General features: G+C 46.6%; 1 protein-coding gene across 2 annotated transcripts; it reads left to right on the top strand.

The window, feature by feature from the left end:
- The first annotated feature begins 9,550 nt into the window (after positions 1 to 9,550).
- On the top strand, positions 9,551 to 99,706 carry ERN1 (endoplasmic reticulum to nucleus signaling 1). 2 transcript variants are annotated; one of them, XM_066386409.1, is made up of 22 exons: positions 9,551 to 9,772; positions 36,661 to 36,781; positions 55,579 to 55,612; positions 56,628 to 56,700; positions 61,154 to 61,226; positions 63,534 to 63,656; positions 67,188 to 67,289; positions 68,095 to 68,356; positions 69,530 to 69,608; positions 70,608 to 70,773; positions 76,781 to 76,899; positions 79,688 to 79,879; positions 81,307 to 81,574; positions 82,286 to 82,376; positions 82,670 to 82,859; positions 88,368 to 88,467; positions 88,709 to 88,908; positions 90,174 to 90,321; positions 91,922 to 92,049; positions 93,347 to 93,470; positions 93,896 to 93,963; positions 95,137 to 99,706. In XM_066386409.1, exons 1-22 carry the CDS (start codon positions 9,716 to 9,718, stop codon positions 95,371 to 95,373), a joined length of 2,955 nt encoding a protein of 984 aa, XP_066242506.1. In that variant the 5' UTR covers positions 9,551 to 9,715; the 3' UTR covers positions 95,374 to 99,706. The 2 variants fall into 2 exon arrangements, with proteins under 2 accessions (XP_066242506.1, XP_066242507.1); XM_066386410.1 differs by lacking the exon at positions 9,551 to 9,772 and having other exon boundaries at positions 36,660 to 36,781; positions 55,479 to 55,612.
- Positions 99,707 to 114,656: the final 14,950 nt, after the last annotated feature.

Raw genomic sequence — 114,656 nt, 5'->3', positions numbered from 1 at the left:
ATGCAAAAAAAAAAAAAATTCTGTACATAAATGTTTATAACAACATTATTCATAATTCAACCCCCTATCCCAAACTGGAACAACCTAAAAGCCCTTTACTGGGTAAATGATAAGCAATTTTGTTATATTTATGCAATTTTTTTTCTTTTTTTGAGAGACAGGAAGGGAGAGAGATGAGAATCATCAACTCGTAGTTGTGTCACCTTAGTTCATTGATTGCTTCTCATTTGTGCCTTGACTGAGGAGCTGCAATCAAGCCAGTGACCCCTTCCTCAAGTCAGCAACCTTGGTATCGTGTTGATGATCCCACACTCAAACTGTTGACCTTGGAGTTTTAAACCTGGGACCTCAGCATCCCAGGTCCATGTTCTATCCACTGTGCCACCCACTAGTCAGGCACGTTCAACAATTTAGTGCTACTTGGCAATAAAATAGAATGAACTATTGATACATGCAAACTTGGAAGAATCTCTGAGGCATTATGCTGAGTGAAAGGAGCTAGACTGAAAAGATAGAATGATTCCATTTATATGACATTCTAGAAAAGACAGAACTATAAGGATGGAGAACAAATAAAAGAGTTTTCAGGGGCCCTGCCTGGTTGGCTCAGCAGTAGAGCATCGGCCCAGCGTGTGGAAGTCCTTGGTTCAATTCCCCATCAGGGCACACAGCAGAAGCAACCATCTGCTTCTCCACCTCTCCCTCTTCTGTCCCCTCTCCCCTCTCCCCTCTTCCCTTTCCCCTCTCCCTTTTCCCCTCTCCCCTCTCCCCTCTCCCCTCTCCCCTCTCCCCTCTCCCCTCTCCCCTCTCCCCTCTCCCCTCTCCCCTCTCCCCTCTCCCCTCTCCCCTCTCCCCTCTCCCCTCTCCCCTCTTTCCTCTCCCTTCTCCCCTCTCCCCTTTCCCCTCTCCCCTCTCTCCTCTCTCCTCTCCCCTCTCTCTCTCTGCCTCCCACAGCCATGGCTCAAATGGTTTGAGCAGTTGGCCCTAGCCCTAGCCCTAGCGCTGAGGATCGCTCCAGGGCCTGCCTCAGGCTCAAAAAAAAAAAAAAAAAAAAAAAAGGCCTGCGGGGGACCCGGGTTTGATTCCCGGCCAGGGCACATAGGAGAGGCGCCCATTTGCTTCTCCACCCCCACCCCCTCCTTCCTCTCTGTCTCTCTCTTCCCCTCCCGCAGCGAGGCTCCATTGGAGCAGGGATGGCCTCAGCGCTGGGGATGGCTCCTTGGCCTCTGCCCCAGGCGCTGGAGTGGCTCTGGTCGAGGCCGGGCGACACCCCGGAGGGGCAGAGCATCGCCCCCTGTGGGCAGAGCATTGCCCCTGGTGGGCGTGCCGGGTGGATCCCGGTCGGGCGCATGCGGGAGTCTGTCTGACTGTCTCTCCCCATTTCCAGCTTCAGAAAATACAAAAAAAAAAAAAATATATATGGTTCGTTTGCCAAGCAATGAAGCACCACCCCATAGGGGGCTTGCTGGGTGGATCCAGGAGTCTGTCTCTGCCTCCCCTCCTCTCACTTAATAATAAAAAACCCCACAAAGTTTCCAGGGAGTGGTGGTGTGGGGGTATCTGGTATCTGACCACGAAGGGACAGCAGGAGGACATTCTGGAGGATGATAGAACTGTTCCTTATTTTGATTGTGATGGTGGTTCCCTGACTTTATGCATTTGTCAAAACTCTTAGAACTGTTCACCCAAAAGATTCAATTTTACTGTGTGAAATTTAAAAATAAAAAAGTTAAAATTAAATTATGCTTCAGTCATTTTCCTTGATTTTTTTCTATTTGCTTTGTATGTTTGGGGGCTACACTGTTTATCTCATGGTTTGTGGCTGATAATATCTCCATCGTGGATTACATATATTTATGTATAAAATAACACATTAAGCTATTACAGTTTTTGCTTTGAGTTCTAATTTATCTTAGCTTAGCATTGCTACTCATGTCTTTTTTTTTTTTTGGCCTGCATTTGATATAACTGCCCATCCCTTTATTTATTTATTTTTTTTACAGAGACAGAGAGAGAGTCAGAGAGAGGGATAGACAGGGACGGAGAGAAGAGAAGCATCAATCATTAGCTTTTCATTGCGCATTGCAACACCTTTTTTGTTCATTGATTGCTTTCTCATACGTGCCTTGACCGCAGGCCTTCAGCAGACCAAGTAACCCCTTGCTCGAGCCAGCGACCTTGGGCTCAAGCTGGCAACTTCAGGGTCTCAAACCTGGGTCTTCCACATCCCAGTCTGATGCTCTATCCACTGCGCCACCGCCCGGTCAGGCCATCCCTTTATTTTTAACCTTTCTGTATTATTTTGGTTAATATATCCTTTGGATTAGGCATATGATTGGATTATAGTGTTTAGCCCAATGTGATAATGTTTGCCTTTTAAAAATTCATTTAATTTTTTTATTATAAAATATCTCTGCATACAAGATTACATAGAAAGTATATGTGTGGTTTGGATACTCACCACTCAGTTTAAGAAAAATGCTATCATCAGTAACTTTGAAGCTAGCTTTTCGCCCTTTCCAATTATACCTCCCTCACCGAGAGAAAACTACTATCCTGAATCTCATGTTTGCCTTGTTTTGCTTTTCTTTTTAGTTTTTCTTCATACATTTGCATATTTAATTTTGCTTGATTTTGAGCTTCATAGAAATATACTGTATATATTCTTCTGTGACTTGTTCTTTTTACTGTTTAATATTGGTTACATGTTATTGCATGTAATGCAACCAGTAATTGTAGTAACGCAGCCAGGTCACTGCTATGTAGCATTTCAGTACACGATAATTCTGCATTTTACACATCTATTCACTTTATATTATATTTAAAATAGGTTCCAGTTTTCACTATTACAAGCTATTACAAAGCTGCTTCGAATATTCTTGTGTGTTCACAGCTCCCTTTGGGGTATTTAGATAGAAGCACAATTGCTGTGTGATAGCGTAGGCACATTGCCAACTTTCTAGATAATAGCAAATTAATTTCGAAAATAGATGCTCTAACTTGCACCTCCCACATTGGCCTATATATATACCCTTACCAGTTGTTGGTATAGTTTAAAATGGTATTATAATCATCCACAGTCGGGTGTAGTCATATATTTTGTTGGTTTGGTGCCCTTAGAAATGCGGAGCAAGTGTTTCAGTCAGGGTTTATTGATTGAAGTGATGTAAACCCAACTCAGACTGGCTGGGGTAAATAGGGGAAGGTTTGGTTAAACAGGAGGGGAGCTGGGCAGCCCCTTCTGAAGCAACTAGACTCGGAACTCAGGCTTCGTCCAGGGTTCCCTGACTGCATCCATGCTTCTATCATGCTTCTACCTTTCTTTTGAATTCTTTGCAGGAAGGGGTAGCTCTTGGGCCTCGCACCCCCTGGTTTTGCTACTGAAAAGGAAACTAATCTCTTCGTGGTTCTAGCTAGAGTCAGATTGGGTACAAGCCTACCCAGGAGTCAAGTAAAGATGGCCAGATGGGTAGCTATTTTTGTTATCTATTACTGTGTGACAAACCAGTTTGTAAGTCAGTGATGAAAACAGCAGCCATTTTATTGTCTCAGAATGAACTGTGAGTTAACTGGACTCGGCTGGGAGGTTCTATTGCTCCATGTGTCACCTGGGCTGGAACATTCATGATGGCTCCGCTAGATGTCTGGCATCTAGGAGCTCAGCTCGAGCTGCTGATGAGAGCCACTCCATTCTCCATGTGGCCTGTATGTGGGTGGCTTGGGCTTTACACAGGCAGCGCACTTGCACGAGGGAGCATCTGACGTCAGTATGCTAAGAGGAAGGAAGTGGAAGCTGCCAGGCCTCTTAAACCTGCACTGGGAGGTCCCCGAATATCACTTCTGGTCAAAACCAGTCACAGGCCCAATCCCGATTGAAAGGGAAAGGAGAGAAACTCTACTTTCTTTTTTTTCTTAACGTCTCCCTTATGATGGGTAGAGAGGCATGTGCAGAGAGGGAGAGAAAGTCTTGTTTGGGGTCATCAGTGGGTGGCTACCACAGTAGGGTAACATGTAATATGATTGGGCCAGCCTGGGTCGTAAGTAGGTGCCTACTAGGGAACAGACAATAGGTCTGTCCACACCACTTAGCATCTCTGAAGTACTTGCAGAGCTAGGCCCAGTTCCTGTTGACTCCCTTTATGGTCCCAACAGTGAGAACAACCCCTTGAACGTAGTAAACGTCTGACCAACTTGTTGAATTCCTTCTCCTCAGTCTTGTTTGTGTAAGTGCACCAGTCAATTGCTTGCCATTCGGCTTTGGCAAGTTCTCTTGTATCTATCCTGTCCTCTCCCTCCTTTAGTTCTGTATGAACAGTTTTCTAATTGTCTCTCAAACGCCTGTCTTTTCCCCTAAGTCTCCCCCTGAAACACAACTTCAATTCTGTCTCCCTCGGCTACCTACTAAAGCCCAGCCTGACCTGAGTGGCTCCACCTGACCCATCCTGCCTGCCTTCCCAGCTGCATAGCCCACGGCTTCTTCATGGAGAAGCCAAGCACATGCTCAGTGGTGAGTCATCCTGGGTTCTCACGAAGCCACACAGTGCTTTTCTTTCCCCAAGCCTCCGTTCAGGTCCTGCTCTCTCCCGAGGTTATCTTTTCCCCTGTCAGATCTGAGAAGGCCCAGCACAGACACCACTTCTTCCAAGAAGCCCTCTCTGGTCTATCCTTCCCACCCCCTTCCTTCCACTAGACTCATCTCTGTCTTGAACACCATAGTTCTATTGAGCTTATTCCTGCCTTCTCACACTTCACAGTCATCCTTGTATGATGGTTATTTCTGTGCCTGTCCTGTCACCTTTACTAACTTACAAACTCTTGTGATTTCCTTCATGGTACCAATCCTTTAGTGATATTTGCTAAAAGAATGAATGAATGAATAAGTGGTGATAATCCATGTAGAGGTCAAAGATGAAGTCATTTCTGAGATGTAGCTGATTAAATTATAACTAAAGCTCCTTTCTGCCTGACCTAGGGTGGCGCAGTAGATAAAGTGTCAACCTGGAACACTGAGGTCGCCAGTTCAAAACCCTGAGCTTGCCTGGTCAAGGCACATATGGGAGTTGATGCTTCCTGCTCCTCCTCTCTTTCTCTCTCCTCTCTAAAATGAATAAATTAAAAATAAAATAAAACTTTCTCCTCTAAAATTTGGTTATGTCTTTGAATGAGCTCTCCTTGGGGAAAAGGAGACAGAATGGGTAAGGTATGCATATTGAGCCTTGAGAAACAGCCTGGAAGGAGGGAAAAGAGCTGGAAAATGGTAATATTTAAGGTGGAAAAGTCCAAGAAACAGAAACTGTTCCCACATCTGAACTGAAGAGAGGCCTATAGAAAAAACAGATGAAGAGCATGGCCATTGGGATTTTACAAAAGGAAGAATGTCTAGGAGCTGCTTGAGAGATGTTTCCAGAAAGTTCTGTGGAAACAAGCCAGTGAGGGAAAGAGAAGGACTGGCAGTGAGGAAGTGGAGGCCCTCCGAGAGGTCACTGTCTCCACACTGGCTTTTGAAAATAATGTTCTGGTGACACTATGGACGCATGGTGCCACACAGACTTGGCACAAATGGGTATGAAACAGAACAGAGGCAAGTGGACAAATAATGAGTCAGGACTGCACTGAACTACCCACAGGGCAAGGACCCGGGAGAGCTCACTGCTCTCCCCCAGACGTCTACTGTGTCCTACGTTCTTTGGCACAACCCCAGGTAAGGTCAGGAGACTTAAATGTCATTTGAGGCAGTGTCCTTGGTTGTCATTCCAGGGACCTGCTAATCTGGCTACCACCTAACTACATTTATAGGTCGCATAATTTTACCTTGTGATGATGCTGTGGGAGGGGCAAGAATAATAACCAGCTAATGGTGGGACATGTTCCGGCATCTGAGGGGGCCCAGACCAGCTCTGAAGTCAGGTAGGTAGCTGGGTTCTAATCCAGCCTGTGCCTCTCCTGAGCTGTGTGTTACCCTCCCAGCTCTTAACCTTGTGTTAATTTCAGTAAAATATAACTTTGTTAAATTTCAATGTGGCATCTGGAAAAATGGGGCTAGTAGCACTCACCTCGTAGAGCTGCTGTGCTGAGAAGAAGAGAGTGAGCGATGATCCCATAAAGCGTGAATTTTTGCACATTTCCAAACAAGGGTGAACAGCCAATAAATATTAACTGTGATAATAAGAAACACTTTTGTAATACAAGAAAGTGTGTAGTAAGATAATTAAAAAAAGTTTTTTTTAAATGTGTAGTCGGTTAGATTATGTGGCAAAGAGAAATTCTTTGGAATGAATGTCACCATCTTTTCAGGTCCAATCACCCTAGAACAGGAAGAGGCAAAGTTCTATTCACCTAAGAACCAAACTGCTCATAGGGACAGTGGCTTTTCTTCAGTTTCTTATAAACATTAAGGCAGGAAGGCAGTAGAAAATGCTACCAGGCACTCTGGCTTCAGCATTTCGTTTCTTCCACAACTACCCCATATGTGTCGTAAGTTCAAGTCTGTTTAGCAGCTGCAGCAACGGCATCAGGATCACTAAAACTAAGTCACAGTCAACTTATTCTTTGAGACATTATGGGAACTTTCAACCATGACCTCCCTTTTTGGTTTATCAGATTTTTCTTTCAAAGGGAGCTGCCATCTCACTAAATAGCTATGTGCAAAACAACCTAATTATTTTAAAATGAAACTTTGAAGGGTTTTAAACAAATGAGGCATACACTCTTTGAAAGGCTAGATTATAATTTGTTCCACTAGAGGGCGGCATTTGCTAAAGTAAATAAAAGACTCCTGGCAGTAGGGATTAACACCTGACATGTTGAGTAAACTGAATCCCAGGATCTTGGGTGCCCTTAGTCACCTGTGAAAACTGGGAAACACAGTCTTTGGGCTCCATGCCGGGAGATTCTGAATCAGTAAGGGAACAAGGCACAAAAAGGTGTTGAAAATCTGTTTTTTAGAAGCTCTCCAAATTTGGGAACCACTGTTTCAGAGAGAAGTGAAAATAATTTCAACTGAATTTCTCCCACCACTCACCATCCAGATATACTATTCAAGTTCTGATATATATACAGAACTTACTTTTTTTTTTTAAGCAAGAAAGCGGGGGTGGGGGGAGAGACAGGAAGAGGGAGAAACGAGAAGCATTAATTCTTCGTTGCAGCACCTTAGTTGTTCATTGATTGCTTTCTCATATGTGCCTTGATGGGTGGGGGTGGGGGGGCTTCAGCTGAGCCAGTGACCCCTTGCTCAAGCCAGCAACCTTGGGCTCAAACCAGTGACCTTGGACTCAAACCAGTGACGTTGGGCTTCAAGCCAGCAACCTTTGGACTCAAGCCAGCAATTTTGAGGTTTCAACCTTGGGTCCTCAGTATCCCAGGCCGACGCTCTGTCCACTGCTCCACAGCCTGATCAGGCTTTACATTTTTACTTATATTTTTACCTTGGTGTAAAAAGAAGGTTTAAGACCATGACCTTTACCTTGCTTAGAGGTTGCTATTTAATGCAACTTCCAGAAAAGTCTTTTATATGGGCAGGTCTACTACTGTAAAGGTACTCTACAAGATATTTCCATTTCTGTTTGTATATAACAGTAATGCCAGTTTTTTGCTTTATCATAAGCAAAAATCGGTCCAAAGCAATGTCTGGCTGTGGAGCAAGATTATGGACAATGCTGCCATAAATAAAACCAAAGTTTATCAGTATGAGTTGCCAGTCGAGTGAACTGCATAAAACATGTCAACAGATTAAATGTAAGAACAAGAACAACCTAACATGCATAAGATATTCCGAGAACATACTGTATAACAGTGCAGTTAAGGCCCAAGGATTTGATCCAGCTGAATACTAGATAAATGGACCTACCTGACCCCGGGTCCTTGGAATGGATTTTTTTTTCCCCTTTATTGGTTCTTTAAAACTGACGAGTCAGATTAAGGTAAACATTCCACTTTATGTTTCAATGTTTCATCTGCTGGTGCTTACAAGGTCACAGTGACATTTTGAATTGTCAAAGGACTCCCAGAATTTCAACACAGAAAGTTCCCCTCCTAGATTTACTCTATTTTAGAAAAGGCGCCAGAGATATGAAACGGGCATTTTCCTGTCAAGCTTCTCTTCCAATTCAAGCATGTGGTCTTATATGCTCTTGGCAGCTGGCAAGCTGGACAGGTAATCATTAAAGGGCTCCTCCCTAGACACCTGGCTACACTGCTCAGGAGTGATGTAGTCTGTTTTCACTCATCTCTCCACCAGTTCCAAACCATTCTGTTTGCATTTAGACATGCATATAACATACAATACTTTTCTAAATGTGTCTACCAGTTTCACAGTTAACAAGATTCAAATTGCTCTTAAACTGGTCTGTTGGATTCTCCAGTATTGGTAGGGATTAATCCCTTGACTGTGATCCAGTGTAGGGGGTTGGGAACGGGGAACTCCGTTTATAGGATTTTGGCTTGCTACAAACGTTTCTGTTACAGTTGGATAGGATTGATCCACAGTGCACACAGACCAGATATGGGCTCAGTCCACCACTACCCCTTTGCTGTTTTCTCTAGCATTGCTTACTCCTTTTCCCAAAGCCTGAGCAAGTTGGGGAAAATTAGAGAAGTTGCTTTCCCCCTTTTCTTTTTCTCCTAGGATTACCAGTGTTGTGCTCCGAATCTTAGTATACTTATTACAAACAGTATGTCTTCTGTTCTCTCTTCCACCAAGTAGAGGGCAGCGTGGGAGCCAGTCACCAAACAGCTGCTGGGCTCTTTAATTAAGGTTAATAGCCCTCAAACAGACTTTGGGACCACAACACCCCCACTGCCTCCAATGTTTTGTGAGACATGTCATTCCCCAAGCATCAGGAGGTCCTATATACAAATGCCATTTAAATACCATGACCCCAGCAGTCAAAATGGTTTCCTTTTTTTGCTTATTATTTTTGACAAGTGCCTTGGCTATAGTTTATTACAAAAGCAACTGATGGCTGTTGGACATGATTTGAGGGGAATTCCTGAAGAGGGGGTGGGGGGGGAAGGGAAGAAAGGGGCCTTCAGACTCGCAGTGTCGCAGCTGGAGGACCCCAGGGCTGTGGACCCAGCGACTGCTGGGCTCAAGGCCGAAGCGCTGTGTTTGCTGGAATCCCCTGTCAGCTGCTGTCCTCGCTCCGGAGGTCGCTGACGATGCTACCACGGTGGGAAGACGAAGCAGAGGCGCTGGGCAGCCAGCACCTCCAACCTCCTGGCCTTGCCAACGATCAAGTCCGATGCAGTGCGTCTCGGAGGAGTTAGGGGGACGGGGCGCGCCCTTGTGCTGAGGGTGCCAGTCTTCTTCGCCGCATTCGGGTAAAGTCCTAGCCTCGATCGCTCGGCGCCTCTAGATGTCGGATGCCTAGGCCTGGACAAGACCAGTAGCAGCGGCCGCCAGACCTCCGCCAGCCAGAGGCCAGAGCCTCCTTCGGCCCCGCCAAGACCCCGCCCCTCCCCTCTCGCGCTAGCCCCGCCCCTGGCCCGCCCCCAGGACCGGCCCGCCCTTGGCCCCGCCCCGGCCGGAAGAAGCGCCGGCACCGGCGCTTAAAGGGTTGAGCATGGGGGTGCCGCCGGCGCCGAGTCAGCTCTGCGTTCGCTGAAGCCCGGCCACCGCTGCGCTGTCGTCGGTGCGCCCCCGCCCCATCCTCCCCCTCCCACGCCGCTTCCAGAGCCGGCTGGCGGGTCGCTGAGCCGGGACCGAGTCCTCACCATGCCGGCCAGGTTGCTGCTGTGTCTGCTGCTGGGGCTGCTGCTGCCCGGCCCTGGGGTGAGTGTCCAGGAGCCGTGGGGCGGAGGGACATCGCGGGGCCCACCGGGATCCGAGCCGGGCTCGCGGCGGCGGCAGCGCGAGGCCCCCGCGCTCGGGCAGAGGCTCCGGCCGGGCGTGGGAGGCGGTGCCCGGCAGGGAGCGAGCAGCCCCTGGCCGGCTGGAGTGGCGGCCGTGGCGGCCCGGCCGGGGCGCACGCTGTTCGTAGAGCCTGGCGGGTCAGTGCCGCTGTCACGGGCAGCGCCTTTCGCGGCCTCGTGCGCAACTTTGTGTCTCGGCGGCACCTCTGGGTCCCCCGCAGGCCACCTGCCGGACCCTCCGCACAGGGTGGCGCGGGCTCTGCCCAGCGGTGGCCGCGGAGGAAGGACGGAAAGGGCCCGGTGATCGAGGGGAAGGGAATGCCTTGCGTCTCTGACCCTGGTTGGAACTTTTAATATGCGGGAACTTTGGGGAACGAATGCCGTCGGGGGAGGGTCAGCATTTCTACCCAAGATGTTGAGTCTGCTTACCTGTTCGCAGGTTTCTTGGTAATTGCGAGGCGGGAGGATCTTTTTGTGCGACACGACTAAGTTAAGCAAGTTAAGCTGCGGGCATTGGACTCTTTTTAAAGACCCCGCATATGGGACAGCAGTGAAGCAGCTTCAAATAAAAGGCTCCTTACGTGAGAACACTGGGGGCTGTCCGAAACATCTTTTTTTTTTTTTTTTTGAGAAGCTCCTGGTTTACATTTATTTAACTAGTTAAGACCTTCACCCTGGCTGTGGTTATGGGCACCACAACTGGGAGGACATTTTGTGGACAGACTTGTTTGTTTTTTCCTTTTCTGGTTGTAAGAACCTGAACTAGCGAGTGGTTATTTTTTTTTAAAAAAAAACCCGTATTGTTCAGGATGTGGATATGGCACATTGCTGCGGGTTCTGTTTAATGACCTCCACTGTGTACTCTTTAATATGGATATCATGGACCAGGTGTTCTGGTGGAAAACTGACATGTGTGTACCTTGAGTGCCACAGCATGAACTCTTTGGAGATTATGCATTTTAGGTAAATAACATTCCATCCTCTTGGAGTAACAAGGATTTGGAAACAGCTGGAATAGTATATAAGGCTACTTTTTCACATTCGAGTTTTTTTAAAAGGAAAATTTGTATACACTTCACTATAGAACTTGTGTTAAGTTTTTTTCTCTAAGAAAAAAATCCACTTTCATAACTAGGGTCAGGTTTTCAACTTGAACACTACATCTTGGATTGGTTAACTGCGGCCTGGCATCTGTTCACACAAATAAAAGTATAAACAGAGTGACCATACCTACGCCATGGAAATTGATAATTTCAAATAATAAGGGCCAAGGTGTGTATGGTTTTCTTTGCCACATAGTTCCATGCAAAAATAACTATTTAGTTTTAGTTGGGAATGTAGTTTCAGTTCATGTAAATATTTGCAAATTGTATTTAGAAATCCAGACTTCTTGGTTCATGGTAAAATATTCCAGACCCTTATCAAAAGGTTATGTTTTAGGGTAACTATATACTTTTTAGGTAAAAGGCCAGAATTTCACTCCCAGAATTATCTATCAGTAAAATTCAATCCCCAAATGTAGTGAGAATTCTTACTTGAAAACTAAAAAAAACCCACTGCAAAGTGGTTAAACTAGGCAGCAGTGATGTTGCACTGGCTGTAAAATTAGACAAACCTGAGTTCTGACTGGTCACTTGCTATGTGTGCTCTCAAGCAAGTTATTTTACTTCCTAAAGACTGTTTGCTAATATGTGCAATGGGGACAGCTATTACACTAATACACCTAAAGACACCTTGGACATAATAGATGATAAATATAGTCACTTTACCCTCCCCCATCTACACAGGTGCTTTTTACTCTTAGTCATTTTTTTTTTATACTATATGTCTTCAAGGAACATTTTTTGATTTGGTTTCTTTTTGACACGATGAAATAACTAGAGCATTGGAAGCAATGTTGTGATTTCTCTTTCAGTGTGTGACTGATTGAGCCAGACATTGACTGTCATGGGCTGCAACTCTGGGCTACCAGATCGGGCTACCAGATCAAAATGCAATAACATCAATGTTATTAAGGATTTGAGGCTGTTACTCCAGAATGTGGGAGTTTTTCCCTCCTTCCTAGACCCGGATCTTGTACTTAATGTTGATTTGGTTAACGTCATTGCTGACACATCATCGCTGTCAGGTAGTCCTCATTTTACAGTGTTGATGTACCTTTTCTCTCAAGTACCAAAGAGCTCTGTAGCCTGTGCAGCAAAATACTTTTTTCAGTTATAATATATATAGTTATTTTATTCAGCCAGTGTTTTGGTTTTATTTACTTTTAGATTTTATTTATTGATTTTTATTTGGAGGGGAGAGGGAGAAGAAGCAGGAAGCATCAACTTGTAGGAGTTGCTTCCAGTATATGGGTTTTATTTTTAAATAAAAAAATTTTTTTTAAATGACAGTAGACATACACTATCAGTTTCAGGTGTACAACATAGTGATTCGAACTAGTGTCTTGGGCCTGACCAGTGTTGGCATGGTGGATAGAGCATTTACCTGGAACAGTGAGGTCCCTATTGAGCCCAAGGTCGCTGGCTTGAGCAAGGGGTCACTGGCTCAGCTGGAGTCCCGTGGTCAAGGCCAATATTAGAAAGCAATCAATGAACAGCTTAAAGTGACACAACTCTGAGTTGATGATTCTCATCTCTCCTCCATATCTCTCTCTCTCTCTAAAAAACAAAACAAAACAAGACAAAAAAAAACACAATGTTTTGGTTGTAGAGCAGAATAAAAACCATCAGTGAGAACTGAGGACCATGTATGTACAGAAATGCACTGAGAATATTATCTGAGACATGAGTCTTAACTCGAAATGTCCTTGCTTATAATGTATTCTGATAGTTACCACCTGCCTGGAGTAGGAGATAGCAAGTATTTATACTGAGGCCACGAGGAGAATGTTTTATTAAGCTCATGGTAACAAGGCTACTAATCATTAAATGAGACTGTAGGTGTGCATGTGTTTGTGTGTTATTTTATTAACTTGCCCGCACACTGGGCTTTTCTCAGTAGCATAGCTTCTCAGAGCATAGGAGAAAATGTGTATGTGAGAGAGGTCCTCTTGAGAGAGTTGAACAGTAGACCAGCTACTGTCCAGAACATAGAACCAGTGGGCTGCGTAAAGGTGTCCTGTCTGGACAGCATAGCACCACCTGCGTGGGTCTGGGTGATAGCGTTATTTTCCTGTCTCAGATTCTGAATCTAGTGTGCAGGTTGAAGAATCATTGAAAACTTCTTTGATTTGGGGATCCAAATTAATCTTTTGGTTCAATATTGTGTATGTTTTATAATGATTAGATGTTTTCCCTAAAGAGATGGTATAGGGGAGAAAAGCCTAAAATGTCATTTTAATGGCTTCTGTTTTTATTACGCACAAATGACTCGGGGACTGTAACCTAGCAATGTGATTAGAATATGATGCTGGCTTAGACAACCGGGACAGTGAATCACAGTCCATGAATAAGAAACATGCTGGCTGAATATATATCCGTGGGGTTGGCGAATATTTTTTTATCTTCATCTTTACTTATATCCCATGTTTGGTGCCCTGCTGCAGAGCAACACATTTTTAGATATAGTTAAATGAGATCAGATAAGTACTGGGAAAAGCAGAACTTAAAAAGTTTCTCATAAGCTCCTCTCTTGCATTCCTTTTTTAAAATTTAGGTTACATTTAGATAGTCTATGACTTGTGATTATCTTATGATTTTTGTTTATGTACAAACACCCAACAGATAGAACAGTGTAAAAATATGTCTGTATTTTTGTTCTTTTTTTTTTTTTACAGAATGTTCTGAGCACACCATAGCATTTGTCACTTTAGTGGCACTTCAGTAAACCATCATCCATGCCCAAAGCATTTGACCTTCTGTGCCCAGTCCTGGGTTGGGGATTGGGATCATCACTGACCAGGGTTGACATGGTAACAAGACTTACTTTGCTTAGTGATCACCCTGTTGAGGTCATCTGGATCGTTTGCACTTTCCCCATTATTATAAGGAAAGGTATATTTCCCTTTTTTTGAATCTTTTATGAGTTTAGTGCTTTCTGATTGATAACATGGGAAACTTTTTGTATGATACATAGGAAGATTTTTAAAAATCCCTCCAAATAGTCATATTCATTGTAGAGAAGTTAGAAAGCATAGATAAGTCTAAATTAAAAAACACAAAAACTTCCTATAATCCTGCTACCCAGCCACTACCTCTATTAACATTTTAGTAGTTTTATTGAGATATAATTCACCCATTTAAAGTGTACAGGTCAGAGAATTGTGCAGCCATCACCATAATCAATTTTATAATTCCATCATCCCCAGAGAAACTAGATACACATTAGCTGTTACTCCCCTTTTGTCACAAACCTGGCGCCGGCAACTACTAATCCACTTTGTCTATAGAGAGTTGCATATTCTGGACATTCTGTAAATGAAATCATACTGCATGTGGTCTTTTGTGACTGGCTTCTTTCACTTAGCATGTTTTCAAGGTTGCACCAGATTGTAGCATGTGTCAATGCTTTATTTTACTTTTTTTTTTTTTTTTTTTTTTTTAGACAGAGACAGAGAGTGAGTCAGAGAGAGGGATAGACAGGGACAGACAGACAAGAACGGAGAGAGATGAGAAGCATCAATCATTAGTTTTTCATTGTGCGTTGCAACACCTTAGTTGTTCATTGATTGCTTTCTCATATGTGCCTTGACTGCGGGCCTTCAGCAGACTGAATAACCCCTTGCTGGAGTCAGCGACCTTGGGTTCAAGCTGGTGGGCTTTTGCTCAAACCAGATGAGCCTGCGCTCAAGCTGGCGACCTCGGGGTCTCGAACCTAGGTCCTCTGCATCCCAGTCTGACGCTCTGTCCACTGTGCTACCGCCTGGTCAGGCTTATTTTACTTTTTTTTTTATTGCTGATGATATTTATATGGTCCCATCTCATTTTGTTTATCCATTCTCCAGTTGATGGAACATTTGGGTTGTTTCTTCCTTTTTGGTTATTATGAATAATGCTACTATGAAAATTTGTAAACAAATTTTTCAATAGCCATATGTTTTTATTTTTCTTGGGTACATACCTAGGAGTGAGATTTCTGGGCCACCTGGTAACTATATGTTTAACTTTTTGAGGAACTGCCTGTTTTCTAAAGGAGCTGCACTATTTTAATTCCCATCTGCAGTGAAGGAGGGTTCCAATGTCTCCACATCCTCACCAACACTTGCTATTATCTATTTTTCTGATTATAGTCATCTGAGTGGGTGTGAAGTGGTAAGTTATTATGGTTTTGATTTGCATTTCCCTAGTGGCTAATTTACTAACACCTTGATATGTATCCTCCTAGATGGTTTTTCTGTACACGTTTGCATAGATAGTATTTTTCTCTCCTAAACTGGAACATACCACACATCTTGCTTTCTATGTCAATAAATTTAACTCTGCAGCATTATTCTTACTGCTGTATAATACTTCTCTGAATGGATATACCACAATTTTGATCATTTAATCAGGTGGATATTGAGGCTGTTTTTAATTTTCATTACTATAAACAATGTGATAAACCTTCTTATTGCTAAACTCTTGAATGCATTTTAACTGCTTAATTAGTGCCTTAGAATAAATCCCTAGAACTAGAATTTACTGAAGAAATGTATGTAATCTTTTTTTTTTTTTTTTGTATTTTTCTGAAGTTAGAAGCGGGGAGGCAGTCAGACAGATTCCCACATGCGCCCAACGGGAATCCATCCAGCATGCCCACCAGGGGGCAATGCTCTGCCCATCTGGGGCATTGCACCGTTGCGGCCGGAGCCATTCTAATGTCTGAGGCAGAGGCCATGGAGCCATCCTCAGCGTCTGGGCCTACTTTGCTCCAGTGGAGCCTTGGCTGTGGGAGGGGAAGAGAGAGACAGAGAGGAAGGAGATGGGGAGGGGTGGAGAAGCAAGCAGATAGGTGCTTCTCCTGTGTGCCGTGACCTAGAATTGAACCCGGGACTTCCACACACCAGGGCAACACTCTACCACTGAGCCAACTGGCCAGGGCCATGTATGTAGTCTTTTACAGCCCCTGCCTTCAGCCGCCAAACAATATTGGATATTTCATTTATTTATTTATTTGTTTGTTTGTTTGTTTATTTATTTATTTTTTTCTTTCTGTATTTTTCTGAAGCTGGAAACGGGGAGAGACAGTCAGACAGACTCCTGCATGCGCCCAACCGGGATCCACCCGGCACGCCCACCAGGGGGCGACGCTCTGCCCACCAGGGGGCAATGCTCTACCCTTCCGGGGCGTCGCTCTGTTGCGACCAGAGCCACTCCAGCACCTGGGGCAGAGGCCAAGGAGCCATCCCCAGCGCCCGGGCCATCCTTGCTCCAGTGGAGCCTTGGCTGCGGGAGGGGAAGAGAGAGACAGAGAGGAAGGAGAGGGGGAGGGGTGGAGAAGCAGATGGGCGCTTCTCCTGTGTGCCCTGGCCGGGAATCGAACCCGGGACTTCTGCACGCCAGGCCGATGCTCTACCACTGAACCAACTGGCCAGGGCAATATTGGATATTTTAAAAAGCACAAAGCTTGCCTTAAATTTGGTTTATATTAGCCATTTTAAATCGAGGTGGGTTTTTTTTTAGCAGTATGGATTTTAAGTCAAGTGAAAATAAAATATTTAGATTTTGTTTTGCTTATATTTTGAAGATGTAAATAACCAAAGCATTCTGTTAATGACACCTTGTGTACCAAGAGCTATTGAGGAAATGTTTTACTCTGATTTGTTCAGTAACTTGTTTGCAGGGCCCCTGGGTCTGGGTTTCAGATCAGCTTTGTAGCAGATGTGGCTCCCATGAGCACCGTCAAATACCTCGTTTTTAAGGGTAGTCTGCTTCTTACAGACAAAAATCTTTCTATAGTTGGTTATGAGACCATTTGCAGTTTTGCTTCAAACTGTTGGTAAATCTAGAGTTGATGCCTTGGTTGTGCCTTTTGGAGGCTGCTGTTCTTAAAGCACACAGCTTGTCCATACAGCTGTTTTTTCTGGGAAGATTGAAGTGCCACCTGACAGTCACATAATGCCTTTGGTGTTTTTTTGTTTTGTTTTCTTTTTCCCACAAACATACCTAAACTTATTCATCCAAAGGAATGTTGTCTTTTAAAAGAATCACCCCTTCAGGGTCGATGTCATACAAGTTAGTCTTTTTTATTTTTTTAATGGTTTTACTTTTCAGTACTTTGTTTAATAATTTACTCAATTTAATAGTTCAAACTTTAAAATAAAAAAGGAAACCTAAAAAACAAGTATTTACTCTTAAGCTGGTTATCTTTACACAACTTAAAACATTTCCCAATTCCTTTCAGTCTGTGCTTTTGAATATAGCTTTTATGTGTTTCACACTGAAGTTTTGATGAAAATTGTTATTAGTCAGCTTGATTGCACAATTGACTGAGGACACTTGGATATCATTTTTGGTTGTTTTTAAAAACCAGCTAACGATTTTCTATCATACAGGGAATTCAAAGATATATTCTTTGAAGGGAATTTCCAGATAATTCCAGAAGTATTGTGAGCCACAGGAACATCAGCTTTGGAATTATGAATAAATGTATAAATGCCTCCCAAGGTAACTAAAATCAGAGTATATTGGACAGCTAGAAGGGATTTTACTGGTCTAATCCAATGAGTCTCAGTGTTTTCCCCACCCCACCCCACATCATGAACAATAATTACACGTGGGTCAATAACAGTGGGCACACATTAGAACCTTTGAGAATGGTGTTTTGGATATATACATCCCTCTCTCAGGCATCATTTCCCCCTCCTAAGTTGAAAGATCACTGCCCTGTTAGGTTCCCCAGAACTGACACGTGAGGAAGGTGAGGCCAGAGAGAGTCATGCGACCTTGGACCTGTCCAAGGTCATGCGTCACTGGCAGAACAGAGCCTTGAACCTAATCCTCTAGCTTCTCTTCAAATAACAGCCCATGCGGCGCTAAGTTCTGGTGTCTTTGTCAGAGCATCAGTCCAGCTACCCCAGCCATACCCTGAGGAAGTGACCCCGCTATGTTTCAGTGAGAGACAGGATCTAGAGAAGGACCAGGAAAGGAAGAAAGATTTGTAAGCTTTAGAAAAATGCTCAGATAATGCTCTTGTTTCTCCCAGAAGAGGCTAACTCTGTTGCAGTAGGAAAGATGGAGCTTTGAAGGCCCTGGCCAGTTGGCTCAGTGGTAGAACGCTGGTCTGGCGTGTGGAAGTCCCCGGTTCGATTCCCAGTCAGGGCATACAGGAAAAGCGCCCATCTGCTTCTCCACCCCTCCCCCTCTCACTTCTGTCTCTCTCTCTCTCTCTCTCTTCTCCCTTCAGCCATGGCTTATTGGCCCCGGGTGCTGAAGATGGCTCCATGACCTCCGCCTCAGGCACTAAAAAATGGCTCTGGCTGCAACAAAGCAAGGACCCCAGATGAGCAGAGCACCACCCCCTAGTGAACTTGCTGGGTGGATCCTGGCCAGGGTGCATGTGGAAGTCTGTCTCTGCCTCCCTTCCTCACTAAAAAAAAAAAAAAAAAAAAAGAGATAGAGCTTTGAGCTGGAAATACGACCTTCACCTGAGACTCTCCATCTAAACTGACTGTTCTGAACTCTGAGGCCAAACCCAGCTGTGATCACAGAATGGAGATGAAGAGACCCTTAAACCTAATTCACAGTTTAAGCTCATTTCTTTTCTTGAGGTCTAATAATATACAAGCAGGTGCATGTTGATCATAAGATCTTGCCCAGAAGTGTTTCTGAAATAGCAAAACTGAAAGTTCATGTCTTAGAAAACTTGAACCGTTACTCTTCCATATAGTGCAGTCACCTCCTCAAGGAATCCTGAGAAGACCGAACTCTAATGATCAGTCTGGGCCTGGGCTCTTTGCCTTTGCAGAGGCCCCCACCTCCCAAGCAATTCTGGCGCCAGGGAGTAGGTCTGTGATGATGGGAGAGGCAGTGACACAGTGGACCTTGGACCACAATGGAAGGACTCAGGTTAGCTTAGGTGGGCCTCAGGAGGGTGTAATGAGGGAGAAAAGAGGGTACCAGGAAGGTGCCCTGGGGCAAGGGGTGTCAACACTATTCTTGCTGGTTTGTCCTAGAAGGCAGGGACCCTGTCTTGCTTACTCTGCATCCTTTTGCATTTGACATGGTGAGTCAGTTACACTCACTATCGTGAGCACTCAGCAAATGACGGAATTTCACTTTTGAGTCTTGTTAAGACCAGTAAAACAAGGAGCTGTTCTATCATCTGTCAAGTGGGTTGTGGAATTTTTGGAGGGGAGGAAGATGTCTATATGATATATTTAACGGGATCTTATCAGTTTTGTTTCTTTCTATAGAATGAGACGGGCTTCTAGCATCTCGGCTTCAGTGTGTGATGCCCTCTCAGTGGGCTCCTCGTATCAGTAATGAGATTAATTTTAATTTTGCCAAGCCGCAGGAGATAAATGGTTTGTGATTATTCCAAGTCACTTTCATTTTTCACTCAGCATGATGTTTCACTATTAAAAAAGGGACCCTGATCCAAGGTTGTCCTCTTATGTATTAAACATGATTTCTGTCGTTAGTAGGCTAATTTAGAATTATAATTCAAAACTGCCCCTTTCTCCAGTGGATTATTTTCCCCCTCTCTATTTCTGATAAGGGAATAATTGTTTGTCTAGGCCACAGGAGCGTTTGTCATAGAAACCGAATTTTTCATACATTTTCTGAACAAACAGTGCTGTCAGACCCTCAGAACCTGGGTTGCCATTGATCTCCAGTTGGGTTAGAGGAGTTTGCTGCCCAAACTAAGTCAGATCTCTTTTAGCCCCTGACTCCTGAGGGCCTTCAAGAGCGAGACCGTACAGAGGCCACAGCTGTGGCTGGGGATGTGTGACTTGAGGCAGTGCTTCTCAGCACTGGCTGAGTCAGTCCCCTGGGAACTTTTTAAAAACCTTGTGCCAATGCCCCTCCCAGGTGAATGAAATCTTTAGGAATGGAGGCTGGCATCCTTTTTCCTTTTTTTTTTTTAATTATTTTTTAAGCCTCAAGTGACTAATATGCAGCCAGATTAAAGCTATTAAGTACTTCCTGTAATGTAACCCTGGATTGAACCACTGTGTCTACCTTTGCCCTGGACTAGACTGGAGACAGCTTTGGGCTCATTTTTTAGAGAATTGGGATCACTACATTCTGCTAGTTAGCAGCAGAAATAGAAAACTTAGCATTATATTTTTTCTAATATACTGTATTGCCCAACTCTTAAAGACCAAGTAATTCCAGACTGATGGATATTTTTTCTTTGAGTACTAACTATTCCAATTACTTTTTAAAAAAAATCAAGTGTGGCTCTGGCCGTTTGGCTTAGCGGTAGAGCATCGGCCTGGCGTGTGGAAGTCCTGGGTTCAATTCCCAGGCAGGGCACACAAAAGAAGTGACCATCTGCTTTCCACCCCTCCTGCTCCCCTTCTCTCTCTCTCTTTCTCTCTTTTCCTTTCCCACAGCCATGGCTAGAATGGTTCACCCCAGGTGCTGAGGATGGCTCCGTGGCCTCACCTCAGGTGCTAAAATAGCTCAGTTGCCAAGCAACAGAGCAATGCCCCAGACAGGCAGAGCATCACCTCATAGAGGGCTTGCCAGATGGATCCTGGTCGGGCACATGTCTCTCTACCTTCCCGCCTCTCTCCACTTTATAAAAAAAAGAAAGATCAAGTTAACTATCAACTGACCTTACATTCAGAGACCCTTAATTATTAAATTATACGATGTTTAGAATTACTTAGTGGCCTTACCTTACTTATTGTTGCCTTCTCTGTATAGTAAGAGGCCTAAGGAATCAAAACTGTCTGCTTTCCAGGTTTCTTTACAGTACCCTGGTGAGGGAAATTAATCTCTGAATTTCGAGGCAGCTTTCTGTAGCCAGAGTAAAGGAGTCAAGGGGTGTGGGTATGCAAGAAATTTGTAGAACAAGTAAGTTTGATAGTTAAGGTACAAGAATGAAGCATATAAACAAAAAGGAACTTTCTTATCAGGGTAAGAATGTGTGTGTTGGAAGCAAATTGTAGGAGGGGACAGTTTGGAAAAGTCACCTTCCCCTTTTCTGTGAGAACTAGCTATCTGGGCATCTATTCACCTCACAGTGCGAAGGGCCTTTACAGCAGGTGGCTGGTTGAAAGGACAGATGGTACAATACAGTGCAGACATGGCCAGTCCGTATCTCAGAGTAACCTCAGTTGTTACTCAAAGGATTCTCACAGCTGGGTTAGAAGAAGAGGGAATATTTGTGAGTGTCATGTTGACTGAACTGGATCCAGTCTAAAGCTCTGCTGGAACTGTGTTGAGAAATGTCAGTAGAATTGGAAGGTTACTGTTTGAAGCCTAGCAGAGCTGGGTAAACTCGGGGACCTGGGCTGTGTTTCCTCACTGAACTTGATGCTGCAAGGAAATCCCAAGTGGCAGCTCCAGGTCTGCTCTCCTCAAGTAGATAATAAGCATAGTTTGTCATTCTAGCCATTTCGAAATGTTGATTATAGGTACAGTCTTTTGTTTCCATGTGTGTTTTGACTCATATAATAAAAAATATAGTGGTGAAGGGTTTGATACTAGCTAGCTGGGAAATTTGGGCAAATGAGTTATTTCCCATTTTCTCATTGAAAAAACAAGGCCATAGAACTAGGAAATCTCTTATGTGGACCTGTTTCTAAATGTCTTCTCAAATTAGGAACACCATTTAGGTTAGGTGACTAGTTCCCCAGCTGCAAGCTTCAAAGTCACCTGGCAGTCAAAGGTGGGAGGGCTGCTTTGCTTTGAGCCTCCCACCTTCCTGGCTCCTGAGTGTAGTGGATTCTATCTGTCCATTCATTCATTCATTTGCCAGTTTTACTGAGTACATGTTCTATGCCAAGCACTATTTGGGGTGCCTAGGTCACATAAATGAACTAATCAGAGATTCCTGCCCTCACAGAACTTATGTCTGCTTGGCGGAGACACGCAGATGGTATGCTGAATGCACATAGAATGTGAGAAGATTATAACATTCTATGGGAAGAAAGTAAATTGGGCCTGTAGGTCCCAGCCGAAGCGTGGTGTCTTCCCTGACTGCTGCACTTTCCTAGACGAGAGTCTTCCTCCCACCCTCCGAGTGGCATTGCACCACAAGTTGGGGTTAATGTACAGATCTGTACTACAGTTTGCTTCTCATCTAATCTTGAAGACTGCTGTTGACAGCTCTTGTATGTTTGAAAATCCTGGGCAAATATGAGATACTGAGTGTGACTGTTGTCAATTTTTAATGACCATACAATAAGAAAAAGTTACAAATTTGTCAAGGAAACCACAGAAAACCCCAAGACTCAGGGGACAGAGCCAGGAATTCCTTGATTTCTGTGATGGCTCTGCTCCCAAATACACATATAGTTTATACAGCATGTCCTCATTTAACACTGTCACTAGATTCTGCGACTTTGAGTGGCACAGTATATATCATGAAACCAGTTTTGCCATAGGCAACTGAGTTAAATGAGTTAAGTGCCTGTGGCATCTCATCAGTCTTATCACAAATCAACATGCTGTGTGTGTGTGTGTGTGTTGTATACACACTCACATACACACATATATACATATATTTTACAAACAAACTGAAATAGTTTCTTCCATTGTGGAAGTATTTATAAGATTTCCAAATAAATTCAAATACTGCATGAAAGGTGTAAAGCTGGTTTCGGGGAATCTCTGACCTCTGAACAATCTAGTGGCCTTATCCTATAGTTCTGTCAGGGTTAATTTTCTACTTGCTGTGGTCTGATTTTGCAAAGAAGAAAACAGCTTCCTTTACATAGAGTTTAAGAACAAGGTTCATCTATAGTTTTGGTATTCAGCTAACTAGGAACCAAACCACAGTTGCTTTTAAAAGCAACCCTAGATCTTCTTGATCTGATGGTTCAGTACTTGGAAATCTCGGGGGCTTTTGATACCTGGGTAAAGTTCAATCACTTACCTCACTTGTGGTTTGGAGAAGAAGAGAGAGCTCCCTTTTGTTTTAGAAGGTGGTTGGTTTTCGAGCCTCTAGCATGTGTCCTTGGGAGTCACCTACCTCCTCACATAACATTGGTTGATTTCTGTGGTATTTCTTTTCCCCACCCTGAACCTTAAAGTGAATCAGATTATTACTAATTGCCAATGTTGCAATAATTTGAGATAAATGGAGACGCTGAGATGTTGAAAGACCAGGATTGAGGATGACTGTGTTCAAAGGCATCAGGACTTCTAAACTCTCGAATTCTCAGGTGGGTTTTGGCATGTTTTGATTTGTCAGGGCGAGAGGACTGGACAGTGAAGCCTCAGGAGAGGCGAGGGCCTGATAAGGCCTGGATCACCACACCTCTGAGCTGAAAGCCATTTCCAACCTACTGTTTTTACTTTATAGAATCAGATACTGATGCCCAGAGAAATGTAATGGCTGGCCAGAGCCTGAGCCACAACACATTCCTGTGCCTGGTCTCATCTTCTTTTAGCTTCATCACCCAAAAATCGGTGGTTGACCATGTACCAGGCTTACGAATCCCCGAGGAACTTTGGTTTTTTTTAACTTGGAGTGAAACAAACGTAGGATAGGCCAAGGAGTGGGGAGCAGGCCTGAGCAGGGTGTGTGGGCTCCAAATTGTAGGGGCTGCGCTGGGCAGGGCCTGGGCAGGCTTCCAAGGCAGCCTCCAGGAGGGATGGTCACGGACATGCTGTCTTTCCACTTGTGTTGCACTGTTTCTCTGGTAGATGATTAACTCCTTGAAGGCAGGAGTGTCGTAGGCCTTGGGGCTCCAGCACTGCATATATAATGGGACCCTTCTTTCTGTGCGTTGTAGGTGCAAAGAGAGAGTTTGGCCCTGGGGGTGGGGTTGAACTAGTAAGTAAGTTGGACATAGACAAGTCAGCCAGCCGGAAGAAGTGTGAAACAGGGAGTGCCTGGAAGAGATCGTTAAAAACCTCGTATCCTTGGCAGCCTACTTGAGTAACGTGAGACTGTGATCCAGTGACCTAGCCTGTTCTGTATGGTTAGTTAGAATCCCCACAATTCCTGCCAACTGTAACAAAAATAGCCAAGCACTGACTGCAGGTACTGAGGAGGTGGAATACCCTGGTGAGTACAAAGACAGGAGAGGGCATGTTTCACCCCTAGGGCCTCCAGAGAAAGCTTTCTGGTCCATGCATAGTAGCAGGTCAGAGAAGTCCCTTGGAGGACAGGTCGCAGAGCAAGAGGCCTTGCATTGGTTTGTTTTATAGGCCACACTTCATCACAACAGTCTTATTGTTAAACTTCACTGATGTTTTGCTGTGTTATGCTCATACTCAGTTGTAAACCAGCTAAGCAGCGTTAGTCTACTGTTGGTATAAAATTAAACACCAGAAAAACTCACCTAGGGTGTGAACACAGATCATATTTTGTGGATCAGACTTCACTTTAGGGGAGCATTTGTCTCTTCCAGATTTGCTTCACACCAATGTGGACAGCAACGTCTCCCTTCCCTCTCTCTAAGCTGCATAGCTCACAAATAAGACATGTACAGAGCCTGACCAGGCGGTAGTGCAGTAGATAGAGCGTTGGACTGGGATGTGGAGGACCCAGGTTAGAAACCCCGAGGTTGCCAGCTTGAGCACGGGCTCATCTGGTTTGAGCAAAAAGCCCACCAGCTTGGACCCAAGGTCGCTGGCTCGAGCAAGGGGTCACTTGGTCTGCTGTAGCCCCACGGTCAAGGCACATATAGGAAAGCAATGAATGAACAACTAAGGTGCTGAAATGGAGAATGGATGCCTCTCATCTCTCTCCTTTTCTGTCTGTCCCTATCTGTCTGTCTCTATCACAAAAAAAAAGGGAAAAAAGAGACATGTACGAAAGATTCTGGTTTTTGTGGTCCACTCTGTGTGTGTGCACACTTGGCTTCTCCTGCTTTTCCCGCCCCGCCTTGTCCCATTGACCTCTCTGCCTTGTCTCCCCAGTAGCACTGGCTCACTAGGACCTCAACACAGTAAGTTATCTTCAGCCTCAGGGCCTTTGCACAGGCTATTCCCTCTGCCCAGGAAATTCTTCCTTTTCTTCCCCTCTTCCTATAGATCTTAACTCAGATGTCACTCCTTCAGAAAAACCTTTGACACTGATCCCATATGCCCCAACTCAAGACCAGATTGGCTTCTCAACCATTATGCCCTCATGGTTCCCCATATGGCTTTTTCATAGCACTTACTATTTGTCTGGTTATTTGACTCCTGTGATCCTTTATTAGACCATAACCTTCACGAAGGCAGGAATCAGATCTCTGTTGTGATTAGATCCTGGTGTCTTACACTGTTCTTGATTAATCATCATAATAACTGACACTTATATGGCACTCACTGTATACTCGGCACTGTCCTAAAAGCTTTATGTCTGTTAACTCATTTAAATCTCCCAATAGTCCTTTGAAGTAAGTATTATTATTATCCCCATTTTATCGGTGAGAAAAATCAAGGTGACTGGCCAGGGTGGTCTGGCTCTAGAATCTGCCCTTCTAACAACCACATCATACTGCCCAGGCACTTCTTTGAAGTTTAACAGGCATATGTTGAATTGTTCAGCAGCATCAGAAAATGAGGGGTACTACATAAGTGTGTTTTCAGACAAACACATACAATCCCAGAATGTAAAGTGTACTACCGTTTGGTAAGAATCTTTTCGGCAGTTATATTCTTCCCTCTTCTTCTTCTTTATTCTTCTTCCTCCTCAAACACCACAAACCAAACCTATTTTAACCTTTTCTTCATTGTTCCAGATAGCTGGCCCCAGATTTATGTTATTGCTGTCTGCCCATGAGGGAGGGAGAGGAGGAGCAACTGAGTTTTGAGTCCGAGTGGATAGTCAGGTTTTTAGTTTGTTGACTTTCCGATGGTATCTTTGGCTCCTACCAATTTCTTCAATAAAATGACTTTCCTTGATACTTACATAATTCTTGTCTTTGGAGATCTTAATATTTGTTTTGCTTTCTTAGTAGAAAGAGATGTTGCTGTTCCTCACTTTTCAAAAGAAAAAACAGATAGGGAAGTTTAGCTACCATGCCCCACAATTCAGATGCCTGTGTAAGCTGCTTCTCTGACCTGGGGAAATTGGCAATAAGATCGGATGACCTGCAGACGAGGCAGAAGACTGACCAGAAAGATGACTTTTCAAAGAGCAGTCCTTGGGAAAATGGGGCCTGTTAGTCGTAGAGCTGTCCTCTAAAAAAGCACGTCCCCTCCTCCCTCTCCACCCTGCACAGCCATTTTTTCTTTCTCAGGGGGAGTTAGTTCCGTTCTCCTTGGTGTCTGTCTGGGAGGGCTTCTTCCTTGAATCCAAGGCCTGGCTGTCTTCTTTTGGAGCCTTCTCTCCTGCCTGTTTCCCACCTGCCCCTTGAGAAGCCGGAGGAAGCAGCCTGGTGTGGTCACAGTCAATGCACTTGCCACAGTTGTCGCATTCTAGATTTGGTTGTGCCCACAGTCTTCCATGCAGTTTCTTACGCTTCCTTTTGCTGCCCAAATGTGTGAGAACTGCAGAGATGTTTATACTGGCCTCGGAGAGGAGCCTAGAAAATAGAAACCTCCGCCAAAGATATCTGGTGGCATACGATTTTGTTTTCCACGTAAAAAAGTCAGTGTTCAGATCTGTGTTTTCTTCCTTTTTTGTGAGCGTCTCCTGCTAAGTGAAGCGGCTGCGACTTTACATGAGGTTTGTCAGTGTGTGTTTGGCCATAAAAAAGTTCTTTGCTATTCAGAGGAGTTGTCCTGTGCTAGTCAGTGGTGTGTGTTGCCGTGGCATTGGCATTGAAAGACTGACTTTCTTCATCAAAGGAATTGGCAGAGGCTACTGTATCACCATCATCATCAAAGAGCATTTTTTTAAACCATTAAAACTAGGCTGGAAAATGTGTATTGCAGGAATTTGTTTTCTATGGTGGCTAAGGTTGTGACCTTTCACTTTCTGTGGTGGTATCGCACCCACTTAGATTTATGGTGGGACTCAGGAATTCTTACCCAGACCAGAGTTTTAAAGCCCCACCATGTTTAATAGGCAGTGCCTTTTGGTATAGTTCAGGGGTCCCCAAACTATGGTCCCCTGAGGCCATTTATCCGGCCCCCGCTGTACTTCCGGAAGGGGCACCTCTTTCATTGGTGGTCAGTGAGAGAAGCATAGTTCCCATTGAAATACTGGTCAGTTTGTTGATTTAAACTTACTTGTTCTTTATTTGAAATATTGTATTTGTTCCCGTTTTGTCTTTTTTCTTTAAAATAAGATATGTGCAGTGTGCATAGGGATTTGTTCCTAGTTTTTTTTATAGTCCGTCCTTCCAACGGTCTGAGGGACAGTGAACTGGCCCCCTGTGTAAAAAGTTTGGGGATCCCTGGTATAGTGGTCTGTGTAGCACCTACAGTTCACATTTTGGCCTTATCCTAAAGATCTCACCCTCAGGGCAGAGTGCTGTTCTACATCTGCTCCAGCAGGATTCAGAGGGGAGCTCCAGGCCTGAAGTAGTTGAAGCTTGTGGTTCTCAGAGAAGTATGATTTCAAGTATTAACATTATAGTGTGGTGTAGTGGACAAAGGACCAGACAGAAAAACAGAGACCTTGGTTCCAGTCCTGTGTCTACACAGTTACCTGTCTGCGGTGCTTTGGGCAAGTCACTTAACCTCTCTGGGCCATAACTTCTATGAAATGAGGGGGTTGGGTAAGGTGATTTCTTCATCTCTTTTATTTCTAAAATGACATACCCAGAATTTGTAAACAGTCCTCCTGTTGATCTATATTGTAGGGAGCTGTATGGACTTAGTGACCATCCAGCTAATTGGTGATGGGAAGACAGTATGGTGGACTGGGTCAGGAGGAAAGCAGATAACCCTCAAATGGACTTCAAACAGTGGGGGTTCTGGCTCAGGGAAGTTGTCTGGCCAGGCGTCTCAACTAGAGGTGTATTGCCTATGCCTTCTCTTATAAATCTTGGCAACATCTGGCAAGCATAGATGGCAATTATGTCATAAATACAATTGTTTGTAGATAATTTTTATTGAACTAGAGCATTTATCCACTTTCTACTTGACCCCTTCCATTCCCTCCCTCCAAAAGAAATCCCTAACTAAGGATAAAGAACAAAATTGACAGTTTCTAATTAGTTGCCATTATCAGGACTGAAAAATCTGGTATCGAATCAAGTCATTTTTTCCCTTGAGGTTTTTGTATGAGGATTTCCTAATAGTAGGTTTAACTGCAGATGAATATATATACCCGGATGAATCAAGTCTGGCTTATTGTAAGGCTGGTGGTCCCCTTAGGCATTTTTGGTCCCAGTCAAACCTTTATCAGTTTAGTTTTATGATGCTGCTGATCTGTTAAGATAAGTGGGTCTAATAGGTTTCTCAGTTCTTACAAGAATTGCTGCTGTCCCTTTCAGTGAAGACAACAACCTAATAGTAATAATGGCTCTACTCACATTCTAAATCTCAAGCACTAAATGTGCAAGTTTAAGTTTTCGTTTTCATACCTATACAATGACTACTTAGGTGCCTTAGGGATTTGACACCACCCTAATTACAGGACTTGTTTCCTTGACCATGGAGCACCTCTCATGCCCAAATGTATTTCCTCCTCACATGGTATCAATATGTAATGGCAGAGGGACCATGAAGACAAACAGAATAGCTTGCTACTTGGACTTAGATACAGGGCCTGCTATCCCCCCCCCCCCCCCCCCCCCCCGCAACTAGTTGGGGAAATATATTCAGCATACCTTTGCTCTTAGGAATAAGGTTGACTTATGAGGAAGCTTTTATTAGAACTTTTAAAGGAATAGCCTGAACTGAAGAATTGTAACTGTCTTTGGTGGTGGTTAATTACACCACACACAAGAATTGCCACAAATACTAGTTTAACTCTCACAGTTGCTTAGTTTGGAAACCACACAGATCTGTTCAGTTAGGCCTTGACCTTTACTACATCCCATCCAGACACTTGACTTCTATCCAAAGCAAATGTCATGGTTACTTTTATTGACTTAATGTCCGGAAACCTAACAGCTGATAGGCTGGTTAGAAGGAACTAGTATTTGGTTGATGGATTATTGTGATTAATACTCAAGTAAATGAAGTATAACAGAATTTGAAATAGTTAGTAGACTGAAATCATTAAAATAGAGGCACAATTAAACAAGAAAAGTCTCCTACCAATGTTTTAATTTTTTTCAGCTTCCTTTTATCAGATTTTTAAAATTATATTATAAAATTATTTTTAAATTTTCAATTACAGTTGACATACAGTATTATATTAGTTTCAGGTGTACATCTCAGTGATTAGACATATAAAACTTCCTAAGTGATCATCCTGCCAGGTGATGGTAAATATTCTACCCACCTGGTCCCATATATAGGTGTTAGAATATTTTTGACTACATTCTCTATACTGTACTTTACAACCCTGTGACTATGCTATAACAACCAATCTGTACTTCTCAATCCCTTCACTTTTTTCGTCCATCTCCCTGGCGCCTCCTCCTGTCTGGCAACTGTTAAAATGTTCTCTGTATCTATGAGTCTCTTTCTCTTCTGCCTGTTCGTTTATTTTGCTTTTTAGATTTAGTTGTTGATAGATATGTATTTAATGCCATTTTATTGTTCATATTCTTTTTAATCTTTTCTTCTTCCTCTTAAAGAAGACCCGTTAACATTTCGTGAAGTAGTGGTTTGGTGGTGATGAACTCCTTGAGCTTTTTCTTGTCTGGTAAGCTCCATGTGTCCTTTAATCTTTATCCCAATTCAGCAGACAGGAGACTAGACAGAATGAATTTTCTGTGTCTGTGTACAGATGGCTATGTAGTCATTTCTGTAATTGGAAGAGAGGACCTGACTGTTGGATAAGGTGTGCAAATGAGTTCAGGGTTGGGGAGCAGGGTTTGATTAAAACAAAAATCTTTGTTGTATCTGTCTAATCAAGCCTTTACATAAACCTTCAAGCCCTCTCCTTTCCAGGAGCATGCCCGTGCCTTTCCCTTCCTCCTCCTCCTCTTCCCCCGGGTACATTTTCCTTGCTTCTCTTTCTCCTAAACTCGAAGGGACTGCAGGAGACTTGCAACCAGGGGAGCAGTGGTCAGCGACAGCTTGTCCTGAGCTAACCCCCTGAACCTGTCTCCAAGGTCTCCTTTTCTCTCACTCTCTTCCTGCATGGCCAACAAATTCTTCCTTTACTTGCTGCAAAAAAAACACAACAAAAACACACACAAAAAAAAAACCAAAAAGAAAAACAAAAGAAACCTTCAAAAGTAGGTTTTTGGGAGCTGTTTGTTTTGTCCATTCTCCTGATTAGTATGAGGCTTATATACTCATGTAGGCTCTATTTTTCAAGAAGAGATCTTTATGTAATGGGTTTGGGCTGGCATTTACTGGACACCAATTTTAATGTTAGCTGCTTTGGTGACTTCTAGATGGCTTTTTGGCCATGATTGAGCACAGTCTTCTGCCATGTGATCAAATGGCATTAGAATGACAGTACTTCTCTGGGCACTTTTGTAAAGCAGCCAGAACTGCAAGTAGCCAGGCTTTGTTGGAGTTTATAATTTGAAGTAGATGCTGTTGCTGCAAATAAAAGAATTATAGACACATACGTCCTTTTTTTGAATATCACTTAGTGCCTGCCAAAGACTATATCACAGAAGACTATTTCGAGATACTTCCTGCTGAATTGACATATTACTGCACAAGGTGTGTGTGTGTGTGTGTGTGTGTGTGTGTGTGTGTAACCCTATAGACTGGTGCCCCACTATGGCACACCAGAAACTGTTTTACAAATATCTCTTAAAATCAGCTCATCTATCTTGTGGCTTTCACTAATTAAAGCCAGCAGAACAAAACCCCCTCACTTCTGAGCATTATTGCTAAGTTAATAATTATAAGTTCTGATTCCTTAGCACATTCTAATCCCCTTGAAACCTATCATTCTATATTTGGTGAAATGCAGCTTTAATTCTTCTCAAGAACTCTTGTGTTTAAATAGTAAAGCAAAATTTCTTGGAAATCTTCCTTATGTAATCCTTCCCTCACTTGTATACCTGTTGTAAGTCTTACCTGTAATACTGTAATGTGTAGTGTTCCTTAACTAAAATGAACTTCAAGTCTCTTTAGCTTGGCCTCACCTCTGTGGCTGGTGTCCGGTGGACTCGAGCCCTGGCAGGGAGTCCCTGCACTGCGGAAGGCGGGCAGACTGGGTGCTGGGGGCAGGTTGTAGGTTCCAGGAATTTAGGTACATACTACATTGCGTAATGATACTCTGTGGGAACATGACAATATCCTTGCTAGAGTTCTAGTTTAGTTTGGAGGAATAGTTTTCTTAACTTTAAATTAATAAAACTAAAGTTAGGATTATGCAATATAACAGTAATACAATGAAAGTAGAGGAAAAATTATTTTTTAAAAAATGAAAGAAAGAATAAAACAGTCCCTCAACAAATCGTGGAAATCAGTGCAGTACTCCTAAAAGGAAAAGGAAATCATTTTAGCAGCCAGAGTATTGTATTCTAATGTTATACAGACTGTGGTCTTTTGGAGTGGAGGTAGGAAAGGGAAAGAAGATTCACAGAAAAGGTTTTTATTTTAACTAGTTTTACTGTTTTTGTTCTAAACTAGCATTATAGCATTCTCATATACATGGAACTTGTGGAGCTGTGCGATTGGGTTGGGCTGGGTTGATCTGCACGCCTCTTGAGAAGAGAATGTCCTGCTGTTTCTGGTGGCGGTCCTCTGTATGTGTTACGCCTTTTCTGTGCAGTTAGGATGCGCTGGGTTTGTAAGTAGAACCGAAACTGGAGAGTTCATCAGGTGGCACCCCTCTGGAAAGCTGGGTTGGAGACGTGTGTGCACGGCCCCACTTCTTTCCACTGACTTCAAGATGAAAGCTCTGTGCTAGTTTTATTAACCTTATTTCTGACCCTTGTTATTAGGTGGTCAGTTAGCCTGTGGACTGTTTCTTGAAATGTGAGCGAAAATGAAGACTTCCATGTTTTTGGAAAATGCAGCATTTCCGAAGACCCTGATGAGGAACACTGGCCTTTCATTTGTCCCAATCTTAGGGAAGCTAGCAGGGTGCCCTCCAGCTGTTCTTCCTCATGGGGCAGAGTGGGAGTGGACATGAGCAGTCACTTTGGTGACAGAAGTGGCAGCATAACCAAACCCTGGCGCTTGGTGGTGGTTTCCTCTTGCCCCGGCTGAGCCACCTCCTGGCCTAAGCAGCCCAAAGTCCAAGGTAGAAATGGCTGGGTTCTTGTTCGAGACTGTTGTGTCTGTTTTGGTGCTGCTTAAACACATCCCTGTCTTTTCTGTCCATAGTTCTGTTTACCGAAGACATTTTCTAAACCAAGTGATTTCAGAACTTGTTTGAAAAAATTTTCTTCCCACCTGAAATATGAGGAGTTGAGTTAATTAATGCAAGAGCGATAATTAGTTGAGTTTAAAATATTAGAGAATGAAATGGTCAGCAACCCATCTTTGCATCATCAGTGAAAGCTGTTGGGACGTTGCTCCATGTCTTTGCAATGAAGGCAGAGTGAGTGGTGCACCTTAGGAACTGGTGTAGCTCTGGGCTTCGTGACAGCTTGCTTTGTCATCAGAACATTGAACACGAGGGTGTGTCCCAGAATGCTGTTCGTTTCACGGGAGGGAGACGCTTGTAGAAGTCCTGGCAGAGCGGGTCTGCAGTGAGGATTGCTATACCACTGAACTGACCGGAGTGAAATAAGCTGGTTTGACAGCAGCCACTTTCCTGGCATCATCCACACTGAAATCCCAGGCTCCCTGGTCCTCAGGCTGGCTGTTTCCAGAATGATCTCAGGCTCACCTCGTGGGAGATGACATTATATCAGACTTCATGAGAACCAATTAGCTAAATGTAAGTCTAGTTTTAGGCTGGACTAGATTACCCTCTGCTGCCATTCTTACCTGCTACAGCGTTACTGTGGTTACTTCTTAGAAGTCATTATCAAAGCCAGGATCATATTTCCCACTAGTTTGAAAAATGAGTTGGATTCCAGGTAGTTGACTTGCAACTGGTCTGCAGAATCAGCATTTTCTTTCCATTTTCAGGCTCTCCGGAAACTAGTGTATTTAATTGTAGGTCCTATTGTCGTTTCCTCTGCCATAGAGAAAAGGGAGCACTGATGACTGAAAAGGCTGGGCAAAGGGGACATGCGAGTTCATGGCTGAAGCATGTCTTCAGATGTTCAGGTCCACCTAGCTCTCAGCTGGGCTCAGTATTGCAAAAGCCTTATAGAAGCTTAATTCATGTTAGTTTTGGCAACTGTATTTGAAGACAGGCATTTGCATGCTTTAAAAAATGCCGAGGATATAAAGCCAGAAATCTTGTAATACTCATTTGCCTTCTGAGAGATTAACACTGTTCGCAGTGGCTCCCTGACCATTCTAATTTGAAATGGCTGAGAGCCGTCAAAGAAGAGAAAATTCTGTCCCTTGTGATAGGGTTTGTGACTGTCACTGGGGACATGGTGATTAACTGTTAGCACTCTCAGTTGCTAAATTCAATGTCTAGCCCAACCTGGCATTTTGGAGATTTAAAAAGACTGTGTTAGGTGATTAGAGTTTTATTTCAATTTACCAACCAACCATAGACAATTGCCCTTCCTGTGGTTTCCAGGCTGCTCAGACAGGCAGCTGGCCTTTGTTTCCACACTAGTAGCGAAGCAGCACTGATGTATTTTATTAAATATTAGCTCTTTTTAATATAAATACTGTGATAAGATGTACTTGGGGGCATTTAGTTCATTATAATTGCCCTCTAGTCTTTAATAACAATAGCAAAACTCCTCTTCTTGGAAGCATACCGGCTGACCAGAAGATAAACTTTAGTTCCTTGTTTGGTGGATATTAATGATCCAAGGTTGTCGAGTTGCCTAATTTTCTGAGATGGAAAGCGCTTCAGCTGGGACAGAAGAGCTCGCGGAAGCTCCTTTGAATGCCAGTTTCTCTCCCACCTGCTAACTTGTCCATCTTCTTTCTATTTTAGGAAGAATTCATTTCACCTATTATAGAAAATTTAGAAAATAGAGGAGAAAAACCATTGCTATAGTTTTTCAGTACTGGAGTTTCATCTTTTTCTCTATATGTATATATTTTCATGTGCACTGTTGATATGTGCACGTGTGTGTGTTTGGGTGCGTGCCTTAGGACTCTGTGGGTTGTGAGTGACAGAAACGGAGTTCCAACAAGCTTGAGCAAAGCGGGGAGTTGATTGTAAGGATTGAGTGTCTCTGGGCCCAAGAACAGGAACTTGGCAAGGCCTGAGGGTCAGTGGGGGCTCAGGCTTCTTTCTGTTTCTGCCTTTGTCTTTCTCTTTTCTCACCCAGTTGTTTTGCACATGGAGGAAAACATACAGAAATCTCCCAAGTCTCATTTCTTACCACTTCATCCATCCAGAGAGTTCGACCCACTTCTTGTGTGACCCAAACCTATTGTACAAAATGGTGGTCCCTGTGGTAACTGTGTATTTGATAGGTGGAGCGCGCCTCAGCGGGGATTTCCATTTTTGGGCCCCCATGTAGGCATGTGTCTTCCCTTTTCATTTATTCAGTCCCCACACTGCCCCTACCTAACATAATCCTGCCATCACACATCAAGCTGCAAATCCATCCCCTTCGCAGTGGGAGACATGTCCCCCTGTCTTGTTCAGGGGTAACCTCAGTGATCTTGTCACAGGGCCACTGTTCTCCATGCCAGATGATCTGGGCAGTGTGCACTCCTCTGGTTCAGGTGGGGGCAGGTCCAGGTGAGACTTGTCATTGTCTATATCCTGTGACCTATAATAATTCTAACCACCCCCACAACAGTCAGGACGCATAACCTCTGGGTTGGGGCTAGGGCAGGCACCGCCCCTGAGGCTTCCTTTTCTCAGCCAGTCTAACTAAAACTGACTTCCTAGTTCCAAAGGTGGAATTCAAAGCAGATATTTCCTCCTCAGGTCTAAGGCTTGACCCAGAGAATAGACTCAGCAGGCAGTGGTCAAGCTTGCAATTGTCTCTCCCATTCCAGGAGAGTGGGACCTGGCTCTGGACAAAGCAAAGGAGGGAACTTACCCCCTCCAGGTCGGAAACACAGGACAGGAGATGAGGCAGGTTCTGGCAGCGGTCCCTCTGCCAATTGGTCTCCCCGTGGAAAAGAGGTACAGGAACTGGAGTGTTTGTCCTGCCACCCCGGCATGTCCTGAAGTGAGCCACAGGGTTTTTCCTTCTAAGGGATTAACTGGGCACCATTCTGATCTTACCAAGAATGACCAGGTATTTTGATGGCAGACTTCCATGCACAAGTAACCCCCCATCTTTTAGATTTAGTGCTAAAAGCCAGCCATATTTTAAAAATAGCATTTGTGCCAAAATTCAAACTGTCTCAGTATAAGCAAGCTGGCCTGTTTTTAATCCAACACCTACAGGAACCAGTTAATTTGCAGAACAGTGTAGTGACAAAGGAAGGGACAATCTCTTTAGAAGGTAGCATTGCTGAATGGGCCCATACTTGAAAAGCATGTTCCTAGGAAACCTTAGCAGCTATCATCTGTGTATATGTGCAGTGTGCGCATGCACATGCTTTCACTTGCACATGCGCACACACACATAGCTGCTCCCATGGAATCTGTGTGGATGAGGGTATAGTTCCTAGCTAAGCCAGAGGACAGGCAGACCAAAAACAAAAAAAATTGTCCAGTAAAACTATAACCACAATGTACATTAAATTTTGGGTTCTGTATTTTTCATGAGATAACATATATAAACATTTTTCTATATTGTAAATTTTCCCACATGCTGTTTTAATGATTACATAATGTTGCATTGAGTGTATATGTCATAATTTATTTCAACCGTTTAGATATTACTAGAAAAATTGGATTTTTTCTAGGGTTTTTTTTTTTTTGTGTGTGTGTGTGTGTGTGTGTGTGTGTGTTTATAAATGGGATGTAATGACTATCATTGAGCACAGAGTTGCTTCTATAATCTGGAATAATTTTTTTAGAATATAGAAGTGGAATTACAGAACCAGGGATATGAGCACTTTTATGCTTTCCAGAAAGACTGCACTAACTTATACTTCTCATTGCTATCAGCAATGGGTGAGAAAGTGAATTTCACTACCTTTGGCTGTTTTCTTAGTTCATTGAGCATAAAAGGTACATTTTGATTTAAATCATATTTTGGGTATAAATGAGTCATTTAGGTTATGTTTTATATAAAATGTTAATATATTTTCTTTTATAACACCTCTTTTGATATCTTGGTGTTTTATTAATATACCAATTTATTATAGAATGAGAGCTCTTTTTCCTATTTTGCTTTAAACATTTTCTCCTAATTCTTTACTCTTTAAAATTTCATGAGTATGGGTGTGTGTGGTGTGTTGGCATTCTTCTTTATCATGGAAACTTGCAAGATGGCCAGGTTTTAGAAAGTGAATTATAACTAAGAGAAGGAAGTCAGTTAGAAAGCTGAGCATACTCTTGTACCTCTGTTTCAGTGGGTTATTTCAAAATCCTTGTCCTTGTCATGATAGGCCATAAGCCTGTCTGTAGGAAGGATTGCCACTTAGAATAAGGCAACCTGAGTTCCAGTCCTGACTCACATGTTGTCTAGACAGGTGCCCATGATGAGAACTTAGGGTTGCCAACCTCAGTTGGTTTCTTCATCTCTTAAGATGGTAGATTTTAGAAACTCTAGGTGGGATTTGGGGGTCTGTGGAGGTATATGTCCAAGATGGAGAATCATATTGACCATGAAGGTTCTTCCCCATCTCATTGCAGATATTTGGAAGTCCCAACACAGTGACACTTCCCGAAACCTTGCTGTTTGTGTCAACCCTAGATGGAAGTTTGCATGCTGTCAGCAAGAGGACAGGCTCGATCAAATGGACATTAAAAGAAGGTAATGTGGATTTGGTTCTTAGGTCTCATGGACATTTGCTCAGCTGTTTCCAAGGAAACATATTTCAGAAAAAGAGAAGAACTGTTATATGTTATTTAGTAAAATAAAAAGAGACAATGGAGTCAAGGAGAGGACAGGGCTCAAAGGTATACTTACAGCTTGAATTGTGATTATCTGCTAAGTGCATCCGTTGAAGAGGCACTCTTTGTTTTTTGTTTGTTTGTTTTTGCTTCTGTCCAGATTTTATGTTTAAATGGCTCTAGGCTTTCCTATTAATAGTTCTGGCTTGGTCTTTACAAAAGACATGCTGCATAAAATTTTTTGTTAAGTTATAATAATCTTGCAATCATAATAACAAGAAGGTATCTTCTCTAACCTCAAATGACTCATTGATTTTTATAGAGGCTAGAATAATTGAGGGCTGTCGATTTGACATCTGTCCAAGTTAGTCACTTTATTGGTTCTTTACATGGAGGGAAGTAAAAGACTGAGCTTGTTTCTCATTTAGTAATTGCCCACACTTCCATTTTATGGTCTTGTCTTCCTGGGAATAGCAGAGTGGAGTCCTGTAGCTGGGAGATTGCATTCGATTTCCAAAGTAATCTTCCCAGGTAAAAGCATGCAAATCCCAGGATTTGGGGCTTTCTGTGTCAGCTCTGTTATTCTGCCCAGTAATACTTATCATTTGGCCCTAGATGAGGCTCTGACCAGTGTGTCCTTTTCTGTCACAATCTGTGACTCATTATTTTCATGAGCACAGCAAGTGTGTTTCCTTCTTTAATAAAATGTTCCAAAATAGTCTTTTAGATGGGAAAATACCGGCCTCTGTTAGAAGGTCACACGTCATCTTGTCCATTCAGTAGCTCACCTAGTTACCATCCATAGATGATGGCAGGTGGGGTCCCACAGACTGCCTGCCTCGCCTGTCCGGGCCCTGTTTAAAACAATAGAAAGGACCAGCTTTCTGGAGTCAGTGGTCTCAAGGAGACAGTAAAGCTGGGTTTTGGCATTGCATTCCAGAATGTAATCTGTCCTGTCATCTTTAAGCCCTTTAATGGTTTTAAAACAAAAGCAGAATTGTTTAAATTTCATAATTTCTAGGCCCTGGCCGGTTGGCTCAGTGGTCGAGTGTCGGCCCAGTATGTGGATGTCCCAGTTTTGATTCCTGGTCAAGGTACACAGGAGAAGTGCTCATCTGCTTCTCCACCCCAACCCCTCTTGCTTCTCTCTCTCTCTCCTCCTCCCCTCCTACAGCCATGGCTCAATTGAAGAAAGTTGGTCCCGGGTACTGAGGATGGCTCCATGGCCTCCACTTCAAGTGTTAAAAAAAAAGGCTCGGGTTGCAACAGAGCAAGGGCCCCAGATGGACAGAGCATCGCCCCCTAGTGGGCTTGCAGGGAAGATCCTGGTTAGGGCACGTGCAAGAGTCTGTCTCTGCTTCCACTCCTTTCACTAAAAATAAAAAAAAAATTTTTTTTAAATTATAATTTCTGATTTTGTCCAAAGATGAAAATCAACAAGGTATGAAAGGATTGCGATAAATGTTTTTACTATTGTGTTAGGGCTGGTCCCACAGTTTCAGTATTCCTAGGCAGGACATTTTCACCCCAAGCTGCTTCATTCTTCTGCTTTGCTTTTCTCTGTCATTTTATTTTACTTTTTTTACATTTACTTATTGATTTTAGCAAGAGAGGGAGGGAAAAAGAGAGAGGAGAGAGGGGAACATAAATCTGCTCCTGCACGTGCCCTAACTGGGGGTTAAACCGGCAACCTCCATGCTTCAGGATGATGTTCTAACCAACTGAGCTATTCAGTTAGGGCTGTCTGGGGTTTTTTTTGTTTTTTTTTATTTTTTTTTTGTTTTTTTTGTGACAGACATAGAGAGAGACAGAGAGAGGGACAGACAGGAAGGAAGAGAAATGAGAAGCAACAATTCTTTGTTGTTCATTGATTGCTTTCTCATATGTGCCTTGACCAGGGGGCTACAGCAGACCGAGTGACCCCTTGCTTGAGCCAGCAACCTTGGACTCAAGCTGGTGAGCCTTGCTCAAACCAGATGAGCCTGCGTCAAGCCAGTGACCTCGGGATTTCTAACCTGGGTCCTCCACATAGCAGTCTGACGTTCTATCCGCTGCACCACTGCCTAGTCAGGCCTGTCTGTGTTGTTTTAAACTGATCTTCTCCAAGTCCTTTTTTTTTTTTACAGAGACAGAGAGAGAGTCAGAGAGAGAGATAGATAGGGACAGACAGGAACGAAGAGAGATGAGAAGCATCAGTCATCAGTTTTTCCTTGTGACACCTTAGTTGTTCATTGATTGCTTTCTCATATGTGCCTTGACTGCGGGCCTTCAGCAGACCGAGTAACCCCTTGCTCGAGCCAGCGATCTTGGGTCCAAGCTGGTGAGTTTTGCTCAACCCAGATGAGCCCGTGCTCAAGCTGGCGACCTCGGGGTCTCCAACCTGGGTCCTTGGCATCCCAGTCCGACGCTCTTATCTACTGCGCCTCCGCCTGGTCAGGCAATGTTTTCCAAGTCTTAATTTCTAGAAGTAGCCTTAACTCTATCTGGCAAAACTGGGTCCTGCCTTGTTTGTTACTTAGCCAAACATATAGTGAACCTGTTCTCACCTGTAGCTTGGAGCTTAGAGGATTTGCTTCTTTTTAACATGTTTACAGAACCTGGTCTGTGAAGATAGTGTGTGGGCCCAAAGAAGGAAAAGACAGTCCTTGCTCGCAAGGAGCCTGTGGTCTGGTAGGGAGGAATGATAAATACACAGAACTTCCAACACAGAGCAGGTTGTAACCACCTTAGAGCGGTCCTAGGAACTGCTGGAGGGGGACAGGAAAGACTTCTTGAAGCTGGGGTTTTGGAGCTGAGCCTTAGGGGGTGGATTGGATTTTAGTTGGGAGGAGGGACGTTAGGAAAGGAACAAAGGAGACAGCAGGTCTAGGCAGAGCAGGGAGGAGTTAAAAGACTCTTAAAGAATTAGAGAAATCTGCCTAAGGTCTAGTAATTTCAATATTTACTATGTTCTAAGTCTTAGTGTTTTTCTGAGATAAAACTGGCTGATTTTAGTGAAATTCAGCCTTGGCTACCCTACAGTAGCCTTAAAAAATACATTAATTAAAAAAATAATTAAATATATATATATAATTTATTGATTTTACAGAGAGAGGACAGGTGAGGGGAGCAAGAAGTATCAACTCATAGTTGATTCACCTTAGTTGTTCATTACTTGCTTCTTCTATGTAACCTGACTGGGCAAGCCCAGGGCTTTGAACCAGTGACCTTAGCATTCCAGGTTGATGCTTTATTCATGGTGCCACCACAGGCCAGGCTCAATATGTATTTTTCTTTTCTTTTCTTTTTTCTTTTTATTTTTCTGAAGTTGGAAACGGGGAGGGAGTCCGACAGACTCCCACATGCGCCCAACCGGGATCCACCGAGCATGCCCACCAGAGGGCAATGCTCCGCCCATCCAGGGCGTTGCTCTGTTGCAACCAGAGCCATTCTAGCACCTGAGGCAGAGGCCATAGAGCCATCCCCAGCGCCCAGGCCAACTTTGCTCCAATGGAGCCTCGGCTGCGGGAGGGCAAGAGAGAGACAAAGAGGAAGGAGAGAGGGAAGGGGTGGAGAAGCAGATGGGCACTGTGTGCTCTGGCTGGGAATCGAACCCGGGACTCCTGCACACCAGGCCGACGCTCTACCACTGAGCCAATCGGCCAGGGTTCAATATGTATTTTTATACAGAGATTATAGGAGGTAATCAATGGAGACCCTGAGCTTTCAATTCAGGTTTCATCTTGCAGTTATAACTGCACAATTTAAAATTGGTATTTGTAAACCATTAACATATAAATAGATTATAAAAGTATACAGATACTGTTCTAGTCCTGAGGATACAAGTCAAGGAAACAGACAATATCCATTCCTTCAGGAGCTTTTATTCTAATGAGGAAGCAGATGAGCAAATAAATAACGCAGTGGGTGTTAAGAGCTGTGGAGTAGAGGAAAGCAGGAAAGTGGAGTAGGCATGCCACGTTGTTGGGTGGGGTGGGGCTGCAAATTTAAACAGGGACAGCCCCACGGAGAAGGCATCATTTGACTAGGAACTCAAGGAAAGAAGGAAGTCTTTAGGCAGAAGGCCTTGCCAGGGGCATAGGTGAGTGTGTGCTTGGCATGGCAGAGGGCCAGTCATGTAGAGGCACAGAGCTCTCTTTACATAATATTTATGGTAAAAATGCCCCCACTATCCTGAAATGAGATTTATAGACACTAATCTACATATACCGACAGTTTCAAGAATAAATAACTATATTGCTCAACTGGTAATGTGAAATAATAGGCAAGTAGTTTTTAATCACATATATATAATTTAACACATAAGTAAATGCTCAGGCACACACTGATCTCTACTGATGCCCCACCTATAAGTGAGCACGGTGCGTGCTAATGCAGTCTAGGATAGCAGATACCTCTGGTGACTGGATTTCCAGGATGGTGAGCAACTCTTGATAGCATTCCAAACAAAGGTATAACCTTTCCTGACTTAGACAGCAGTCATATTCTGAGAAGATTCAGTTGTATAAAATTATGCAAAAAAGTGCTTTTGCAGTTTTATGTAAAGCAGTTAGGTTGCAGGCTCAAATCACTACTAAAGGTTTTCTGGCCCATGTGAGCACCTGGCAGCCTGCAGATATGGGGCAATCCTGTACAGGGCTGCTGGAAGTTCCTGGACCCCACAGTTAGTGCCATATTGCCCCCCTCCCCCAGTTCCTTTGACCACCAGGAAATGCCCTCACAGACTTCCTGAGCATTGCCTGGCTATCTGTGCCCTCCCTATGAAGATCACTGGTAATAGCTCCTTGGGGCTGATGTGAGGACATTAACTTCTTTGAAGCCATTGATGGTATCTAAACAAAGGAGTGACATGCTCCAGTGTTATGTGATGTTTGCCCCCACCCAAATTCATATATTGAAGTCTTTTGTCCCCCAATGTGATGGTATTTGGAGGTAGAGCCTTTAGGAGGTGATTTGGTTTAGATGAGTTTGTGAGGAGGGGACCTCCATGATGGAATTAGTGCCTAGAACCCAACCATGCTGACACCTGGTCTTTGGCTTCTAGTCTGAAGAACTGTGAGACATAAATATCTGTTCTTTAAGCCACCCAGGCTACGGTATTTTGTTATAGCAGCCCGAGCTGACTAAGACACCCGTCCTTTGCTTTGCAGTATCAGCAAGTGCTGTGTTGAGACTCGCTGATGGGGCCAGGAGGAAGCAGGAGACCAGGCGGCGGCCACTGCCCCAGTCCAGGCAGGGGAGGCCCTGGGCTTGGGCCTGTGTAGCAGCTAGGAGTCCAAGTCAAATGGAATGAAACTTGTCGATACAAATAGATATCTTTAACCCATCAAACTGGGGCTGGGGTTCTGCAGAGTATATATACCTGTTCTTCTACTTCATGGTTTCCTAACTGTTTACTTGTTTCAGGGGCCAACAAACTGGGAGTGTTTTTTTTTTTTTCTTTGCACAGAGTGGTTTTGGCAGGTGCTTTTGTTTCTCACCCAAACATGTGTTGCTGTTCCCAGAAATGGAGATTTCTTACACCACCGTGGCCAACTTCACCTAGTACAGAAAATGCATTTTATTTGTTTTCAGGAACTAACTTGAACTCTGACATTTTCCATTAGGTATATTCTTTCTAAACCGCGATTTTTGTAACTGTAGCGCCACAGTCAGTATGTCTCTGAAATTTCACCAGTGACTATGGTTGAGTATGGTTTATTTCAGTGGTCCCCAACCTTTTTTGGGCCACAGACCGGTTTAATGTCAGAAAATATTTTCTCGGACCAGCCTTTAGGGTGGGACGGATAAATGTCCACATGAACAAGACAAGCGTCAAGAGTGAGTGTTAAACGGATGTAACAGAGGGAATCTGGTAATTTTTTAAAAATAAAGCATCATTCAGACTTAAATATAAATAAAATGGAAATAATGTAAGTTATTTATTCTTTCTCTGCGGACTGGTACCAAATAGCCCGCGGACTGGTACCGGTCCGAGGCCCGGGGGTTGGGGACTACTGGTTTATTTAACTGCTCTGTCAGTCCAAGTGCAAACTGCAAATGTTGCTGTCATGCTTTTCGTTAGATTAGTTTTACACAACTTGCTTTGGCTTGCTGGGTTCGAAAGGACTTTCTTTGGTATTGCCAGCACTGGTTTATGGCTTCTGCAGTCAATTTGAAATACTAATTAATGCTGATTTTTAACACTCAAATATTTATCAAATTACAGGTAACGCCCATACTCTCCATGGCGTGGAGGACTGGATCTCATTTAGAACCATTCTTGACTAAACATAAAAATATGCTAAATGTGCAGCATGGCTGCCTTCCTAACCAGATGGACCCAGACTCCTGAGATGTCCCTTGAATGGTTAATATTGGAGATTCTTATGGGGGAAGGATTAGAACAAAATTACTTATTTGAAATCTGAAGAACGTCTTCCCACACAAGTTTCCCTTCCTTACCGTGTGCCTCTTTGCCATGGTTTCTCCCAGTGCTGACGGGCATACCCACCCAGTCTGGAAAGTAGCCATGCTTTGCTACTTGGTCACCATGTCCTTTTGTGTAGACTGAAGAAGTGTCTCCCAGATCTGACTCCTCCTCTCTGTCCCCCCTTGACAGTGCCTGAGCCACAGGCTCTCCATCCATTTCCCAGATTAATGTGACAGCTTCTCAGCTGTGGTCCCTGCCTCCTGTCCTGTCTTCCCACTCACCCACCATGCTGCTGTCAGACACGCCCTCTGAGAGACAGTTGGACCATGCCACACCCCCCAGGGAAGTGCCCTTGCTGTTGACTGTAGCAGTGCTACTCTGTGTGGTCTGCCCACCTGTGTTACCTGTCCACGAGGAGACAGTACAAAAGGGAGAGTAAGGGCCGCCTGTGATGAGTTATCATTTTTGACCACTGATCTGTCACCAGTTGCTTGGGGAGCACTGACCCACAGGGTCAAGTCTGAGCTCTTCAATGTGCACGCGAGGCCCTCAGGGTCTGCTCAGCTCTTTGGCCTCAACTCCCTTTTCTCCCAGGAGGGTGCCCCTTGTAGCTACAGCTCCTCCAGGCCAACAGTGTGTGCTGTTGGACAGCCTCCTGTGTGGCTGCGCAGACCCCTTCCCAGGTTACTTCCTTGACTCCTCAAGCAGGGCGAGCCCCTTTCTCGTCTGGGTTCCAGGGGCACTTCTTGCTGGTGTTGTGAATCTTGGTTTACATTTGTCTCCCTGCTGACTTGCTAACTCCTTGAGGGGTGGCTGTGGGGTCTCTAGACAGCCAGGAACCCTGAGTGGATGTCTGAGGCACCTGATGCCAGCTAGGGTCTATGAACCCTCTGACTAGACATCTTTTAGGAGCCCTCAACATCAGGTGAGACTTGACTTTGCCTCCTGAGGATACATCGTCTGTCACTCATACCATTATCACATTAGCTTCCAGTTCCAGTTTCTGATCTTGAGTTTCACATGGCTTTTGCAACTTTTTGCAGGAGGTTTTTTTCCTGTCCTTAGGCCATGTGCATGTTCCCCTGGAGGAGTCAGAGTTCTGCGTGCAGAGGTGTGATAGAAACACGAGAAGGGGAAGTTATGAAAGGTTTGACATTTTGTTATTAATTCTAATCAGTTTTCTCTTAGGAAATTTTCTAGGCTTAAGATATGCATCACTACCTTTCTGCTTCACTGCTTAAGGACAAAAAAAAGTGTTTATTTGTTCTCCATTGTCTTGGAGTTCTGAAAATGAAGTTTCGTGAGAAGGGACATAAATGGCCTATTTCTGCTTTTGAGGATCTCGAAAATGTCTCTTTCCTCTTTCATTGTGGAAGATTCTAAACATGTGCAAACATACAGATAATTATATAATGAACCTTCAGTACCCATCACTCATCTCCATCACTCATCTCCAGCACTCACCAGCTGCTGTCCAGCTCATCTGTCCCTGCACTCTCCCTCGTGCTCGGGACGTGCTACAGAGCAATGCACCGCACGTTGTGGAAGGTCTCTGACAGTGGTCACCATGCATATTAGTATAGGTTTCAACTCCATTGGGTATTCCTTTTATTTTACTTTATTTTATTTTATTTTTTTGGTATTTTTCTGAAGCTGGAAGCGAGGAGGCAGTCAGACAGACTTCCGCATGTGCCCACCCGGGATCCACCCAGCATGCCCACCGGGGCAATGCTGTGCCCATCTGGGGTGTTACTCCACTGCAACTGGAGCCATTCTAGTGCCTGAGGCAGAGGCCATGGAGCCATTCTTAGCGCCTGGGCCAACTTTGCTCCAATGGAGCCTTGGCTATGGAGGGGAAGAGAGAGATAGAGGAGAGGGGGAAGGGTGGAGAAGCAGATGGGCACTTCTGTATGCCTTGACCGGGAATTGAACCCAGGACTTCCACACACCAGGCTGACACTCTACCACTATGCCAACTGGCCAGGGCCTCCAGTGGATATTCTTTTTTTTTTTTTTTTTCAGAGATAGAGAGGGATAGACAGGGACAGACAGACAGGAACGGAGAGAGATGAGAAGCATCAATCATTAGTTTTTCATTGCGCGTTGCAACACCTTAGTTGTTCATTGATTGCTTTCTCATAAGTGCCTTGACCGCGAGCCTTCAGCAGACTGAGTAACCCCTTGCTGGAGCCAGCAACCTTGGGTTTAAGCTGGTGGGCTTTTTGCTCAAACCAGATGAGGCCGCACTCAATCTGGTGACCTCGGGGTCTCGAACCTGGGTCCTCTGCATCCCAGGCCAATGCTCTATCCACTGTGCTACCGCCTGGTCAGGTTCCAGTGGGTATTCTTTACTGCATTGCTTGGTATGTATCAACACAGCTGAGAATGTTGAAGTACATGAATAAAATGCCTTCGTTTGGCTTTGACTTAGTTATTGATCCTTTTGTTCATCTTGGAATGCTTTGTGAGATTTGATGGCACTCCCATTGCTCTAGAATATATTCTGTGAAGTTATGACATCCTGAGAGGCCTTTGGTCATAAGTCATAGTGTTGAATTGACATACCCAACTGATTGTAGCATTCAGTGTGCGTTTTTAGGTGTGAGTTACTTCTGCTAAGGTGAAGATGCATAAGAGCCTAGTAGCGGTTGACTGCCTATAGTATGGGTGGTTTTGTAGATCAAACATGACACTTGGTAACTTGCAGAGGTTACCTGTAAGAACACCTGTTACAGCCTCACCCAGTTCTGATGAGATTTGGACTTTGGGGAGTTTTTGATTGGATGTCTATTTTAAAATGCTCTCCTCATGCAAGCTGAACTTTGAGAAACGTTTGAGACTTTCTAACCTAAAGTTTGGACCTAACAACTTTTTAAAAATTGTTTATTTGAGCTTTTTCTGGCTTTTTTTTTTAATATAGGGACAGAGATAGAGTCAGAGAGAGGGATAGATAGGGACAGACAGATAGGAAAAGAGAGAGATGAGAAGCATCAATCATTAGTTTTTCGTTGCGACACCTTAGTTGTTCATTGATTGCTTTCTCATATGTGCCTTGACCGCAGGCCTTCAGCAGACTGAGTAACCCCTTGCTCGAGCCAGCGACCTTGGGTCCAAGCTGGTGCACTCAAGCAGGCGACCTCAGGGTCTCGAACCTGGTGGCCCTAACAACTTTAATGGGAGTATAAGGTGTAGATTTCAGAAGGACTGTCTTCTGGAGGGAGGAATGAGCTAGTACTGGGGAGAAGTGTTCCCTAATTGATTCACTTGAGCACATGAAACATATTTGAGAGACATGAGTTTTAAGTTAAGGGAGGGTGAATGACCTTGTTTTTACCAATAATCTTTACAAGAAAACAGTATTAGGATCTTAAGCATTTTCTTGAGGAAATGGCAGTTTATTGCAGTCAGACTAGCCAATCTAGTTTTGCTATCGGCTAGGATTAAAACTTCCATGCCCTCTTTATCTCATTCCTTTCTTTCATTTCACTTTTTCTGATAAGGACTAAGTTTTGCTGTTATTTCTCCCCTCCTTTTTGTTTCCTGACCACCTCTGTCCCCCACCCCAAGCACCACTCTGGCTCAGACCATCTTACTGGGGTTATTTGATTGATTGCTTGATTTCAGAGAGGAAGAGGAGAAACATTAACTTGTTGTTCCACTGATCCATACATTCACTGGTTGATTCTTGTATGTGTCCTGATGGGAATCAAATCCGCAACCTTGGTGTATCAGGACAATGCTGAGCTACCCCAACAACTGAGCTACCCAGCCAGGGCTTTCTGGGGTGACTGAGTCACCTTCCTCATGACCCTTTATGATTCCTTCTTTTTCTCATTGGCTTAGTAGCCAGATATCTGTTTATCTGACCTTTTCCTCAGAAGCCTACAGTCAGTTTCTAGTCACTGCCCACCACACCACATCACAGAGTGCTCATGGCTTCCTTCTCCTGGGGTCACTACCCACTGTCCAACCTTACTTGCATTCAGGAGAAACACCTCACACTTGCCAAGCCTGTATCCTCAATCCGACAGAGGGGGTGATGGGTCTTGACCCATGCTGTCATGTCAACCTACACACTGGTCCAGCCTCCTTCATGGCGCTGCTCTGTCCTGAGCGCACCAGCCCTTGCCGACTTCTGTCACCAGGGAGGCCCTGCGCTGCCCAGGGAGTATGCTCATGTTTCAGCCGTTCATTTTACACTGTTTCATGTGTGCTAGCTTTCTAAGCTCCTTTCTTCATCCTGCACGCATGGCATGGAAGAGAACGAAGCCAACGGTAGGTGTCTGACGTGTGTTTTTGAGATGTGTGTGGTAAATCTCAACAGATCATTGCTAAGAGTTGGGTTGTGTCCTCTTCCTCAGTAAGGGCGGGAAGACCAGGTTTGTGTCTGTTTGGTTTAGGGAGGTTTACAGGGAACACACAGCAGCTGCTACTTCATTTGTCATTGGTCCCTGATGACCTTTCATAAAGGCCACCTCAGATCATCTCAAATCCCTGATAGAGGGGAACTTAGAGGGACCCGTCTGGAGGATGCCTGACTGTGCCTGACCCTCTGCTGTACCTGGAGAAGTCTTGCATTTGGAGCAGCTGGTTTGAAGCGCCAGGTGTGTGGGGGTCCGTAGATGGCTCTGTGCTGAGAAGGAGAGCGAGGGGAGCAGGGCAGTCGTGCCGTCGCTCATCCGGATCCCGCTGGAGAAGCAGGGTGTTCTGGAAACAGTAGTTCTCATCTTGGGAAGAGGAGACAATGATCTTGTAAGGTTCCTTGAGCTCCAGTCAGATGGGCAGCCTGTTCTTGTGGCTTCTGTAATCAAAGCGATCTTATTCCTTCCTACGCAGAAGAGTGTCTGCCCAGAGCAACCCCCAGAGGGAGGCCATCCGTCCCGAGCTCCGGATTGAAGGTTATCTAAGTTTTGGTTGACTTGTTTTTGTTTTTTAACAGAGACAGAGAGAGTCAGAGAGAGGGATAGACAGGGACAGACAGACAGGAATGGAGAGATGAGAAGCATTAATCATTAGTTTTTCATTGTGCATTGCAACACCTTAGTTGTTCATTGATTGCTTTCTCATATGTGCCTTGACCGCAGGCCTTCAGCAGATCGAGTAACCCCTTGCTCGAACCAGCGATCTTGGGTTCAAGCTGGTGAGTTTTGCTCAAACCAGATGAGCCTGCGCTCAAGCTGGCGACCTCAGTGTCTCGAACCTGGGTCTTCCACATCCCAGTCCGACGCTCTGTCCACTGAGCCACTGCCTGGTCAGGCTTGTTGACTTCTTAGAGACATCTTTCCATTGTACCCACCTGTTACCCAGTGTTTTCCCCAGCCCCGCACCAGCACCCATCTGCCGGGATGTAGAGAAGCTCAGAATGCACTGTGAGTGGACTTCCCTTCAGTCTGTACACACACTGTGAAGCTACAGGCTCAGGCTGTCGGGATTTACACTCTAGGTGAGAGCAGGAAGAACAGGCCTTTCTTTTCAACCCGTTGGAAAGCCTTTCCATTTTTAAGCATCTCTTATTTTAGCTTTTGATTTAAAAAAAGAATCAACATTTACAAAAAATAAAGAGAATAGTATCACGAAACTCTCATGCACCCACCTCAGCCTCATAGTGAATGACATGTGACAACCCTCCCCCACCTCCATGATTTTGAAGCAAAGGCCATAAATTAAAATATAATTTTAAATTTGAGTGAACAAACAGAACTACTCCTGTGCAGCATTTTGTTTGTTTGTTTTTGTTTTTAGCAAGAGAGAGAGACAGACAGACTGGAAGGGAGAGAGATGAGAAGCATCATTTCTTCATTGCAGCATCTTAGCTGTCCATTGATTACTTTCTCATATGTGCCTTGACCAGGGAGCTCTAGCAGAGCAAGTGACCCCTTACTCAAGCCAGCCACCGTGGGCTTCAAGCCAGCAACCTTTGGGCTCAAGCCAGTGACCTCAGGGTTTTGAACCTGTATCCTCAGCATCCCAGTCTGATGTTCTATCTACTGCGCCACCGCCTGGTCAGGCAGGGCAGCTTTTTTTAGCTTTTATCATGTAGGTTTCTGTGCAGAAAAGTCCTTTTTATTATGAAAATCTTATTTGAATGACTGTAGTTCACATACAGTATTGACATCGTTCTTTCATTCTGCAAACAGCATTATTTACTAATTAGGAGGGGAGCAAAGACCTGGGCAGTAGTTTTCACGGTGATTCTTCATTAAACTCTACATAATGAGCCTTATGTATTGATACTTTTCTGTGTATATATTCATGATAAACAAAGTACATGGCCCCTGACCTTCCAAGTGCTTAAAATTCAATCCAGCCCCCAGATATTTGAGAACCAGAGGGGCCACATGCAATCAAGTACCTGTCCCTTGAGAAATATAGGATGTGCATTGTAGGAACATACCAAGTGCAGTGGGCGGCCAGTTTCTGACTTGCTGGAGGAGGGGACATTTGAACTGGCCTTAAAGGACAGCAGATTTAGATAGATGGAGATGGGGCAGGTAATGGTGAGCACGGGCACCACCATGAAAGCATCAGGGTCAGTTTTGGGAAGAGATGTGATGGGAAGGTAATCTGGAAGAAGAATTGGGCCCCGGTCTTGCAGAGTCTTGACATTTAGGCTTTGGTTCCCAAGCCACATTGAGGGGGCCCCAGTGCCACCATGAGCTCAGACATTGCAGCTTGTTTAAATTTTTGAGGGAAACAGATCAGTGCTCCCCCAGTGCCAGACGCTGCACTTGAGGTAGTTTATAGTTTCAACATTAGATTGGGCTGCTTGTCCTCTCAGTGGTGCACCCTTACCATGCTGAGTGTCTGGCAGTTGCTGTGATAAAACTCAAATCCCACATGCAAATCAATGTGAGGTGGTAAGGAGGGTGGCATTATCTAATCTGATTACGAGACTTGGAATATGTGCATCACCCAACTATGACGCACATCCCATTAGTAAGTCACTATGGTTAAGAATGAAATAAGCGTTTTCCTTTCTATTTACGTGTATTATTTTTTTCACGTGGCTCCAGAACTGCTAGACCCTAAATATTTGAGTTGTTTAGAGCTAACTGCTTAATAAGTGCTAGGTATTTCTTTTGACCTTGGACCCTGTGAAGAAATTACTGAGACACTAAAAAAAAAAAAAAAACAGAAAAAAAGAAATTACCGAGACGTTAAAGGGTGCTGTGAACCAAGAAAGTTTGGGAACCTTTGACCAGAGCCACCAAGATGGGAGGTATTTACGAGGCAGAGGGGAGACATGGTGGGATTTCTGGAAAGGAAAGACATGAACAGGTTGGCCTTGGTCAAGCCCTTGCAGGCAGTGGGCGGGGGACATATCTGAAGAGCAGTGATCTGAGATAGGGAGCTGATCAGGGACTGTGCTGTAGACCCGCGAGAAGGGTGAGTGCCCGAGTTTTACAGGGCTAAAGGAGGTAAAAATGAGGGCCTAGATTTTGAGAAATGCTTAATAGGTCAAATCTTAAAAAAAAACTCAGAATTGAGGTGAATGGGAGAGGGTTAAAGCTAAGGAAAGGAGAGAGTCCGAACAAGTCTAGGTCTCTGGATTGTGTGGCCGAGGGAGTAGAGCCAAGCAGCCCACCGGGGATTGTGAAGAAGGAGCAGGTTCTGAGGGATGACATCAGGGGTGGAGATACCCCCTACACAGTGGAAGAGGGCCCCAGGAGAGAATGTTGTCAGATGTCACGTGCAGGAGGGTTTGCAGGTATCTTTTAGGTCTGGACACTGGAACTGGACAGTGGCAGTTTTGATCTTGTCCTGAGGGTGGAGGCCAGAGGGCAGCGAGCAGAGAAAGGCACGGAAAGCAGGAAGGGAAGCCCAAGGTTCCAGAGCAGTGTCTTCCCAGCGTGGCTCGGGTCAGTTACCAGCACGTGTTAGAAACGCAGATCTCCTGGCCCTGCCTGTCCTAGCAGCTCCGGGGAAGGACCTGGAAGTCAGCATGTTAAAAACTAGGGGTAACTTAGACACTGCTGATGGAGACGTCCAATAGTACAACCACTTTGGAGAACTGTTTGGCATTCTTTGTCAAGTCCAGTGTAAAAATTATGGCCTAGCCCTTCTACTCCTAGGTGTTTTCCCAACAGAAATGAAAATGTAGGTCCAAACAAATGGTGATAGCCGCTTTATTCACATTTTTTTCCAGCCAAAAAGTAGAAATACCTAAATGTTCATCGACAGATAAACAAATTGTGATCTATCCCTACAGTGGAGTACTCTTCCACCATAAAAAAAAAAAAGTAGGGTGCACAAAACAGGAATGAATTTCAGAAGCGTGATGCAGAAAGAAAGAAGCCAGACCCAAAAGAGACCCTACTGGGTGAATTCCACTTGTGACATTTTAGAACAAACGCAGTGAATCTGTCAGTGGTTCTATGGGGCGGAAGTCAGGGATGTTGCATCCAAAGACGTGTGAGAAATGTTTGGGGGGGTGGGGTGGTGGTGGAAGTGCTGTGGCTTGATTGTGAAGTTGGTTACATGCATGTGTGTTTTTCCAGACTCATCTAACTGTACTCGTACAGAAGGGATGCATTAGGAGAGAAAGCAGAGTATGTACAAAAGAGAGAAGGGAAGCCCCGAGGTGTGGTGTGTCACTAGGCAGAGGGGAAGGCATTGGCCCCAGAGGGACTTGATGTCCTTGGTAGAGTATATATACCCCTTGGGGGCTATACCCCTTGGGAGTCTAGATAGATGACTGTGAGATATCTCTGAGTTTGAAGGTGAAACCGTTGTCCTTGTATAGAGCCATGAAGGGAAGGGTGGTGGAGTTGGGCACATGTGGAGGGTGAAGGGTAGGAAGTTTCAGAGAGCTCACTCTGCCCCGCTGTCCTTCCCCTGTGACACAGGAGGCCAAGTCATGTGTGGAGAGAAGGGGGCCCAGCGGCCAAGAATAAAGGTTGAAACACCAGCTGTGAGGAACAGGGAACAGAGGCCAACAAGGATGTAGATAAACTTATCTCCTATGACCTGGGGCCCAGCTGGCCATAGAAGTATAATGGCATCTCCTAGAGAGATTGTAATGTTTTTTTTCAGCCATGCTCAGAGCCTGGGTGAAGGAAAGGGGTTTTAGAGGTAGATTCTTGCTTGAGGGTTGCCTCAAGCATAGCCACTGGATTAGTAGAAGCAATCGTCAATGGCTCTCCAAACTGGGCAAGAATAGAAACAGGAAGGAAACTAACAAATAAATTGAGCGCCTCTTGTGTGCCAGGCACTGTTTTAGATTCTGCGGATATAGCAGACAACAAAAGATGAATCCCAGCCCTTAGAGAGTTTCCAGTGGATAGAGTTAGACATTAAATAGATAAAATACAGAGGTGGTAAGTGTCATGGATAAAAGTTAAGTAGGGAAGAGGGTAGGGAATCCTGGGGGTTAAGAGGTGGTCATGGAAGACCTCTCTGAGATGGTGACATTTGATCATAACTGCAAATGCAAAGGCCCTAAGGCAGGGACACACTTAGCAGTATTCGAGGGATGCAAGGGAGCAGGCCAGCACTTCTTTTGGAGATAAAAATATTTAGATTTTTACCCTTATGAACTTAGACAAAGGGAAGATGTGAATATCTATTTGAGTCATTTCTGTCTCAAATTAAAAAGGATTAGATTAGCACAAAATAGGAGTAGTGGTGTCCCATAATCTCACCCAGGTCTCTCAAGTATGGAGGCTGTACCTCTCCAGGCCTGACCCACTGGGCGAATCAAGCTGAGTCCAGTGGCTGCTCCCAGGGTTGCACTGAGCAGGTTTGCTTCTTCCTGTGTTAAAATCCAGGAGACCAATGACTAATTTCAGCTATTTAGCCTCTTCTGATATGTTTAGCTTTACCTGATATCCTTACCTTTACCTGGAATAACACCCGTTTCTACACTTGAGAAGTGATACTTTTTTTTCCCTTCTGAAAATAAAGCAGCTTTTATCCTTATCAGTCTCCATATAGAGTGGCTTATTTTGTAGCAGTATTTGTTTATATTCTTACAGTGAGGCCAGGTTTCTTTTCTCCTGGCTGAAATTTTTTTAAAACAAGAATCTTGCCTGATAGTAGTTCCCATTATTGAATCTAAACCACGACCTTCGTGTTGTGCTTTCATTGCACATTTTCCAGTGATGCTTTTTCCTTTTTATTTTGCTGCCTTTCCCAATATTATTATCTTTAGCCTTTCATATTGTGGAAGATTTTAAGCATGTGTTAGAGAGAATGGTAAAGTGATTGTTCTGCCTTGTCTCTTTCATCTTTAAGCAGTTATTGACAGCTGGCCTTTTTTTTTTTAAATCTGTCCCCCATATAATTATTTTCTGTAGTATTTTAAAGCAGATCTCGAATTCAAATGATTTTTTAAGAAGAAGAAAGCAAATGTTTGCTTGCCTCTGAGAATTGTCCTGAGAGTTGTGCTGCTACGTGGCCTTGAGCTCTGCAGATGTTTATTCCCTGGCCCTTGTTTTACGGAGTGGGTGGGAATGCTCTGATGACCAGCGGTTCTCCTTCTGGAGTGCACTCCTCCTCAGCCTAGAAAAACTGCATGGCTCGTAAACACCCATGTGGTTGTCCCACCAATCCCTTCCTGGCTCCTGTTGATGATGGCCTGTGGTCTGCGTCTTAACTGGACCCTTTCTGGCACAGGACATTCTGGGACCTGAGGCCTCAGTGTCAGGTGACCAGTGGCTAAGCTCTAGAAAACCAGGAAAACCTGCAGCTGAAGACAAGTCCCTGAGTGTGAGCAAACACTGTACAACAAGAATTTGCTTATGAACCGGATTCGGAGCCCTGTTGGTTCCCGTATCTTGTTTCTGGTGACTTGCTAGAATTCGGCAGAGTTCTCTTCCTCTGAAACACGCCAGAAAGGTGCCTCTGGGCCACTGACTCTTCAGTGGGGCACAGCCCTGCCTGCTTCCCCTGGCTGGCACGGCTGCAGGGCTGCGTGAAAGTGACGGGACTGTCACTGCTCCTTGACTGTGTTGGTGGGTGAGTGCTATGTGCCCTGATTGCCAGCCTCTTGCATCAGTCTGTTTGTGAGCCCAGACCAAGAGCTGATGAATGGGAACTACAAACACATGCTTACTGACTCAAAGCGTCTCCTGTTTCCTAAATGTTTTTTGGTTTAATGAATTGCTTGTTTGCTGCCCACAGAGCACATGTGGTGTGTGTACTCCTCTTGTGAACACGGTCTGCCTTCATGTGGGAGCTGGGTTTGTAAAGCAAAGTCAACATATGATAAGACTTGAAAGCACTTTCTTGGTCTGACAGTCCCAACTGACTAGGAGAATCAGACAGCTGCTTGTCACCATAGGCGGAGCCGGTGGGGTCTGGAACTCTGTCCAGAGTCACGTCACAGGATTTGCCGTCCTCATCCCCAGCTTTGAAGTTGCGGACAGTTTGGTTGTACAGCCCATAGGCTTTTTAATTGCTAGATATACCTCGTTACTGTGCCATCTCATGCCTGGGATATTAGCTCCATCCCAGCACTGCGGTGGCAGCGTCCTCACCACCCCCCCTCCCCGAATCAGGAGCACCCTCTGGATTTGTGCCCGGGAGAATCTAGGGAAGGAGAAATCCTGCTGTCCGACAACTGCAAATACAACATTGACATTGAGAGGAAACTTGCCCCACTGTCTATTCTCCTGAACAGAATATTAGAAAGATTTGTGCATGTTTTAAAATTTCATAAGCCCTTTTAGGAGCCCTAATTTTCTTCCAAGCAGACAGTTTGGAATTTAACCATGTTCTTGAATTGTTAGGTCATTTGTAATGCTATCGTGAACATCTTTGCACAGAAAGCATTTTCTAGATTTTGTGCTATAGTAGACTTTATCGAACTGGAGTTAGCAGATCAGAGAGAATCAGGAGGATGGACAGTAGAAAGCTCGCTCCGTCTCCCCTCCAGTCTGATTCTCACCAACAGGAAAATTGGTTCTTGAGCTACAGTTTTGCTTTTCCTGATGAGAATATCTAGTACCACCCCACATGTTCAGCAAGGTGATTGATTTAGGGCTCAAAAGTCCCGGTTGTGTCAGAGAGTGACACTGTGAACCAGTGTCACTGGTTCTTCCTTCCCTGTCCGTCCCCCAAGCTGTCTGCATGTGTGTGGGACACTTCACAGCAGTGTCCCGTTCTGCCGGCAGTTCTCTCTCCAGTCTCAGGGACAGTTGTGAGCTTGCCTTTGTGTCTGGGTGTGTGTGTTCTGAAATGCCTTCCTGTGCATTATCTCATGCAGGTCAATTTATCAGTTCAACTTGTGAGTTGGTCCTGGGAACCCTCTGGAAATCTTGATAGTAGAGTCCACCTGATGATGCCTTTGTTGTTCTTTTACACAGATCCAGTTCTGCAGGTTCCAACACACGTCGAAGAGTAAGTGTCCTGATTTGCTTCAGTACTTCCCTGTAATTTATTTTCGGTATTATTCAATATTTATAAAGCTGGCTTCTGGGAGTACGTATGCATAGCTTGAAGTTATGATGAGAATGATTGAGGAGAGCAAGTCTTGCAGGTGCCATGACAGAAGCCTGGATCGGGGAGAGGGTAGTCAGTTCCTTTGGGACAGAGGCAGTGGTATTAAAAAGGCTTATTTGAAATGGAACTTAAGTTGAATTTTGAACTTAAACTTCCAAAGACCTCAGGAAGGCCTAAGGGTTTAGATCACTCCCTCTTAATGTGTTAATCACAGAGGAAACATGAACATGACCTGCTACCATGGTGTGTGTGTAAGAATAGAAGTTGGATGGCACCTGTAAGAGCTTCCAATGATTGCACATCCTAAACAGAGAAACGAGGCAGCCAGGGATTTCTGAGTGACGAGGTGTAGTCTTTACCTCACATCCGCTTTCCAGGAAGCGGCCGGCTGAGAAACCTTCCTGCACGTCCTGGGCAGGTTCTTTCTGATGTCAAGCTTTCACAGTCCACTTTTATTATATCCAGTTTAAAAACAAATGTTTGTTGAACACTAAACGCACATTTACTTTACCTGTTTATGTCTGTGCCATACTATTTAGTATTAATTATTGAAGTTCTATACACAGTTCTATACACAATTGACTTGGAAATGGAAAAGCAAACTTTCTGGGTCCTTTTTACTTATTTTACCTTCATCCAGAGTGCTTTGACCCAATAATGATTTACTCTTCTTTGAAGTTTCACAAGTTTTCCTTGACAGATTGCTTTTTTTTCTACTAAGTATAGCATACAGCATCATAGGGACATATGGATATTTTGTTTGTGGCTAAAGTGAGAAAGTCATGGGTAGAGCTGGCTTACACACACGTCCCACGTTCCCCCTCCCCTGTCATAGCTTTGCATGACTTTCATAGTTTCTTCTGTGGCCAGGGCTGTAACGTATCACTGATACTTGTTGCGTGATTTCTTCTAGGCCTGCCTTCCTCCCAGACCCCAACGATGGCAGCCTATATACTCTCGGGGGCAAGAACAATGAAGGCCTGACGGTGGGTGCATTTAGCTTCTTTGTGTACTACAGAGGTTCTAGACCAGTGATCCTCAACTTTGGTACATTGAGAGCACCTGAGAACTTAAAAGACATTTTTGGGGATTCAGATTCAGGTGGTCTGGAGTGGGGCCTGGGCATCAGTATCTTTTTATAGTTTTCTGGCTGAGCTTTTAAATGGCAGCCAGAAACATGGATCTAGACCAGCAGGTTCTGATGGCCCAGCCAGCTCACTAGAAGGGTGTAGTACTTCCTTCAGTAACAGGGTTTACTCTAACTGGTGATTCTCAAATTGGTAGGATAGTTGAAAATTGCCCATCCCCCTGCAGACATCCATCCCTATGTAGGGGCACATGGTATTTCTATCTGCGTTTGAGAATCTAGGCGTGCTTCTCCACCTTAGCTACACATAGTAGTAACCTGGATAACTTTCAAGAAATGCTGAGTCTGGGTCCCAGTTTCAAAAGTCTCCATTTAATCAATTTCAGCATCAGGATTTTTTTTTTTTAAATATGAGGGAAGCTTTTTTTTTAACTGTTTTTTTTTTTTTAGATTTTTTTAAATTCATTTTTATTAGAGAGAGAGGGGAGAGAGAGAGATAGAGAGAGAACAGGGGGAGGAGCAGGAAGCATCAACTCCCATATGTGCCTTGACCAGGCAAGTCCAGACGTTTGAACCGGCGACCTCAGCATTCCAGGTCGACGCTTTATCCACTGCGCCACCACAGAAAAGAGAATTTAGAAACAGGTCCACACGTGTGAGCACCTGAGTTATAGCAGAGGCGACACTGCTGTGCAGTGGGGAAGGTTGGTCTCCTCAGTAAGTGCCTTGAGTCAGGTGGGATATTCGTACAGGGAAGAAGTCTCGACTCCCACCTCACAGCAGGCACACAAAACCCTGTTCCAGATAGATTGCATATCTAGATGCGAAATGTGAAACAGCGCTTTAAGAAAGCAAGTATCATGACCTTAGAGTAGGTGAGGATTTTATAAATGAGATACCAAACTCCAAACAAAAACAAAAACACCCCACACTAACCTAGAGGAGAAAATCAGTCTATTGAATTATATTCAAATTAGGAATTTTTCTTCTTTAAGAGACACTATTAAGAGAAGCAGGCCACAGTGTATTCACAATACCCATATCCATCAAAGTCCACATATTCAGAATATAGAGGGTGGGGCAAAAGTAGGTTTACAGTTCATATAGAAAATAATATATAGAATGATTAGTAATAAATACCAGAATAAATTTTGTGTGTTTCATGTACTCACAACTGTAAACCTACTTTTATCCCTCTCTGTATAAAGAACTCCTATGGGTTAATATAAAAAGACAGACAACCCAAAACAAAAGGTGAAAGAGGATATCCAAGTGGTCGGTAAACATTTGAAAAGGTACTCAGCTTCATTGGGCATTAGGGAGATGTAAGTAAAAATCACAATGTCATATTACTACCCAAAGTGAGGAAAATGGAAAAAGAAAACAGGTATGGGGGGCGGTCAAAGCAACTAGAAGCCCCATACACTGCTGATGGAAGTGCTGGGCGGTACAGTCAGTTTGGAAAACTGTTTGGCAGTATCTGTTACAGCCTTGTGACCCAGTCATCCCCTCCTGGGTTACAGACCAGCTGAAATGCATGTTTGTGTTCACCAAAAAGTGGGTACCCAAATGTACTGCGGCACTCTTTATAATAACCTAGACATGAAAACTACCCAAATAGCATCAATAGTCAATAGAATAAATAAATTATGGACTTGTAGACAGTTTAATAGTCTACACCAATGGGAATAGTTTGTGACATAGATGAATCTTGCCAACATAATGTTGGACAAAAGATGGCAAACAAGAAAATCTACACAGCATATCATTCATTTCTATAAAGCTCAAAGACAGGAAAAACTAGTCTAAAATGTTTTAAAGTTAGAATAATGTTTATCCGGGGTAGGGATGGGGGTGGTCATGTTTGTAAGAGAGGACAAGAAGGGCTCTCCGAGTGCTGGAAATGATGTTTCTTCATCATGGTGCTGGTTACGCGGTTATGTTCACATTGCAAAATTGAACTGAGCTGGACTCTTCTGAGAGCTTTCCGTTTGTAAGTTTTGCTTCAGTAGAAAGTTTAAAAAGCCAGGCCCTGGCCAGTTGGCTCAGCAATAGAGCGTTGGCCCAGTGTGTGGAAATCCTGAGTTCAATTCCCAGTCAGGGCACACAGGAGAAGTGACCATCTGCTTCTCCACCCTTCCCATTCCCCTTCTCTCTTCCTCTCTTTTTCTTCCCCTCTCTCTCGCTCTTCCCTTCCCACAGCCATAGCTAGAATGGTTCTCCCCAGGTGCTGAGGATGGCTCCATGGCCTTGGCCTCAGGTGCTAAAATAGCTTGGTTGCTGAGCAGCGGAGCTGCACCCCAGCCAGGCAGAGCATTGCCTGGTAGGGACTTGCTAGGTGGATTCCGGTCGGGGCGCATGTGGGAGTCTGTCGCTGCCTCCCTGCCTCTCACTTAATTAAAAAAAAAAAGTTTAAAAAGCCTGTGATGTACAGCTGAGGTTGAGAACTACTCATCTAGACTGTAAGTGGCTTGTGAGCTCTAATTTGGATATTTTAAAATTTGATGAATACCTGTGACTGAAACAAGTGTAGAGGTTTGTGTGTTTCACCTTCAACGTTCCTCTCCATATCACTAGAGCCTCCATTTCTGAAGCACTTTGTGAGCCAGAAACTGAGTTTAGTGATTTGTATCCATTGTCTCATTTCAACCTCTAAGCAGTCCCCAGGGCTGTCATGTTACCCCCATATTAGAGGAGTGGAAACTGTGCCCAGGGAGGTGAAGGAGCGTACCCAAAGCCAAAGCTTCAATTGTTGGACTTGGGGGACTTGAAAAGCTCTATAATTCCCAAAGGATGCTCTGATCACCACCCACGTGCCTTCCTGTGTTGTGGTCTAGCAGCTCCAGGAACAATGTGTCGCCAGCCTAGGCCTTGAATCAGGAGGCTCAACAGATACCACAGGACTCCAGGCTGAGAGCCTTGCAGTGACTCTGATTCTCAGAAACATCTGGCAGAAACCCAGTCATTACAGCCTCTCTGTGGCATTTTTCCTTTCCTAAGGCTTAGCTTAAATATTAGGATGATGGGAAAATCCAAATGATTAATTATTTAAAGTTCCATTTATTGGAGCAAGAGAGGAATCTATTTCTTTTTTCTTTTAAGTGAGAGATGGGAGGCAGAGAGACAGACTCCAGCATGCGCCCCAACTGGGATCCACCTGGCAAGTCCCCTGTCGGGTGATGCTCTGCCCATATGAGGCCGCTGCTCCCTTGCGTGGCAACCAAGCTATTTCAGCACCTGAGGAGAGGCCATGGAACCATCCTCAGCACCCAGGGCCAACTTGCTCAAACCATTCAAGCCATGGATGCGAGAGGAGAAGAGAGAGGGGGAGAAGGGGGAAGGGGAGGAATAGAGAAGCAGATGGTCATTTCTCTTGTGTGCCCTGACCAGGAATCAAACCTGGGACTACCACATGCCAGGCCAACACTCTATTGCTGAGCCAGCCGGCCAGGGCAAGGGAGGAATCTTTTCTTTCATGGAGAAAAGGTGGCAGTGTAGTAGAAGCAGGTATTATAGAATAGTTTCAAGAATACAGACTGTTCCAAAAATAAAGCATAGTGAAACAAACATTCACCAAAAGGATTCGTCAGATGTCAGCTGGAGGTTCAGAAGAATCGGTTTTATGATGAAATGCAGTTGTAACATGGATTTCTCTGAGTTTCTTTTCCTGGCACCTACCATAACTTCCTTCTAACACCAGAAGGTTCGATTTTCTTCTGTTTTTCAGTAGAGAATTATCTCCTGAAGAAAACACCAAAACGTCTTTTCCACTTCAGATTCCTGTATTGCCCACATCATGATGACTTCTGCTTTTTCTCGAAGTTTCAGCTGGGCATGGAGATTGCTTCTCTCCAGACTTAATCTCGTGGTTCACTTTGCCTCAGAAAAGCATTGACATTCTCCTCAGTCTAGCTGGCTCTGGGTCAACTTTCCAAGATAGAAGAATTCTTCCTGCCCCCCCTTAGAATTTCAAAGATTGCATAACTCTCCATGTTTGTGTAAGTCTGTTCAGAAAAGGTTTAGGTCGTCCCCAGAAGTGCTCTGGAAGAGTGACTGTGAGGGACCCACCAAGTAAAGGCATCAGTGTCTACAGGGCCAGGCCCTGGGAGCCCAGGGCTTGTCCAAACGGATCTGGAAGCCAGAGACACTCCTTCTCCTCGGTTTCCAGTTAGGAAAACTGCCGTCTATCTACAGTGCTTTTCCTTTTTTTTTTTTTTTCTTTTTTTTTTTAAGCAGAATTGGGTAACAAACAGATTGTGCTGTAAAATTGTAATAATTGCATAATAAGACTTGGTTAACTGATTTTTCCTTTGCCCCCCCACTTTTTTTTTTTTTTACTATTATTATTGCAGAAACTTCCCTTTACCATCCCAGAGCTGGTACAGGCCTCCCCATGCCGAAGTTCAGATGGCATTCTCTACATGGGTAAGTAAGAGCTCCTGTTTTCAGCACTGAAACTTTGAACCCTTTGGAAATGAGCCTCAGAATCTGGGATAGAGCGTCTCTGGGAGAGAGGTGGGCAGCCCCGCACACACCAGCCCCTCTGGGAAAGGTCTTTTCTTGCCTCTGTTGGGCTTGTTCATGCCAGGATCAGCTGAACAATTAAGAATGGGTTCCCCCCACTTGGGAACAGACTTGACACCATGAATATGGTTACTCATTTAATAAGCTTTTAGCTGCTGTGTTGACCTACCCTGCAGTTTAAAGATTGCAACATACCCAGGAGCAATTGGACTGAAATTTTAAGTGAATACAATAGTCTGAGCCAAGAAAGGGAAGCCAGGCTCTTGCCTGTTAATTATAGGGCTTTCATAGTGTTTCCTGCTATCAGAATATTGGATAAAAACTGCACTTAACAGCTTGCCTAGATAAGCTGCCTTCATACCTACAGGGGTCACATCTTTCAAAGCATCAGATCACTGGCTTTCCTTTTACCATGTTGCTGCCAAAATGTCAATAAAAATGCATTTGTAACACAAAGGAGAGCTGTATTTATCTTGAAAACGTAGTAGTAATAATATCCTGTATTTATACAGCAGTTTCTGAGGAATTGAAAGTGCTCAGTGCCTATTCAGGCCTTGGGAGCTATATGCATTTCTGGGCCTCGAGTACAGGCCGAATCTGAAATTTTTGCTAGGGACCCTGGGCTCTGGCTTCCTTCCACACCTTCAGAATGAGGACCCCCATGTCCCTCACCCGTCCAACCAGGGGAATTGAAGTGCTCAGCCTGGCTTTCTCTCCTCATCCACGCCCCAGGCCCAGCTGAGCACCTTCTGACCATCTGTATCACTGCTTTCTATTTGGTCTCCCAGCGACCCGTCGCTTATGGTGCATTTAGGATATTGTAGTTCCATCATCTTTGTCTGGTGCCCTCTTTAAGTGAGTTCATCCTGCATATTTAAAAGTGCAGCAGTTGCCAATTCATCCATTAAAGTGGTAGCTGCCCTGGTTGGGTAGCTCAGTTGGTTAGAGCATCGTCCCAATACACCAAGGTTGTGAGTTCAATCCCTGATCATGGCACATATAAGAATCAACCAATGAATGCATAAATAAGTAGAGCAACAAATTGGTGTTTCTCTCTCTTTCTCTCTCTTTCCCTTCTTCTTTCTAAAATCAGTAAGTTAAAAAAATAATTTTTAAAAAAATTTAAAGTTGTAGCTGAGTTATGGAGACTGTAATAATGGTTTTTGAAGTAATCAAAGAGATGCCATGCCAGATGGAAAGGGGTCATGGTCACAGCTGTTTGGTGATGTTTTCACTCTATCTTTAGATCTTTTTCATATTGAGATTTGTTGTCGAGAACAAAAAGTTATGATCCTGGGACAAAGTTTCACACATGTGGACTTGGCATTCATGCTGCATCTGCTAGAGCTAAGTGTAGCTTTAGCAAATCTGAATGCCCTGTGTTCTTCCTGGCATCTCTATATTCTGCCTCTGAGAGTCACTTGAAATAGGAAACAGCCAGTAAGTTAGGAAGAGACAAGGAACTAGAGGCCATCTCTTACAAAACAGAAATGTGCACGTCACAGTGAATGTGTTGACCTTCAGATGGGAGGCCCATGCTACCGACTCCCCACCACCGTGGTGTCTGGTGTACATACTGTGGATGTACATGTGTGAGTTTTCCTAAGTGTTGTTTGGCTATGCCGTCCACCTGTTCATACCTTTTCATCAGCTGAGCAAGGTGAGAGGTGTGGCCTCTGGCTAGGGGATAGCTTACTGGCTGAGACGGGCTGAGATAACTTTGGCCTCATTAGCACCAGGTTGCAACCAACTCCACTGCCCAGTCACAGGTACCAGCTCATTAGGGTTATAATCAGTAGCTGCAGATCCTCTTCACCTATGAGCTTATTAGTAGGGATGTTGGGATATATGAATGATGGTTACCAGAGAGATAAACCCCTGGGTACATTTCTACATTTATGTAGATCCTAATCTGTGGGAAAAGGATTGCCCTTTACAGGCCAGACTTATATGATATTTAAGGCCGCTAACCAAAGCAATACCATCTATCAGTTATGAGGTTTGGAGAAATTTTTATACATGACTGGGTTATTAAGTTATTATTAGTTCCAGTGGCCTCAGAGCAGGTGACAAGGTAATGTCTTCCACATGGTAAGAATTTCAGGCTGGTCTCTCAGCACAGAGGACATCTTAGGCTGCTGGTTTGGCAATGGCATTTTTTTCACATAGATCGAGTATAAACCACAGTGTATCCTTATGTCGTTTTAGGTAAGAAGCAAGACATCTGGTATGTTATTGACCTTCTGACCGGAGAAAAACAGCAGACTTTGTCATCGGCCTTTGCAGATAGTCTCTGCCCTTCAACTTCTCTTCTGTATCTTGGGCGGACAGGTAAGAAGGAACCTCTCGTCATGTGCAAAACTGCCTGTTTCCAGAAAGGACCTGAAGTCGCCTCCTCACAGGTCTCTGCCTCTGGGCTTCATTCTTGAGAAGATAGCCAGAGCTGTCTCCTCCAAAGCAGATTTTGCCACCATGCTTGCCTCTCTAAGACCCGCTGTGGCTCCCCATTGTCTGAAGGTTATAGTCCAAACTGAATCGGCCCACGAAGCCCAGGGATCCAGCTGCTGCCTCTTTCACCCCCTCCCTCGCCGCGTTTCCTCCATGTCAACAGGTTCCGATTCAGGATGAATTCCCTGCAGCTCCGGAACAAGCAGTGCTATTTTTAAAAACTTGGAATAGTGGGTTCTTCTCTACCGGGTATGCACATTTTTGCCTATCTGGCCAGTGTCCTGTCTTCCTTCACGTCACTGCTCAGAGTCACCCTCTCTGGGAAGTGTCTTTCTCACATCAGCTGCCTGTTCCTGACCAGGACAGCAGCCCTCTTACCGCCTGTCACCAGCCCGTGATGGTGTCAGCAGCAGCCTCCTCACCACGCCATATTCTGTTACCTCTCTTTTCAGCTGGGCCTTCTGAATACTTGTCACTACACGTTTCTAAATTGTATTTGCCCATTTTCTGCCCCCCTCCCACACCATCTGCTTCCCGATCTGCACACCGCACCTCTGACATGGTGCCGGCGCTCGGACGCTGAAGCGAGTGAGCGGGTGGGTGCTGAGCCGTTCTCTGCAGGGCTCTTCTCTGTGTGTGCAGCCTCTGACACCCCCTGGCCCCCCCACCAAGTGTGGAGCACACAGTTTACACCAGGGGTCCCCAAACGTTTTACACAGGGGCCAGTTCACTGTCCCTCAGACCGTTGGAGGGCCGGACTATAAAAAAAACCTATGAACAAATCCCTATGCACACTGCACATATCTTATTTTAAAGTAAAAAAACAAAACAGGAACAAATACAATATTTAAAATAAAGAACAAGTAAATTTAAATCAACAAACTGACCAGTATTTCAATGGGAACTATGGACCTGCTTTTGGCTAATGAGGTGGTCAATGTCCGGTTCCATATTTGTCACTGCTAGCCGTAACAAGTGATACGACGCGCTTCTGGAGCTGTGACGTGTGTGTCCCACGTCACTGGAATTAGTACTGTACATGAGCGATGCCATGCTTTGCAGCACCGCCACATACAGTGCTCCTCTCACTGACCACCAATGAAAGAGGTGCCCCTTCCAGAAGTGCGGCGGGGGCTGGATAAATGGCCTCAGGGGGCCGCATGTAGCCTGCAGGCCGTAGTTTGGGGACCCCTGGTTTACACAATACTAAGGGGATGCAAGAAGACATCTAGAAGGAAAAATGATACCCCAGTCATTACAATTGAGCACCAAATTTAAGTCTGAGCATTCAGGTAGCCAAGGCTCTAAAGAAGAAATGGAACCTTCCATCAGGCTGTGGAAAAGAGTGCTTTTCTAAGAATGAGTGAGACCAACCTGGGGCCCTGTAGATGGCGACTGGCTCTCTTGTTAGGAGGGGAAGGTCTCTGTTGTTTCGTTGCTGCAGAAGAGACCACCCTTACCTAGTGGCTTCAAATGCCGATACTTGATTGCCCAAGATTCCATGGGTCAGAAACTCCAGGAAGGCTCAGTGGGGATGGGTGGCCTCCGTTCCACATGCTGCTGGCCTTGGCTCAACTCTCCACAAAGCCTGGCCTTCTTCCCACAATGGTGGGTCCTCCCTTCAAGTAAAAGTGGATGTTGCAGTGCCTCCGAGGCCTGGCTCAGAAGTTCTGGAACCCCCTCCACTGCCATCTGTTGGTCAAAGCAAGTTCTGAGGCCCGCCCAGAATCCAGGGCTGGGGAAATAGGCTCGGCCTCTCCATGGGAAGAGTGGTGGTGATCATCTTTGCAGACATGGACCACAGTCCTTCCTCTGGCTATAATAGTTTACAGCCAGCCCTCCCACATGGAAACTGTACTCAGCTCTTCCCAAGTCTCCCGAAGTCCAGTCACAGCCTCAGTCTGCGAGGCTCCCCCCAACCCCCGCAGCAGGGAGACAGACGGCATAGCTGCAGCAAAGGTCCCGGGAAGGGAAGCGGTGAGGGGCGCCCCGCAGTTACTGGGCTGGGTGCTTCCAGGTCCCTGCTCTGAAGGCAGGGAGGGTCCCTGGACTGGGGTTGGTTCCCTAATGCGTTTCTTTCAGCAGCTCTCGGTCTTGCCCTCTGAGAAGTCCTTTCTTTTCCATAAGAAATGGTTTGTGTTTTATAGCTTTCTAAATCTGTTTCTTGTCCATTAAAAGTTGGGGATTAGAGGCCTTTGCTTTCAGGGTTTATTTTTTCTTTTTTTGTTTTGACTGTCTGGTTCTTTTAGTCTATGCTGATAATACTCCTTTTAAAACTTTATGGACTTTGCATGTGTCAAATTATAGTCTGTTCTATCAGACTAAAGTCATACCCACAATCTGCCTACGTTGTGCTATAGACAACACTCTCACGGTTCTGAGAACCTTCTTACCTCTAGAGCAGGGGTCTCAAACTCAACTAGCATGTGGGCCGCAGAGCAAGATCACAGCCGTTCGGCGGGCCGCACTAGGTCTACAAAAGGCAACTGTTACGCAACACTTTTCTCACTGCAGTTGAAAACAAAAAAAAATCAGTACAACAAGCACAATCGTACAAGCAGTTTACTGCAGGCCGCGAGTTTGAGACCCCTGCTCTAGAGGATCTGTGAAGTACCACCTTAACTCTTTCTGAGGTGGAAAGGGGCTTATTGCCTCATCCTGGATTGGATTTGATCTTGACTCTGGGACCATTTGTTACATTGAAAATCTTTTTCAGCTGGAATGTCAAGCCTGAACCCTCTATATTTCCTCTGTACTCAGCTTAAGAACCGAGTCGTTTCTTCTTTAGCTTTTCTATCTTGCATTATTATATGACTGCAGTTAAGAGAAGCCATTCGGCACCTTCCTGCATTCTGCCTGGAAATCATTTTAGCCAAACCCACAAGTTCATGAGGTGCTTGGCTTTTCTAAGTTGCTACAAGCAGTAGTCTTCGTGTGTCGCCACTACACAGCTGTTCACCCGTCACGGGCTTCCAGCAGCAGTTTTCTCACTGCCCTTTCAGTCTCCAGCTGCCACCCGGTCCTAGTCAGTGCCACATGTTTTAGGTGTTTGTTATGGCCCCTTCCCACGTTTGGGTACCAATTTCTAATGCCATCTATCTGTTGCTATAGAATAAGCAACCCCAAAACTTAAGTGGCATGAAACAACACCATGATACTGCTCATGGTTCTGTGAGTCTTGAGTTCAAGGGCACAGCAGGGGTGGCGCATCTCTGCTCCACATGCTGTCGGCTGGATGCGCTCCTGTGTCTGGGACTTCCATTCTCCACGTGGCCTTTTCCCTTCCCACACGGATGGCCTGGACATCTCTTACAGTCAGCTTAGGGAAGATTTGCCTGTTGTAATTTAGATGAGGTCAGCGCCTCAGGAGGTGCCCTGGCCCCTCCGGATAACAGGCCACTGTGTGTTCTCCAGAATATACCATCACCATGTACGACACCAAGACCCGAGAGCTCCGGTGGAACGCCACCTACTTTGACTACGCAGCCTCACTGCCCGAGGACGATGTGGACTACAGTAAGTGCTCCCGGTGGCTTTGCAAGCCTGGGCGGTTCTTGTGATCTCTGAGAAAAAGGTCACTCCAGAAGAAAAGCTGGCTTCTTTGTTAAGGTACCAGGTTCCGAACTTTCCGTGGCCTTACAGTAAATACTTCCGCAGTCAGTGTTGAAGGTAGGGCTTTGGTGAGAAGTGTGGAGGGAAGCCCAAGTAAAATGTCAGCAAGGGTAGCCTGAGAGGAGGGAAGGCTCAGGTGAGTCCCCTCTGTCACAGAAGAGTTTGCTAGAAGCCCACGGGAAGCAGAATTAAACAGCAACTTGTGACATGAACAACTCACTGCCTAAATGTGGCTCATCCTCTCGTTATTTCTCTAGTAAACATTCCCCAAATCAATGAAAACTAAAAACCAGTTTCACCAACTTGACGCTGGTGTCTGGACGTCTGACAGCAGTCCCCTCGGTGGTCAGAGGTGGTCATCCCAGACTGAGCTGGGTCAGGAGGTCTGATGGTGGCTGTCAGATGCATCTCCATTGGCTCCTTTCTCCTCAGTATCTTCTCTCAGTAATCAGATGGAAGGTTAACGAACTCGCCTGATAATTGCCTTCCAGAGAGCAATCCTGTCTTATGTTGATGAACCAGGCGGCTCTCAGTGTGCTGACTGTGGAGCTCGAGCAGGTTTATTGGAAACGAGGGAAGCTGTCGAGGGCAGTCTGAGAAGACTCCAGAAGTCTTGCTTCCTCTAGCTGAGGGGCTGTCTGGAGAGCAGAGGATGTGGTTGCCAGACGGGGTGAGACTCGACATGGCTTTGTTTGTCTGATCTGTGCAGAGATGTCCCACTTTGTGTCCAATGGCGATGGGCTGGTGGTGACTGTGGACAGTGAATCTGGTGATGTCTTGTGGATCCAGAACTATGCTTCTCCCGTGGTGGCCTTCTATGTCTGGCAGCGGGAGGGCCTGAGGAAGGTGCCGCACGTCAACGTTGCTGTGGAGACGCTGCGTTACCTGACCTTCATGTCCGGGGAGGTGGGGCACATCACCAAGTGGAAGTACCCCTTCCCCAAGGAGACGGAGGCCAAGAGCAAGCTGACGTGAGTCGGGAACCCGGGCTGGAAGCGGCCGCTGTGACCCTGGCGTTCCGGTCCTGCCGCAGCGTAGCGGGCCGGGGCTCAGGCAGGCGTTTCTGAAGCCAGGAGAAATACCAGGAGCCAGGGCTGACGCAGTCGGAAACCCCAGGAGATGAGGACTGGGCCTCCTAGATGCTGCAGAACTCTGGAATATTAAATGAGTTAAAATTATGGATGGGGATAGGAGAGGGCCTGTGTTCACAGTACAGTTTGGCTATATCTCACATGGTGGGAATATTTATTTTTCAACTTTCTGTATTTTCTGAATTTTTTACTGTACATTATTTTCATTTTAAAAATCAGAAAGACAGTGTTACAGTGGCTGTGTCCAAGGCTCATTGGGCTTGTTCTGTTCATTCCTACCTGTTAATGGGTCCCTCAGTCTTGCTGAGCCTGTTTTCCACTTTAGAGAGCTGTTGGAGATCAAATAAGATAATATGTATGGATATGTTTTCTAAATTATGCACCACCATTCAAATGTACAGTATTTGTTGAGAGAGGTTTCCGGAATTGAGTAACTGCACTGGCTATTGACAGTAACCAGAAGGTCTGACACCACAAAGCGAAACCACACCCCCGCCTTGGTGGCTCGGACGGGATCAGACTACCTAGTGGGGGACTGGAAGTCTCACCCAGATTGGAATTTTTTCTGCAACCCTTTGCTTTCGGCATCCAGATTAGAGCAGTTGTCTGGTTCTCAGGGCTTCTGTAGACCCTCCAGACAAGACGAATGGTGGTGATTCTGGAGTCAGCCCAGTTGTCAAAGTGTTCTGGTCAGGGTTGTCCTAGAGGTTTTGCGCTGATTGTGAGCATTCAGTCTCTCCCGGGTGATCATTGCATGTGGTCCTTCCGGCAGGCCGTCATGGGGGTGGTCAAGCACAGCTCTGTCATTTGTAGACAGGGAAACTAAGGTTTCCGGTAACATGACTTGTGCACACTTTTATAGACAGTGAGTGACAGCTGGGGCCTGCAGTCCAGTTCCCCTGGCTCTCAGGGCAGGACTCTTGCCTTCATAGCCCCAGAGGGATTAGGAGTTAATCTGGTTATTCTGCTGGGTGGTATTTGGGGCTGTGATTCTTCTCTCTGAAAAGCCTAGAATTAAAAGGACTGGAATGCATGTATCTGTTTTTCTCCTAGGCCCACCCTGTATGTTGGGAAATACTCGACTAGCCTCTATGCCTCCCCCTCAATGGTCCACGAAGGGGTTGCTGTTGTGGTAAGTCCAATATGGGAGGAGGGGAGGCTCACAGATGCAGTCTCTTAACTGCTCCTGTTTTATATTCGTGAAGAATGACTTTGAATCATATATAAACATCCTGTTGATTAGAATGCAAGACACAAATCTTAGGTCCTCAAAAATGTCCACCTTCTGCTTTCAGGGAGAGCTGCATGACAGAGGCAGCTTACCAGGCCCAGGCAGCCCTCTCATTCCCCTTTGCTCCTGTGTTCATGTCTAAACTGCCCAGGTCTCTGCCATACGGCTGGTGTTTAACTACGTGCATCTTCTCAGTGGTTTCCCAAGTCCCTTGTTCATCTCTCTCAGCCTCTGTTCAGGCTGTGCCTCCCTCTCCCAGCCCTCTCCCTTCTTCCTTTCCTCTGCTCAGATCCTTCTGTCCTTCCGTGACCTCTCCAGGCCTCCTCGGCTCCTGCCAGCCACCTCTAGCACACTGTCCCCGGGGGTCCGAGGCCTCCCGATCCCTGCTGCTGTTTGGTCCTCACGGTGTTTGAGCCATTTGCTGGTCATCTCTTGTCTTTCCAGTGAGTTCAGTTGGCCAGCTGCTCCCGTGAGCTGGGCAGCGCCTGCCTGCCTCGGTTGAGGCCCAGCAATGCCCGAGCCAGCAGCGGGCTTGTGGCGGGAGCTCACTCCGCCCCGAGCAGGTGCGTCGGTGGTGGTACGGTAGATGCCCTGGCACTGCCCTTCACTCACACTGCTTCTCACAGTAGCTGCTTGGGATTCCACACGTGCCCTCCCCTCTTCCCAATTCCCAGACAAAAGAATTTGAAAAGGTGCCCATGTTAAAAGACCTCTGCACAGCATTGTCACATCCTGGGGGAGCCTGTACTGCCCAGTCTTACTGCCTTTGTGTCTTGCTCTGACTGCCTTGGGCCAGCCCCACCTGGGGGTATGACAGTCCCTTAGGTGCTTAGGACAGTCACAGGAAGGTCTGTTCCCCCGCAAGAGCCCCACCCCCTCACTTCAGTTCTGTTTCTACAGCCCCGAGGCAGCACTCTTCCTTTGCTGGAAGGCCCCCAGACGGATGGTGTCACCATTGGGGACAAAGGGGAGTGTGTGATCACACCCAGCACAGACCTGAAATTTAACCCTGGGCTCAAAGGAAAAAACAAGCTCAACTACCTGAGGAACTACTGGCTTCTGATCGGTGAGTTGGTTTCTGGTCACCTCAGGTCATGTGCTGCCCCCTGGTGGGCAAAGCCAACCTTGCTGGTTACAGTCAACCATTGTGCTGAGTTCATGTCCTACGTGGTCTTTCAGACCTTGAACATTTTTACTCTCTAGGGCAGTAAACAGGGTAGCTATGTTGCCAAGTCAATTCTCAAAAATTGTTTGCTGTTCCAAACCTCAAATACTAAGTACAGTCGTGTTGCTTAACGACGGGGATACAGTCTAAGAAATGCACTGTTAGGCCATTTTGTCATTTTGCAAACATCCCAGAGGGCATTTACACGAACCTAGATGGTATTTCCTTCTGCACAGTTAGGCTAAATGGTATAGCCTGCTGCTCCTAGGCCACAAGCCCCTACAGCACAGTACCATTAAAGAAACCAAAGCAACAAGATTAAATCAAGCCCAAGAGAAAATGATAGAATCAAAAGACACAGTAAACACGAGATATTTGAGGTGGCTACCAGCGTAACGTGGAGTACTATTTTACAGCAAAATTTTTTTTTAATTTTTTTTTTATTCATTTTAGAGAGGAGAGAGAAAGGGAGAGAGAGAGAGACAGAGAGGGAGAGAGAGAGGAGAGAGAGACAGAGAGAGAAGGTGGGGAGGAGCTGGAAGCATCAACTCCCATATGTGCCTTGACCAGGCAAGCCCAGGGTTTTGAACCGGCGATCTCAGCATTTCCAGGTCAACGCTTTATCCACTGCACCACCACAGGTCAGGCTACAGCAAAATTTTTTTATAAATAGAAACAGAACACTCTTAACAATAAAAAGTATGTATATTAAAAACATACTCCAAAAAAACCCCATAAACCAGTAACATAAATGTTTCTTTTTTTTTATTTAGTAAGAGGAGAGGAGGCAGAGACAGACTCCTACATGCACCTCGACGGGGATTCACCTGGCAAGCCCACTAAGGGCTCTGCCCATCCGGGGCCCTTGCTCCATTGCAACCCTACCACTTTTTAGTGCCTGAGGTGGAGGCCATGGAGCCATCCTCAGCGCCTGGGGCCAACTCACTCTAAGTGAGCCATGGCTGCAAGAAGGGAGGACAAAAGAGAGAGAGAGAGAGACAGAAGTGAGAGGGAGAGGAGTGGTGAGGCAGATGGGTGCTTCTGCTGTGTGCCCTGAATGAAAATCTAACCTGGGACATTCACACGCCTGACCGACGTTCTACCACTGAGCCAACCGCCCGGGGCCTAGACGTTCATTTTCAAGTATGATGTTCTGTGCCTAATTATATGTACAATACTTTTATATGACGGGCAGCACAGTGGTTTTGTTTACAGCAGCATCACTGCAAACTCGTGGGTGATGGGTTGTGCTATGACATCATGATGGCCATGCCGCTAGGGGATAGAAAGTTTTCAGCTATTAGAATCTTATGGGACCGTCGTCTTATATGTGGTACATCATTGACCAAAATGTTGTTACATGGATCATGATCTATTGTAAATTTTGTGCAATTTACTTTTTTTTTTAAGTGAGAGAAGGGGTGATAGACTCCCACATGCTCCCCAACTGGGATCCACCCAGCAACCCCCATCTGGGGCCAATACTCTGCTCATCTGGGGCCGATACTCACAACTGAGCTGCTTATAATGCCTGAGGTGGAGGCTACATGGAGCCATCCTCAGTGCCCGGGGCTGGTGCACTCAAATCCTTCAAGCTATGGCTATGGGAGGAGAAGAGAGAGAGAAAGAAGGGGGAGGTGAGGAGAAGCTGGTGGTCGCTTCTCCTGTGTGCCCTGACTGGGAATCGAACCCAGGACAGCCACGTACAGGGTCAGTGCTCTACCACTGAGCCAACCGACCAGGGCCGCAATTTTCTGACACGTGGAATTCTATTAAGCATTTTAAAATACATTTCCCTTTTTTTCACAGTAACCCTGTATGAGGTGGGTACCCTAGTTACTTCCATTTATAATTAAAGAAACCACAGAAATTTCTATGGAAGAATTCACTTGGAGTTGGTATGGGTGTGGGGGAGGGAGGAGATGAAGGAGAGGGTTGAAACCAGTAGGGACTGAGAGTGGTGTGAAGGGTTGGAGGCTGGACCTGGAGCCATCACAGAAATCCTGGATGTGTGTGAGAAGGTCCATTTTCCTTCTCCTGCTGTTACTACGTCACTAATGACCACGGGGTTTGATTGGAGGCCCTGTCAGCCAGTGAGATAAGAAATTGAGATGACAGCCAAAGGCATTGGGTGTGACAAATGAAGGCAGAGGTGAAAAGGGCTGTGTCTCTGGCAAGTGTTCCAAGTAATTGCAGCAGGACAGGGTTTTTTCCTGAATCTGATTTGCCCATTCTGTGCTGCCACCCCAGCTGTGCCACCCCCCAGCCCTAGAGGTGGTGAGAGGTGGGTATGCAGCCCAGGGGTGGGGTCGGCAGGAGGGAAGTCAGGGTTCCAGAGCATGCAGGGACTGGTGAGGTTTCTCCTCATCATCCTCCCTGTTGCTGCTCCACCGAAGGTCCCAGGCAGAGCCAGGGCAGAGACAAGGCAGAGACAGGGCAGAGACATGGCAGAGACAGGGCAGAGTGGGCAGAGACAGGGCAGAGACAAGGCAGAGTGGGCAGAGACAGGGCAGAGACAAGGCAGAGACAGGGCATAGACATGGCAGAGACAGGGCAGAGCGGGCAGAGACATGGCAGAGACAGGGCAGAGTGGGCAGAGACAGGGCAGAGACAAGGCAGAGACAGGGCAGAGACAGGGCAGAGCGGGCAGAGACATGGCAGAGACAGGGCAGAGTGGGCAGAGACAGGGCAGAGACATGGCAGAGACAGGGCAGAGACAAGGCAGAGACAAGGCAGAGACAGGGCAGAGACAGGGCAGAGACAGGGCAGAGTGGGCAGAGACAGGGCAGAGACAAGGCAGAGACATGGCAGAGACAGGGCAGAGCGGGCAGAGACAGGGCAGAGACAGGGCAGAGTGGGCAGAGACAGGGCAGAGACAAGGCAGAGACAGGGCAGAGACAGGGCAGAGCGGGCAGAGATAAGGCAGAGACAGGGCAGAGACATGGCAGAGTGGGCAGAGACAGGGCAGAGACAAGGCAGAGACATGGCAGAGACAAGGCAGAGTCATGGCAGAGACATGGCAGAGACAGGGCAGAGACAGGGCAGAGACAAGGCAGAGACATGGCAGAGACAGGGCAGAGTCATGGCAGAGACATGGCAGAGACAGGGCAGAGACAGGGCAGAGACAAGGCAGAGACATGGCAGAGACAGGGCAGAGACAAGGCAGAGACATGGCAGAGACAGGGCAGAGACAAGGCAGAGACAGGGCAGAGACAGGGCAGAGACAAGGCAGAGTGGGCAGAGACAAGGCAGAGACAGGGCAGAGTCATGGCAGAGACAGGGCAGAGACAAGACAGAGACAAGGCAGAGACAGGGCAGAGACAGGGCAGAACGGGGCTCTGGGAAGGGAAGTGGGGGCGTGGGGGAGGGCGGGGTCTTGGCGGCTGGGTCTGCCTAGCAGGTAACTGGGTGTTACCCAGAGAGCAGAGAGGAAACGGGGTGTACTCGAGCTCTTTGTAGCTGCCCAGGTCTTGTCCTTCTGTGTTCATCCTGACTCCTTGTAGCCATTTTTCTTTCTGTAATTATTTTTACCAAATACCGGCAAGGAGATGACAAAATAATTCCATCTTTTTTTTTTTGAACAGAAGTAGTTTGGAAAGCATGCATGAGGCCACACAAATGACAAGGCTACTTAGTTTTAGGTACCAGTGAAGGGGGACAGAGACTACCTGCTAACGGCTGGGAAGTGAAAAAGATTGTTAGAAACTAAGGAAAGGTACAGTGTATGTAAGACTATAAAACAGGGGTCGGGAACCTTTTTGGCTGAGAGAGTCATGAACGCCACATATTTTAAAATGTAATTCCGTGAGAGCCATACAACTACCCATGTATGTTACACATTATCCAATAAAAATTTGGTGTTGTCTCGGAGGACAGCTGTGATTGGCTCCAGCCACCCACAACCATGAACATGAGCGGTAGGAAATGAATGGATTGTAATACATGAGAATGTTTTATATTTTTAACGCTATTTCTTTTTAATAAAGATTTGCCTGCGAGCCAGATGCAGCCATCAAAAGAGCCACATCTGGCTCGCAAGCTATAGGTTCCCGACCCCTGCTATAAAAAGTATGGAAAAAAATATGGTTCAGTTGCAATATGATATCCTTTTAAAATGGAAAAATTGCCTAAGTAAGAAAACTGAAAAACCCTGCAAGTTATAAAGAAGTCATGATGGAAGCACCCCGCAGTTCTGAAGGCCCTTTTGGGGAACTTCAAAGCCTAGCCACTTACAAATGAGACCATTGGGCTACTCGACAGTCCTTATGTAGACTGAGGCTACAGGTCAAAGGATATGTTCTTTTATGTTGAACTATGTATGTCCTTTGACTTGATTTTTATGGAAGAAATTAAGGATATATCCCCACATCACATTAATTTTGAAAATAAAATGAGTCCACTTAGCTCAAGTGGCGTGGTCTCTGGCTTGCCTGAGAGCAGCGGCCTTTACCTGGGTGCTCTCAGCTTCACCTGGGCCCCTGCAGACCCTGATTCAGAAGGTCCAGGGCAGGGCCTGTGCTTCTGTCACTAAAGCCCAGGTGTTGTTTGCATAAAAGTGTTTAGGGATCTCGTGATTCCGTTTGTAGCATAGATGGTTCAGGATGTGAAGCAGGGTAGTACTGAGGCCCGGCTGTGGGAAAAGCCTATTTATAAGAACTACAGGAGGAAGAGGAGTAGGGGCTGATCACTTCCATGGCAGTCTGTTGGTAGGGGTCCAGCTGGAGGGGTGGGACTTGGAGTGCCAGGAGTGGGCAGGCAGGGCACTGCAGCCCAAGGTGGCATGTGGAAGGCACACCTTGATTTCTCTTCGAGTAGAGGTCTTCTGTTAGCCTCAGAGGCACCCGAGGATACTCCCATTCAGACCCCTGGGCCCTCCCAGGAGGTCTGAGTCAGAAGGCTGAAGCGTCAGGCCACACATGAGGAAATCCTGCTTCCCAGCAAAGCTTGTCTTGGAGTTCTTTGGCCAATGAGGAGCAACTGGTGGCCAGTTCAAGACAAAATTAGGCTTCCCTGAAAGAAATGGACATAGCTTGGATTAGCTCGCATTTGTTTGTATCTTGACGATACATCATAAAACCTTCAACAGGTTTGGGAGAATGGTGGAAAGATCCCAGTGAGAGAACACACAGGAACATATGTCAGGGCACTGACGCCCCACTGGGAGAGGTGAACTGGCTCTTTTGGGTGGTGTGAGGATTCGTCTCATTTTAAAGCTAAGCAGACTGTGAAACCATATCAAGTCCCAGTTTCTTATTCAATGCTGTCTCTGTACTGGTCATTGCTACACAGTAGATGCTCAATAAATGTGTACTGAATAGTAGGTAGTCGTAAAGTAGTTGTGTGGAGAACAGTGAATGCTGAGAGAACCGTGAGACCCCCTCGCCTTCCAGCAAACATGCCCTAGTGCTCTCTCGTGAATAACTCCCCACTACCAGGATGGAAGCTCACGTTTAGGTAATAGGGATAGAGCTCCCCCTAAGCAGTTTAAATCGAGATGGAAGCTGGTTCCCTTGGTGGAGTGATGTTACAAGGGTAAGCACCAAAGGGAGACCTCCTAAAACTTTTAACAGAGCTTCATAGTGCTTCAGCAGTGGACAACCTAGTTAGGAATCACACACACAAGTCTTGCTCTGGGACGTATCCCCAATGTCCTGATTCCTCTCATGACAAGGAGACTTCTTGCTCCTTATTATGGTATTCAGAATACTTTATACATGCCAGTAAGTAACAAAATTTCTGTCTTGATGAGAATTTTCTGGTAACTTCCTCCCGTTTTCTCTCCCTTTACAAATGTCCATGTTTACATTGTGGGACTCTCTGTGGATAGCGACGGCTGCCTAAGCTTGGCATTGAATGCTGCCAGCACTTGGGACACTGTCCTCATGAAAGGTTCTGTTTCCTGTCCTAGGGCACCATGAAACCCCACTGTCTGCATCTACCAAGATGCTGGAGAGATTCCCCAACAATCTGCCTAAACACCGGGAAAATGTGATTCCCACCGACTCGGAGAAGAAGAACTTTGAGGAAGTGAGTGGGAAGTGAACGGTTACCGGCTGTCTGCGTGGAGGGTGCAGCCTGGCCCACGCCTTAGAGCTCACGGTCACTCAGGAGGGAAGGGGAATGCGGGATCATGGCAAATGCCGCCCTGCTAAGGACTGATGGGGAGGAAGGAGATGGTGATTAGCGGAAGCTTAGGAAGGACAGCAGGACTGATGGTGGCAGAGAGGCAGAGGGCACCCGAGGGAGCAGAGCAGCAGAGGGAAAGGCCGGAGGTGGCACCAACCCTGGTGTGCCCAACTGTGGGGCTGGCAAGACAGGCCTGACCAGATCCCAGGCTACCAGGTGGGCACCGGTGGGAAATGGGATCACTTGGCTACAGAAGAGCCACTTTACCAAATTTTGAACCACCCTGGTAGCAGAGTGAGGACAAGGAGAGGCAGTGGGGAGACCGGAGGCTCTACAGCTGCGTAGTCTGGTCGAGGCTTGGGCCGGCAGGACCCAGGGCACCTGCGGAACAGAGCGCTCAGCAGCAGGGGGCCTGCCCAGGTGGTAGCTGTCATGAGGTTCTGATCTGGGATGCCCTCCTGTAGCTCTGGAGAGAGGGAGGCAGCTAGAGACATATGGCCACCTATTTTAGGGTAGTTTGAGGGGAGTTTAATAGAGGGACTGCTCACACAGAGAACAGTTCCAGGGGTTCTTTTACTAGTTTAGCCAGAGGCAGGAGGGGAAGGAGGGGAAAGGGTCCTAGACCAGGAGGCCAGAGCTTCTGTTGAGGGTAGTCAGCAGCTCCACAGAACTTAACCTTATCTTCCTCCCTCTGTGTCATCTGCTGGTGTCTTAATCAGAAATCAGAGGGCAGGGGAGACCATTGGTCTGCCCATTTGGGCAGCTTTCTGGCGCACAGAGCAGATGGAGAGGCCAGAGAGTGTCTTTGCAGGAGGGACTGGAGCAGGTCGGTGGGATGGGGGTCTGTAGGCAGTTTGGGCTTGGCAGCCCCTGCAGCCCTGTCTGGGGGCCTGGGGGCTGCAAACATGCCTGGGCTGCGGTCAGGGTCAGAGGGCGGCGAGAGTGGGCTGGCTGCTGTGGGGACCATGGTCACAAAACATTCACTCTAGAGATTTAGATTTTATCCAGAGACAAAGGAAAAGAAGTCAGGTCAGCATTTAATATTCAGGGCAGACTGTCTGTGTTGCCCCTCATCTCTGGAGGTAGCCAGCTTGGGAAAACACATTGAGTCCTAAAACAGTGATTTTGGATAGCACTGGTGCCCTAAAATCGTGATCTGATTTTGATCTTATTAAAGTCAAGCATATTTGTTATTAAAACACTTAGAAATGCCTGACCAGGTGGTGGCGCAGTGGGTAGAGCACCGGACTGGGATGCGGAAGGACCCAGGTTCGAGACCCTGAGGTCTCCAGCTTGAGCGTGGGTTTGTCTGGTTTGAGCAAAGCTCACCAGCTTGGACCCAAGGTCGCTGGCTCAAACAATGGGTTGCTCGGTCTGCTGAAGGCCTGCGGTCAAGGCACATATGAGAAAGCAATCAATGAACAACTAAGGTGTTGCAACGAAAAAACAATAATTGATGCTTCTCATCTCTTCATTCCTGTCTGTCTGTCCCTATCTATCCCTCTCTCTGACTCTCTCTGTGTCTGTAAAATAAATAAATAAATAAACAAAAAAATAAAAATAAAATAAAACACTTAGAAATTAAAGTATAAGGAAGAAAATCAGATGTTACCCATAATCTTATATTCAGAGATAGCCACAGTTGAGATTTTTATATTTAAATCGTCTAATCTTGAACAGAGCGTCTTCCAAACATTCATTGAAATACTCTGAAGTGCATTTAACAAACACACTTGAACAAATATAACCAGATTGAGTGTTGTCCCTGGTCACATGCTCAGCAAACATTACTCACCTGCTTGCTGCACACCAGCCATGCCATACACCCCCATGCCTGGCAGGAGGGCAGCCACTGGAGGGGGAGGAAGGTCACTGTAGGTAGACGTCTGGGGTGGGGGTGCGAGCTGTGAGTGCGTGGGGGATGCCCGAACTTGCGCCCACCCACCGAGGAGGCTGCCTGCTCATTTCACCGGGCAAACAAGAATGCAGAATGCGCACCTAGAGCACTAGATGTACATAAACAAGTCAGCACGTGTTTCTAAACTATTCTTGAAATTCTAGAGTGTCTGAGGCACTAGGACAGAGACTACTTTTATCCAGTTTAATCTGGGGTTTCTAAATAAAATTTTCTTCAACAAAGGGTTCTAATGCTTTTCAAAAACTTTGAAAAATAGTGGAATACTTGAATAAATGTTAAAGTTTTTGAGTCGCACTGACAGTTACGAGCAACGTTAAGAAGCTGCTTTACTTTAGAGCCACATGTATGCATGCACATGTGTGTACGTGCATTTTTCCTTTTTTACCTGAAATGGCATTTCCAAATGGACTACCAGTCTTCAGACTTTGTTACTAATGATTTCAGTTTTCCCAACTACTAGATCTGTCATCAAAGAAGGATATTTTTGCCTTTACTGAGGATTTTTGAAAGAATATACGCTCTGAAGGCACTTTCAAATGTATTGGTCTGAAAACTGTTTTTGAGTATTGATAACATCACAACCATAATTCATCACAAGGCAGTCACTTTGAAAAAGGCAATGATGGTCTGGCCTTGTGCTCTTTGGGTGGACTTAAAAAATCCAGCATGTTTTATAGTATAGTCATTTCTTGTGACCAGTAGTACTTCTCTCAGTTGGCTCGTTTATTGTTGGAAATTCTGCAGTGATGTAATCACTCTCTCCTCTACAAGGTCATCCACCTGGCCGACCAGGCATCGGAGAATGCGCCCACCACCGTTTCTCAGGATGTGGAGGAAAAGTTCACTCACACCCCTGCCAAGCCTGAGGCCCCAGTGGACTCCATGCTCAAGGACATAGCCACCATCATCCTGAGCACCTTCCTGCTCATCGGCTGGGTGGCCTTCATCATCACCTACCCCTTGGTAAAGCCTTCCCTGGGCCCTTCCGCTCATTTCTGAACTTCAGCGCTCATCACCTGATGTCCGTGAGGTCCAGACAAAAACAGCCAACAAGCAGATATATTTCTTTTCACATTTAAAAGTTAATAGTTGCTAATCTTCAAAAAAATTGTAATTAGAGACACCAGCTTCTCAAAAAGGGACGATTTTGTACCTACATCTTATCGTTTCTACAAACTGATTTGGGAACCTTGCATACAGTTCCTTTTGAACAGTTAACCATACTTTTTATTTTAAGAATAGCCATAGTAGATAAAATCTGTTTAACTTTCTTCCCTTAAAAACTGTTAGAGATATCAGCTTCAGTGGAAACGGCAGCCTGGTGGTCCCTCCCACTTTCTCGTGGCAGTAAGTGAGCGAAAATCACGAAGTTGTGTAGGTCGCTGTTGTATGAAATACACTAGAGGAATACCCCCTCATCCGGTTGTTTAGAGCACCAGAGTGTTATCTCTTGAGGCTACAGTGCTCGGGAAGCTCATTCCCATGGTAAACCCTCTACTTCGGGGCACTTTCCATTTGTTTGAATGGTTCCCTGCATTGTTTTATTTACTTTACATAGTTTTGTGAGGTCATTATTATTTATTCCCTACCCACTAATGAAGAAACTGAGCTCTGGGAGTTAAATACTTTTCCCAAGGTTCCTCAGTTAATAGGCAGCGTTTCTAGGATTTCAGCCCCATGTTAAGATAGGGCACGAGCACTGGAAAACTCCCAGTGGGCTGTTGGACACTACCCGCCCCTCCAGTCACCCGCCCCCAAGGCTGAGTAGCAGTCATCACAGACTGCTGTGTTTCTGATTATGCCCAAATGAACTTTCAGAGTCAGTGAGGGGTGATGGGGGTGTAGGGAAGGAAGGCAGCATGGTGAAGTGATGGGGAACGGAACCTTGGTCCTGTGTCTCAGCCCCATCCTGCCACACCCTGCTGTGTGGCTGTGGGCCGCTGCCTGCCAGGTTCTGAGTCCCAGTTGCCTCTGCTTCTGTATTGCTGATGGTCTACACTGCCTTCTGTCAGGTGCCTGGCCATAGTAGCAGCAAGCCAGTTTCCCTTACCCACCACACTCTCAACCATTCTTCCTATTCGGTTTCATGTTTGTAAGAACTTTCAGACTTGTATAAAAGTCCCTCTTCTGCTGCCCCTGCCTAGTGGCCATTCGCCACTGACAGCCCCTCCAGTGGGGTGACTGGCTGGACTGGGAAATCTGACTAGAGCAGAAAGACCTCTAGCCTTTGGACAGATCTTGCCTCCTGTGCCTTCCCACTGGTCTCCTCCCTCCCTGTGGGGCCGTAGAAAGTGCACCTGCATCCTCTGGCACAGGGAGCCTCTGCCTGCCTGGGGGGGGGGGGGTCCTGGGACCAGCTGCACTTGTCGGATGTGTGTGTCTCTTCCCAGAGCATGCATCAGCAGCAGCAGCTCCAGCACCGACAGTTCCAGAAGGAACTGGAGAAAATCCAGCTCCTGCAGCAGCAGCAGCTGCCCTTCCACACACCTGGAGACCTGGCTCCGGACACCGAGCTCCTGGACTCGTCTGGCCTGTACTCAGAGAGCTCGGGCACCAGCAGCCCCAGCACGTCCCCCAGAGCCTCCAACCACTCACTGCACTCCAGCGGCTCCGCCTCTAGGGCGGCCATCAGCCCCTACCCAGAGCAGGACGATGAGGGTAAAACCAGGTGCCGTTTGGTGCCATTTGCTCTTTCATTTGTGTGTCACCTGAGAGACAGTGTACCATGGCCTTCCCAGGGGGCTCATGAAATGCTGCTGTTCCCCAGGGTTCAGCAGGTCCTCACCGGACTCCCTCCCACTTTGGGTTCTGTTTCATCCCATGGCCTTGTTCCCCTCAGAGGGCCTTCTGGGGGCCCCTTGTCCCTCCCTCCATCTTGCCCCACAAAGGCTGGGCATCACTGCTAACCAGACAGCTCTCCCGAGGCCAGCCAGGGCCCAAGGGAAAAAGGGCCACTCTTGGTCCACTTTCCCTGCCTGGGAAGTCCACTCAGGCTGGTCAGCAGGACAGGAGCCCTCCGCGTCCTCAGCCTCAGGCTGCATGTCAGCATCCGCTGTTGCTGCCCCAGAGTTTCAGGTGCACATCTTGGAGGTGCAGCTGCCATGACCCCTGTGTTTGGGAAGGTGTGAGACATTCATTCTGCCAGCAACGCAAAGGCAGGACTGAAGGACAGGAGACAGGGAGAGGAGGTGGCCCTGGACACGAATGGGCAGTGGCCCCAGCAGCTCTCGCCTTCCAGGGGGTTGCCTTCCAGAGAGCTTCTGAGGGGCCATGTCTTCAGCTGAGCTCAGGAAGCTAGTAACCATTCTAACTGCAAGGTTGTTTGGGTTGTGTTTGTTTAGCACAACCTCTTCCTCCTATTGGTCTTAGATGAGGAAACCAGCATGGTGATGGTTGGGAAGATTTCATTCTGTCCTAAGGATGTCTTGGGCCATGGAGCTGAGGGCACAATTGTGTACCGGTGAGTGGATTGGAGAGCCCTGAGCCTTTGCCGCGTCAGGCGAGAGCGCCTGTCATCTTGCAGGCGCCATGCCGGGCTCCAGGGGCATAGCTGGGACTCAGGTGGCAGAGTTCCTGCCCGGAAGAGAAGCGATAACCCCAGGCTGCCTGGTGTGTGGTTGGGGCCTCCTGGGCTGTGAGGCTGGTGAGGGGCTGCTGTGTCAATGGGAGAAGGAGCTCTATGGGTCCGTGGGTCTCCTGTCGTTTCCACAGCCCCTGACAGCTCCCAACCCAGCCCTGCTCCTTGTCCTGCAGGGGCACGTTCGACAACCGTGATGTGGCGGTCAAGAGGATCCTCCCCGAGTGCTTCAGTTTCGCGGACCGCGAAGTCCAGCTGCTGCGAGAATCGGACGAGCACCCGAACGTGATCCGTTATTTCTGCACCGAGCGGGACCGGCAGTTCCAGTACATCGCCATCGAGCTATGCGCCGCCACTCTGCAGGAGGTGGGTGCCTGCCGTCCCCACTGCAGCCTCCCTTCTCCTGGCTGCTGGGGCGTGCTTTTAGGGACTGCCAATTCTTTATGTTTTTTTTTAATTTCTTTTATTAACTTTATTGATATAACAGTTTACAGTGGTACCTTGAGATATGAGCAGACCAACATACGAATTTTTTTTAAGATAGGAGCTGCAACTCGGTCCGTATTTTTGTTCGAGAACTGAGTGAAATTCCAAGATACGAGTCGTGATTCAGGAAGCTGCCACCAGTTGGTGCGGTGGCACATGGGTCTAGTATCAGCAGCACAACACCAGCATCTCATTCTTTCTCTCTCACGTGTTACCCGCAGAATCATTGAACCTCGTGCACTGTACTCATTCTTGCATCATTTTTGCATTTTTACGAACTTTTTTTGTGTGCTATCATGGGGCCGAAGAAAGTGAATGTAAAGGACAGTGGTGAGAAGAAGAAGAGAAAGACTTTGATAGAAGTAAAGCAAGAAATAATAGGAAAACATGAGCTTGGTGTATGAGTGATTGAACTGGCAAGGCTGTATGACCGCAATACATCTACAATTTGTACCATCCTTAAACAAAAGGATGCCATCCAAAGCGCAGATCCAGCGAAAGGAACTACAATTCTGTCCCAATTAAGGACAAATATCCATGAAGACATGGAGAAGCTTCTGTTGGTGGGTGAAAGAGAAAGAGCTACAGTGACAGAGACTGTAATACGCAAAAAAGCACGTATTATTTATGGTGACTTGAAAAAGAAAGAACCGTCAACCTCAGAAGAGGCAGCAGAAGATACATTTAAGGCAAGTCACGGCTGGTTTGAAAATTTCAAGAAGAGATCTGGCATCCACTCTGTGGTGAGGCATGGTGAAGCTGCGAGTGCTGACATTAAGGCAGCTGAGGAGTACATCGCACGTTTTGCTGCGCTTATCGCAAAGGAAGGCTACATCCCAACAAGTGTTCAACTGTGACGAAACAGGATTGTTTTGGAAAATAATGCCCTGGAGGACTTTCATTACCGCAGAGGAGAAGAAGCTAAGCTGCTAGCCCATAAATCCATGAAGGACCATCTGACCCTTGCATTGTGTGCAAATGCTAACAGTGACTGTAAAGTAAAGCCACTGCTAGTGTATCATTCTGAAAATCCTTGAGCCTTTAAGACTCACAAAATTCTTAAAGAAAAACTGCAGGTTATGTGGCTCGCCAATGCTAGGGCATGGGTTATGCAACAGTTTTTTTTGTTTTGTTTTGTTTTGTTTGTATTTTTCTGAAGCTGGAAACGGGGAAGCAGTCAGACAGACTCCTGCATGCACCCACCGGGATCCACCCGGCACGCCCACCAGGGGGCGGTGCTCTGCCCATCGGGGTGTCGCTCTGTCGTGACCAGAGCCACTCTAGCGCCTGGGGCAGAGGCCAAGGAGCCATCCCCAGTGCCCGGGCCATCTTTTGCTCCAATAGAGCCTCGGCTGCGGGAGGGGAAGAGAGAGACAGAGAGGAAGGAGAGGGGGAGGGGTGGAGAAGCAGATGGGCGCCTCTCCTGTGTGCTCTGGCCAGGTCGAACCCGGGACTTTTGCACACCAGGCTGACGCTCTACCACTGAGCCAACCGGCCAGGGCCGACAGTTTTTTATTGAATGGGTAAATCTCGTCTTTGGTCCTGCAGTGAAGAAATATCTTCAAGAAAATAAACTCCTGATGAAAGCATTACTAATCCTTGAAAATGCTCCAGCCAACCCACCTGATCTTGAAGATGACATTCTCAATGAGTTCAAATTCGTGAAAGTCCTCTACCTCCCACCCAACACAACTTCAATCTTGCAACCTATGGATCAGCAGGTCATTTCCAACTTTAAAAAGCTTCACACAAAACACTTGTTCCACCGCTGCTTTGAGGTGACTGAGAATACAATTCTAACCCTTTGAGAGTTTTGGAAAGATCACTACAACATTGTGATATGTTTACGCATTATTGACTTGGCATGGCAAGAGGTTACAAGAAGAACCTTGAACTCGGCATGAAAAAAGTTATGGCCTGATGTTGTTGCAGACAGGGACTTGGAAGGATTCGAACCAGAGACCGAGACCGAAGTAGAACCGTTGGAGGAGATTGTGTCCCTGGGAAAGTCGATAGGTCTGGAGGTAGATGAGGGTGACATAAACGAGCTCGTCGAGGAACATGAGGAGGAACTCTCAACTGAGGAGTTGAAGGAGCTTCAGATGATGCAACATACGAGCTTCTGCAAGAGATTAATAGTGAGGAGGAAGTAGAGTTGGAGGAAGTGATTTCTACAAGTGAAATTAAAGACATGCTGGCAATGTGGGAGAGGCTTTCAAGTTTCATTGAAAAAAAACAAACACCCAGAAAAAGTTTCAACTGATCGTGCTTCAGCACTTTTTAATGACACTTGTTTGTCACATTCCGTAACATTTTAAAATGTAGGCAAAAGCAAACCTCTTTGGATAGATTTTTATTTAAAAGTCCTGCAAGTGAAAGTGCCAAAAGTGCAGCCAAAAAGGCAAAAACAGGTGATGATTAATTGAAAAATACGTAATATTAAGCATAGGTTAAGTTTATTCATTTTAGAGAGGAGAGAGAGTGAGAGTGAGTGAGAGGGAGAGAAAGGGGGGAGGAGCAGGAAGCATCAACTCCCATATGTGCCTTGACCCGGCAAGCACAGGGTTTTGAACTGGCAACCTCAGCGTTCCAGGTCGATGCTTTATCCACTTTGCCACCACAGGTCAGGCAAGCATAGGTTAAGTTTAAAGGTAAGAAAGTGCATTTTTTTTTTTTACAATTAAGTTTTTGTGGTTTCATTTTAAGTAAAGAAAGTGCAGTTTTACAATCCAATCAAAAAATGGCGAAAGAAATGAATAGACACTTCTCCAAAGAGGACATACAGATGGCCAATAGGCAGATGAAAAAATGTTCAACATCACTAATCATTAGAGAAATGCAAATTAAAACCACAATGAGATATCACCTCACACCAGTCAGAATGGTGCTCATCAACAAACAACACAGAATAAGTGCTGGTGAGGATGTGGAGGAAAGGGAACCCTCCTGCACTGCTGGTGGGAATGCAGACTGGTGCAGCCACTGTGGAAAACAGTATGGAGATTCCTCAAGAAATTAAAAATCAAACTGCCTTTTGACTCAGCTATACCACTTTTAGGAATATATCCCAAGAACACCATAGCACTGTTTGAAAAGAAGAAATGCACCCCCATGTTTATGGCAGCATTGTTCACAATAGCGAAGATCTGGAAACAGCCCAAGTGTCCGTCAGTGGGCGAGTGGATTAAAAAGCTTTGGTACGTATATACTATGGAATACTACTCAGCCATAAGAAATGATGACATCGGATCCTTTACAACAACATGGATGGATCTTGATAACATTATACTGAGCGAAATAAGTAAATCAGAAAAAACTAAGAACTATATGATTCCATACATAGGTGGGACATAAAAATGAGACTCAGAGACATGGACAACAGTGTTGGGGTTACAGGGTGGGGGGGAGGAGAGGGAGGGGGTTGGGGAAGGGGAAGGGCACAAAGAAAACCAGTTAGAAGGTGACAGAAGACAATTGGACTTTGGGTGATGAAATGCAGCATAATCAAATGTCAAAATAACCTAGAGATGTTTTCTCTGAACATATGTACCCTGATTTATCAATGTCACCACATTAAAATTAATTTAAAAAAAAAGTGCAGTTTTAGTTTTGTTTAAAGTAAAGAAAATGCAGTTTTAGTTTACATTTAGTGTTAAGAAAGTGCAGTTTTAGTTTATGTGTCTACAGTGCCTGCATCCCTTCCTCCCTCCCTGCTCCTCCGCCATTCACCTCCGTTAGTCGCACTCATCTGTCTCCAAGGTAAGAATACAGTACTAAATAACACGTTTTTCTTTTATTTAATATATTTTGTTATGCATTGGTAAAGTATACATGTGTGTTTCTTAATTAAAAACATCATTTTTCATAATTTAGGATGGTTTGGGGATATTTCACGGCTAGAATGGATTAAATCTATTTCAGTTATTTTAAATGGGAGAAATTTGATATACGAATTGACTGACGTACAAGCTCGGTTACAGAACGAATTAAACTTGCATCTCAAGGTAGCACTGTAATGTGTTCATTTTAAGCGCACACTTTGAGCCTGACCAGTCAGTTGCACAGTGGATAGAGCTTTGGACTGGGACGCAGAGGAGCCACCTTCCAAACCCTGAGGTGGCCAGCTCAAGCGCAGGTTCATCTGGTTTGAGCAAGGCTCACCAGCTTGATCCCAAGGTTGCTGGCTTGAGCAAGGGGTCACTCACTCTGCTGGAGCCCCTCAGTCAAAGCACATATGAGAAAGCAGTCAATGAACAACTAGGGAGCCACAACAAAGAATTGATACTTCTCAACTTTCTCCTTTCCTGTCTGTCTGTCCCAATCTGTCCCTCTCTCTGTCTCTGTCACAGAAATAAACAACAAAAACCATACACTTTGATGCATCTTGACAGTGTTGCATGCCCATTTACTAGTCAAAATGTAGAGCATTTTTATCACCCCCACTCTAACTGCGTGGTCCCCTCAGCCCGCCCATCTTTGGTTGTGGTTAGCATCTGTCTTCCTCTAAGCCTCCAGAACACCTGGCTATCCTTCCTCCCAGGGAGGTATGGGCCCGGAGGTGCTCCATGAGGACTCGAGTCATTAGGGTCACCCAGTGAACTGCTTTTGCTCAGTTTCCAACTCCCCAGGAAATGATCTCAGTGTCACCAGTAGCTTTGCCTGTGTGAGGCAGTGAGCATGGGTTATTTGCCCTCTTACCTTTCTCATTGTAGACTAGTGAGTTGGAGCTTGGTTTGTTTGTTAAATAGGCCTAGACTTCGGGAGAAAGTCTGCTTGGAAAATAAGGATTTGGACAGGCCCTGGCCGGTTGGCTCAATGGTAGAGCATCGGCCTGGCGTGCAGGAGTCCCGGGTTCGATTCCCGGCCAGGACACACAGGAGAAGCGCCCATCTGCTTCTCCATCCCTCCCCCTCTCCTTTCTCTCTGTCTCTCTCTTCCCCTCCTGCAGCCGAGGCTCCATTGGAGCAAAGTTGGCCTGGGCGCTGAGGATGGCTCCATGGCCTCTGCCTCAGGCGCTAGAATGGCTCTGGTTGCAACAGAGCAACGCCCCAGATGGGCAGAGCATCGCCCCCTGGTGGGCGTGCCAGGTGGATCCCCGTCGGGCGCATGCTGGAGTCTGTCTGACTGCCTCCCCGTTTCCAACTTCAGAAAAATACAAAAAAAAAAAAAAAAAAGATTTGGACAGAGAATACTGTCAGTAAAACTTCCCGTTTCTTTCCTAAAATGTGATAAAAAAAAATTAGTTCACTCAATACCAAATGATAAAGCAAAAAGCTGAAGGCATTGTTTTTCTAAATAAAACTGAATCACTTTACAAAAAAGAAAGAGTGCTTGGAGGGCCCACACCCTGAGGCTGGGGCCGTGACCCGGCCTTCCTGTCTCTTGCAGTACGTGGAGCAGAAGGACTTCGCGCACCTCGGCCTGGAGCCCATCACCCTGCTGCGGCAGACCACCTCGGGCCTGGCCCACCTGCACTCCCTCAACATTGGTGAGGCTTCCTTCGCTGGGCCGCCCGGGTGGGGTGGCCGCCTTGCTCAGGTGGGCCTCGCCTTTGCCGAGGCTGTGTCGCTGGTGTGCGGTGGTGTAAGAACTCGAGGAGGCCTCTTACACAGTTGAAAACTTTTAGAGGTGGTGGGTCTGCTGGCAGCCTGAGGAGGGTGCACCCCCCACCGCAGGAGGCCTGATGTCGCTCCTGGTTAACATCAGACTGACCCGGGGTTCTGTGTTAGTTCACAGAGACCTGAAGCCCCACAACATCCTCCTCTCCATGCCCAATGCACACGGCAGGACCAAGGCCATGATCTCCGACTTCGGCCTCTGCAAGAAGCTGGCAGTGGGTAGACACAGCTTCAGCCGCCGCTCTGGGGTGCCTGGCACAGAAGGCTGGATCGCTCCAGAGATGCTGAGTGAAGACTGCAAGGAGAACCCCGTGAGTAATGAGCAGTCCTTTGAAAACTGCAGCCTCGGGTATCTTCAGGAGTAAGAGCCCTCAGCTTGAGAACTTGGGCCTGGAGCCCATGCAGCTGGAGTGACAGGTGTTTAGCATGGAGCGTGCTGCCGGCCCTTTCCACATTGTCTCGTGATTGTCTCCTGCAGATGAATGAGAGGGGCGAATGTAGGCACCTGTCTGTCCCCCACCCCCCAGTTTGGGAACTCAGAACTTGTATAAGGTGAACAAACTTCCAGTTTTTATTCTCTTTTTTTCTGGTTTTGTTTTCCCAACCTTTTAAATTTTTCTTTCAGAAAATACCTCTGAACCTCTGCCTAGATTCAACATTTGTTAATGTTTTTCACTTTCTCTTTGTTACTGAACCATTTGCATATACAAGGAGGTCATCTCTATCCTTCCCCCTAAAGACCTCAGCATCTGGCTCCCAAGAACAAGTACAGTCTGTTTCTTACCCCTTATACCATTATTATACCTCAACAATTAACATTTGATATCCGACATTCACTGCATGTTCAAGTTTCCCCAGGAGTCTCCTATAGAGCTGCTTTTTGTTACATCCAAGTAGTGTGAGCTGGACACCACACGTGCGCATTCCCTACAGAGCTCTGCGTTGTGGGGTGCGAGAGTTCTAAGATAACATCAAAGATCACCTCATTGGGAACTGTCAGATAGTTTCTTTCTGGGCTGTTTTTGAACTAGGAAGTGTTTGATTCACTTATTAACAGTTTTTAGACTTACAGTAAGCAGGCACTGTTCTGGGCCCCGGGGGTTGCACCAGGGAAGCAAGGCACAGCTGTCCCTGCCTCCAGGGAGTCACCTGCTGGCTGCATAAAGAGTAAGTAACAAATGGCTCAGAGGAGCTTCTTGAGGGCCACAGGCTGGCATATATAAGTTTTCGCATGTTGATGCATTTAATCTTCACAACAACCCATGGGGAGCATAGCATTGTTCTCTTCGTTTCACCTTGGAGGACACTGAGGCCGATTGTTCAGGGTGCTTCTAGCTGTCAGGTGGCAGAGCCAGCGTTCCTGGCTGTCAGCTCCAGAGCCCACGTTTTTCAAGGTGAGCCCTGCCTCCTGCCCAGCCCCCGCAGGGGGCCCAGCACTGCTCCGAGCCATTCCCCAGTGCTAGCAGACGCCCCCAGACCCTTTCCACTGGAGGAAGTGTCAGTCACACTCATCTCCGTGGCTGAGTGAGAAGGAGCGATCCCCAGAAGACCTCTCACACCCTGCACTTCTTTCCAGACCTACACAGTGGACATCTTCTCTGCGGGCTGCGTCTTCTACTACGTGATATCTGAGGGCAGCCACCCCTTCGGCAAGTCCCTGCAGCGGCAAGCCAACATCCTCCTGGGCGCCTGCAGCCTCGACTGCTTAGACCCCGAGAAGCACGGTGAGTGGGCAGAAGGCGGGAGGGTCAGGAACTACTCCTCAGCTGCCTGGTGCCTGCTCTGCGTTCCCAGAGAGCCTCTGTCAGCGCTCTCCTGTGGTTGGGAGGGCTGTTCTTGGAGTTCCTCTTTCTAAAGCCGAGAAGCTCTGAGTTTTCTTCAGGTCATCCAGTTACTTGTGTGACCTGGGCAAGGCCCCCCTTGAGGACCTCTGTCTTCCAGCTGATGACTTGTGAGAGTTAAATAATCTGAAGTCCTTCCGGCTTCGCCAGCTGGGCTCTGTGTACCAGCGGTCAGCAGTGCAGGCTAGGCTGGGGACATACAAGCTTGGTCCTCACTGTCCAGCGTGGGTGCAGAAAGTCTTCCTGAATTCAGGGCTTTCTGTGTTATAATTGGCCACGACACCTCAGTGTTTTAAAAAATATTTTAACTTTTCAAATTAAAACTAATTTATAGTTTTGCTATGGATTAACTTTCCTTAGACTGATTAGTTTAAGGCCCATAATTCCATAGTACAGTAATGAATGACTGCTGTTGATATCTTTATATATATTATTCTGGTCATTTATCTAGACATGTGTGCATATTTTTATTTAAAATAGGGTTAAATGGTACATACTATTTTGTAACATGCTCGCTTTTTACCTTTTTTTATTATTATTTACAGAGAGAGTCAGAGAGGGGATAGATAGGGACAGACAGACAGGAACAGAGAGAGATGAGAAGCATCAATCATCAGTTTTTCATTGCGACACCTTAGTTATTCATTGATTGCTTTCTCATATGTGCCTTGACGGGGGGGAGGGGGGCTACAGCAGACCGAGTAACCCCTTGCTCAAGGTGGTGACCTCGGGGTCTCGAACCTGGGTCCTCAGCATCCCAGTCCGACACTCTATCCACTGCGCCACCACCTGGTCAGGCAACATGCTCACTTTTTAACTTGCCCTTGACTATTTCTCCAAGGCAATCCAGAGTTAACCAGGGCGTCTTTCTAATGGCCCACATTTCAGCTTACAGAGGCATGGCAGTCACCCAAGCCTCTTCTAGTGGGTATTTCCAGTCCTTTTCACAAACTGTGTGGTGGGGACTCTTCTTACTAGCTGAAGATTTCTGTGCAAGCTCTTAATTATGTTATTGGAATGAATTCCTGTCTGTGGACTCCTTTTTTTTTTAAAGAGACACAGAGAGAGTCAGAGAAAGGGAGAGACAGGGACAGATAGGAACGGAGAGATGAGAAGCATCAATCATTAGTTTTTCGTTGCACATTGTGACACCTTAGTTGTTCATTGGTTGTTTTCTCATACATACCTTGACCACAGGCCTTCAGCAGACCGAGTAACCCCTTGCTCGAGCCAGTGACCTTGAGTCCAAGCTGGTGAGCTTTTGCTCAAGCCAGATGAGCCCGTGCTCAAGCTGGTGACCTCAGGGTCTAGAACCTGGGTCTTCGGCATCCTAGTCCAACACTCTATCCACTGCGCCACTACCTGGTCAGGCCTGTTCGTGGACTCTTCAGTCCAAAGGTGGGCGGATGGTTGGGGGGGGGGCAGTTCACTGTGGCACTGTACTGGTGACAGCGTGTTGCGTGTTTATTGTCCTCCCCTGCAGAAGACGTCATCGCCCGGGAACTGATAGAGAAGATGATCGCAATGGATCCTCAGAAGCGCCCATCTGCGAAGCACGTGCTGAAACACCCGTTTTTCTGGAGCCTGGAGAAGCAGCTGCAGTTCTTCCAGGTGGGACCTGTGTTTTCCTTACCCACACTCTCCATCTGACTATATCCAGGTTTTATAAAGATAGCAAGGACAGGCCCTGGCTGGTTGGCTCAACGGTAGAGTGTCGGCCTGGAGTGTGGAAGTCCTGGGTTCGATTCCTGGCCTGGGCACACAGGAGAAGCACCCGTCTGCTTCTCCACCCTTCCCCCTTTCCTTCCTCTCTGTCTCTCTCTTCCCCTCCTGCAGCCAAGGCTCTATTGGAGCAAAGTTGGCCTGGGCGCTGAGGACAGCTCCATGGCTTCCTCCTCAGGCGCTAGAATGGCCCTGGTTGCAACGGAGCAATGGCCCAGATGAGCAGAGCATCGCCCCCTGGTGGGCATGCCAGATAGATCCCCATTGGGTACATGTGGAGTCCGCCTGACTGCCTCCCTGCTTCTAATTTCAGAAAAATACAAAAAAAAAATAAATAAATAAAAGATAGCAAGGACAAAGAATAGAACAAATGACTCATGCTCCTGTAATGGAGAGGTAACCAAGCCTGACATTTTAATATATTTTCTTCATAAAAAAAAAGGTGTGATTAGGATCAAACTATATATATATACAGTTTTGTATCTTGCTCTTTTTTTTACTGTATATAATATTTTAAGTATTTTTTTGTTAAAGTTCTAAGATTTTAATGACTATTGTATTCTATCTTATAGATATGCCATAATTTTAAAACTTTATGAGAACTTTCAAATGGACACAGAAGTAGAGGGGATGTGGTAATGAACTCCCAGTTCACCAGTTTTACCTATGATTAACCCAACCTTTGCCCTCTCTATCTGTCCCCCCCCCCAGCTTACTTTGAAGCAAACCACAGGCATCATATAATTGCATTCAAATTTCATAAATTTAAACATTTCCTGATGTTGGGTTTTTTCCCATCATCTCATACTGAGTCTTTGTCCAGACCGTGGATAGATTCTGAGAGGGTGTTGCCAGGTGACTTTGGGGAAACATCATGTGTTTCTCAGAGTCCTCCTTGGTGTGAAACGCAGGTAAGGTGTTCAGGGTCTGTGGACAGATGTGTATCTCTGTCACCTCTCTGTCATGGAGATGGTCTGTATGGGCCCTGCCCCACGAGCAGCTGACCTGGCCAGTCACGGGAAGAGTTAATAGACGGGGAGTAGGGAGGCGGAAGTCGTGCCCCCCTGAGCCAGCTGCAGCCCGGCTGCGGACTCACGCAGCAGTGACCGCTCTCACTGGCGTCGGGCCCCCACTGCCCGCGTCTCTCCACACTGACCTTCAGCTGCGTTCCTTGTTTCCCTCTCAGGACGTGAGTGACCGAATAGAAAAGGAGTCCCTGGACGGCCTCGTGGTCAAGCAGCTGGAGAGAGGTGGGAGAGCTGTAGTGAAGATGGACTGGAGGGAGAACATCACCGTCCCCCTCCAGACAGGTGAGCGTGCAGAAGCCCCCGGGAGGGAACATCAGCCCAAATGCTTCAGAAACTACAGCCATTTCTAAGGAGCAAATGTGGAAATGGCAGTTCCAGGCTGATTATTAGGCTCCATGTACCACGTACAGGGTTGACGCTCTCTGTGGGAGTGTTGTCTGTGGTTTGGGTACAAGCCTGTCACACCAGCGTGGGTCTCATTTTCGTCTGTGAGAGTGACAGATCACTGGAGGGTGCCAGGCTCGTAGTGGTGGTTTCTGGACCTGAGTGTGGTGAGGAGGTGGGGCAGACCAGCACCACCCTGGGGTCAGCTTGGGGGCGTGTGTGTGAGTGTGGAGTGTTTTCAGTCTGATTGCCTCATCCCCAGGAGCCCTAGGAATTGTTTTCTCCTAAATGTGTTGGTTACATTGCATTCCTTTTTTTTCTAGATCTGCGTAAATTCAGAACCTATAAAGGTGGCTCCGTCAGAGATCTCCTCCGAGCTATGAGAAATAAGGTGAGGGTTGTGAGCCCAGCCACACAGCTCTTCTCCTCTCCCCTCTCCTCTCCTCCCCTCTCCCCTCCCCTCCCCTCCCCTCCCCTCCCCTCCCCCTCTCCCCTCCCCTCTCCTCCCCTCCCCTCTCCCCTCCCCTCTCCTTTCCCCTCTTCCCTTCCCCTCCCCTCCCCTCCCCTCTCCCCTCTCCTCTTCCTTCCTCTCTCCTCTCCTCCCCTCTCCCCTCCCCTCCCCTCCCCTCCCCTCCCCCTCTCCCCTCCCCTCCCCTCCCCTCCCCTCCCCTCCCCTCTCCCCTCTCCTCTTCCTTCCTCTCTCCTCTCCTCCCCCCTCCCCTCCCCTCCCCTCCCCTCCCCTCCCCTCCCCTCCCCTCCCCTCCCCTCCCTTCCCCTCCCCTCCCCTCTCTCCTCTCTTCTTGTCTCCCCTCCTCTCCTCTCCTCTCTCCTCTTCTCTCCTCCTCTTCCCTCCCCTCCCCTCCCTTCCCCTCCTCTCTCTCCTCTTCTCTCACTCGCGCTCTCTACGAGGCCTTCTATCTGCCCTGGAATTCTGACCTTGCAGAGGCTGGGAGGCCTTAGCCACATTTGACAAACTAGAGACTGTTTCTTCCCTTAAACAGGTTTTTTTTAAGAGATATTGAGGTGAGAAGTTACCTGAGAAGCAGGCTCTCTGATGTCAGTGTCCTTTGTGGCCCTTGCTGATGTGTATGGTACCCTCTACCTTCCTGACCAGTGCCATACAAAGCCCCTCTAATAGGACCCCCTGGGCCTGTTCCCACATGGGACCCACTTATTCTCTGGAGGGACCTGGGAGTGCTCTTGGCCTGAGCTGTCCCTGGGCAGATGGCCCAGGGCCAGACAAGGCATCCACGCCGTTGGGACAGACACTTCAGTTCCATGCTACTTGATTCCACTTGAGGCTGCTGTGAGCCTTGCTGGGTCCTGACCACACAGGAGGCCTGACTGTCCGCTCCCACTCTGAGCCTCACTCAGCTCAGAGGCCTCCTCCCGAATGAGGGGAAGCAGGCAGGGTGAGCAGGGTGGGCTGTACGCCCCTCAAGCCTTTCCCCCTTTCTTTACAGAGAACCAACTACCGTTCTCTCTTCCTTGGGTAAGAAAAGGGTCTCTCAGAAGCATGTCCCGGGCTCTGACTGACCCCGTGTCTGTCTCTGCCCCTTTGCAGAAGCACCATTACCGGGAGCTCCCCGTGGAGGTGCGGGAGACCCTGGGCTCCCTCCCCGACGACTTCGTGCGCTACTTCACGTCGCGCTTCCCCCACCTGCTCTCCCACACCTACCGGGCCATGGAGCTGTGCGGCCACGAGCGGCTCTTCCAGCCCTACTACGTCCCCCCGCCCCCGGAGCCCTGGCCCCCCGGGATGGCAGACGGCCCCCCTTCTGCTGGCCCCAGCTGTGACTGAGCCTGAAGTCCACGAGCCAGAGCCGGAGGTTCCCACTTCGAAGGGGAACCAGGCTCCCCAAACCAGTGCCTTGAGCTGCCCGCTCTGCAGCCAGCAGAGGAGGGTGTTGGCCCCAGGAAGGGGAGAGGGGACCCCTCCTGACCTGCAGGAAGCTGGAAGATGGTGACTGTGACAGCTTCACCATCAGGGAACATCTGCACAGAAGGGCCTGGCCTAGAGGCTGCAGCAGGAGTGCCTCTACCTCCTCCTGGATAAACTTTTCAGACACATTTCTTTTTACACGGCCTGTTGAATATCAGCCTGTGGGTCTCTCGGGAAGCGAGAGGAAGAAACCCTGAGTTCTGCCTTTGTGTTGGGGCCAGGGGCCTCCGCCCTCCTCGACCAGCCGGCCAAGGGCACTAAGTGCAGCTTCTGCTGGAAACGGGGCTCGAGAAGGGAGGGTGCTGTGGAGCAGGGAGCCGTGCAGGGGCGTCATCCCCGGGACTGGAGATCATTGGTCACCGGTCACAAGTGCACCAAGATGTCCCAGGTCACCGTAACCAGCGTTTTCCTCAGGGACAGTGAGAGCCTCGAGTGTGGGGCACAGGTCAGCTGAGTGTGAGACTGGTCAGCTGCACATGCTGGAAAGGAGGCCGTGTCTGCAGGGCTCAGAGAGGAAGGGGGACCTTCTGTTCTGAGGCTGTCGTGGCCCAGTGTACTGCTGGCCTGAATGGTGGTTTTTGGTGGCTTTGTGCCCTGGACCATTTAGGGATGTTTAAGAATATTTGGGTGCAAGAAGTGATAAATCCCTGGCCATCAAGAACCCGGGCAGGGATAGGCCTTCAGGACCAGAGGGGGGCAGGTCCAGTGGGCCGTCGTGGGAGAGCCCTGGGCCACTGGGTAGGTGATGAGGTTTCTCTGTCCCTAGAGCCAGCAGGATAGGCCAAGGGGTTGCAAGCCAAAGCCAGGGTCACCATGTACTTTGTGGGCAGGATTTTATGTTTCTCTTGGTAGATTTTAATAACTTTATATTTTGATTATACTGTAGAATGCTACGTTAGCACAAGTAAGCTAAACTTAACTTGAAGCTTACTCACAAAGAAGAAATGCAATACATCTGTTTTGTGTGGTAAAACACAAAAATCCTGAACCCCTCCAGATAGAATATTTGTGTTCAGAACACTCTCTAATGCCAGTGAAGAGTCAGATGAAACTTCAACATTATACATATGTATTAAACCACTTCCAAGTAATCATCCCTAGGTTATTTCAATACCATGCTGCTTTTCCCCTAAATTTAATATAATTTTATATTTTATTTCAGTCATGAATTCCTGTCTTTTCTCTACCGAGAGCCTTAGAGGTTAAAGGCAATTAGGGTACCACGTAAGGAAACATCTTCTGTGTTCTTTCTCCAGCAGGGGAGCAGCTCATTGTGGTTCAGTCCTGGTGGGCTGGAGGCCCCACTCAGGAGTAAGACTGTTCTTGTCACGTGTTACTGACGGAAATCACTGTTCTCACTGTGAGATGTCTTCTGGTGGCATGCATGCAAGAGCCACTCATCAAAATCTCTCGTTCTGCCTTTGTAGAACTCCGTCCCCTTCCTTTCATGATGCCTAAAACCACTTTTTCTCTTAAATTAGTATTATCTGACATCTTGAAACCTCATCAGTTACCTCATTTAGACCTGGGGACCCTGGCGTCCTTGTCTGGCACTACAGTGTTTTGTAATACGCTGTTTTCAGGAACACAGCCAGATGGGTGTCTTCTCCCCACTCTGTCTAGCCTATGCCAGCTCTGTTCTGTGGGTCACTTTGCCACCAGGCCTGAGTGGGAAGAGCCCGAGAGGCAGGTAGAGATGGCGCCACACATGACTTCAAGGGATTGTCAGCTTTCTGTGTTGCCAGGACACTGCTGCCTTGTTTTTGGTAAATGTTCTCTTTAGAGAGTAGCCAGGTCATTTCTTCAGGACACCTTTTTTGTTTTAATGCCTTTTCTGCTTACCTAAGTATTAGTTTATAACCACCCAGCTTTCTCAAACTTTTGTTCAACGTATTGTATCTGAACGCTTACCAGATACGCTGGGCAGAGACTGGGCTAGGAACACAGAGATGGAAAAGATAGGCAAAGCCTCAGTTTTCATAAGAGCCCGTGGTGAGAGACAACAATAAGAAAGTGTTAGTGCCATGAAGAAGCCCCAGGGGGTGGGTCAGGGCATGCATTTGGGGTTTGTATTCAGTCTTAAAGGCACCCACCCTGTCCCAGGACCTGTCAGAACTGGTCAGGTTACTTTCTGTTCATCTTCTCCTTGTCTCCTGTAGGACCCAGTTACTCATCAGTCTTTCAGGTGGTCTGGAGAGGTCTTAAGTGGACAGTTGTCATGGGAACCACTTGGGCATCCTCTGGTGTAGCCCATTGCAATCTCTCACCTTCGGGTTTCCTGTTGTGCCCAGCGTGGTGGAGAGGTGCCTGCCCTTCACTGGAACAGCCTTGTGTGTCCTGTTGCAGCTGAGCTATTTGGTCTTTAGTAAGATTCCTGAAAGGCTGTTGAACTTCTAGAAGTATGCGATCTTTATTTTTAAAGCACAGTTTAGTTGCATCTGTTAGGAACCCGAGGGATTCCATAATTTATTCAAATCCTGTGTTGAAGCTTGTATTGAATCTGTCTTTGGCACACTTGCCAGAATTTCTCTTGTTGCTTCTTGAGTCTTTCTAACTTCATTTTATAAATACCTCCCCATATCACTGGGCTTCAGAGCATTTGTACTTTTGGGAATCACTGGTGTTACTTTATAAGTCACCAAACCACTAGTTGCCAAGGTATAAAATCCTGGATGCCGTGGTGTCCTCCCTTCCCTCCCAGTCTCAGTGCAGTAGTCATCAGTTTCTGTCCAGTGAGACATCCCTGTGAAACGTTCCATGTATCGTATAAAGAACCACAGGTGAGTGGGTCCAGCAAAGTATCTTCTTCCCATCAAGAAAGGTCCTTATCAGCAGTAACCCTGATCCTTTCAGTAACGTTTTGTGTGGATGTGACTCATTGGTCTTTGCAACTCTTTCTCACTGTGGTGAAAGATGAGTTGGTCTCTGATCGGACCTCTCTTGCAGAGGTGGAGGGGCTTTGGGGTTGCAGGGCTCTTTCCTCTTGGCCACTGTCTTTTCAGAAGTTGGACTCTGTTTGTTGACTCCTCAGCCTTGAGGTCCTTGTGGAAGGCAGGCTGGTTCCACGTGGCGGGTAGAGCTGGGAGAGAAAGCCCAGTCCTTCTGGAAGGGGCCCCTTGAACTTCTCTTCAGCTTCCTCTCTGCTCATTTTGTTTCTGAAACCCCTTTTCTTTGTATTTCCCAGCATTTCTTTCCCCTGGCCATCCCCTCACCATCGTGGAGTTGTCCTTGACATGTCTCTGACCTGGCCTTGCCTGGAAGGAAGTCATCAAGTGTCCCATGCAGATGAGCCCACATTTCTGCCTTCCAGGGTTGGACAGTTATCTTTTAAACCAAAGTGTCTATTCTTCTGTACTTTATTAATGAAACAGTGATTTCCTGTGAGTAACTCTGGTTCTGACTTTTGTATCAACACATAAATCTTTTCTGTATTCACTGGAAAACCACAAAGAACCATCTGCAATGAGCCTCCCACTGGAGCAGCCTTAATCAGTAACTCCAGCCAAAGTCCCCATTCCCGCTGCCCCGTGTTCTTCGTGTGTTTGGTGGGTGCAGTATTCCTTTTCAGTATCCCAAAAGCTGTGACGGGGGTGTCCCTATGTACGTAGAAAGCATTACCAGTCAAACCTGTGGCATTCGCCGATGCAAACCTTATGTAGTATTCTTTTTGCAGTGACCTATTTATTTAACCTATTTATATTTATTTAATTTTTACTCTGAAGTATATCCAGTTACAATTGCACTTCCGTAAAGCACATCAGATTTGTTTTGGACAGCACCCCTGACCATTTTAAAACTGGAAAAGGAAAAGTTATACTGTACCCTTCCACAGTAAGGATGCCTTAGTGTAATTTTGTTAGTAAAGCGTGAATAGTGTGGCTGTGGTAAAAATGTTAATTTTAAGTGATTTTTTAAAAAATTCAGTGCCATTGTGTCTTCTCTGTGGACGGTTAATTGTTAAATGTGTGTTAACTGTGTGATACAATCCTCCTTGTGGAACCTAAAATTCTTTTTAGCTTTAAATTTTATAAACTGCCAGATTGTACAGTTTTTATGTGTATTTTTAAAGCTCGATGTAAGGGTAATTATATAAGTTAAATGGCCTATTTTTGTACCTCCTGTACAGTTTTATAATTCTGCTGATGGGTGATGGCGTCTTACGTTGAGCCAACCCCAAATAAAGGTAGTTTTAGATTTGGGAGCCGGTTTCATCTTCACAGAGGGTCAACCAGCGTTCTCAGCCCTGGGGTCTTTCTCAAAGGCGGTCTCTTTGGGTGAGGGACTGGGGGTGAGGGTGGGCGCTGGCTCCGCGCTGGGAAGATGGGGTGTGGCTGCCTGCCAGTGTCCATGGCAGGGACCTGGGCTGGAGCATCCGTTCTCTTTGGTGGCTGTTGGTGGGGAGAGGTCCTTTGGAACACAGGAAGTCTCCCAAGGTATTGATTTGGGCTGAAGTCCAGGAGGTGGCTGAGTTGGGACAGAGCTGCCTCAGGGTGAGAAGTCGTTTCCAGCTGAGTTTGGGGCACATGAACAGTGAATAGGATACTGGATCAAAAAACCTAGGAGGAGAGGAAACCCCCGGGGAACTCTCAGCACAGGGCGGGGAAAGCCACAGCCCGAGCTGGGCAGAAGCGCAGGGTATGTCCTCCGGCAGGTTGAGGAAGGAGTTCTTGGCCAGCCTGCTTGGAGTTTCAGATACTGTCATGCTTTCCCCTCCCATCCCTCTGGTGAAATCCGAGGAGGCTCCGCTCTCTCCTGCACCACCAGGAAGCGAGGCGCCGAAGGGCCACAAGCCACAGGACAGATTAGACCACTTGGCTTCAGGCCGGCTCCTTCTGCGGTGCCCACCACCATCCCATCCCCCCACCTCAGTGGGCACCGAGGGTCCCTGAGAACCACGGAGACGCCCGCTTGCCCTCTGCAGCACTGGGCACTGCCACATCCAGCGGCACACAAGGAGCTGCTCACTTCCTGTCACTTGAGGCAAGAGCAGAGACAGTTCCTGGGTTTGCCACAGAACTGTTAAGCCAGGACAGTGTCTTATCTCTTGAATTGGGCCAAGCCAGAGAGGGAGGTGGCTGGTAGCACCCTTAGCTGCTTCTGAGAACAAAGAGAGGAGGCCAGCAGATGGCTGAGGTGCTGGCACGGAGGGGGGCCATGGTTCCGGGGCACTGAGTCAGGACTGGGCTGCAAAGATGGTTTTTCCTGGTGTCTGATGCATTGTATTAAATATATGCATATATACATATACACAACTATATTGCACCAGTGAATGCACTTATTTGTTCTCTCTGAATTTGTCTCGTTGGGGTCCTGTGTGCTAGACCCATGCCTCAGCTTCAAGAGGTCATGACAACAGCCAACGTAAGAGCCCCGGCTGCCTGCCCTCCCGTGAGGCCAGCCACTGTGCCAGTGCGTCCTGGGTGCTGATCGCTCATTGGCCTCACATCTTTCACTTCAGTGAGAGACTGACCAGACTCTCTGACAAGGCCAAAGTCCAGGTCATGAGCCCCTGTCTGGGCCAATCAGCTGTGGGCAAAGGAGCAGGGTTGCTAAGAAGAACATGGCAGCCCCCAGAATCATATTGGAAGATGGTGGGGGTTGGGGCCAGTTTCCCGAAGCAGGAGGGTCAGCACAGCTGGATAGTGACTGAGTCAACTTGGCCTTTGAGGGGGTTGACAGGTGAGCCCAGAAAGGGCTCTTCCCCGCCGTCTCCTCCTGCCCGTCCGAAGTCCCCTTCCCAAGCCTGCTCAGTGATTCAGAAGAAGCCACAGAAGTGCTCGAGTTTGCCTGAAGATGACGCAAAGCTGGAAAGAGTGACTAACACCAACATCATCCGTGACCTGATCCAGAAGATGTCAAGAAACTGGAATGTTGAGTCTAAACCCCCAAAATGACAGGAAGTCCTGCCTTGATATTAATGATGAGGCTGAAGGTGGAGAGGGCAGGGCTGTGAGAGGCTAGGACACCCACAGGCAGGTGAAGAAACAGAGCTGCTGGGTCCTCAGATATCTGTAACAGCTTGGCTGTCCCACTCCAGGTTTAAGCTGGAGCAGGGGAAACGGTCTAGGAGGGCAGCTCCAGCTCCAGGAGGGAGGGCTGTCTGACAGCCTGAACCGCCCCACGGGCCGCTGGAGGCTTTGTGAGTGAGCGTGGAGTCTGGGGCGGGGGAGGGCCTCTTCCTGAGCAGACCAGGAAGAAACTATTTTGAGGCTCAGATGTTGGACTCAAGTCTCTTACAAATAAGCACGTATGAGTGAGGCCCTCCCCTCCCTGTGACAGGTTCCGGAAAGGGCTGCCAGAGCTGGTGTGAATCACAGGAAGTGTGTTGGGAAGGGGCCAGGATTGGTGCCGATTGGGTGGGGTAGGTGTCGATTCTCCAGAATTCTGCCTGGGGTGTCTCATTTCCAGACACATGCACTAGGGTGTGGCTGCCACAAGGCGAGAAGCAGGGCCCATGGTTGATTTATTTAAGACAATTTGCCAAAACTTGCACCTTGGAACACTATTTCCAAAGGATAGTAAACTTAGAAAAAAGGGCTCAATAACCAAATAAATTTGGGAAATGCTGGATTAAGTAAAGATTCTATATTTACGGCAATACTGTTTAGAGGCCTTTCTCATGTTAACAGCATGTTCTTCCAGACAGGATATACACTAACCTCCAATTATTGGCTTTAGTTTATTTTTTAAAAAGAAGGAAGGATGTTTGGAGTGGTAGAAATAAAGCTATGTTTTCATCAAATCTTATTTTATTTTCCTCTTTCCAGATATCCAGGAAGACAACATTCCCAGCCTTCTCCTTTTTTTTTTTTATTTTTTAGTTAAGTGAGAGGCGGGAGGCAGAGACAGACTCCCACATGTGCCCGACGGGATCCACCCAGCAAGCCACCTACAGGGTGATGCTCTGTCCATCTGGGAACGCTGCTCTGTTGCTCAGCAACCAAGCTATTTTAGCGACTGAGGCAAGGCCATGCAGCCATCCTCAGTGCCCAGGGCCAGGTTGCTCAGACCATTCAAGTCATGGCTGTGGGCGGGGAAGAGAGAGAGAGAGAGAGAGAGAGAGAAGGAGGGGGTGGGGTGGAGAAGCAGATGGTCTCTTCTCCTGTGTGCCCTGACTAGGAATTGAACTTGAGACTCCCACACGTCAGGCTGACACTCTACCATTGAGCCAACCAGTCAGGGCCCCCAGCCTCCCTTAGCAGTTAGCTTGGGGCATGTGACTAATTCTGACCAGTGTGCTGTGAGTGAAAGCAACATGTGCCACTTCAGAGCCAAAGTACAACCCTCCAGCTCCTCCTCTGACACTGTGACAGGCCATCATGGGTGCCACAAATGGAGAAGGCACAATGAGGAAGCAACCTGAATCATGGAGTCACCACTTTTCAGCTGTCCTGAAAAGTCACCTGACCCAGAACAGACTTCTCATTGGTAAAAATAACAAACCCTGGTGTTAGGCCACTGGCACGTCTGGGTTCATGACCGCAGCCCCACTGAGCCCGCCCTGATGAACAGACTAGGGAACAAGTGTCAGGGGAAAAGGCTATTCCACTCTCCTGAAAGGTGAAGGTCAATGCTGAACCATTTGTGCCTTTAGCTAAAAGTTCATGTTCTCAGAGGACCCAGGGAGCCAACGAGGAATTCTGTACCTGCTGCTCTGGCCTCCCCTTCAATGGATACCGTGTTTGGCCCTGACAGTTACCTGGCCCATCACGGAGTCACACTCAGGTTGACGCCTGATGGGCTGCGGGCTGAACTGGACAAGGAAGGTGGGAGGGGCAGGGCGGGCACCCCACTCACTGCCTTCTCGGCATCAGAGGTTCTGCTGGGCTTGTGGGGTTGGAATGTCCAGCTTGGCATAGGGTGACAAAGGTGAGATGGGGACGTTTCCTCTTACCAGTATCCAGTCTCCTCAAAACAATTTTAGGGGCAGTGGCGAGGAACTGAGGCCCAGGAGCGGGATGATTTCCACCAGGCCCCAGGAAGTGCGGAGCTGAGGCTCTGACCTCCATTCTGCAAGGCTCAGAGCACGTTCTTTCTTTGTGTGTGTGTGTGTGTGTGTGTGTGTGTGTGTGTATTTTTCTGAAGTTGGAAATGGGCAGGCAGTCAGACAGACTCCCGCATGCGCCCAACCGGGATCCACCCAGCATGCCCACCAGGGGGCGATGCTCTGCCCATCTGGGGCGTTGTTCTGTTGCAACCAGAACCATTGTAGCACCTGAGGCAGAGGCCACAGAGCCATCCTCAGCGCCCGGGCAAACTTTGCTCCAATGGAGCCTTGGCTGCGGGAGGGGAAGAGAGAGACAGAGAGGAAGGAGAGGGGGAGGGGTGGAGAAGCAGATGGGCGCCTCTCCTGTGTGCCCTGGCTGGGAATCGAACCCGGGACTCCTGCACGCCAGGCCGATGCTCTACCACTGAGCCAACCAGCCAGGGCCACATATTCTTTCTCATGCTGCAGAGGGAAGAGCCCGTGGGATAGAGAAGGGCACTGATGAAATATTAAGAATAATGAAACCACAGCTATTACTTAGCAAAGCTGCTTTCCCCCTCTTCAACATGTATTTTTTTATTTTTTTATTTTTGTCCCTCTAAGTAGCTGGGTGGCTGTTACAGGGAATGAGAGGCCAAGCAGAGTGGAAAACACAGCAGGTTGAAAAGGAAGTCTGAGATAGGATTTGCTGTAACCAGGGTGACAAAGCCCAGTGCTATTGTTTGGCTGTATGTACTTCTTGACATTTTTAGCTGGGCCAGGCATTTTCAAACTTTGATCATATCGAAATCATAGCCTGGGAAACTTGGTAAACACAGGCCTGATCCTGCTTCCACTAACCTGGGCCTCTGCATTCTTTAATTTCCAAGTAATTCTGACATCCTCCAGAGTGAGACCATTCATCTAGGCTGCAGTGCTTATAGAAAGGAAGTCCGTGAAATAATCACTGTTAATGCTTTGGTGTGTTTTGTACTTATTAAATAGATATTAAACTCCAAATTTGAATGATACTATATACTTTTTTTAAATCCTGGTTTCCATCAGCCAATCGCTGGGGTTGAGAAAGAGCTGCGTGATTCTCTTACTGCAGCGAGAGCTCCCCTGGTCTCCTTAGTAACTGGCTTCACGAAGGGACGTGGTCAGACCCCAGTCAGGGACCCCAGCAGCCCCCTGCCCAGGAGAATGTGATTCATGGAAACCTCTGGGACGGCCTCACTGTGCTTATTTGCAGTGATGTATAGCTGTGGGTCTTTTACATTTATTATGCTGGAACGCTGAGAGAGCCCTTTCAACCCAAAGGCTGTCTGTGTCTGGCTACTAGGAAAAATTTGCTTGTGTAATTTTTAAATAATTGTCTCCCCTTTGTTTTTTCTGTTTTTATATCTGATAGGAAGTTGGAACTCTGTGTTTGATCCTCCGTGTTACTTATATTTATATCTTTTAATTCCATGTATTGGTTTTTGTTTCTTCTGGGATATTTTCTGGCTTTATTTTCCAAATTTTCTATGACTTCTTTTATTTTATTTTATTTTTTAGTTCTCTTCAGTTCTCTGTATTACCTCTGTATTGTTGGAGTCTTTTTTTTTTTTTTTTTTTTTTTTTTTTTTTGAGACAGAGACAGAGAGGGACAGATAGGGACAGACAGACAGGACGGGAGAGAGATGAGAAGCATCAATGAAGCATCAATTCTTCATTGTGGCACCTTAGTTGTTCATTGATTGCTTTCTCATATGTGTCTTGACTGGGGGGCTACAGCAGAGTCAGTGACCCCTTGCTCAAGCCAGTGACCTTGGGCTTCAAGCCAGTGACTTTGGGGTCAAGCCAGGGAGCCCGTGCTCAAGCCTGTGACTTCAGGGTTTCAAACCTGGGTCCTCTGCATCCCAGTCTGACGGTCTATCCACTGTGCCACCACTTGTCAAGCTGGGGTCATTTTTGTTTATCTTTCTCTCTCTCTTCCAACTTGCAGGTTTTTCCAGATGTCTGGTGAGGCTTAAGGGATTAGACTCACTCAAAAAGTAGGCAATGAAAAGCAGATTGAGGCCCCATGTTGGTGAGTAGAGCTTATTAGTTGGTGAGCCCTGTTTTTAGGAAATCATATGGGGGAACCTTAAATGCTAGAGTACAGAGGTCTTAGCCCTGAAGTTCTTAAATATCTTTGGAGAAGAATCTTCTGATGGTTAGTGTGGGGATTGATTACTTCTGTCTGTCCTGCTTCATAAGGGATAGGGAAGGGTCAGATGTTCGATGAACCACCTTCTAGTTAATTCCAGTTCCCACAGGTCACTTCCAGCTTCCATCATCCTTCCCTGAATCTCCAAGCTGAAGCCACTCTCTGGATCTGTTGGGAAGATCTACACCCCTCAGCTGTACATCTCATTCAGGCAACTACCCTCTGGGTGGGCTACAGCCTGCAGAGAAACACAGCCTCAGGGGGTGGGGTGGGGGCGGGGTACTAAGTGGACACAGCAGGTGCAAAGAGGGGATAGAGGGGGAGTTCATGGTAAGGTGACCAATCGTCCTCCGTTAGGGTGGACAGTCCTTCTTTTGTAAGTTCCGTCCTCCCTGGAAAAGTGTCCTCCTACATGTCCTCCTTTTTGATATTGGAAGACTAATCTGTAAATGTCCATATTCAATCAATGCAGAGTCGATCCATCGTGTGTGATGTGATGTATTTGTATTTGACAGGACAATTTGTCAAGGATCGGGACAGTGCGGCAGGATGCGATTATGAGATGCATGCGTTCTGCACAGAAGACCTTGAGATAGCGCGCAATATACCGAGTGTGCAAATGGCTTTGTGTACTTCTTACTGAAACACAATATGGCACATATGACATTGTAGACTCACAATTATTTCTTTCTCAGTAAATATTCAATCATAGACAGGTAAGCACAATTCACGTTTTATTAATTCATTATCTATTTAATAATTTCCAAATATGTATAATTTTATTTACAAGTATTTTCCCAAAATTAAAGTTTTAAAGTGGGAATCTAACCTCAAACCATATCTATTAATAACCATTTTGATTAAATAGTTGCATAAAACTGACGTTTCTTAATTAGAAAATGATAAATACACCCTAATATCACTCCAAATTAGTGGTTTTGTTTGATATTTAGTTTTACTAATTGAGTACTTTTTTCTTAAATTTATTATTGAAAATTAATAGGCGAAAAAATGCTCATCTTCTTTAGCTATTAGAGAAATGCAAATCAAAACGGCAATGAGATACCACCTCACACCTGTTTGATTAGCTGTTATTAGCAAGACAGGTAATAGCAAATGTTGGAGAGGCTGTGGAGAAAAAGGAACCCTCATACACTGTTGGTGGGAATGTAAAGTAGTACAACCATTATGGAAGAAAGTATGGTGGTTCCTCAAAAAACTGAAAATAGAACTACCTTATGACCCAGCAATCCCTCTACTGGGTATATATCCCCAAAACTCAGAAACATTGATACGTAAAGACACATGCAGCCCCATGTTTATTGCAGCATTGTTCACAGTGGCCAGGACATGGAAACAACCAAAAAGCCCATCAATAGATGACTGGATAAAGAAGATGTGGCACATATACACTATGGAATACTACTCAGCCATAAGAAATGATGACATCGGAACACTTACAGCAAAATGGTGGGATCTTGATAACATGATACGAAGCGAAATAAGTAAATCAGAAAAAACCAGGAACTGTATTATTCCATACATAGGTGGGACATAATAGTGAAACTAAGAGACATTGATAAGAGTGTGGTGGTTACGGGGGGGAGGGGGGAATGGGAGAGGGAAAGGGGGTGGGGAGGGGCACAAAGAAAACAAGATAGAAGGTGACAGAGGACAATCTGACTTTGGGTGGTGGGTATGCAACATAATTGAACGACAAGATAACCTGGACTTGTTATCTTTGAATATATGTATCCTGATTTATTGATGTCACCCCATTAAAAAAATAAAATTATTATAAAAAAAGGAAAATTAATAGGCATGTAAGCATAATTACAATATAAAATATTACAAATGTTTTTATTATGCATTTATCATATTATAGTATATTATTGTTGCAATGAATAAAATGTTTCTTTTATTTACGTTATTGTTTTATTCAATTTACTTTTGTCCATCTTTTCATTGTAAAAAACGGGAATGTGGTTGCCCTTGAGGTCCAGTCTGCTGGAGGGAGAGAGGATTGCAGAGATTCTGGGGGTAAAGGATGTGAAGGTGGAGCAGTATGGCATGGTGTATGGCACGGTGACCAAGTCAGATTTGGCTGCAGGGATGGGTGATGGCGTGGAGGTAAAGACTTGTAGTTGAGGAAACGAGGGGAAGTCTCAGGTGTAGGTGAGCCTTCTGGTAGACATGGGTCATTCAGGTGACAGCAGAAATCGGAGGACAGGAAAGCAGAGCCAGGTCTTCCAGGAGCCCCAGGTGGGGCAATGGCCTTGCAATGGGGAGTTGGTCTGGGTCTCAGGGAGGAGTGTCACATGTTTCCAGAACACAGAAGCCACGAGGAGCCAGCCAATACACAGCATGTGCCCAGCCCAGAGATGGGGAAGTCCCCACTCAGGAGACCAGGGCAAGAGGTGGAGGGCCAGCCTCTAGTCAGGGCGAGGAAATGGAGGGAGCGTCTGCAAAGAGATGTGGCCTGTGGGGTGGTGTCTCTCCAGTAAAACGAGTCTCAGAGCACAGGTGGGAGACTGGGCCATGGGAAGGACTAGCCTGAATATGGGTGAAAACACAGGAGCTGGTGGGAACCCAGCAGTTTGTACTTCGGACTAAGTCTGATTCTGACTGGGACATATGGGAAGTTGCTCAGAGCCAGAAGTGACATGGGGCCCCAGGCAGTAACTGAGGTCTTGACTTTGTCAGCTGGTTTCTACACCAGCAGAGAAAACGAGGCAGTTCTCTGTTATTGCCGCAAAACCGGATCCTGGATGTGAGCCCACACATTGATGGGGAGACAGGAAGGCCTGATTCAAGCCCCAGGGCCAGTCTGAGAAGCCCCCATCACTACTGCTGGGCCTGGACCGCCTGGACCCCACAGCAGTCACCTCTGACCCTGGCCACATTCTCTACTGGTTATATTTGCAGGAAAAAAAATTACAATTAGAGCCATTTAAGGGTCATAAACACCTGGTAGTATATAATTAACTTTAAAAAATGAATCTGTCCCTGGCCGGTTGGCTCAGTGGTAGAGCGTCGGCCTGGCGTGCAGAAGTCCCGGGTTCGATTCCCTGCCGGGGCACACAGGAGAAGCGCCCATCTGCTTCTCCACCCCTCCCCCTCTCCTTCTTCTCTGTCTCTCTCTTCCCCTCCCGTAGCGAGGCTCCCTTGGAGCAAAGATGGCCCGGGCGCTGGGGATGGCTCTTTGGCCTCTGCCCCAGGCGCTAGAGTGGCTCTGGTCGCGACAGAGCGACGCCTCGGAGGGGCAGAGCATCGCCCCCTGGTGGGCAGAGCGTCGCCACCCCCCTGGTGGGCGTGCCGGGTGGATCCCGGTCGGGCGCATGCGGGAGTCTGTCTGACTGTCTATCCCCGTTTCCAGCTTCAGAAAAATACAAAAAAAAAAAAAGAATCTGTAACTATACACAAGTATTTCTTAATCTAACATTCAGCCTCCAAAAGAGAACAGCTTCACAGTTTAAAAAATAAAAACCAAAAGTACCGTGTATATTGGATTTGTATCTTGTTGGATTTTACCTTTGGCTGCCTTTGTCATCTTTCCTAAGGAAAGAGTTCCATAGGAGTTCCTAGGAAAGCACCTGTTTTCTTTCCCCTTGAAGTAAAGGGTAGACGAAGGAAAAGGCAGCTGCTTGCCTTGACCCCCGCGAGTTCCAGAGATAAGGCATAATACCCTCTCCCAGGAGAGACCCTCCCCACCTCTCCCTCCCTTGGCTCTCTGGCTGTTGAATGTTTATGAATAAATTTGATGCATTGACATAGATTACCCTCCTTAACAACATTCTCTTAGGATCTCATCTTTGTCCAACCTACTTGTGATTATAGAGGAATGTCATCCACCATGCACGCACACCACATTGCTCAGAAACATGATTGTCACACTTCTTAGAGACTGGGTGGCGGGACCCTGGCTCACATCGGCCACTAGATGGCGCCCACACACGGCCTCTGTTGCTCCTGGGACTCCAGTGTCAGTCATCTGAGTCACAGGCATGTATGTCTATGGCTCTTCCAGCCTCTCTTCCCTGCTGCACCAGAGGTCTTGGTACGAGATGAGGCTGGGGTCCAAAGAGAAGGCCAAAGGGCCAGGCTTTATAAAGAAGTCTCTCATGAGCAGGTAGTTTTCTAAATAGTGCATATTCACAGTCTTTTCTCATTCACGGATTAACATATAACATTATGTACAGGCCCCTCCCTGTGTGGGGCTGATTTTAGGGTCTGACATTCTGTGAATTCATTCAATGGTCAAGACACATACTAAGGTCTCCTAGAGACCTAGTCAGCCTATGCGTGCCTACAAGGACACACGTAAGTTCATGTCCAGGCACCAATAGTAATTGAGTCTGAGTCAGTGTTTTATAAACCACAGCATTTATTCCTCCCAGAAGCCCTTAGAGGGGAACTCTGAGGTGAACCAGAGGAACTTAGAGCATAGATGTGGGATCCCAACCAAATCTCTGCTCAACCTCTTGCTGCTGCATGCCTGTTCAACTCTCAACATGCTTGCGTAGTAAGCATGGCAGGAATGCTGGCTGTAACTGTATTTTTATCCCATTTTACAGAGGAGCAAACTGAAGCTAAGAGATGTTAAGCAACTTGTCCAAGGTCACGTAGCTGGCAAGAAGCTGAGCAGATATTCAAACACAAGTTATCACTTCACTACATCAGAATGACTCTATAGTCTTCGTCATTCAGTCTGGCCTTCATCAGGCTAGTGATCCTACAACTGCCCTGTGAAACTCTAGCCTTCCAAGGGCCTGGTCAGTGCTTCTAGTCCAAATCTCTGGTTTTAACCTGTGGTGATTACTTTTACTTTATTTTATTTATTTATTTATTTATTTATTTATTTATTTATTTATTATTTATTTATTTATCTGAAATGAGAAGTGGGAAAGCAGAGAAACAGACTCTTGTATGCGCCTGACCAGATCCACCCGGCATACCCACCAGGGGGCGATGCTCTGCCCATCTAGGCCATTGCTCTGTTACAACCGGAGCCATCCCCAGCACCTTGGCCAACCCTGCTCCAGTGTATCCTCAGCTGCAGGAGGGGAAGAGAGAGACAGAAAGGAGAGGGGGAAGGATGGAGAAGCAGATGGGCGCTTCTCCTGTGTGTCCTGGCTGGGAATCGAACCCAGGACATCCACACACTGGGCCAATGCTCTACCACTGAGCCAACCAGCCAGGGCCCTACTTTGACTTTATTTAAATTGAGAACACTTTCACATTGGTGCTAATAGACTGTGGTCCCAGACCAGAGCATCAGTATTTCCTGGGAACTTGTTAGTAATGCAAATCACATCTGCTGAATCAAAGTTCCGGGATGGAGTCCTCCAGTGATGCTGAAGATGCTAAAGTTTGGAAATATTTACTGTAAAACACGTGTCTCATCAAACCAAGCCTCCTGCTTAAGTCCTGTAAACCTTCATTGAGTGTGCTCTTGGTGGTGTGAGGAAGATGGCAGCAGAAAGTTAGCAGAGAAGGGAAGGAAATAAATGTGAAATGAGATTTGCCCAGAAGCTGGAAAAATAGAGTGAGGGAGTATGGGGGGTGGGGTGGGGAGAGGGGTTCTAGTTCAAATGATGCGTCAGAACTGTCTGTGTGGCTTTGAAGCAGGTGAGGGAGTAACAGTTGAACAGTTCTGGGGTGGGCCCAGCACCTCTACTGCTAAAAGCTGCATGGACAATTCTATGCTTCAGTCAAGTATGGGAACCCTGTCTATTAGAGACAGCTTTTGGGACCTCACAGCTGGGCTACAGTCAGGCCCACAGCTGACCTCTGCCGTCCCACAGGCACCAAACTGGACCATGCCTCCGTGCCACTGCCCCCAAATTGCCACCTGAGTCCTCACCCACCTTTCTGTTGTTTCACTCCTGTGCTGGCTCTCAGCATTGTGCACACCGAAATCACCTGGAGAGCTTAAGAAGGCACCTGCAGACTTAAATACACATCCATCCATATACATCCGTATATACATACACACACAACATGCAACTATTGCAACATGTACCATTTGAGACCCTAAAACGAATTATCTCAAATTCAAATTTAACTGGGTGCCAGAGGCGGATTAAGATTGGTTGAGGCCCCATGCACAGAAGAAAATATTGGGCCCCTTACATTAGAAAAAAGTGTAAAGTTGGGGTTTTGCGGGGCCTTTCAGAAGCCACGGCCCTGGGAGGCAAGCCCAGTGCACCTGCCATTAACCCACCTCTGCTGGGTGCTTGTATTTTAGGAGGGTCAGAGATAGTGCTGGTGATCATGTTTAGACCCCCTGTAATTCCAGAGCTCAGGCCCACTTCCTGAGCCCCTTTCCTCATTGTGTCCCCCTCTAAATGTAGGCTTTGGTGCCTGTTGGGAAAACAGCTGTGGTAGGCTTGCTCGCTTGTACTTTGCCTGATTAGTACATGAGCATGTAGCAGCACCACATGTGTGTAGTCTGTGTAAGGCTATGGGTGCTTGCCCTCAGGGTGATTGCAGGTTGCCTGCCTGCCACTATGAGGGGCCATTATTGCTGTTTGTTTGCCTTGGAAGTGGTTTCCCTGCCTGTTTGCTCATCTGCCATTGCAAGACTCTATTACATGGGAATGGTCCAATGCTTTTTGGCTCTGCAGTTTCTCTACCATCTATCTGCCCAAATCCAAAGGGGACCTGCCTGGCCTCAGCTGCCGGCATTACATCTGGCGTAGTTGGCAGGATTTGGATTAGATCTGTATGGAGCAGCCAACACCCTTGAAGGGTGGGGCAGAGGAGTGGTCGTTCTCCAGCATATGGTTCCCTGTGGCTGTTCTGTTGGGCTGAGTATTTTTTACAGCCCTGTGGGAAGAAACTGAGAGCTCTGGTCAGAGACTGCCTGAGTTCAAGACCTCCAGGGTGAGCTGCAGACGTAGTGCTGACAGAAGCAGGAACTGCAACAGTTGCTGGAGAAGGCCGACTGCTTTCGTGAGCTGCAATTTTCCCTGGAAGCTGAACGTTGGCAATGACAGTTGTTGGAGAAACAGCTACAGGTTCAAGAGCTCGAGCTTCAGCTTTAGGCGAAGTGCTGGCAGCTGCAGGAGCCAAAATGAACACTGAAGATGCAGCTGCATTGTGCCGGCGGAGTGGCTCTGAGTTGGTGGGAACAGGTGTTTCTGACTCCTTTTCTGAGGGGGAGGTTTGGGCTGAGATTGCCATCTGCAGACTCAGAGCCCTTCCAGTGGTTGCCCAGAAGGTAAAAGCCCAGCAGCCAGGAGTTCCTTAGGGGAAGGCACAGCCCTCTCCACAGGTGGTGGGACACTCTGTGATCCAGCCCTACACCCAGACAGAGCTGGTGGAGTTGGAGGTGCAATTCAGGCAGAAACCCACTGAGCTCCTGGCGGCCGGGTTGCTGCAGTTGTGAAACATAGGGGGTGGATGTCATCATGCTCTCCAAAACAGAGATGGAGAAATTGGCTGCCATTACCACATACTCCTCCCTGAGGCAGCGTCTTCAGAACTGCCATGACAACCCAGGAAAACATGCCCTATTAGAATGGGTGGTGGCTGCCATTCATATAGTCTAGCGCAGTGGTCAGCAAACTCATTAATCAACAGAGCCAAATATCAACAGTACAACGATTGAAATTTCTTTTGAGAGCCAAATTTTTTAAACTTAAACTATATAGGCAGGTACATTCCTTATCAAGGTAGCACCTGCATGTGGTACTTTGTGGAAGAGCCACACTCAAGGGGCCAAAGAACTGCATGTGGCTCGTGAGCCGCAGTTTGCCAACCAGGAGTCTAGCAGAATGCCAGAGACTTGCTGGGGGCAGTGATTTGGTGGCAGACATATACGGAGCAGCCTCAGGTCCTTCAGGAACTAGGTATGAAGGATGCTGCTTTTAACCCGAGGTCCAGTGGGCCAGATGAGGAAGTGTTTACAGCAGGGATGAGGGACCTTATTCTCTGTAGTGTCCCATCTGCCCTTTTTGGGTCACTAGTGGCTATCTGAGTCCCTATGTGGGGCAGTCCATCAGTGTGGTTATACAAACTGTGGCAGATTTGGGAGAGCTGGAGGCAGCACGGGACTGTAGGCTCTGTGGGCTGCTACCCATGCCCCCCCCCCATTAACAAGAGAAACAGGCCTGTAAAGGTTACTCGAGGCCCTGGCTGGTTGGCTCAGTGGTAGAGCATCGGCCTGGTGTGCAGGAGTCCTGGGTTCGATTCCTGGCCAGGGCACATAGGAGAAGCGCCCATCTGCTTCTCCACCTCACCCCTTCTCCTTCCTCTCTGTCTCTCTCTTCCCCTCCTGCAGCCAAGGCTCCACTGGAGCAAAGTTGGCCTGGGCACTGGGGATGGCTCTATGGCCTCTGCCTCAGGCGCTAGAATGGCTCTGGTTGCAACAGAGCAATGGCCCAGATGGGCAGAGCATCGCCCCCTGGTGGGCATGCGGGGTGGATCCCGGTCGGGCGCATGCGGGAGTCTGTCTGACTGCCTCCCTGTTTTCAACTTCAGAAAAATTGAAAAAAAAAAAAAAAAGGTTACTCGAATACAGATGTGGGTAGATTTGATTGTGGCCAGGGAAGATAGAAATTGAATGGCAGGTCTAATAGAGTCCTGTTAGAGCTTTGGTGGCACCCTGAGCTGGAACATTAGTTCTAGCCACTGAAAAAGAGGGGAAAGTGAGTGGCCCCTGCAGCTGCCAAGAAAATGGCTGGCATTCAAGTTGCACAGTTGCAGGATTACCTGTTGGAGACAGCTGTGGGAAAGGAGGATCCCCAAGACCCATTATCCCAGTTTGAATAGGGGGAAAACCGAGGGACCTGTCCAACAGGGATGGGCAGGGGGCTGGCTGGAGAGCCCATGTGAAACTGGGGATCCACTGGTCCCTTCTAATGTGCAGCAGGGGTTGGTGTTAAGAGTAGGGTTTGTTTGTTTTTTTGCAGCTAGGAGATCAAGAAGGCACAGGCCTTGAATATGTTTGACCCTGCCAGGCCCTATGAGCTTGGACCTCTG

Source organism: Saccopteryx leptura, chromosome 5, assembly GCF_036850995.1.
Source record: "Saccopteryx leptura isolate mSacLep1 chromosome 5, mSacLep1_pri_phased_curated, whole genome shotgun sequence".
Classification (NCBI taxonomy): Eukaryota; Metazoa; Chordata; class Mammalia; order Chiroptera; family Emballonuridae; genus Saccopteryx; species Saccopteryx leptura.
This window is presented reverse-complemented; position numbering and strand designations above follow the sequence as displayed.

Bases quoted from the DNA above. Each gene is read 5' to 3' on its own strand.
- ERN1 (XM_066386409.1), top strand. From the start codon at position 9,716: ATGCCGGCCAGGTTGCTGCTGTGTCTGCTGCTGGGGCTGCTGCTGCCC. The intron at 67,290-68,094 runs GTAAGTGCTCCC...TGATCTGTGCAG, and splicing joins CGAGGACGATGTGGACTACA to AGATGTCCCACTTTGTGTCC. The intron at 88,909-90,173 runs GTGAGTAATGAG...ACTTCTTTCCAG, and splicing joins AAGACTGCAAGGAGAACCCC to ACCTACACAGTGGACATCTT.